At 45.2% G+C, this 144,179-nt stretch overlaps 2 long non-coding RNA genes across 3 annotated transcripts; one reads left to right on the forward strand and one right to left on the reverse strand.

The window, feature by feature from the left end:
- Positions 1-10,628: 10,628 nt before the first annotated feature.
- LOC130683024 (uncharacterized) lies at positions 10,629-12,632 on the reverse strand. The gene is made up of 3 exons (XR_008996584.1): positions 12,417-12,632; positions 11,776-11,918; positions 10,629-10,731 (listed from the first exon to the last, which is right to left on the reverse strand). It is a non-coding gene; the product is annotated as an uncharacterized LOC130683024 (long non-coding RNA).
- Positions 12,633-44,467: 31,835 nt separating this feature from the next.
- LOC118921484 (uncharacterized) lies at positions 44,468-114,504 on the forward strand. Of its 2 annotated transcripts, none has more exons than XR_008996586.1 (3): positions 44,468-44,940; positions 109,683-109,815; positions 111,953-114,504. It is a non-coding gene; the product is annotated as an uncharacterized LOC118921484 (long non-coding RNA). The 2 variants fall into 2 exon arrangements; XR_008996585.1 differs by having other exon boundaries at positions 113,712-114,504.
- The last annotated feature ends 29,675 nt before the right edge of the window (positions 114,505-144,179 follow it).

Below are 144,179 nucleotides of genomic sequence, written 5' to 3' on the forward strand. Positions count from 1 at the left end.
TTAGGGGTACCAAAGATCAAATGTTGTAGAGTATATTTGTCATTTATTCATTTTGGGAGTGTTCTCTACTAGATATTGATATGTTATCAGCGATTATAAAGATAATTATCTTCATTTTATAGGTGAATATTCTAAGGTTCAAAGAGCTTAAAATAATTTTCTCCCAGTCACCCAAATAACAGATTGGCTGTGTAATCAACTCAAATTTAAACTGAGTCTTTATTTTCAATTTTCTCTTGTCACTTTTTAAGAATGAAAATAAATTAGTGATATAAGCCAAGTAATGTAAGCCCAAAGGAAATCACCTTTATTTCATGTAAAAAGACAGCTGCCTTTGTATTTTGCACAGATTGCTCTCCATCTGGAGACTTCTCTTGCTAAAGCATTGCTGTCTGTAACTCCATAACCTCATTACTCGGTTCCCTTTGCTCCTGGGATGAACTGAGCTTTCTAAACCCTTTTTGGGACCCCACCTAGCAAGGACGGGGTGCAGGAAGCTGCACTGGCTGTGGGCTAATACCAGAGAGCTTCTTCCATAGGAAACAAGTCAGGAGTCGGGGCTGAAGACGGGGAGGACTGGATGACAAATGAGTCTCGGGGTCATTATCATTTTTATGCATTTTCTCCTTGTTAAGTTCAGAAGTTGACAAATGTTTGGAAGTATTTCCTTCCCATAGTATCCTTTTATTGAAGGTATAACATAGATGCTTTGGGCTGTGAGTTTTCATTCACCACCATACCGTGAGCTCCCTGCTGGCACACTGGGTCTTCTGATCTCGGAACCTTTGTGGCCCCTTCCCATAGTGCTTTGCATACAACTCTGGGAAAACATAAATGAGCAAACATTTATGGAGCACTCTGTCCTCTATGTTATGCTGGGTGCTATCACGTGAGAAAAATGAAAACTACTCGTACCAGTTCATATAAGTAGTTGGGGAGGCTGGCTTTGAGCCTAGTTGGACCCTTGACTCCATATCTTCCTCTACATCTCAGCTGTCACTCAGTATTTCCACCAATGGTGGTTGTTGAGCAAGATTTAAAAGTCTTTCCTTTTAAAGGTTGTGAGCAGTGCTGTATATGCTGTTGGGGGAAGGAGGGTGAATGAAGAAGGCATGATCCGTCTTCACAGACAGGATTATAATGAGCTTCAGCTGTCTGGGTGGTTCACTTGCCATGTGAGTAAAGATCAAAGAGATCAATGTGTCACCATGGGAACTGTCCCAGTTTTACAATCTTCATTTTTCAAAGGCCTGAATATGAACACATGGAAAGCAGGGAAAATTCAGTGAATGGGAAACGATGCAGGCTAATAACTTAAGTACAAGTTTTGAAGAGGAAAATCAGAGAGTGGAGAAATATTTTGAGCTGATTTATAAATAGCTGCTCAACTCACTTTTCCAGAGTGAGTAACAGTTGACTGCAGGTGAGAAGGAGAAATGCGGTCCTGCATCTAGCAAAGCAGCTTTGAGACTGTGGCTCTTGGCCAAAAGATAGAGCAATGGCTCTGCTCAAGAAGTGGAAGAGGCCGCGGGAAGACAGCCACCTGTGAGTGGGCAGGGTCTGCAAGAGCTCCTGGTGATAGGACCAGTGGTGAGATTGTTGAGGGAGCTTGTCACACTGCAAAACATCACCACACATTATTTTCCACCCTGTGTGTATATCCGTTTTTATGTGACTGCAGTTTCTGTCATCCGGAGGTGGGGTCTCCAACCCTGGAATCTGGACGTGGCCATGTGATTTGATCGGTCAGTAAGGTACTAGCAAATTTGATGCAGTCAGAGACTTGAAAAATTCTTCGGATTAGGGATAGTCTTCTCTGGCTGCTCTTGGTCACACTGAGAACCCCACCAAATGAATGAGCCTAGCAACATGCTATGCTGATGGTAAAAGACACGTGGCCTAGTGACTTCCATCATGTCTGCTGACAGCTAGCTAGATGTGTGTGAGGCTGCTGATGACCAGCTAACCTCAGACAAAGGAGTGGGCCCAGCTGATCCCAGATGGAGGAGAGCTGAGCTATTCCAGCTGACCCCAGCCCAAAATTTTGACTCATCAGATAACAAGCAATTAAATAGCTGTTGTTTTGAGCTGCCAAGTTTTCAGATGATTTGTTATATAGCAAAACTAACTGATGCAAGATATAGGCAACAGTGTGAAAGCATTGGGTAGGAAAAGGCAAATGTGCTCTTGGTGTAGGTCTAGTAAGGGTTAGCAAGCCACTGTTCATAAGCCAAATCTAGCCCACAACCTGTTTTTGTAAATAGAGTTTTTTAAATTAATTTTTAAAATTTTGGTATTATTAATGTACAATTACATGAGCAACATTATGGTTACTAGATTCCCCCTATTATCAAGTCTCCACCACATACTCCATTACAGTCACTGTCCATCAGAGTAGTAAGATGCTATAGAATCATTACTTGCCTTCTCTGTATATACTACCTTTTCCGTGTCCCTCTCCTGCTACATTATGTGTGCTAATCGTAATAATCCTTTTTCCCCCTTATCCCTCCCTTCCCACCCATGTTCCCCAGTGCCTTTCCCTTTGGTAACTGTTAGTCCATTCTTGGGTTCTGTGAGTCTGCTTCTGTTTTGTTCCTTCAGTTTTTTTCTTTGTTCTTATACTCCACATATGAGTGAAATCATTTGGTACTTGTCTTTCTCCGCCTGGCTTATTTCACTGAGCATAATACCCTCTAGCTCCATCCATGTTGTTGCAAATGGTAGGATTTGTTTTCTTCTTATGGCTGAATAATATTCCATTGTGTATATGTACCACATCTTCTTTATCCATTCATCTACTGATGGACACTTAGGTTGCTTCCATTTCTTGGCTATTGTGAATAGTGCTGTGATAAACATAGGGGTGCATCTGTCTTTTTCAAACTGGGCTGCTGCATTCTTAGGGTAAATTCCTAGAAGTGGAATTCCTGGGTCAAATGGTATTTCTATTTTGAGCTTTTTGAGAAACCTCCATACTGCTTTACACAATGGTTGAACTAATTTACATTTCCACCAGCAGTGTAGAAGGGTTCCCCTTTCTCCACATCCTTGCCAACATTTGCTGTTGTTTGTCTTTTGGATGGTGGCCATCCTAACTGATGTGAGGTGATATCTCATTGTGGTTTTAATTTGCATTTCTCTGATGATTAGCGGTGTGGAGCATCTTTCCATGTGCCTATTGGCCATCTGAATTTCTTCTTTGGAGAACTGTCTGTTCAGCTCCTCTGCCCATTTTTTAATTGGCTTACTTGCTTTTTGTTGGTTGAGGTGCATGAGCTCTTTATATAATTTGGATGTCAACCCTTTATCAGATATGTCATTTATGAATAAATTCTCCTATACTGTAGGATATCTTTTTGTTCTACTGATGGTATCCTTTGCTGTACAGAAGCTTTTTAGTTTGATATAGTCCCACTTGTTCATTTTTGCTTTTGTTTCCCTTGCCTGGGGTGATATGTTCATGAAGAAATTGCTCATATTTATGTCCAAGAGAGTTTTGCCTATGTTTTTTTCTAAGAGTTTTATGGTTTCATGACTTACATTCAGGTCTTTGATCCATTTTGAGTTTACTTTTGTGTATGGGGTTAGACAATAATCCAATTTCATTCTCTTGTATGTAGCTGTCCAGTTTCCCCAACACCAGCTGTTGAAGAGGCTGTCATCTCCCCATTGTATATCCATGGCTCCTTTATTGTATATTAATTGACCATATATGTTTGGGTTTATATCTGGGCTCTCTAGTCTATTCCATTGCTCTATGGGTCTGTTCTTATGCCAGTACCAAATTGTCTTGATTACTGTGGCTTTGTAGTAGAGCTTGAAGTTGGGAAGCAAGATCCTTCCTGCTTTATTCTTCCTTCTCAGGATTGCTTTGGCTATTTGGGGTCTTTTGTGGTTTCATATGAATTTTAGAACTATTTTCTCTAGTTCACTGAAGAATGCAGTTGGTATTTTGATAGGGATTGCATTGAATCTGTAGATTGCTTTAGGCAGGATGGCCATTTTGACAGTATTAATTCTTCCTATCCATGAGCATGGGATGTATTTCCATTTATTGGTTTCTTCTTTAATTTCTATCATGTGTGTCTTGTAGTTTTCAGACTATAAGTCTTTCACTTCCTTGGTTAGGTTTATTCCTAGGTATTTTATTCTTTTTGATGCAATTGTGAATGTAATTGTTTTCCTGATTTCTCTTTCTGCTAGTTCATTGTTAGTGTATAGGAATGCAACAGATTTCTGTGTATTAATTTTGTATCCTGCAACTTTACTGCATTCAGATATTAGATCTAGTAGTTTTGGAGTGGATTCTTTAGGGATTTTTATGTACAATATCATGCTGTCTGCAAACAGGGACAGTTTGATTTCTTCCTTACCAATCTGATGCCTTTTATTTCTTTGTGTTGTCTGATTGCTGTGGCTAGGACCTCTAGAACTATGTTGAATAAAAGTGGGGAGAGTGGGCATCCTTGTCTTGTTCCCAGTCTTAAAGGAAAAGCTTTCAGTTTCTCGCTGTTAAGCATAATGTTGTCTGTGGGTTTGTCATATATGGCCTTTATTATGTTAAGGTACTTGCTCTCTATACCGTAAATAGAATTTTGATGGAACATAACCAAACTCATTTGTTTACATAATATCCATAGCTACTTTATGCTTTACATCAGCAGAGTTAAGCGCTTGTAATAAAGACTGTCCAGCCCATAAAGCCTAAGGTATTTTCTATTCAGCCTTTTACAGAGAAAACTGATGTGGAATATAACAGTGAATGGAGCTTTAAGTACAAACCATATGGGTACAAGCAGAGAAGCACATATGTTAAGAACCCCCAGATAAGTATTACTGATATGCTAATTATTAAAGAATGGCACATGATCAGTGTGAAAAATGTAGGCACTATGGAGAAACATAATGAGAGAATGAAATTACCTGTACTTTTACCATGCAGAGATAACCTCTTGCAATTTTGAAGCCTATCCTTCCAAACATTTCTTTTCCCTTTATATTTTTCTTAAATAAAATTGAACATATACTATTTTTACTTAATATGTTGTTAATATCCATGATAATAATGGTATTTTATCATTTTCAGGGTCTACATTGTATCTAGTTATATACTTTCATGCATTGATACCTGATCCCTCATTGTTTTAATATCTAGCTTGTTTCTGATTTTTTTTTACCATTTTAAGCACTCTGTGTTTAATGATGAACCTACATATATATTATATGTATCATATGATACACACACACACACACATATGAGACAGTTCTAGGAAGTCATCCTTACAGTCAAATTATGTAAGACAGTGCAAAAAGAAACATATATAGAATTGCAGTTTTGTGTCAGAGGTTATTCCCATTAATGTTTACATAAGCATCTTCCAGTTGCCTTCCAGAAACTCTGTGTCAACCTACATTTCTACCAATAATGGGTTAGAGGAAATAGTATGCTTTTGACTTGTAAAGTAGACCATTTCATTTACCAGAGCATAAATAAAACAACTAGAGGAATCCATCTAAATTTGTCCTAAACTGGGATAACCTTAGGAGAAACTGGCCATGTCATTTCAGAGTTCTCAGTGTTGCCTAGGGGGACAGCAAAGGAGCTGATTGGATGACTCAGGCTCTAGACAGCTCTTCACAGGCTGAAATGATGAGCCTAGTTCAGGCTGATGAAATGTTAATGGAGGTAGATGTCAAGTCTTGCATCTGGGCTTGAGTCAGCAATAGCATCACTACACGGCGGGGACCCAGTGGCTTAACAACCAGCCACATGTGAAAAAGACAGAGATCCCAATGTAGACCAGCACTGAAGGTGAGGTGCCATTGAAGCTGATCACACTGTTGGCTGCACAACATCTGGAAGTGAGCGTCATTCTGCGCTGGTCTGGAGAGACCACATCTACCTCACTGTGTTCCATTCTGGCTGCTGTTCTTTAAGGGAGATCTAGGTAGCCTGGGGTAGGGTCTTCTGAAGAGAGAAGGCAGGACGCCAGTTCATTTCATTTGGAGAACATATTGAAAGGGTCAGAAAGACTGAGCTTAGAACAACAAAAAAATAAAATAAAGGAGGGACATTAAAAGTGTTTTTTCAAAATAAAAGTACCTTCATTATTTTTTAACTTATAATATCATGGGTAATGCAAAAAAGGTGACTACAGCCAAAAAAGGTAAAGAAGAAAGAAAAATTGCTCTGAATTGTATTATCCAAGAGAAATGCCATTATTATCTGATGAACATGCTTCTCAATAGCACTTTGTAAATCCATACATACACAATATGTATATAATTTTACATGAAAGATAACAATACAAATCTTTTTATCTCTCAACACTATGTAATGGATGTATTTCTGCATTAAGTAGGTAGGATGGCTGTTTAGCATTTCATTATATGGTTTTGCCATAGCTTATATAACCAATTACTTACTGGTAGAAATTTAGTTGTTAAGTATTTTTGCTGTTATAAACACATATTTTAATCAATACCCTTGACTTACATGATTGTCCCCTTGGCCAATTACCTTCTTAGGATAAATTCCTAGAAGTAAAACTTCTGGGTCAAATTTTGGTATTATTAACCTGTCTTCCAGAAGGTTTGAACCAATTTATACTTTGCAATTATCTTGTTTTTATTTACATTTCTTAGATTACTTTGGTGCATTTGAATTATTTTTATATGTTTATTACCATGGCATTTCTCAATTTATGAGCTGCCAATTAATATGCTTTGCTCATTTTTCTCTTGAACAAATTTATATGAGTTCTTTGTGGGTGTGATAACACTGTACCTCTTATACATGTTACCCACACATTTTTTCCCCCCAGTGTGCCAATTAAACTTCTTTATATGGTTTGTTTTTATTGATTTCATTTTTGCTTACTAACTTTGAAAAATTTTAGGTAGCCAATTCTATTAATTTATCTTTCATTATTTTTAATGGTTATCAAAGAGAGGATTAGACGTTTACCCTGTGTGTAAGGAACACAGAATCATCCAATGGGAGACAAGTTGCAGCGTAGCAGTGTTGAACTAAACATAATGAACAGCTCTTTTCCAGTTACAACAGTCAAATGTGAAATGTGCTGCTTCACAGGCAGTGAGATCTTCTGTAATTAGGGGCTTTCAAGCATGAATTGACTGCCCACCTGGCAGTGTGGCTGTACAGGGTGAGGCTATATGGTTTCTGGCATCCTTAACTATTTACAAGGCAGATTTTTTTTAATGGAATGACAATACTTTAATTCTATTCATTTTTTCCACAGTAACTTTCCTAAAAACTGTAAAAATCTGGGCTTTCCAAGAGCAACTGGACAAAAGCTGATATGGCCAAGCTGGCAACATAAAATTAAAATAGTTCTGAACCACTGATTATTATAAGAAAGCATACCAGGAGAATGTTAGGGGTCATATAGCTGTCATTCACGAGTTTTACTTTCAACACCAAGCATCACGTTGCAGCCGCAGAAAATTCCATGAAACCATATGAAGTGCATTGTAGCTGATCCTGTGCCTCTGGGGGTGCAGATGGGTTTAGGCAGAGCTGACTTCCCAGCACAGGTCAAGTGTGGGCCTGGCCAAGTCCTGTGAAAGTGCCAGAGCAAAGTGGTGCCGGGCAGGGTTATAGAAGCTATCTGGTATGAGTTGCTGTTGTGCAAACTGAGTTACAGAGAGTGGAGGGGATAGCCCCGCAAATAGGCTCCAAAACAGGATGAGAATCTGTACTTTTTGATCTATCTGACCATGTGGCCGTCCCTTCTTGACCTTAGGTCACTGTGTTTTGGTAAACAGGATTGGCAGCGAAAAGTTAGGGCTTAGCTTGGATGTGGAAGACTACTTGGACTTATCATCCTCTCATTCATTCAGTGATTTATAATGAACCCCTACCATGTGCAAGGCCATGGGAATTAAGCAACAGACAAGGCAGAGAGCAACTCACAGCCTAGAGGAGAAGACAACTTGATATCATTAATAACAACATAGGATAGTAGGTCTGAGAACAGGTGCTTGGGTCGTTCGTGGCCATGGAGTCAAAATTTGTCTAGAGTGTCAGGGAAGGCCTCTGGAAAGACTGACATTAGAGATTTAAAGAAAAAGGGGGCATTGACCAGGTGGAGGCAGGATTAGAGGAGAGAAAAAAGATAGCAGCTACTTAGTGTTTCAGAGAAAGAAGGATGTGCAAAGGATCAAAGCCAGGGAGGAATTTAGCTTTCCATGTTTTCTGTGTTGTATAGGGCTGCCTCTCATGCAGGTGATGTAGTGGAAAGAACCAAAATTAAAAATCAGGGATCAGGTGTTTGGCTCCCAGCCCTACCGGTTCCTGGCTATATGACCTTGGCCAATAACATAATCCTCAATTTTCTCTTCTGCCAAATGGTGATAACAATACCTTCCTCACAGGATTATTCTGAGAATGAAATGAGCTAACGGATGTAAAATTGGCCAGCTTGGGGCTCAGTTTCAAATATCTTAACACTTTCTTATTAAAGCTGTCAGTGACGAAAATCTATTTCTTCTATGTAGCTCAAATCTTTCTTGCTGTTGTGGACACGTGTCAACCCGGTGAATTCAGTAAGCTTTTACTTTCTCACTGCCTACTTTGGGTCATTGTGGATTCAGGCACATGAGAATGTGACTAAAGTGTGAGGCAGGGATTGAAACCTGGAGTTTAGTTGAGAAGGGTTTAGTCTAAAGGGATGTCTGTCTATCTCCACTTCCGTCTATGAGCTCTGCAGGGCATATAAAATAGGGTCTATAAAATAGGTCATCTCCTTATTCCCAGTGATAAGGTTCCCAAGTGCCTGACTATGTAAGTGTTCAGCAAATGCTGGTTAGAACCAAAGAAAGTTTGAGAACTTGGGACAGAATTTCCTTTTACCATTAACCATTCAGATATCTTTTCTGGTGATGTGCCTTTTCAAGTCTTTTACTCATATTAAAAAAGATGTTGATTGTCTTTTTCTTACCACTCTGGGTAAGTTCCTATCTATTATGAAAACAAGTCCTTTGTTGGATATATGACTGCAATTCTCTTCTCCCAGTCTGGGATTTGCCCTCTTACTTTTCCTGGTCTCTTTTGATGAAAAAAGCTCTCAATTTTAATGAAACACCCACAGTATGTCAATTTTTCCCTAGTAAGGTTAGTTCTTTTGCAGTATTGATTAGGAAATCTTTACCTATTCCAAGGTGATGAAGATACTCTCCTATTTATTTTTTCTAAAAGCTTTTTATAAAGTTTTTATTTTGAAAAAAAAAAAACAAAAAACGTCAAACCAGCAGAAAAGTTGCAAGAATAGTATAGTGAATTCATGTGTGCTCTTCCCTTAGGTTGTGAACCAGGGATGTTTGAGGCCTAGAGTTGCAGTTAAGAATTTTATATCAACTGTTTTTTACAAGATAATAAAATCTTTTTCATATGGTTAAAAAATACAGTCTGAAGGATAATAAATGACAAGTGAAGCCTCTGACTGCCTATCAAATCTTTCCCTCCAAAGGCAGCCACTATTATCACTTTCTTACACATGCTTGTAGATATTTTCCATAGGGACACATCAATATATGTATGAATATTCCTTATACTTATTTACCAAACAGGACATACTAGTAAGGCTGTCTGAACATTGCTGTTTTATTTATTAATGTATCTCAGTGTCTTCCCCTATTGGCCCCCTTGGAAAGGACTGTTCTCCTTTTAAGGGCTGTACCCAAGCTTTATAATGTAAAGCTGCTGAGTCCTCCTGTAAGGATCAGTTAGGTTCTGTTTAGTCTTCCCTTATCACAAACAGTGCTGCATAACCATCCTCATGCATAGGACTTTGTGTGAGTGAGCAAAGCAATGCTCGTTCCAAGGGCCGGGGTGTTCACTCCTCTGTTGGTTCTAACCAATTACCAAAAAGGTTCTGTGGCTTCAAACCTACAGCCGCATGTGATGGGGCCTTTCCTCTCTTTGAAGGAAGTAGAGAGAAGAAAAGAGAACACTTGTAATGGAAGAACAGCATAAATTAAGGCTTAGAGTGGAGTTTCTTAACCTCGGCACCATTAATATTTTCGGCTAAACAAGTTTTTGTTGTGCGGGCTGTGCTCTGCAGGGTAAGGTGCCCGGCAGCATCACTGGTCCCTCCCCACGGGATGCCTGGAACAAGCCACATTCTCTCCGCCTGAGCTGTGACAACCGAAAAGGTCTCCAGACATTGCCAAAAGTTCCATGTGGTGCCACATTCCCTTAGGTTGTGAACCATGACTTGGGGGTAAGACGTTTGAGGATCAAGCTATGGAGCATGCCTGCGCGTGCGCGCGCGCGTGTGTGTGTGTGTGTGCACGCGGCAAGTAGGTGCAAAGCTGAGAAGACAGATGGAATTACATTCTTGAGGGCTTTAGGGTTAGTCTGAGGAGAGATCTGTCTCTTCACTTGACTATCTCACCATTCATAAAAGCCGGCATTGTGTGAACCCCCTTGTGTGTGTGGTTTTGCTTGGTGAGGTGAGAAAGCCACAATTCCTCTGCTTCTTTGTTAGTAACCAACAACTCCAGGTAGGGCTTTAGGCATGCACATGGTATTCATGACCTTTAATATCATTTGAATCTTGCAACAACACAGGAGGGTCCTAATCCCTGGTTTACAAATGCGCAAGTGGAGGCACAGAGAGAGGTGGAAGCCCGCATCCTCCGCTGGCTCAGGTCACTGCGTTTCCCATTGTTCTGCTCTGAGAGCCGGCTTGGCCGCTGTGAGTTCTGAAAGCACAATACACAGCTATTCTCATGTATTTTAGTCATTATTTCCATCATCTGTTGAACCTTAGAATAGGCTTTAAGTCATCATTCCCTCTCTCTCCTCACATTTTGGGTTATTTTTGGAAGTGAGATCAATGGATTAGCCTTTGCTTTCTTTCAGGAACCTCTGCTGCATTTCTAACCACACCCGGGAATAAAGTACCCCTCTCCTGCTCAGTTTCCTGAGCGGAAAATTGATAGGTACACTCTTACACTCTGCAGTTCTTGGTGTGTTATTATTACGTTTCTTCCTTGGCGGAGAGAACTTGCTAACTACAGTAATAAATAACAATGAATGTGTAACTTCAGCTTCTAATGAAGTGCCTGGTACATAATAGGTACTCAGTAAATGTTTGTTGGAATGACAAATATATGATCACATGGTTACCTAAGAGCAGTAGCATCAGGGCAAGTAGGGAGTCTGCCTGGGTCCTGGGCCTCAGGTGCACCTGAACTTTGGAATACCATCCCCAACATTATCTAAGCCCTTCCAGGGATCAGGAATGGCCAGGGCCAGCAATGCCATCCAGACAGGGTGCTCTGGGCCCAATCTGAACCCACCTCAGTCCTGGTTCTCACTTCTCTCATTTGGCATACTTTCCAGTGCTCTGCCTAGTGCATGGGTTTGACCACATACCTCATAAGAGACTAAGAGTGTTTCTTTTACAGCTCACATGATGTTGGGTGGTCAGAATGGTGGTGAAACACCGATTTTAGTGACTCAGTATGTTTATATATGCATAAATTCCACAGAAATATTTGCATGGGCTTCTACATACCGAGGGATAACACTAGTAGACATGGGTCTACTAGGCCATCACTCATCATTCAGGAAGTCATTCAATGGAGTTTATGCCTTCAAGTGACCCCCCCAATTAAATAATGTCATCTCTGTGGTAAGTGCTATGCCATTATCATTATTATTATTAGCAGTGGGAACACGTGCTTGGGACTCCTGGTAAGGAGGTGGCTAATCCAGCCAGCACATGGTGTATAGGGTCTTACCTTCATAGCGGTGGTAACATCAAAGCTCAGGTCTTAAAGAGCAGCTAGAGTGTTTCCAGGGGCAGCATGTCATGCTCAGGGAACAGAAAATACTTCTATGGGGCTGAAGGATGTGGTGGGGCTGGCAAGAGGTAGGAGATGAGCTAGAAAGGCAGATGGGGCCATAACATGAAGAAGCCTGTCACCAGGCTGTTTCTGAACCTCTTTTCTGTAGAAGGTGGAGTCACCCAATACCTCTTAGCTAAGAAAGACATAGTCAGGTGCATAGTTGAGCAAGTTCATTCAGCAGCTGTGTGGAAGCTGGATGAGAGGGAAGCAAGACAGGAGTCAAGGAGACCCGGACGCTCCAGGTACGAGGCACCCAGCCCCCGAGTGAAGGTGCCAGCCTTTGGGAGGGAGAAGCTGTGAAGCCACAGTGAGTTGGGCCGCAAACGTGGAGGAACTGGGAGACTGGGCCACCATCTCCTCTCCCTGGGCGGCCCCTTTGATGATGACCGTGACCTCTGTTCTCCCCTCCCACTCTCTCACTCCCCTCTCCTCTCCTCATCGGATGAAATGGGGCAGGGTGCTGCAGCCAGGCGCCCTCCTGGTTGTGCCTCCCAGGCAGCCCCCCCTTGGGAAGGCTTCTCTGGAAAGCTCACAGAGCCGGGAAGGAGGGAGGCAGACGGTTCTCGGGCCGACAGCACGGCCTCCACAGAGGCTCCCGGGTTCATCCTGAAAGGCTTCAGGCGGGGTCCTCGGACGCCTCCAGGGCGGCATCCGCAGCTCCTCCGAGAGCACAGGTGAGAGGTGTGCAGCCTCTGCTTCCTGACGTGCGCCCACCGCGCAGTCTGCACGCCCCTGCATAGTCTTCCTCCCCCAGCATGTGTCCAGGTCCCCATCAGGACCTGCTGCATCTCTGGAAATGACCTCAGTCGTTAAGAATATTTGTTCTTTTTGGCTTTTCAAACAATGTCCTCGTTTTGCCAGAGGAAAAGGGAAAGAGACTCTCTAAACCAGCAGGCCGCCCTTTGTTCTGGGCCCATAAATCTGGCGCGAGCACATGTCCGGCCTTCCCGCCCCTCCTGCATCATTGTCCCCGTGGCTGATTAATAGGTCAGAGCTAACTTTAAACTGGCATTTCCTGACCAGCCCATCTCCCAGCCCCCCACCCTGCCAGGCTGTTCCTTCAAAACCCGCCTCATGTGAGAACATGACTTCACTGCAGGCCCAGCCTCCTCCTCTCTGGGGGCCCCCTGACAGCTGCTCTGACCGTGGCCCGTGCTGTCGATGGGGTTCAGGAGTTGGCCCCGGGGAGGGCTCAGGCTGGTGAGGGCGTCAGCAGGGTGGGTGCTGGCGCAGGGTGTTTGGGCCTCCCCTGGCCTGTCTAGTCTTAGAAGGCTAGGGGCCTCAGAAACCATCTGAGGGGCCTCCCAGAGAGAGGGGGTGGCAGTAAGTACAAGAGGTGGTTTTATTTTGCTTTGTCCTCCTTTAATGTCCTGTGAGTGACTGAATTATATCGCAGCCAGACCAGATGATGTTGTAGAAGAGAAGGTGCCGGTATGGGAAGATGTTCTTGCTGTTGACTGAGTAACGCAGGGTGTAAAAGTTGAGGGGGTATCTGTTATCTACCATATGATTTTTAAAAAATTTTATTTTGGTATGATTAATATTCGATTACATGAGCAACATTATGGTTACTAGATTCCCCCCATTATTGTCCCCACCGCATACCCCATTATAGTCACTGTCCATCAGCATAGTAAGATGCTACGGAGTCACTACTTGTCTTCTCTGTGCTATACTGCCCTCCCTGTGCCCCCTCCCCTTACATTATATGTCCTAATCATAATGCCCCTTATTCCCCTTCTCCCTCCCTTCCCACCACCCCCTCCTCCAGTCCCTTTCCCTTTGGCACTGTTAGTTCATTCTTGGGTTCTGTAAGACTGCTTCGGTTTTGTTCTTCAGTTTTTGCTTTGTTCTTATGCTCCACAGATGACTGAAATCATCTGGTACTTGTCTTTCTCCGCCTGGCTTATTTCACTGAGCATAATACCCTCTAGCTCCATCCATGTTGTGGCAAATGGTAGGATTTGTTTTTTTCTTATGGCTGAATAATACTCCATTGTGTATATGTACCACATCTTTTTTGTCTATTCATCTACTGATGGACACTTAGGTTGCTTCCATTTCTTGGCTATTGTGAATTATGCTGCGATAAACATAGGGGTGCATATATCTTCTTGAAACTGGGCTCCTGCATTCTTAGGGTAAATTCTTAGGAGTGGAATTCCTGGGTCAAATGGTATTTCTATTTTTAGAGTTTTGAGGAACCTCCATACTGCTTTCCATAATGGTTGAACTAGTTTACATTCCCACCAGCAGTGTAGGAGGGTTCCCCTTTCTCCACATCCTCGCCAGCATTTGTTGTTCCTATTCTTTTCTATGTTGGCCATCCTAACTGGTGTGAGGTGATATCTCATTATGGTTTTAATTTGCATTTCCCTGATAATTAGCCATGTGGAGCATCTTTTCATGTGCCTGATGGCCATCTGAATTTCTTCTTTGGAGAATTGTCTGTTCATATCCTCCACCCATTTTTTTAATAGGGTTGTTTGCCTTTTGGGTGTTGAGGTGTGTGAGTTCTTTATATATTTTGGATGTTAACCCCTTGTTAGATATGTCGTTTACAAATATATTCTCCCATATTGTAGGATGCCTCTTTGTTCTGCTGATGGTGTCCTTTGCTGTACAGAAGCTTTTTAGCGTGATGTAGTCCCATCTGTTCATTTTTGCTTTGGCTTCCCTTACCTGAGGAGATGTGTTCAAGAAAAAGTTGCTCACGTTTATATTCAAGAGATTTTTACTTGTTTTCTTCTAAGAGTTTTATGGTTAGCCATACGGTCTTTACAGTAACTATTTTACTTGGCTAACATGGATGTGGAAGGTGTGTACACCTCAAAACCCACTTCAATGTGGGAGCTGTCCCTTAATCCTGGGATGAGCCACAGCATCCCCCCTATGACCATAACCTCCAGCCTGTCAAGAACCCAGTTAATAAGAATTGCAGTGGCATTTCTGACCTAAGCCAGGCAGGCTGAAACCATCTCTCTAATGGCAGCATGCACGTAGTCACACAGGCTGCAGCTGGGGGATGCTGACGCATCTTACGTGGGTTATCTTAGTGGTCTCAGTGGCCCGGTGTTAGCCTTGTTTTACAGGGAGGACCTGGGAGTCAGAAGATGACGGGAGGCCAGGCTGTCATCCCCCAGCGAGTGAGGGAGAGTAGAGTGTGAATCCAGGTGTTTCCACTGCTAGGGAATAGCTTCTTTCAAATATTCTGCTTTCCTGCTGGCCAGTCTGGGGGTTGGAAAACCCAGGTACCATGTCAAAATCTGAGTAAGCTTAGCAAGAGACTTTCCACCAGTCTGCTGGTAACAGCCAGGCTGAAAGGTCCAGTGGGGAGGTCAAGGGTGCAGCCTCAGGGGCTGTCTTTTACATTCACTAAATAAACCTCTTTCACTCTATCTTGGGGTCTGAGGCAACTATGTACCTCTAGAGGCCGAAGCTTTTCACAGTAGTGACATCAAGGATGAAAAAATGCACAGAGCTTGCGGTCAATGTCTCTGCCCAAATTTCTGTCCATTCCCCCTATTATCAGCTGATCAGGAAAACAGATTCACCATAAACAAGCAGGTCCTGGGAGCATCCAACAAAAATAAACAATGAGTGACACTGAGCAAGTCCAATTTTAGTCCCCAAAAATCCTGACTTTGGAAGGCCCTGATTCCCTCCACATTTCAGCCATTAGACTCTTTTGGAATAACCAGTGTTCCAGATAGGTGGTGATAAAGACTGAGATACATGTGAGTCACTCACTGAACATTTTAAAAAACACAAACTAAAACAATGTGTTCACTTTGTTGTCAAATCTCCATGTATGGTCCCTCCAACTGTGTTCAGGTCTCATCTTTCAAGGCCAGGGAGGCCATAGTTCCTATGAAAACTCTAGAAAATATACAGAAATAATGACATTAAGGCCACTCCCAATCTCATCACAAAGAAACAGCCTTTGTATTTTTCTTCAAGGGGTGTATATCTGTGTGCATGTGTGTGTGTATACATACCTATCTATATGGATAGATATACTTAAAAAGGATTATTCTGTACATACTCTTTGCCTTACTCAGTCAACATCAAGAACATCTTTCCATGTCAATAGCTACTCTCATACATCAGTTTGCATGGTTGAGCAGTATTCCATTATATGGATATACCATCAAATCTAACCCACTTCTTATTTCACCCAGTGCTTCTGATTTGGGTTGATGTCAGGGATTGAATTGTTGAGTACTTTCCATGTGCTGAATTCTTGGCAAATGTGTTTGATGGGAGGCAGGGTCCTGTGATGGAGAGAACTCCATTCACATCTCATCTCTGTTCCTTACTGGCTCTTTGACTTTCTGTATGTTACTTAATTTCTCTGAGCCTCAGTTAACTCTTGAGGAGAACCTGGGTAATGCACCTTTCCTTAAAGCGCGATTGGAATAGTGAAGTGAGCTAAGATCCACCTAGAGTCTGGCACAGGGCAGGTCCACAGCACACAGCAGCCACCATTGTTGCAGAGGCAGAGGAGGCTGCTCTGTCTGGCCTGAGGGGAAGAGGTCAGAGCAGTGGCTGTGTGTGGGGTGGGGCTGCCTGGCAAGGCCTAAAGGGGGAGATGGGGTGAGCAGGCAAAGGAGGAGCCTTGCAAACATTCCTCTGGCCTGTGCTTCAGTTATGCAGAATGGAGCCAGGGGAGGACACATTTTCCTGACCCCCCTGAGATGGTGGGGGTGGGGGTGAGAAAGCTCTATTGGTGCATTGGCTGACCTCTGGCCATGAGAGAAGGGATAGGCTCAGGGGTCTGGCCGGTTCCACTTGCTTGCTGCATGACAGGGAGCTTGCGGTTGGCCATGGAAGTGGCTCCAGAGCTTTTGGGTTCTTTCCCAGCAAAGTAGATGTGAAGACCTTAGGCTGGGAAGTTGCAGACGGATCTGAGTCCCAGCCCCTGCCCTGACATCTCTCTGATCTTCAAATCTCCTCATCTATAAAATCGGATCAATAACCCCAGCTTCATGGGGTGGTTGTGAAGAGAATGAGAGATAATACACGCCAAGCTGACGCTGTGTAGGGCTGACACCTGAAGACATGCAGTAGGTGATGACTGCAGATTTTTTCTCCACCTGTCCTACCTCTTCCACCTGCTCAAAGAGCTCTACCACCTGCCTCTGCATGGCTAGAGGGGACTTTGACAATGGTCAGGTGCTTACAGAGGAGAGTGGATAATGACAGGAAAATATCAGGGATGAGGGGATATGGGCATGACAGGAGGAGGGATGTGGTCTGAACTAGAAAGCTTCAAGTAGACCATGGAACTTAAGGTTCTGATCCAGACAGGACAGAGGCTCCTAGGAGGCAGGTATGATCTGGGTGGGCAGGTCTGGACAGCTGCTCTCAAGAAGGCAGGAGCCCAGAAGCCTTGGGAGGGCTAAACAATCCTTGCCTGGGAACAGGATGCAAATCCAGATGACTTTTTGCAATCTTTCACCAGGATAGGTGGATAGCTCTAGAGCAATGCTACTCGAAGTGTGGTACACAAAGCTGGCCCATGATCAGCACAAAAACTGAGAGCAAATGCCTGGAAAATTTTATAACACTTTAACAAAGTAATGTTGTGTGTGTTGAATCTAATGAAAAAAAAATTGAGTGTGTATTTTCTATGTCCTTTAAAAATTACAATTCAGGCCATTTGTTTTTATTGTATTTTACAAATGCCAGAGTCTGTGATGGATTAGTGAATTAAAATTAAACAAAACAAAGTGGGTTCTCCTAAAGATACTTAGAGAAGCTCTACTCTGGGGCACTTGATACAGGTCGTGCATATTCTCCAGGGAGTTCTCAGCATTTTCACTTCGGAGGTGGATGTGGAATGATGCGTCAGAAAGAGGTCTGGGTGGGGCCAGAAGCCCTTGATTCCAGGTCTTCGCAAGCCCGGGTCTCACTGTGTGGTCTTGCAAAGGCTCCCTATGATCAGTTTCATTAGCAGTGAAGTGAGGGTTATAAAACCTGCCACATGGGAGTTTGGAGGTTCAAAATCAGCAAAGGGCCCAATGAGATCTCTGGCCTGTAATAGGTATTAAAAATATTTTTCCTTTTTCTCTTTTTCCTTTGCAATTGATTTGCATATATAAAATGTTTAAGTATTTTGCTTTCTTGGTCTCTTAAAAAATATTTCCATCCATCCCACTTTTTGATTGTCCTTGGCTAATGGAGGCTCCTAGCATTTCCACAATAATAGTTCCAGCACTTTACATACATTCTCCCAACAAAGCAAGAATAACACGGTAGGGATAGCCTTACATTTGGAAAAAGAGAAAACTAAAGTCGGAGGGGTTGAATGGCTTGCTCAAAGTCCTACAGCTACGATGGACAGGTTGAACTCAGACCTGTCCAGCTACCCAGCCTTCCCCCATCACACCTGTTTGGATGGATGAGAGTTCCTTCTAAAGTTTCCCTCTCTCTGTCTTCTCTTTCACAGGTGACTGTTCCACAGTCAATGGTTAAATGTTCAGGATACCCAGGGGGCCAGGGACCCTCGTGCTGGGAGCTAATGGCTATTTGTGTAGCTGGGTCACACTTTAGCAACTGCTACAGCAGAGAAGGAATAGAGCTATTTGTAGGAACACCCCCCCCCCCCCTTGCTTCTGTACGGTCACAGAGGAAGTTTTGGGATGGGTATTCTTTCTTTCTTGACTCTGGAAACTCAGCTTCTGAGGGCACATCAGCCAAGGCAGCTGCTCACACTACACAACTTGTGTTTCTCACCAGCTAGCTCTGGCCTTACTACAGACACAGGACACAGTCATTTTTCTTGCTTAAGGATGAGCTGCAGTGATGAAAATAGACTTCCTCCCTCCCCTCCCCACCCTAACCCGGCGAAAGGAAGAAAGGGGTTCCATGTCTGCGGGAAGGATATCGAGGATGCAGGTGACAGAGTGGATTCTGGCTTTATGGCCAGGCGATCTCAGTTTCAATTCCAACTCTCAGTCTGATCCTCTGTTTTCTCATTAGTAGAGGGGAGACAAGACTATGACGTGTCTCATGGTGTGGGTCAGGCAGGCAAGGTTTGGATCAGGGCCTGGTGATCATGGTAGCAAACCATTCTGTGAGGCACACTTGGTGCTGACACTCTGCTAAGGACTTTATTAACTCATTTCATCCTCACCCACAAGCCTATGAGCAGGTATTATCATAATCTCCACTTTGCAGAAGAGGAAACTGAAGGGGGGGAGATCATGTAACTTTCTCAAGGTTGCATAGTACGTGGTGAGCCATGATCCAATCTGGGGCATCTGTGTGTTCTTATCTACTACTCCGCACTGCCTCTCACTACAATATGCATAAGTCAGTGCAGGAGAGCTCCCTCAGTTCCTTTTATGCAAGTGGTGATTTCTTACCAGAAAGAAATGTGTCCTATGAGAGCTAAGACATGAGACTCCAAGGCAACAAACAAGTGGGGGAATTAATAAAGCCACTTTAAGAAGTCTCCTAGCAGGCTGTGCCCATGAGAGAGTTGAGGTATTTATGTATTAGAAATAGAGTGGAACATTTTGAAGGGGGCTTCCTCATCCACCCAAGTGAGGGTTAAGGGAAGTCCTGGCAGAGCCTGGGAGGAGCTCATCCTGGCATTCACCAAGCCACAGTCTGGACTTTGAGAATTGTAATTCCGTGTACACAGCCGTGTACACTGAGTCCATCTGCTGAAGGGAAGAGGATGTCTGGTGGAGATGACTTGAGTTTCTGGCCTACCTGATCGCTGTCCCTCCTTGAAAATGAATGAGGGGTTCTCTGGTTTGTACATCCATCTCTGTGCTTGGTTGATATGAATTTTCTGAGAGACACCAATGTATTCTTCCTGTTCTAATCAAATCAGGTTTTCTGAGATGGAAGAGCATAGGCTGAATCCTGGCGTAGGGGGATTTCACAAAAATAATAAAATCAATGTGAACTGGTATGGCGCCTTGGTGATAGCCAGTCGGACTTCTTCAGACAGCGCAGTTCATGCTGCAAGCACATTGCCCTCTGCCCCGCCTTGGCTCCTGTAGATGTCGCTGCCTCTAGTGACAAATGCTTCCCTCAAAGCTCTGACAGCTTTGATGGTTAGAGAGTTCTCTCTGGTCTGGCTTAAAGATCTGCCTGCTTGTTCCTCCAAACTTCTGCTTCTTTTCTACTCTTAGCTTGCTTTCCCATCCTCAGGACAATCCTCTGAGACTTTTGATGATAACCCTCATCACTCCCAGGCTGTTTTCTTCTTCGGACCAGCTGCCTTTCATTCCCTTTCTCTCATGGTGCCCAGAATCTCCATGGGCCTGGGTACTGACCCCACTTTTCTGAAGGGGGGAATTTCAGTAGCCCTGTTTAAGGGCAGAGGGGAGTGGACAGGGATCCTGCAAGGGGCCTGGGGCATAGCTTGAAGCTGCTAGGTGCAAGCAAGGTATTTCATGGATGATTTATGGTTTACCTTATGATGATGATGCAGACTTTGTCCTTTATTCCAAATTTAATCCATGGTTGTATGATTTACATACAGCAGTCCTTTTCTTTCTCCCATCTGCTGTAGTCATGCCCTCTTGGAGAAGCTCTAGTGAGGTCCATGGGTCTTGAGAGACTCAACGTTGTTTATATTTGCATCAAGAAGGTGGCTGACGTTGCTACAGCTGTTGTCGAGGAGGGGAGTGGGCTGAGGGGTTGGTAGGGAGAGGAGCTGTGTGAAGTTTTGGCAGTGTCTGTCAACATGTCAGATGTCCCAGCAATCCTACCTAAGGGATCTAGAGGATGAGGATGTTGTTACAGTGCACAAATATGTGTAAGGGTGGTCACGACGGCATTGCCCACAAGAGCAGCAGTCTCCAGTTATGGACAATTAAACTGTGTACGTGTTGGGGACACAAAGAGTAAACTTTTTCAAAGACTAGGAAGAATAGGGTGGATCTCTATGCACTGAGGAGGAAGGTGGTCCAAAGTATATTTTAAAGTGACAAAAACAATCAGGCTTAAGAAAGTTCTGTATAGTGTGACTCTGTTTTTAGGTTTAAGAAAATTACACATGTTGTGAAGTTATGTAGAAACACCTGGAAGAAAGTATATATTTCACTGTTAACAGTGGTAACCTTGCAGGGCAGAGAGGTTGTGGGAGATGAATTAAAAAAAAATTGTACTGGGTATATATTCTCTGTTTTTTTTCTTTGTAGATATTTTATTTAGGTATATCTTTTTTCTTTATGTATTTGAATGAATGTGTATCGCTTTTATAAATAAAAGCAGTGTTTTATAAAACACAGCACTACACAATATGCTTATACTTATTTTTTCTCTTAATAATAGGCTTTAAAACTATAAAACTAATGCAGCATGGTAAAAATTTTAAAAGCACAAACGATTTACATAATGAATAACATGTCTGCTAATTCTAACTCCCCAGAGTGTCTGTGCAGACACAACCACGTATATAGCAATATATATCCCCTTAAAACCACTGATATACAAATGGGAGCTGAGTGTTCTGCATTCTACATTTTTTTTTCTACTTTATAATACATCATGTAGAGTTTTTCCTATAATAACATCTGCAGATTATCATATGGTTGTTCCATAATTTACTTACCAGACATTTAGGTTATTTTTTTTTTCCTATTATAAACAATGCTGTAAATGATGTATGTGCTATATACATATATCAGGATATTAAAATGGGACTCTTAGTATTAGTTTCTGGCTGAAACTCCAAATCCCTAGAAACAATGCAGTCTGTACTAAACGTTGCCCTCCGCAATCCTAAATGAGGTGCTAGCCCACCTAGGCAGGCTCTGCTGAGACTGTAGAGGCTACTCTGCCAGCATGGACCATCAGCTGCCTGCAGATTTCAGGAAGCAGAGGTTGCAGGGGCTGGGAAGGGAGAGCTTCTTTGGAGAGTGTTTTCAACATGTCTCCTGTCCCTCCTCACCCTCATGTCCCATGAAAGGGTAGGCTGGACTAAGCCAACTGCGACATGCTTAGAGGAAACTCTCAGAGAGCATGCCATCAGTCCCTGGGAACTGAGTCTGGATGCACAAGACCGGTTAGGAGAGGCTGGGCTGGCCAGAGGTGGTAGAAAAAGAGAGAGAGAGAGAGAGTGCACGCTTTTGAGAGCCAGGGACCTTCCGCCAGCAACATGAATAAAAGAACCTGTGGATCTGAAAAGGGCCAGCAGGAGAGAGAGCGAGACTAGGGCCACCTTCTGAAAGGAAAGAAGAGGGGCTGTTGGAAGCCCCAGGTCTAAGTCAGAAGTTGAGAGCAGTAGGTTGGAAAAGACCTCCCCAGCCTCTGGGGAATTGTTTGTGGAAGTTCCCAAGGGTAGGCTGTCTGGGAAGCCCACACAAGCCACCCAGTCCAGAGGGCAGTGTTGCCAGCCATGTGAAACTCCAGCCCCTTTTCCTATTCCCTCTTTATCTGGGTCCTGTTCTGGGAGGTAGTGAGGGGAGGGGGAAGAGGAGAGGTGATGGAGAGAAGAAAGTCATGCCTCCCTGTCCCACAACTGCCACCCAAGCCTGAAGCAGACCTGGGCTGAGGAAGGGGGAAACTTCGCAGTGAAATTTGTTCAGAGCCCTGGCCATACATGGAGTGTGCTTTGAAATCAGAGACTTTCTACGAACGAAAGGTCCGGGTGAATGAGTTCACAGGGAGAAAAAAATGAAATAAAGATGCATTATAATTTTTGTGAATGTGTGTGACCTTCTATGTAGCACAAATTTCGAGAAGTAAAATTTCTGTGCAAGCAAGAATACATTCTAAATCTTGATAGAGGTAGTCAAATTGCCCTCCGAATAATTTGTTTCCATTTACATTTCCCAGAGATGAATGAAAATGGCATTTTCCCGACATACCCTTTCTACTCTGTGAGCATCAAGCAATTTAGTCTTTGCTACTCTACTAGGTTAAAATGGTATTTCTTACATAGAGACATTTTCATTGTAAGAGATATTTAGATATTTATATTTCTTTTTCTGTGAATACCATGGCAACTGCCCCTTGGTATCCTTTCTTTTTCCCTATTGGGTTGTTGGTCTTTTTCTTATTCATTTGTAAGAATTCTTTACATATTAAGACATTAGCCCTTGGCCTTTCACATACGTTACAGATATTTGTCCATATGTGTTGTTTGCCTTTTGATGTAAGTTATTGTGCACTAGTGAATTTTCAAATATGTTTATGGCAGTGTATAGAATGAATACAAATATGCCCTAGAATGTTCCTGAATTAATAGATTTTTTTTTTACCCTTTTATATTTTCTCAATCATTAGATGCTAGAAGCCTAAATGAAACCACAGAGGGCAAGGGATGACCTTGGAGATCAAGCAATCGGGAACCACTGCTCTAGGCTGTACTAGTTCTGCCTAAACTGTGCCACGCAGAGCACATGTCAGCCCTTCTTAAGTTCAGCACTTAAGTCTCTTGCTGAAGCCAGAAATCATTAACTTGCTCATTCCTTATAAAACACTAGCAACAGTTAGTTTCAAGGTGGGGCCAAGAAAAAGGAAGTGGAACGTCTCTCTTCCTCTCTTCCTTCCTCCCTTCTCACTTTGCACCGCTCCCCCTCCTCCTCTGGCTCTCTCTTCTCTCGCCTCCTGCAGGGGGGCTGAGAAAGCAGAGAGGAGAACAAGTGGGAGGGGTGGGTAGCAAAAGGGAAGGCTCTCAATTGTTAAGGCTAAGCCTGAACTTTTTTGCATGGCCTTCAAGGCCCCTCACATCCGGCCTGCCTCTTCTCTGTTCCCCACACCCTGCTGCTCAGCCTCACCAGCCTGTTAGCTCGGTTCTGCCGAGGGCAGCCCACTGGCCTTGCCACCAGCGGGTTTCTCTTCCAAGATCTTGCTTCCCCTTCCCTGCCTGGTGTGCTTGTACTTTTCAAATGTCACTTCCTCTAGGAGCCTTTCCCTGGTACAGTCCTCACTGGTCTTCCGCCCACCGGCCCTCTTCTTTCTCACATCAGGCAGTGTTATGCTCCTGGTCTCTGGTCCCTCTCTGAGCCCGGAAGGCCGCTGAAGGTAGGAACTGGCTGGATTCACTTCTGGGGCCGACCCAGTTCTTGGTTCATGGTAGTGGCTTAGTCAATGCTCATCGAATAAAACATTGTTTAAAGAACAAACGCGTGTGTCAGGGAAGGCTCCATGAGAGTGTAACGGGAACAATATCCTTCCTAGTGGTGCTGGAGCGCCTGAGAGATCCACCCTGTGCCGGCTTCCTCCTCCCCAAGTCCTGCGCTGGAGACTGGCCACCTTGACTGAGTCCTGTGGATTCATGCACAGGCGATACTTCTCAAGGAAGCCTCGTTCCCTCCATCCCACCAGGGAGGAAGCAGGGGCAATTCAGAGCCTCTGGCTATCGAGTTTCATCCCTAAGAAAAGTCTGCTTAAAACAGTGGTCCTCAAACTTTGGCCAATGTCAGAATCAGCTGGGAAACTCTGGTACAATACCGAGGCTCAGGTCTGATACTTCAAGGAGCCTGGGCCTCTGCAGCCCCCAGCTGCCCTCCAGGTGACTCTGCTACACCCCAAAGTCTGAGAACCAGCGTCTAGAGGACGCGGACCAAGGCCCTCTCTGTGTCGCAGCAGCGTTCCTCCCTCACTGGCAGCGCTGCTAGTCCGGTCTCTCACGTGCTGTTTCCTCCTGTAGACTCAGTCTGCATGGGTGTGGGCTCCTCTCGCTCTTCCCCTACCAGGTTTCAGGCAGAGATGCACTCAGGCAGCAGTTCTTCACTATGCGGCAGCACTTACTTGGTGCCCACCACATATACGTGGAATGAATACATATAAGAACAAACAAGTTATGCAAGTTAGGCATAAGGGGAATGGAAGACATGGGCCTGCATTTGGGAGGCTTGCTGTCTTGTTGAGGGCATGAAGGGCTGTGGGCTGGGAGTCAGGTTCCCAGGCCTCCTATGGACTACATGGCACTCTGAGCTTCAGTTTCTTCAATTCTTAAGAGGGAACAATAACAATAACAGTATCCATGTTCATGGCTTAGTGTGAGGACTGTGTAAAATGATGATAGTGAAGGTATTTTCTAAACAGACCCTTGAACAAAAGATAACCGGTACAAAGAAAACAAACTGGTGAATAATTACACATAAAAAATGGTTTTCTCTAGCTCTCCCTAGCCCACATTTTTGCAATTCTTCCCCCATAGATATCAATTTTTAATCAGATGTGGCACATTTTAAGACATTGAGCTGTTCTTTCTCCCCTTGGTTTCCAAGCTCTTGCAGACGAGCGGCAAGCCACTGGTGGCTTCCTTTGGCGCCCTTTGAAAGACATGCCTAGAGAAGCCTTCTCTCCTTGTCCCACGATCAGCTCCATTTGTCTTCTGCCCATTCAGAGCTGTCATAGGTGCTAGTGGGCTAGCCGTCGTCCATGAGTGGCATGGAGAAGCCACACTCAAATTTTCCAGTGTGTTTGCTGTAAGCAAAGCGTCACTTCCTTTTTAAGAGAAAAAATTACTCTGTAGCAAGAAAAAAGTTTTTTGCTAACACTTTGGATGGTTTGTGCAAATCATACAGAAACCAACCACGTTTTTCTCAGAAACATGGAGAAATAAGTGCCCAGTACAGTTCTTGGTTTGTAAAATAATGGTACTAATCTCCAACATTGATTAGTGCTTCTTAGTTTACAGAGAAGCGACCTTCCCATTCATTTTCTCATTAGTTTCTTGCAGTTACCTTTCCAAGTAGCTTGTACTGGTGTCTCTGTTTTACAGGTAAGGAAGGTGAGCCCCAGTAGGAAGTTCAGGCTCTCACTAGGCCTCACAGCTAAAACGATGTTAGGGTCACACTTCCAAGTGGGCAAAAGGAACTTTCAGGATGTTGAGGAGCCCAGCACACTCACGTGCCACCAGCTCGGATGTTTCAGGAATGAGGCTCACTTGTTCTTGTAAGTGAGCTCTGCAGTTGTCACCCCCCTGGGATGCTGAGAGCACCATCACATCTGTCCATTCGGCTCCCATGACAGCTGCGAGGAAGGGCCTGTTACAGGGTTGTTAGTCATGCACGTGCTGCTCTGGTCACCAGCTCAATATGAACCTCTGCCAAGAGCCCTACTTCCCTTACCAGCCCTTAACGCCTGTAAAATGTGGAGGGGATGGCCCCTTGGTTAGGTTCCCTGTTCACCATAACATCTCCTGCACTTTGGAGTTTGTACCTTTTCCTGCTAGAAGACTGATGCCTCTGCAAGATCTGATTCTACTTCTTTTAATAAATGTTCTCATCAGGTTCCTTTTTTTCTTTGTCTGAGCTTCTTTTCCTGCAAAATTAGAGCTCCTGTTGAGTCATTTCCTAAAGATTTATTGAGCCATGAGCCATCCACCCTCACCACCTCTACATTCACTTGTCAGTCCAAAATCCTTCCATCAGTTGCCCAGACAAGGAGAAGGGCAGCAGCCTCAGAAGGGTCCCCTTGCCTGTAATTAGTCCACACTTGTCCTTCTAGAATGCACATCTGACCATGACACTCGCCTGCTGTGGCTCTCCATTGGCCCCATGATAAGAATCTATACTCCTCAAAGGGGCCAGCAATTTGACCCCACCCTGTCTTCCTGTACAACACCATACTGGCCTACTACTCTTTAGCTCCAGCTGAGCAACCTAGTCGTTATTCCCCAAATCTGGTTGTTCACACTGTTTCTCTCTTGGGGTGCCTCCTCCCCTCCTGATTAGTAGGTACATCGTTAATAATTTCTCAAGGCTCAGTTTTTACGCCAGCTTCTCTAGGTAGCCTTCTCTGACATCTCTTGTGAATGAATCCTCTCCTCTTTGTGTCTGCATGATATTTTATTTCCATTGTTCATTCATGTTAATGCTTTATCAATCAGTTATTGAGCAGAAAATAGACATCAAGCAGTGCTAATTCCAGGGAAGGGGTAGAGCTATTAGGGAGGTAAGTGATACATACAAACATATGTAAGACACTATCTTTACTCTTAATGAACTAATAGTTGGGACATGAGACACATAAATGAGCAATTTTAGTACCATGTACTACATGCTTTGATGAAGATGTGAACAAAGGGTTATGAGATTATAGAGAAGGTGGCAGACTAATGCTGCTTGAGAAAATCAGTGAGGGCTTCACAGGTAAGTGAGTCTTGTAATTCATTCAGATTTATGGACTTGCTAGCTTCCAGGGACATTGACCTGAGTTAGATGTGAGTGATGCCTGATGAGCAAAGAGAACTTGGCAGTTGGAGAGGCACGCAGAGAAAGCAATTCCAGCAGAGGATGGAGCACGGGTGATGCACAGACTTGTGGACGAGCATGCGCAGGGGGGGATTTTGTCTGGCTGGAGCTCAAGAAGCACCGGGAAAGTGAGGAGAAATTAGGCTAGAAGAGCAGCCACCAGACTGTGAGTGTTTGTGTATGATTATGGCAAACACTTGGGACTGTCTCTCTGTGGGATACAGTCACATTTCAGTGGGTCTCACAGATAGTTATGCCCTAGTCTGTCTCTCCAGTTACACTGTGAGCATCTTATGGGCAGAGGCCATAGTTTCTAAATCTTCAGGACTCAGCACATTGTGTGGCGTATAACAGGTGTTGAGTTAATAACTATAACACTATGTAGGAGCTTGGCGCCATGTGTTTTGAGATTTATTTATATTTTAGCTACTGTTTCTCATGGGCTGCTACGCTGAATGGGATCTATCTTGTCCTAACTTGTAGGGCCAAGTTTCAGCGGTTAAGTGGGCCCAGAATACGTGTCATCTCCAGCAGCCTGGGGCGGCCAAGAGAGCCTGCACTGTGTTTAAGGGGAACCCAGTTTGTATCTTTATGAAGAGTAAACTGAGTATCATGATCAAGTGTGAATATTAAACTGCCAAATGGGAATATCCACAGACAAGCAGAAAATGGAGTGTAAACCTTCAACAATTAGGGAAGAACACTTCATTGTTTGTAGAGTTTTTAAAGGTCTCAGAGAAATCCTAGCATTTTGTAGAACTCAGATTGAAAACATCATGCCTTAAGGTCAAGGTCGGTTCTCACACATTCTTGAAGGCTTAAAGACCAAAGTGTCTGAAGATGAGATGTTGCCTTCCTTCCTGTGAACCCATCAAACCTTGAAGGATTTTTTTTAATGTTATCTCATTGATAATGGAAATCAAGGCAATTCTTGGTTATTTCTTCAGAAAGAAATGGTGAATTTGAGTTTTCCTCTTTTTAGTCTTTCCACATCAACCAATACTCTTACTGCAAAGCACAGTATGCAGTCCCTGTACTGTAGTGCGTTTGATAGGAGAATGGATTCCCGTGGAGACCGTGAGCTTCATTGTCCACTGTGTTGTGAGCACACCCGAGAAGGCAGGAAAATCCATTTGTTTGCAGAATGACTGACTTTGTAAAGGATGCTGGCTCACAAAAGGGATCTTTAAAGTGAGCCAGCAACCAAAGAGGACCCATCCAACTAGTTAGGGAACTCCAAGAAGCCTCTTCGGAGTTTTGGGACAGCAGTGACACTTGGAACCTCTGGGCTGCATTCACCAGCTTGCCTAGGAGACTTGAAAGTAAGAAAGAAAGATTACATAGTTTCTCCTGCGGAGTCCATACAGAGCCCCATTTCTCCTGCTCTACTGCTGAAGGCTTACATGGATATGCAGAAAAACTAGTGATCTTATTTCCATGCTAAGAAATAGGTAGACATTAGACATATATCCTTCTTTCCAATTTTGAAGGTGGAGTGGAGAGAGTAAAGGTTTGGGATTCAGGATCCATGTGGTCCAGGTTTTGATTCAGTGTAGAGCCTTCTTTGCTCTGTGACCTTGAGTTTATAACGTGGGCTTCCTGTGCCTCAGTTTCCTCCTTTGTAACGTAAAAATGAGAGTTCCTTTAGCCATCAAAAAAGTGAGATGAATAAGGGTTTCTATCATCAGAGATCTCTCAATTTGTTAGTAGAAGCCACTGGAAGCACTTACTTCTCCCCAGATGTGGAATGGGAGACTTCAAATAGGAAATGAGACTTAACTTGAATCTTGAAGGATGGGATACCGGTTTGCTGAATGAATAAAAAGACAGAGCATTTGGGAGCAGAGAGATCAGCATGGGTATAAGCATAGATGAGAAATAAAATCACAATGTACTCTAGGATCTGTAATCGTTGAAAAAAGATGAAGCATGAGGAGCATATGATGAATGGATAGGAGAAGAAGGAGAGAACAGATCACAAGGGACCTTACAGTCTTATTAAGGGTTTTTGATGTATCTCAACAGCATTGGGAAGTCAATGAGGGAATGCCAGGGGCCTTATTTGTTAGATCATTTTGGCAACAATGTGGAACAAGGGTTGGCAAACTATGGCTCATGAGCCAAATCCATCCATCTCCTGTTTTTCTAAAGAAAATGTTGTGGGAACACAGCCGCATGTGTATTTATGTGTTGCCTGTCCCTGCTTTTGCACTATGGTGGCAGAGTTGCCTAGCTGTGACGGAGATTCCATGGCCACAGAACCTAAAGTCTTTACTACTTGGTGCTTACAGAAAAAGCTTGTCAATCTCTGCTATAGAGGATGGATTAAGGAGGTCAGGGCTGGTGAGAAGGAGCTTTGTTAGGAAGCCATCCCCAAACTGTGGAAGCTGTGGCCAGGGCCTGAGCCAGGCAGAGGCACTGCTGCTGGACAGAAGGGGCAGGTTTCAAAATGGGTGGGATCAACAAGCCTGGGTGACTAACTAGCTGTGGAGGTGGAATGGCAAGAGGCTTCTAGAACAACTCCCAGTTTCTGGCTTGGGCAACTGTGTGGGTGATGGTGCCATTTGCTGAGACTGGTTGCCAGGAGGAAGAGCAGGTTTGAGGATGAAAAGGATGGTTCCAATTTGGATGCATAGCTTTGGGACATCCAAGTGGAAGTGGTGGATGGAAATGTGGGTCAGGAACTCAAAAGCATGATCCGCTCAGGACATGGAGGTTTGGGAGTTGTCAGTATGTGGGTGTCCAGATTGCCAGGGAAGGTATGCAGAGTGGGAAGAGAGGAAATGACCACAGAGACCTCTGGGTTTAGGGATGGGCAGAGGAAGAGGAACCTGGAAAGGAAATGGTGAGAGAGGTCCCAGAGGGGACGAGGAAAAGGAAGAGAGTATTTTCTAGGCAAATTCAGCCAGCCACAGGGAAACTAACTATGAGCATTCCATAAAGAATGGGGGTGGGTTGCAGCTCAGGGCAGAAGGGAGGAAGGGCGGATGGAACAAGGTGGGGCAGCTGGGGGTGAGTGAAGCTGGAAAGCAATGGCCTCCATTTTCTGCACACCTATCATGTAGCAGGTAACATCCCAAATGCTTTACATTTGTGAGTTCATTTCATATGCAAACAGCCTTTCAAGATAGAAATAATAATCCCCATTTTACACATGAGAAAACAGGTATAGATACTCAGCACTTCACTGGAGGTTACACTGCTGGAAAATTGGGGAGTGGAGGTTTAATCCACAAACCAATGCCCTTGAACCAAAGTCAGGAGACACACCATTATTTGACCCTCCCGAATACTTAAAAATACCAATTGTCACTACGGAACAAGTCCAGTGTTGCATTTTCTGGAATGCCTTCCCACTCACCTGCCCCTGGGTCAGCATGGCAGGGTCCTGAGGCAGATCCACGTTAGGTTAGTGGCAATGACTGGGGAGCCTAACTGCCTGGGTTCAAATCCCAGCTCCAGCACTTATAAGCTATGCAGTCTCATCACCCAACCTCCTTGTGCACCTATAAAATAGGGTCAACAAGGCTCCCTACCATGTCGGTTGTTGATTCATCTAGAGAACACTTAGAACAGGGTCTCATGCATAGTGAACATTTAATGATGACAACTCTCAAACGCCCCTCAGGATGTGCCAGGTGCTGCTCTAAGTACTTCGTGTATATTAACACTTAATCCTCACAACAGATTTCCAAGGAAATAACTGAGTTTGTTTCCATTGTACAGAAGGAACTGAGGCCTGAAGAGGTTAAGTAACCTGCTGAAGGTCACACAGCTCAAGTTAAGTGTTTGCTGGTACTGACAGTCCCAGCATCCCACTGCCAGGCCCGCCAGAGTTAGTGTTTCTTCCTCCCACCGCCCACCCCTCAGCCCCAGCTCTCAGCACGTGGCACTGAGGTTCATTGTGCATTTGCTTGTCTGTCCCACAGAACTGTGACGTTGTTCCGTTTTGTAGCTCCAGTAGCAGGACTGATGCTTGGCACTTTGTAGATGCTCAACGAATATTTCCTCAATAAATCAGTGATTGGACAAACCCATACTCAGATCCTGAGCTGAACCCATTTGGTTTTCATAGCCAATCTGCAAAGCGAGTACCACTGACTCTTAAACTGGACACCACACTCAGCTCTTGTCATCTGGCATTAGTATGTTTGGCTTTGCCCGAAAGGCATCACCACAGTGTAGTCCAGGGCAGAAAAACCCCTTGGAAGGGCTGGTATTGGGAGGCAGTTCTCTGGTCCTCTGGAAGGGTGACCTTACCAATTCTGAAAACCTCATCGAAACTTCCAGAAGGCACTTACAGGTAGCACAGGAAGCCAGACCTGTTCTTTTCAGGCACACTTCCTTTGGGGTCAAACAACCTATCCTTAGCTCCCCATTCATCATAATAGCCATTTCACTCCCAGGTGGCTGTTAGCTCTCTGGAGGCTGTCCTCCTTCCTCCCTGTGGGTGACGGCTCGCTCCTGCTGGAGCTCAGACCGTAGAGGCCCTCGTGGCCTTTTACAGGAGGGGGCAGACATGCTCTAGTGGTGGTTCCATCTCTGTGACCCTTCCCTGGGACCACTGGTCCTCCCACTGGATTGATTTGGGGGAGGAAGACCTGCCCTGGTGGTTAAAGCAGAGTCGTGTGACCCTGAAACCAGGTGACTACTTCTTAGCTTCTCCTCCTGGTGGTGGGGTTTCTAAGTCTGCATTGTGCTGGTCAAGTGTCATTTGATTTTTGCTGGAAGGTAGCTTGGTGTGACAGGAAGATCCCTAACAAGGGGACATGGGGCAGGGTGGGAGAGGCATTGATGCTATGGGTTCTAGAGCTGAAAGGTACCCCTAACATCTTTTAGTCCAGTCCTTCCATAGAAAAGCACTGGACCAATAGGCCACACCTAGCTGTGTGACCTTATGTGAATCCCTTAGCCTCTCTGAGACTGCACCACCTCTAAAATGGCCTTCGTAGCAGGGATGGTGCAATGAGCAGAAGTGATTTTTTTCTTTTAACTTTAGGGCTCCAACTCTATACATGCCAATTATTGGGAATATTAGCATAGTGTGTATGTATGCACATATGTATGTATGTGTGGGTAATGAGTGTGCTGAATGAATGAACATTTCTGTGCTTCAGTTTCTTCTTTTGTGGAATGAGACAATGGTAGTCTGTACCTCACAGTGTTGCTGTGAGTCTTTAGTGTGTTACGACCTGCACAGTTTTTAGAAATGTGCCTGGCATATAATAGGCTCCCTGGAATTATTGGGGGCAGGGAATTTCCTTTGTGTTTATTGCTTATTTTCAGTGTGTAAAACTGGCATACAGTGGGTGCTTGATAAGCACATGTGTAATGAGAGAGACAGAATTAAATAAACAAACAGCAACAACCAAAATCCGCTCAGTGTACAGTGGGCAATAACTTCTTTTTTCATTAGAAGAGCCAAGACTTGGGACCCAGTGCCAATCAGAATGTAATAGGTGAGTTTTCAGGGAACATCTGGGTAGATTCCTCTTGGTCTTGTGTGCCCTGTGTCCCCAAATAGCTCCCCTCCACCCACTGCACCTCATAAGGAGGCTGACCTCTGAAGCTGGAGCATACAGACGTGCAGTCAGGGTTGCAGGTCCTGCTGAACTGGAGACACATGGAACCTGGCAGGTGCTAATGGGAGTCGTAGTGCCACAGTGTCTGCTGTCTAGATCAAGCTACCTGTCACGACTGGGCTCTTTCAGATCCTCCAGATGGCCCACACAGCCCTCCAAGCCGGGGAGCGCTGAGGGAGGTGCTGGGGTCGCCACAGTTTAGTGTCTGTACTTTAAGCCCTGTCTCGGTTGATGGGAAGTGCACGCCCATCACTCTCCATTCATTCTGCCGGCTTCAAGGGGTAACTGCTTTGCTCCCTGCCTTGCTGGGTGATCTCTGCGGCAAAGGAAGTGGTTCCGCTCGAGTGCAGGGTCCTTAGGCTGATAACCATGTGCAGCAGCTTCTGGATTCCAGCAAGTACAGTGGTGTTTCTCGCCCACACAGCCAGAAAGCAGCAGGGTCTGTTCCTCATAGTTTGATTGATGGTGTGAAGAAAAGAGCATGGCCTTGGGAAAGACACTAACCCGGGTCTGAATTCCACCATTGACTAGTTGTGGCTTTCTGTAAATCTTTTACTTCTTTAAGGCTCGGTTTTCTCCATCTGCAAGATGAGGATATTTCCCTGGTGGCTCTGCATAAAATCTAAAGATAAGATACATAAGGATTCCTAGCGTGAAGCCTGGCATATAGGTGATACACGATAAATGGCAGCTGCTGTGATTTACACAAGGAAGTAAACAGATGTAATCTAGTCTCCAGAGCAAGATGGGCAATGTTTTTCTGTAAAGGGCCAGAGAGTACAGTAAATATTTTAGGTTTTGTGGAGCCCTTTAGTCTCAATACAGCTACTTAACTCTCACATGAAGTAGCTGTAGACCATTCTTAAATTGATGGACATGCCTGTATTCCGATACAACTTTATTTACGAAACAAGCTGCTGGCAAAATTTGGCCCTTCCATCGTAGTTTTCTCACTCAAGGAAACTGAGTCCTACAGTATCTATGCAAATCAATGACTAATAACGTATCTGTTTTATTTTTATGTGGTCTTTGAATTCTCCTTTGTGTAATAGAGAGCCTCAACTTGGAAGCCTAAATTGTATCTGTCCCTAGACTCAGGCATGACACTTGCGAGTCCATTATGCACATGGAACCAGGGTTCCATCTCAAGGGGAAAAGGAAATGGAAGTGCATCAGCCTGGTTCAAGGATGATGGTGCAGTGTAGCAGGGAGAAGAGGTTCTGAGTAGATTTTTTTTCTGCAAGACAGGGGTTGTATCTGATTCATCTTTTGTGAGTGATTTCAATAAATGGATCCTACATAACTCCCTTCAACCTTCCTAGCACAATCATATGTCCCTAAAGAACAGGGCTCTTGCTGAATGAACGGGAAACACCCACCTGAGATTCAGAACACAAATGTTCATGATAAAGTTGGTTAGCCTTTTGGGTTATTTGTGTAATGTGCTCCCAGTGCCTCATGAGATTAAGGCTAGCGCCCGCATAATAACAAAGGGCAGTGTTCCTTGAAGGAGATTGTGGCAGATATTTACCAAATATGGCCACACCGATGTGTATGCCATCCCACATGTTCTTTTTTTATTTTTACTTATATTTTTATTTATGTTTACCAGGCTCTCCCCTACCCCAAGTCCCCCCAACAAACCCCATTACAGTCACTGTCCATCAGCATAGTAAGATGTTGTAGAATCACTACTTGTCTTCTCTGTGTTGCAAAGCCCTCCCCTTTCCCCCATCCCCCATATTATACATACTAATCATAAAATACCCCCTTTCTTCTTCCCCCCCCTTATCCCTCCCTACCCTCCCATTCTCCCCAGTCTCTTTCCCTTTGGTAACTGTTAGTCCATTCTTGGGTTCTGTGATTCTGCTGCTGTTTTGTTCCTTCGGTTTTTCTTTTGTTCTTATACTCCACAGATGAGTGAAATCATTTGGTATTTGTTTTTCTGCTCTTGGCTTATTTCACTGAGCATAATACCCTCTAGCTCCATCCATGTTGTTGCAAATGGTAGGATTTGTTTTCTTCTTATGGCTGAATAATATTCCATTGTGTATATGTACCACATCTTCTTTATCCATTCATCTACTGATGGACACTTAGGTTGCTTCCATTTCTTGGCTATTGTAAATAGTGCTGCAATAAACATAGGGGTGTATCTGTCTTTTTCATACTGGAGTGCTGCATTCTTAGGGTAAATTCCTAGAAGTGGAATTCCTGGGTCAAATGGTAAGTCTATTTTGAGCATTTTGAGGAACCTCCATACTGCTTTCCACAACGGTTGAACTAATTTACATTCCCACCAGCAGTGCAGGAGGGTTCCCCTTTCTCCGTAACCTCACCAACATTTGTTGTTGTTTGTCTTTTGGATGGCAGCCATCCTTACTGGTGTGAGGTGATATCTCATTGTGGTTTTAATTTGCATTTCTCTAATAACTAGCGATGTGGAGCATCTTTTCATGAGTCTGTTGGCCATCTGAATTTCTTCTTTGTAGAACTGTCTGTTCAGCTCCTCTGCCCATTTTTTAATTGGATTATTTGCTTTTTGTTTGTTGAGGAGTGTGAGCTCTTTATATATTTTGGATGTCAAGCCTTTATCGGATCTGTCATTTATGAATATATTCTCCCATACTGTAGGGTACCTTTTTGTTCTATTGATGGTGTCCTTTGCTGTACAGAAGCTTTACAGCTTGATATAGTCCCACTTGTTCATTTTTGCTTTTGTTTTCCTTGCCTGGGGAGATATATTCATGAAGAAGTCACTAATGTTCACATCCAAGAGATTTTTGCCTATGTTTTTTTCTAAGAGTTTTATGGTTTCATGACTTACATTCAGGTCTTTGATCCATTTTGAATTTACTTTTGTGTATGGGGTTAGACAGTGATCCCACATGTTCTTATTCCAATGTGATATTAACACTCTGCAATCAATACGTGGGCTCTGTGTTCCCTCCCCTTGGATCTGGAGGCACCTTTGTGATTGCTTCAGTCAACAGGATGGGGCAGAAGTGATGCTCATGACTTCCAAAGCGAGGTCATAAGAAGCAATATGATATTGTTTCCACCTGTTTTTTTTTCTCACTCTTAGGACACTTGTCCTTGAAATCCATCCATTCTGTTGAGACGTAGCTCAGGCCACATGGAGAAGCCACATGGAAGTATTTGGGCTGACAGCCTTAGCTAACCCCCAGCTGACAGTCAATGTCAACATGTGAGTAAATGAGCCTTCTGATAATTTCAGCTGCCAGCCTATAAGTCTCTCAGTTGAGCTTCAGACATCATGAGGAAGGGTAAGCGTCCTTCCAAATTCCCTATTCACAGAGAGGTCATAAATGATGACTGACTTTTTAAAGCCACTAAGTTTGGGGTATTTGTTATGCACCATTAGGGACTTAATGCAAAGAAGTTGCAATTCTTCACTCTGTCTATTATGACCCTATTATGTCCTAGAGGCCTTGAGAAGAAAATAATGTTAGGAAAAGGCAGCAAGCCCCTGACTTCATCATCCATTCATTCCCTCCTTACTCTGTAGCAAGCTCTGTGTTGGACTCAGCATAAACATACATGTACAAACTGCTTCAGTTTCTACACTCAAAAGAGGGCATGGTATACAGGGCAAGATAGACACTAACCAAATAATTAAATTTCTAAACTGATAAAGGTTTAAAGAAGCCTATAGGAAGTGTCGCAGGAAATTGGTAAAGGGAACAATTATTTTACCTAGAGGAGTTTGAAAAGGCTCTACAAAAAGGTGATACTCAGTTGGGTTCTGCAGGAAGCACAGGAGTTCACTATATAGCCAAGAGGGGGAACGGGAATTCTAGGCAGGGTAACTGTGTGCATAAAAGCCCACAGGTGGAAAGGACTGTGGGCGCTTGGGGAATAAGGTGGTTTGAAAGTAGGATTGGAAGGAGGGCTGGCAGGAAAAGAAGCAGAGAAGGCAGGATGGAGCCCTCCATGGTTGTTCTGAGAACATTAAACATTATTCTGAAAGCAATAAGGAGCCACTAGAATATGTTCAGCAAGGAAGGGAGTGAACTTCTTAGACCTAAGTTTTAGATGGGCCATTTTCCTATAGTGTGCAAGATAGACAAGAAGGGGCATTTGAAGCCAGGGAACCCAGAACAGTATTTGGAGGCTGTTATCTAAGAGATGCTGGAAGGGACAGAGCTGAGGCAGTGTCTGCAGTGAAGGAGAGAAGATAATGAATGGCGTTTTGGAGGTGAGCTTTACATGGGAAGAGCAAGGGCAGGCGGGCATTCCCAGGCCCTGGCCTGGGGCAGCCATGGTGCCCCTCACGGAGCTGGGCAGCCGGGTGTGGGGAAGATGTGAGCTCACCTTCAGACCTGTTGGGTTTGACACTTGCAGTGGAAACATCCAGTAAGCAATCCCTAGGTGGATCAGAGCTCCTTAGAGAGATCTGGGATGGAGATAGAGCACTGGGAGGTGTCAGCTTATGTATATAATCGAAGCTGTGGGAGTGGATGAGGTTACTGAGAACAGTGTTTCTCAACCTTCAACACAACACACACACTGTTTTGGTAAACATACCCTCCCCTCCAAAAAAAAAAAACCCACAGAGAAACAAGCTGATGGAGTTCTGTGGGTCATGGATGAGGCTAAGAATCACCCCATCATCCATGTGTCTTCACAACCAGATTGTGCCAAGCTTTACCTGCAAGCATTTGTATTTTAAAAAAATAGACATCTCTTTCCTTTGTTGAGCATTAAGTTATACTATTGAATGCTTTCTCAAAATGTATTTACCCTGCTCAGAGATTCTGATATGGCTGGCACGTTGCTCTTTCTCCCTCTCTTGAGGCCTTGGTTACACTTCCTTTTAAAGGAGGACTGAGAAAGAGGACTTTGAAAAGAAAATGCCAGAGGGGGTGGCCAGAGAAGAGGGGAAAGCGGAGGAAGTCCAGGGAGGAGAGGGTTTTCCAGTGGGAGGCCACCAGCACCAGGCACTGGGTGAGGACAGAGGGGATGCCATTTGGTCCCAGGGTGGGCAGGCTGTGGGTGCCCAAGCTGCACACAGAAGGGGCTAGAATACTGGTGGGGGGGGGCATGGAGGTCACCTCCCTTGCTCAAGGGGACCTCAGCTGCTGGATTTGATGCTGTCACACCACAGTTATTTCACAATTTACGTAGCTGATTTCATGTACTTCTGAACGTTCTTCTGAGTTTCTGGCAGTTAACACTGTTCTGACTCTGGGTAGTCGGGGTGGGGCATGCCCCCAGTAGGGTGCCACTTGGCCGGAGCTGGTTAAGAGAAACAGTATAGGCAGAAGTTCGGTGGCAGGGGGCAGAGGGGCAAGAGAGAGGTGCTAGAGTCGGGACGCATATGGATTCTCCCTGAGCTGGCTGGGGTCACCGCTACTGTCAGCTCTGCTTTGACAAACAGAAGCCTTGCTATTCCTAGCCTCTGTGCTTGGGATGTCCCCATTAGTGACTGAGAAGCCTCTACTTATGTCAGGGACATGGACTGCATACCTGGATTTTATCTGCTTTTCACCTCCCTGTGAATTTCTTCAGGAAAAAGGAGACCAAAAAATAAACAGAAAACTCTATTTGCATGTGTGTGCTCTGGTAATTTTTTCAGTGAGAATGTTAAATCAAGGCCAAAGGAGTCATTAAAATCAAACATACAGTCACCTTCTGTACCCTCTCAATATCCGGGAACAATTAAGCTTAAGCAAACAAAATTGCCAATGGCCTAAAAGTGGAAAATAAATCCCTCTACCTTGCCTAAGCGGGGTTTGCAGAGAAACCCCTGGGACTCTGGATGTCCAATTCAACCCTTTTGGGCTCAGCAGACCTTATGGGCTTCACATTTTTGTTGCCTGTGATTTTTTTAACTCTACACATGACCAGTTGTAACCATTTCCAAGATCGCCCTGGGTAGTCAGTAAGTACATTTGTTTTTCTGAGAGGGATGAATTTGATGAAGAGCAGAAAGTACAATGGGGAAAATGTCAGGAGGAATTAAATCAAGGAGTGACATAATTCCCAGGGGGAGGCAGACGTCAGCTGCATTCTCTGTCTCTTGCTCTACTTTGGAAATCTTTCAGAACTCATTGGAAAATAAATATGTATGTGATGGAGAACTGGGTGGATTCAATAGCTACAATAAGAGAGAGGGAATGAAATGCAAACACACCCTTAGTTGGATTATTAAACTGATTTAAATTCATAATTCACAGCTGTATGTAAAGCATTGTTTTCCACGCATCTTCCTCTCTGTAGGAAAAGAAACAGGTAACTTGGGGTTTATTCCTTCTGACGAGGAACATTGTATCCTGTATGGAGACTCTGAATAAGTATTTGTCAACCATTAAGTGCATAAATGAGTGAGAATGAATGAGTAAATGGCAAGTGGATCCAGCAGTAAGCAAGAGAAATTATGTCAGAGTCCAAGGAACTTATTGGGTTATATAAGATTAAATTGTTGTGCAATTAAAAACAAAACAAAAACCCTCATGCTCCTATGCCAGTCATTATGTAGGCAGGCTCACACCCATTATTGTATTTAATTCTTTCAACAATACCGTGAAGTAAATATTCTTATCTCCATTTCATATTCTAGGAAACCAAGGCTTAGGGAGGGTAAGCAGTTGCCCCCAGTAACATATTTAGGGAGTCTCAAAAATGACATGCAAACCCAGGGCTTCTTACTCTTAGCCAAGTTTTCTTTCCATATATGTGATGGACGCTGGAAGTATAGGGGGGTGTATGTTGGATGCAGCTCCCAATATACTGCATGCTCCAGAGTTTCATTTTATATTTCCGATGTGAAAAAAAGGACTCTCATTTGGATAATTTAAGTGGAGTTGTTTTGAAGGTAAGATAGATGAGGTTTCTGGTTATTGGTTTCTTAAGTTCGGGTTCCCCTTGAACTTGGGTACTTACTTTTAAAACAAATTTTTAAAAAATTTTTCAATATTCACAAATTTACAGAAGAGCTGTAAGTACAGTACAAAGAGCTTTTCTTCTTCTGAGTTTTTTGCAAATAAATTACTAGTCTGATCTTCTGTGACCGCTGAATACTGAAATGTGTATTTCCTACAAACAAGAATATTCTTCTACATAACCACAAGGCAGCCATCCAAATCAGGAAATTGACATCTATACAATTCTATTATCTAATTCTCAGACTCCATTCAATTTTCACATCTTGTCCCGAAAATGTCCACTTTAGAATCATTGTCCTTTGTTTTGTGTCTTCTTAGTCTCCTTTAGCATGGAGCATTTTCTCCGTCTTTCATTACATCCGTGCCCTTGACACTTTTGAAGATTACAGGCCAGTGACTGTGCTGTTTGATTGAGTGTGTCTGACATTTCTTCATGACATTACCCCAGCAGTGCATCTCTGGCAGGAATATCACAGGAGCAGTGCTGACCCCATCCTTTAGTGTGGAATTCCGGTTTGTCCCATCACTGATGATGTCCATTACAATCACTTCCTACAGGACATTTCCCAGGCTTCTCCACTGTAAAGTTACACTCCTATTTCTCTTTGTACTTTTGTGGGGAGATACTTTAAAACTATGTAAATAACCTGTTCTTGGTCAGCTGTTCACTTTGTAAGTTTTCGGTGTGGAATCATGGGTTCCTGTTTTATTCAGTGAGTTATGCTCCTTTGCTGTCATGACTTATTTTGATGTTCAGAGTGTCTCAGATTTGGCTAGTGGGGGTCCTTTCAATCTGGCTTCTGTGTCTTTTTAACATGTTCCCATCATTCTTTGAGTCTTTCTTTACTTTCTGGCACAGCAAGATGTTCCAGGTTCATCTTGTACTTTCCCTGCCCCAGTCCTGGAAGCAGTTACTTCTCCAAGGAACACTGGCTCTTTTTAGGGCAGAATGTTATTTGAGGGCCACAGTCTGGGTGCTAATTGTGTTTACTGCTATTGGGGTGTGACTGTTCCTAGATCTTTGATGTGGACAGAGCCAGGAAGCACACACACACACACACACACACACACACACACATTCCCATTTGCACCAATATTTATTTTTGTATCTATCTGTCTATATATGCATTGAAAGCAATGAATTCACACTCAGGTTTAATTCTAGACCCCCACCATAGGATTCATTCTAGTTTTCTCGTTTTCCATGCTGTGACCCCCCTTCTCCCATAGTTAGAAACCTGACTTCCATTGTCCCTGACATACGTGCCGATGGATGAGTCTCAGCCCACGTGGACCTTGTTTCGTTTCTGCCACTGTCTCCTCGCCGTGTACACATATTCTCACTGCAGCTTAGGCCGGCACCCTGAGCTGGGCCAGTCCCCCGCCTGAGTGCTCTCCTCACCTTTCTTGGACCTTAACTGTCCCTTTGGGGCCACCCTGCCTTCTGGACACTCTTTTCTCCCCATCCAGGCTTCCCGTCCATGCTGGCCTGCACGCTGGTGGGGACGCCCTCCTGAGTCTGCTCGGGAGCTGACGTCTCGTGCCAGGCTGCACCTCTACAGGCTGAGGCTCTGACACCCTGCTCTTAGCCACCATGGCTTCCCGACCCCCAGCGGGACCTGCTTTGTCCCAACGAACAAGTTGTTCAGAAAGGAAAGGGAAGAGAAAGAAGAAGGAAGTGAAAGGAAAAGAGAAGGGGAAAAAGCAGGTTCTCCTCACTGAGGTAAAAAATAAGGCTACTAAAAGAATCTTTTCATTTCTTAGGAGATTTTATCCAGGCTGGGAGTTTGTTTTTTGAGAACATACTTCATATATTAAGCAGGCAATTGTTCAAATCATTCTGGACTGTGCTGGATATCTCTGATTAGAACCATGCATCCATTCCCAAGACCTCCTTGAGGGTCTTTCTTTACCACAGGGATGGAAGGCTAAAAACTACATTTCCCTGACTCCCTTGCAGTTGGGGTTGTGGGAGCAAGTTAAGTTCCACCAGTGAGATGAAATTACAGGAGGCTTGGAGACTGGAAGTGAATTGGAAGCCATAGTCCTGTTGTCATTATTGCAGCAAGCAAGGTCATAGACACATGCATTTCTGTGGATTGGCTCAGATTTATGGTGTGCAACGTCACTGGCTTTTTGAGAATGAGAGGCATTGGCAGTTTAAGTCCGCAGCAGGGGCACACTGACTTCTGAATCTTAGCTGGGGAGGTGTGCACTTGAGCCAGTAGCCCCTTAGAGCAGCTCCGCTCACCCTTCAAGGATTATATAAGCCCCTCGCTCCCTGTGTTAAATGCCCTTCTGTTTAAAGTATGTGGAGGTGTCTCTTCCTGTACTAACTCCTGACTGGCGCACTGACTTTGTATATAAAGGAGGGTTAGATAGTGGATGACAGATAGTAGCTTTAGGAAGAGTATTGTTGCTTTTTATTTATTTTGCAACTTCTCTTGTGCTTATTCTTGGTAAAATGCTGAGCCAGACTTGTACACATGAATAAAGGTAATATACACGTACATCCTGGTGTCAAGGATTTCCAGACTTGAAGAAGGAAGTAGAGGGGGAAAAACCATAATAAACAACCAAGTCTAGAATAAAGTGGATGGAAATAAATTATAGAACAGGTACAAGTGTAGTACTCCTCACAGGCCATGAACCATGGCCTCTAGATCCCTCAGCATGACCCACATATCCAGCATCACTTGCCACTATGAACCCCTTGGCCCTACACACTTGATCCCCAGCCATACTGAAGTCCTTGCTGGTACTTACATGGTGCTTCCCCTTTTAGACCCGGAATGCTCTTCCTCCACCTGTCCTGCCTAGAGAACACAAGCATATTCTTCAGAACTGAACTCCAGGGTCACTCACCTGCTCTGCAAAGGAGTCATATAGAACTTCTCTCTCCCTCCTAGACTTGTGATTTACTGGGTACGCCATGCCTGCTGAAGCCATCTCTCTCTCCTTTCTTAAAGTCTTTTCCTGCTAGTCATTCTAAGAATGTGGTCTCTAACAGGAGAGACCATGCCATTAAGAGCCACTCCCCCTTTTCCCAAGGGAACTGCTTCATTGTTGCAAAGTACTTAAGTGAAGCAAAAGTTTCAAAAACTAACCCTTTGAAAGAAGATTTTTATATATGCACACACTTTCAGACATGCACACGTTTTGCATATATATGCATTTCTAATTCCTGACAGTCTCTACCTATACTTGGAATTTTTCCTTAGGGTCCAGTGTCTCTCCGACTTGTCAGAACAGTTGTCAAGCTGATCTCTGGGCAAGCGTAGGCAGGACTGTGCAGTTGCATTTGTCTCTGTGAGGACAGATCCTTTATTGACTTCTAGATTAATTCATATAGTGCGTGCTCCTGCCCCTTGTTTAGAGTCCAGGGGGTGTTTAGTATTACCAGTGTTATTAGGGCATATCCATGGAATGCTGGATGTTTGGGAAATAGTTTACAATGGTTTGTGAACCAGCACAAGCTGAGGACATTTCAGCAATGGTTGACTCACTTTGCAGAGCACTGGCAACAATATACAATATTTATGGGATTACAAAATCTCATTAAATGAATAAAGTTCCATTTTCCTTACTTGGATTTAACCAACATTTATTGAATGTTGACTAAGTGCTATGCACTGTGCTAGAATTCCACTGAATGAATGAACATTCATTAAGCAGCCACTATGCCACTCATGGGGTAGGTATGCCATTATGTGAATAAACACTTAAAGAGTTGCCTTCTAGGGACCTGGATAAAATGTTAGGATTGAACTGAATGGATAGCATCTTATTAATGCACTTGTAGTATGCAGACACCACATGTACATTCCATCAAATGGATAAATATTTATTATTTACTTTCTTTGTGCTAAGCATCAAGATAGGCACTTAACATATATGATCCCACTTAATCCTCCCTATTAAAATGGAGCGGAACAAGTATTATTTTTCCATTTTCTACGTTAAGGAACAGAGGCAGAGAAGCTAAGGTTTCTGCCTAGAGCTCACAGGGACTGAGATTTGAACCATGTCTCCCAATGCTGTGTCTTTCCATTATACTATCAAGGTTTTCTATGTAAAACTCAACCTAGTTCTATAACATTAAAACATGAGAAGTGATGCTGTGTTGCATATCACTAAGTGGAATATTTCTGTAATATTCTCAGGGCAAGAGAACTTGACCTTACTTGTTTCAGAATAGTCATAAACATTAGTTTGGGACAGTTAAACTTTCTGTGTTCTTGAGCTCCAGCCCCTTTTATTTGAGAGTTATGGACAACAAGTTCAGTTAATTCTCGGGGCTATGGGGAAAATTCCCACTGGAGTCACTAAAACTCATGTAGGACCGTTGATCCCACTAAAATGAGACGAGAGTGGCCGTGCCTAAGGAAGACCTGAGAACTGTATGCTGCTGGGTTTTTAGGCCACATTCTATCATTCCTTCAGTTAATTAGCCTACAAATGCTCACTGAGTGCCTAGTGAATGCTAGGCACTATCTAAGTGCAGGATATAGGATGAGACTGGGTCAATTATTCACTGGGTGTCATTAGGCAAGTTATCTAATATCTCTCTGTGTTAGGTCCCTTACCAATAAAGAGGATCAGTGTTTATGAGGATATCATTGCTCATCTTTTTCCTAAGCTCTTAATAATCAATTTCTCAAGTTATAAAATAAGCTTAATATTACATGCTTCTATCTATCATCTGCCATCATTGGTAGTAGTAATTATCTACCAGTCTATCACCTATTTATCTCATCTATATAAACATTCTACAGATGCTTTCTATGACCCATTATTTCTCTTAATCTCAAAGCAGGTATTCTTGACCCCATTTTACAGATGAGGAGATCAAGGCCCTGGGAGATGAAGCAATCTGCTTAGGGTCACATAACTGATAGATGGCAGAGCCAGGATTTAACCTCAGGTCTGTCTAACTTCAGAACCTTCCTTTCTTCTTCCTACTGTGTTGGGACTTTGAAGATGCTGATCAATCAGAGCTCCATCTTGCACCTATTACTAGGTGACTTTAGCAATGAAATAGCAGAGTTGGGTCTGGACCAGGATTGGCCGACAGAGTGAGTTTGCTCTGTTTGCTCTAGAAGTGGCCTTCAGACATTGATGTGAAACAGAAAAAAAAATCAGTCTCCCCCAGTCATCACCGAAGAAAAGCTGTGCAGGCTGGCAACATGCTGATCCTTGTAAATACTCCCCCTGGCCTGAGGTGGAAGAAGGCCACAGACCTTCGGAAGCCTGGGGAGAGCGGGCCTGGTTGCCAGAGCACCATGGGTGCTTCCTGCCTCCACATAGGCACTTGTTGGAGTCCCAGTTTCTTCCATCTGTGAGACAGAGGATAATCTGTTAAATGGTGGCCATGGAAGCCACATGGGAAGTGTAGGTGAATGCATTTGGTTGAGACACACGTAAGCGAAGTTTAATTAAGCAGAGTTGTCCTGAGTGAGTCTGTACATCAGGCACTCGGCTTCAGGAGGCAGAGGCAGGCAACGTAGCTTGTGCTGCAGGCATGGTCCTCCTGAGAAACAGGCGTGGCAGTGGCGGGCTGCAGAGCTACAGGAGGCTCCCAAGGGCTATATTGTGAGGGCACGGGCGAGGGGAGAAGGAAAAAGCAGGTGTCCCTGGACAGGGAGGAGATGTTGCTGCACGGCTCTAACGCTGATGATACAGCTTTTCAGAGACCCTAGCCTCTGAACTTGTTCTTGGCAGGAAGCCCTGTGGTAAGGGGTGCTGTGGAAAATATCTCTGTGGCTAATGAATCATCTAATTTCTAAAAATACTTAAAACAATGAGAAAAACCCTTGGCTGGTTTGTTCCCATAAAGAGGGGGCACCACAGGTCACTCCTCACAGCTCCAACCCAGTGACCCAGGTCTTCTCCTGTGGCTGGAATCACGGTGTTTCTCAGGAAGCTTCTAGCACTTGGTGGTCCTTACAGATGGACAGTTTGCTATTGCTCGGGGGGTGAATCAGGCCCGACGTGACCTCCTCCCCACCTTCTCAGGGGGGTGCTGTGATGGGACCTTGTTAAAATCCTAGGGTTATCACATGATACTGGTGTGGTTTCGGGCATTTTTTCTTTTTTTCTTTTCTGTTTTTTTTTTTATAGCTTTTTAATAGATTTTTTAAACAATTTTTTAATTAAGGTATTATTGATATACACTCTTATGAAGGTTTCACATGAAAAAACAATGTGGTTACTACATACCATCAAGTCCCCATCCATACCCTAATGCAGTCACCGTCCATCAGTGTAGCAAGATGTCGGGCATTTTTTCTTAATGCATGTAGGAAGTATACAAGCATAGGAATATATGGAGTCTCAGTTATCCTGTCTGGAAATGGGGAGCCAGCACCTCTCTTGAAGGAGTTTTATGAGGGATCAATGACAGACCTTGCAGATGTTTGGCATAGAAACTAAGTTAATGGTATTTTCCTCCTTCCTCAGGGGTCAGCAAACTGTGTCCTGCAGGCCAAATCTGGCACTATACCAGTTTTTGTAAGGGAAGGTTTATTGGAACACAGCCACACTCATTTGTTTATGTATTGTTTACAGCACCTTTTGCATACAATGACAGAGTGTAGCTGTGACCAAAGTCAGATGTGCCGCAGGTCTGCAAAGCAGAAAATATTTACTCATCTGGCCCTTTACGGAAAATTTTTGCTGACCCTGGTCCTACATAATGGCCTTTGAGAAAAATGATCTTAGTTCCCTGGCCCCTTCCTTCTAAAAGTGCTCTTTATCAGACCAAATGCTGTTGGTGGCTTAAGCCACTACTCGTGTGTCACAGAGTTTGGGTCCTTCAGTTCTCCTCCGGGTGCAATCCTGCATATTACAAATCTTTAGAGTATGACTTCTAGTGTAGCACCCCCCTCCCCCATGCATCCCACCGCTGGATCTGGGCCATCCAGCTTAGCGGTGGGAGTCTCACTTCCCATACTCTGGACAACAGCCTTCAGACGAGGGCAGCCAGGCTCACATCTGAGACTGACATAAAATCCTCAGGTCTTTAGCACCACCTGTACTGCTTGTAAACTCTGTCCCCTGTCCCTATCCTTTGCATCTGCAATCATACTTGTGAATTTCAACGTCTGACTTTGCGTCCATCCTTATTAAATTCCTTCTTGGGAAATTTTTGTCCCTTTTTTTTTCCTGGCTCCCTAGAATCACTTAAGATTTTAACTCTGCTAGCCAGAGTATTTACCAAGCCTCCTGGCTTCATGTCTTTTGAGAATTGGCTCAGCTGGTTTTCTGGGTCCTCATCCAAGTCGCTGCAAAAAACTGTTGGAGCAGCCCAGGCTGAGGGCTGTGTCCTCCAGGATGTGATGGGAACATGCTCTCCAGCTTGGCTTTGACCCTTTGGAGATCGTGGCTGAGCTGGCTAAGAAGTCAACCAACTTCCCTGCTGTCCAGCTTACATCTCTTTACCTTAGCTGAGAGATGCCATGAGAGTTTGGGTCAAGGGCGTTTCAGACACAATGTAGTTACATACAGGGCTCTCTCATCTAGTCGCCTCTTATCCTATCACAACACAAATAAAGTCACTTGCTATAACTTATTCCTAGGGATCCTTTAATGGCTCCCTCTCTAAGGGTCTACATACTGCCTGTGTGTATGATTGGGAATGATTACAAATTCTGAGTAACTTAGAATCTGCTGCATGGTTTGTTAGGTGTTACCAGAATCTAGGGCGTCTTATTCTATGGTTCACGAGCTTCCATGGGAATAAATTACATCTTTATTACCTTCACTAATTCCTAACTGAAATGATGCATGTAAGACAGACATCACCACTATTAGCCTGGCCTGTGACTTTGTCACCAATATAAATCATGTGTGTTTCATATCACATGACTTGTTGTATCTCTTAAATATCTTTTAGGCTCAAACCCATTTCAAAAGTATGGTACTTACAAGATATGCTCTAGATCTTGTTACTTAATGCATTAAAACAGAAACACCTATTTTACCATATTACAGATTTAAAAATTGTTTTAATAGCTTCATTTTAATATACTTGGTTTCCTTGTCAATCTTACATATTTCATTTTATAAATTCAAAAATACTGCTCTGGGGTATGTTGGTGTCACCAGATTGCCAAAAGGGTTCATGCACAGAAATTCCTCCTTGTGATGGCAGCAGCCCCCTGTGAAAAGCCGAAGGGGCCAGAGCTCTGCACAGAACTCCCCTTTGCCCAGGCAGATCTCCAAGGAGCAGAGGAAACCGTATGGCACTTTGGTTTCTTGTCTTCTCTTTGCTCAGACAAGGGTGACGCTAGCAACACTTGCCTTCCTACTGACAATTTAAACAGGAAATGTAGCCTCCCAATTCTTTTCTCCCAAGTCAAGCATGCCTGGGCTTGAATGACAGCTCTCCCAGCTACTCTCTGACCCTCAATCTCCTGATTTGTAAAATAAGGACATTGCCACTTACTTTGCAAGGTGATAGTAATATGTTCAACAAGCTGACATGGAGTTAGGAGTATAAGCAGTTTATTGATGGAGAGGTGGTATTATAACAGATAATGGGGGAGAAAGCAGAATTGGGCAGAAAGAGCCTTCAGACCATGACGTAGATCTGATATCCATGAAAGGCAAGAGGGGACAGCCAGCCAGGAAGAGCCTCAGACTGTGATTTCAGCCCTCACTGAGCCTTCACCAACCAATCTGGTGGCTCTGGAGCAAAGATTACCTGCTAAAGGAGTCAGACAGAAGTGGCACATCACACCCAGGCACCGGTACTCTGGAAACCTTTGATACCCTGAAAGAACATGGCCTTGGCTTGAAAGCTGAGGTACAGCCCGGAAGTGTATGGCCCAAACTATCAGCCACCTTCTCTCCTTGCAGTTGAATGGCAAAGTCTTTTTTGAAGGGAGATCTGAGCAGTGTGCCTCCATATCTGTCTCAATTGAAAAGGCTAATAAGCATGGTCGTGGTGTAACATGCAACACGCCTACAGAGAAATAAGCATGCATATGGCTCGTGTCTCTAGGAGGACTGCTTATTTGCCTTTATCCACCTGAGCACCAGAATCTTGATTATAATAGGTAAGATCTTTCTAAGCTAGGAATCTTTTCATACCAATACCTAGAATAGTTCTTGGACTTCTGACTACATGAAGGTGGCAGAAAATTTGGTGAGAATGACTTGGTGGCTGAGTACATACTCTGTAATGATAATGACGACAAAAATAGCAATAATAATAATAATGCTGAAGATGACTAGGCACTAATGCTAGGTTTCCTCTGCATCCTCCAAGAACTGGAGCTCACTCAGTGTGGGTGAGGGGTCAGTTTGGATCCCGAGCTGACTCTTCCCGTCCCAGGGGTCCTCTGGTGTGTTCCACACTATCTTATCCCAGGTGGTGGATACTGAGACCCTGTTTCTTCCTTCGGATTCTGCCACTAACCAGAGACAGTTCATCTTTACTTACAGATTTACTCAAAGTTGAATCTGAAAGTACTTCTTTTTTGTTACTTGATTTCTATGGAAGCTGAATTTCCCCTCTCTTTTTCTCTCTAAAAGCTGCCTTTGTCTTCTGCTTGCTGACAATGGGTGTGGGGAACTAAGTTAAACACTCTAGCCTACAGTCTCTCTGGAAGAATCTGTCCTGCTTCAGGGTGACGGTGCTCTGCTGGGACCCTGTGAAGAGCATCGGAGTCCCAATGGCAGGAAGAATCATTCCCTGCTTAAGGTCTGAGTGAAATACCTCAATAGTCCTAGTACACCTCCTGAGTAAGGCATTTAACAATCCCTGACACCAGGACATAAAATTAACTGGGAGCTTAATGCTGTTTAGTCAATCCCTGCCCAGGATTACTTGGGCTACGTGGACATATAGTAGCATAGCTACTAATTTCCTTTCCCTGCTTTTTCTTGCTGGGTTGAGTCCATTTGTAATGGATGAGGGAGATATTTGCTTCTGTCCTTCATTGAAGTGACAGGATTGGAACTTTGGGTTTTTAAGTGGATTTGTGCAAATATTTTTCCAGAATTGCCCTTCCGTCCTCCATTCTCAGGTCCTTTGGCAAGTTCCTTGGCAGTGATAAAAGTGTCATCCAGCAGATGGGCCGTCATCCCCATAGCTGAATGGTGAGCCGAAGAGCCAGAGGAAGGCAGATGCTGCCAGGAAGAGCAGCCACTTGCCAGCTTCTCCTTGGCTGAGCCATCGCATGCCTGGCGTGATGTATAGCCACATGGCTGGGAGAAAGCTTGGCCGGCTGAGGTCCACCGTGCTTCACTCTCCAGATCTAGGCTGAAAACAGGACTTGACCTCCAACAATAATAACATTTATCTTTTTCTTTGAGAATCTCTTAGTTTGTAGGCGCTTTCCTTGCTTTACATTATTTAACAACACTCTGAAGCAAGGATGATTATTTCTGGGTTATAGATAGAGACAGTGAGGCTTGGGAGTCCCTCACCCCTGATGGGACAGTTAGTGAGCGGTAGTCCTGGGATGTGAACACAGATGTACCCAAGCCAAGGTCTGTAGTGTGTTCTCTCCTCTACACATATGAACCAGGAAGTAATGAAGCCAAGTGTATCCAGTCTGAGCGAAAAGCATCTGCTGAACAGATGCCTGGATATACTGGCCGAATGCCATGAGGATATGGCTTTTTCTTGGCGATGAGGGCAATCTCAAGAAAGTGCTCCATGGCAGAGGCACTTTAACCATGAGTCACTCTGTTGCTCTCTTTGTGGAAGTTCAGTAAAGGAGCATAGAGATTCACCTGTAGCGCGTACCTTTTTATGTTCCAGCAACTCGGAAGAGCTGTTCTGTTAAGTAATATCCTCCCAGGAGCATGTGGAGTTTGTGGGAAGTCATGTGACCCATGTTAATCAGCACCCAGGTAAAATTCAGCTGTTTATGGGATCACATACACTGATTTACTAACATGTCCAGATAACCTGTGTCCACCTTTTTTTTTTTTTAATCTAAGAGTCACCTATTAACTCCTCTTCCTCATTGGTTTTCAAATTATAAAGCTAAGCTCCTGATAAAGACAACCTAGGTTGTCCATGATCTGGCTTTTGCCTGTCTTTCAGCGTCATCTCTGGACTCTTAATCCTTTGCAGGTCATACTCCAGCCGTATCAACATCCTGGTTTTTCCAGAAAGAGATATGCAGACCCAGGTCTTTGCCCTTGTTGATCTCTTTCCTTAAAAAGCCCTTCCTCAGCCCACCTTGCCTAGTCCTTGCATGTCTATCTCAGCTCTGAGACCCCTTCCCTGACATCTCTAGTGAGGCATAGGCTCTCCTTCCCCCTCCCATCCCCTCATAGCATCTTCTTAGACCTCCATATCCAGCTTTTGGAATCATCTGTTTTCTCCTCCCTCTTCTGCATGAGCCCATATGAGCCTCAAGGGAGGGAAATGCGTCTTATTGTTCTCTGAACGCCAAACATTTATCAGGTAGCCTGACTCACAGTCAGCACTGGAGACACCTTTGGGAATTTAACCTCAGGGCATGTTGGAATCTCAGTCAAGGGCTGTGGGAAGAGGTAGAAACAGAACCGGAGGGCGGGAGCTCACCAGCTGTGTAAGTGGCCTACACTGTGGACTAGAGCACTTCCCAGAATCAGTGTCCAACCAAATGTGAGTAAAAAGGAAACAGGTCCATGCAGACTTCACCCAAGCTTCCTAGGAAGGATGCAGCACCCACATTCAAGCATCTTGGGTTTCGGTGGGTAGGTCAAGACTCTGGGTGTGGGGCTCCAGACTGCGTTGGGGACAAGGGAGTCATTTGTTCCTGGAGGAGAAATATGTCAGGGCTTTGTAGGAAAGCAGGGCCTGGCTAACCATGGTGGATTCTGTACCAAGATTCCCACAGCAAGGCAGAAAATCTGGGACAATTTGGCAATGGTTAGGGAAAGACACAGGGATGCACAGGGGTCACAAATTGTTCAGCAGGTACCAGTCGCTAACTCCCCACCTAATTCAATGTACCTCTCAAGCTCTCTCTCTCTCTCTCTCTCTCTCTCTCTCTCACACACACACACACACACACACACACACACAACAACATGCCTGCTGGTGAAACGTGCATCTTTATGAGAAATGTTCCACCAGGGCAAGGTGGAGCCTGAAGCTATATACCTCAGTCAGGGCTTTGGGCTGAGACTAAGAGCTAGACATAAGCCACTTGCAGTAATCAAACATGGAAAATGCCAATCGAAGGTAAAATAAGTATTTAGGAGGTGGTATTACTCAATAAGTATTACTCAATAAGTATTGAGTAAATTCTGTATGCCGAGGCTGTGAGCTGAGTGCTTCAATGCACAGCCCACCCCCTAATTAACTAAATTAACTTAATATTTAATTGAAATTTTTGAGATGACTGTATATTCAGACATAGTTGTAAAAAAAAAGAGAGAGAACCAGGGTACTCAGTTTCCCCAAATAGGATCATCTTGCAGATGTATAGTTTGATATCATTAACATAATGTCAATCATATCTTTGACATTGATACTATCTACTGATTGTGTTCCCATTTCTCCAGTTTTACTTGTATCTATTTGTGTATTTGGTTCTATGTGACTATCACATGTGTAGTTTGTGTATCTACCACAGTTTTCAAGATATATAACAGTTCCAACACTACAGGATACTTCCTGTGCCCCTATATAACTATACCCCAGAACCTTTCCTTATCCCCAGTATATCCCTGCATGACAGCTAAGTCTCAGAGAATAATGTCATTTATTAAACCTCATCCAGTTAGTGAGTACGGTTTGGGTTCAGAATTTTGTCCAGAAATATACATCACATTCATTTTCTTATATTTCTCTTTGTTCATTCATTCAACAAATATTTATTGAGTGCCTACTGCATTCTAAGCACTAGTCTACAGACTAGAACTTCAGCAGTAAAACGATGACTGAGCCACTGCCTCTCATGGAGTTGTCGTTCGAGTGCGAGCGTGACCAGTAATGTGAAAAGCCAACATACAATACACTTTCAGGTGAGGTGAGGATACCTGCTCGGAAGGAAACAGAGGCGGGGCCTGGAGGGGTGGGGGCATGCTGTTTCAGACAGGGCGACCAGGAGCCCCTGCTGCGAGGGGGTGGAACTCGAGGAGTGTTGACTCCTGAGAAGTAGGGGGCACTGGACTCTGGGGGAGAACATTCTGGGCAGAGAGGAGAGCCATCACAAAGCAGCCAAGGCAGGAATGATTTGGGCATGTCTTGGATGTCAAGGAGGCCAGTGTGTCTGGAGCAGAGGGAGAGAGGGAGAGACTGAGGACTTGGGCTCCAATTGGGGGCCGGAGACCCACTATGTGGGCCTTGCAGGCCATGGGAAAGACTTTGGATTTTATCCCATGTGGGAGTGGAAGCCACTGGAAGGTTTTGAGCAGGAGGAGAACATTTGATTTTCAGTTTGTAAAAAACCACCCTCTGGCTGCTGGGTGCAGAACGGGCTGCAGGGGCCGAGTCGCGAGCAGGGAGAACAATTGCGTGGCACCAGCCACAAGCCTTGTGAAAGACGTTGGTGGCCTGGACCAGTGTGACAGCGCTGGAAATAATGAGAAGCATTTGGGCTCAAACGTATTTCATCAGTGGACCCCACAGGACTTGATGAAGGATGGGTTATGAGGTGGGTGTGGGAGCAGACCTGAAAAAGAAGTCATTTTGGACAGTGCTTTAAATCGAGTCACTTCTGCTCCTTACCCAGCAGTTTGTGCCAGACATCAGGAATCCTATTCCACATGGAAGGACCACTGTATCCGAGGCACTTTGCTTACTTCTCTCCCTCTGTCTCTCTCAACACATGTCCTGTAGGTCCAGCAGAGAGGAAAATATCCTTGATCTCAATCTACCCATGAGAAAAGCACTATTGGCCCCACTGTTTAACAGACTCCCTACGTGGAGCCCAGTGCCAGGCCCTGCTGATATTGGGGAACTGGAGTCTGGCCGGCCCCATTCTCTGACCCTGTTGGCTCATACATAGTCTGGTGGGAAGACAGGCAGATGAGGAAACTGTGACAGTGTCAAATGCCTGTGTGTGATGTGGCAGGCGGGGGCATCGAGGGCCAGGAGGTGGGTGTCACTGGGCTGTAACGACTGTGGTTGGGTGGTGTGTTAGGGATGGTGTCATGGGAGGAGGGGATGAACAAGGATCAGTCTTGAGCCTTGAGGACGTGTTCTCTGGTTGTGAAAGGAGGCTATGGCTTCCTGAGATGGACAAAAGCAACAGCTAAAAGACTGAGTCACTGTGCAGCCTGGCGGGCTCGGGGTCGGGCAAGCTGTTTGTCTCAGTGGAAACGCAGTGTTTGTGTGGAGGAGAGGAGGGAGAGTAGCGGCCAGCTCCTGACATCTGGCTGAGCTGCTTGGATGGAATCCTGATGGTAACTGGAGTGGGCTGGAGCACACAGTGATTTTAAGGAGAGGAGTGGCTTGGTTAGATTTGGATTTTGAAAGTTCACTCTTGTCAAGTAAGGAGCATCATGTGGGAAGGTCTACATCTTTCCTTGGGTAGAGAAAAAGAAGCCGTTTCTGGCCTCAGCTCGTCACCCTTCCCGGGCATTCCTAGTCTAAACTTCAGGCTTACCTGATGTAGCTCCACAGATTATAGTCTGAATTGGCCAAGAAGGGCCCCCAGCAGCTCCTCTGAAATAGTGTCCACGCCGCTCACGATGGTCAGTGGAAGTGCCCATTTGCTCATTGCTCAGGCAGTGGCATCTGTTGTAGGAGGCCTGAGTCGGGGACGGATGGCAGATGAGCTTGTGAGGAGGCCCCTCCATCTGGAATCCGTGTCCCCTCCCTGGAAGCTGTGGGCTTTGCTTCCTGGGTGGTCTCAGGCTCACCCTCTCATCTCAGTTTCTCCATCTGGAAAAATGGGAGAACAACATGTAACCTCTTGAGATGCAGCAAGAATTACTGAGTGCAGAGGATTTGCAGGAGGCAGATCAAAGTCTTTCTCCATGGCGCTTCTGTCTGCAAGCAGGACTCCAGCATGGTGGACAGATAAGAGCAGCTGGAGAGAGGGAGTGAAAACACACGTGGGTTGTAGATAAGCTCAGTTCTTGCTCTTGTTTCTCCTTCCTCGGGGCCGTGGATTCACTGTGGTCCAGACGGGCAGGAGACTTTGCCAAGGAGACAACGTCTGTCCCATGGTTGCTGAGTTTTGTCGCCTGTAAAATGGAACTATTTGGTCATCTCCACCCGGTGATGTGAGAATAGTTCTTGTGTAACTCTTTGTGCTGTCAAGAGCTTATTTTAGATTAATTGACTGAATCTGTACAGCGACCCTATGAAGTAGGACTGCCCGCTCGAGGTCACATGGCCAGCACATGGAAGATCTGAGTCTCAAATATTCATGAACTTGTTGCCTAAGATTATGCTCTAAAGTCCAGCTCACTGGAGTACCTGGGTAGACGGGAAGATTTGCGGATGGGCAGAGAGGGCCCTCCATAACCCTCTTGTCCCTTTAAGTTAGCTCCTGCAGCCCCACTTGGCTAGGTCTGCCGAGTATCTTTTGTTCCCATAGAAGCTGGTCTGCGTTCAGAAGGCTGTGCTCCCTGATCATGCCTGCCATCACTCTGCCATGTGTTCTCCTGCTGCAAATCCATTCCCTCAGCCCTCAGATGCCTGCGTGGATGCCCCATCTCTGTCTCACCTATGAAGTGCTGTACTTCTCCCCGCCCCACCACCAGCCTCTGCCACTGTCTCTCTGGCTGCTGAATCTAGCACACTTCAAACACCCTGCTGGTACTTCTCCTTTGCTAAGATAGCCCTGCTCCGCACAAGCTGAAAGGGAGTCGTTGGAACTGAACGTTGCATTAGCATTAGTATCGGAGATCGGCCCCTGCTTTGGGTCTGCCCTTGGTGGCTCAGCGTCTCAGAGCGCGGAGAAGAATACAGGAGGGCATGAGGAGGGGGAGCCCCGGCCACATCAGAGCAGCCTGCAGAGGGAGACTCTCCAGAGACCTCTGTCCCAAGACCTGCAGGAGGGCACTGAAATCGCGCTGAGTGGCACTGCCCAGGGGTGAGGCGTGGCCTTGCCTGGGTGACACGAGGACACACAGTTGTCAATCACTTGTACAGCACTTACTACGACTGGGCATTGTACCGACCGAGCGTGTTGCAAATTACAATTCCTTTGAAACACTTAGCAACTCTATCAGGATGGTACTCTTCCTATCCCCACTTCACAGACAGGGAAAGTGTCAAGGGGAAACTGAGGCACGTGGAGGTTAAGTAACTTGCTCCACATCACACAGGTAGAAAGAGGCAGAACAAGGGTTTAAACCCAACCCCCCAGCTGGAGTCTCTGCTCTTAACTGCCACTCCAGACTGCTGGCTAGCTGCTTCTCCTGCTGGGTGTTCCCTTTGCCGAAGCTGAGGGCCCCTGGCTGGAGCCAACCCCCACCCGTTCAAATGCCTGGGGCCCCCACACTGATTGGAGTCCTTGTTTCTTTCACTCAGTGGAAATAACACAGACTGCCAACTAGACTCCCCAACTAAATCCTCTGCCCTTCCCAAGCTTAAGGACCTTGGACAGGTTAACATTGGCTCAGGACACCTCAGTTTTTCTACCTGTAACATAGGGATGTCTCTGCTGGTCATGCAGGGTTATTGTGAGAATGAATAAGGTTATAATGTTTTGATTCTTAACACAATGTGGACTCCCATTGACTGCTCACTGTGTGCCAGGCCCTGTCCCAGCCATTTATACACACTGAGACCCCCAAGACTACGCCCTGTAAAGTTCCTCTGAGCAGTAACCAGGCGCTATTAGAGGGCCAGCCCTTTTGTCAGAATGGGAGCGTGGTGGTGCCTGAATGTTTTTCTCACTCCCTCGATGTCAAGCGAGATGTTTTTGTACCCATGGCATGATCTTAGATAATACTTCTGAGGCAGGTAATTCAAAACATTAGTTTGTTTTTATCTCCCTGGGTTTTCCTCTTTTCCTTTCTCTTTCACTTTTAACCATTCAAATAGGTAGAAAGTCTGTGCTTCTTTATCTCAGAGGTTGTAGTGGGAATTTCATGATTGGAAGTTTGTGGCCTAAGCTAAGTGTTGAAAAAGCAAACTCCTGCAGGGTTCAGGTAAGGGAGGTAAGAGCAAAACACAGGGGACACAGGCTGAGGGTGAATATGATTAGTCATGATGGAGGGGTTGTGGCAAAATGATACCTGCCCCAAACAGTCAGCTATGTTTCTGGCTTGAACAATGCCAGATCTTCAAACTTTCCAACAGCTATGGGTCTGTGTGTAAAATCTCCTCTGACTTAAAGTTTTACAATTAATTCAATTTAGTTTTTTAAGACAGTTCACTGCAGTGGACAATACCCACCCTGACAGTTGAAGGTAAACCTCTGGTGTGGCCAAGGGATGTAAGGTTTGGGGAGAGAAGGACTGTCCCGGATGAGAGAGAGGTTCACTCAGGCTATAGGTAGAGAGGGATGCCTCTGTGGATTCTTTGAGCAGACGGACTGTGCCCGATCCCTGAAGCACCCCAAAGGTATGGCAGGGCCTCAGAGGGAACAGCTTTGTGGTTCACCCAAGAGGCTGGCAGTAAACAGGGGCTCCCCTATCCAGAGAACCCACTGGCATACCTCAGGGTGTTAGGCCCAAAAGGGCATACAGACTAGACCTTGGGTGGGGGCTCCCAGGAGGATGTGCTTAGGCCAAACCATTCATAACCGCAGAGGGGCCTCCATTAGGCTTTGGTACCAAGCAAGCACCTGGAGTCACTAATACCAGCTCAGGCAATGGAGGGGTCCTGCAGAAATGTTGGGTTGAATTTCCTCCATTCTGGGAGGAGGAAGTTCAGGATCAAGGTGAAGCTGGCTTGCGTGAAGTGTTTCTGTCTCACTGGGTTTGTGGGTGGGCTTCATATTGCCATGCTCCTGTCGCTGGGTGTGCCACAGCACCCTTCCCACTTCCCCTGGGTGGGGGGGCTTTCCACAGCCTCTGCAGAACCAGCTCCTCCTGCCGCCTTCCAGCTGGCACTTTATCTCTTCCCACTGGGTGCTGCCCGTCCCCTCAGGCTCTGCGGTCCTTCTGCCATCTGCTCAAGGTTGCCCTCTGGGCCCTCCGGCCAGTGACCCCTCACGCATACTTCTCTCAGCCCGGTGACGCTTGGTTCCCTCCACTTATTTTTCAAGACACTTTATCAGGGGCTTCTGCTAAAGTTATTCTTTGAGGTTTTTTTAAGGAGGTCTCAAAATGGAGCCTCCATCATTGTGGACGCCCTTTCATGCACTGTGGGTGAACCATGTGCTTTGTGCTCGTCCCACCACTTAGCTAATATTTGCAGAGTGCCAAGCATGCCTCAGGCACAATGCTGGGGACACAGATGTGAATAAGCACGGTCCCTGCTCTTTCAGAGCTCACAGTCTCATCAGGAGGTAGAGGCACCCACCGATGGCTGTAGTACACCTCAGGGTGGTCAGTGGTGGTGTGAGGGCTGGTGGGAAGGGCAGAGAGGCCACAAACTGTGGCAGAGAGAGGATATTCTGTTACCTTTTAGAGAAGGCTGAGTAGTTTTCATTGCTGCAATGGCATTGACCTGAGTCACGGGAAGGGAAATAAAGGGATGAGGCCATGGGTACAGTGCTTGCAAACTTCAGAGGGGCATGAAACAAAGCCATTTGGTGATGCCAAAGTACTGGATGTGAATGACAGGGACAATGTGTGCGCCCACCAATCCCCTTTGCCTTTTCTTCCTAGACACGTAGCTAGACTACACTTCCCAGCTTCCCCACAGGTAGGCAGGATCATGTGACTAAGTCCAGCCAGTGAAATGTTGAAATCTCCCACATCCCTAGGGGTCAGGGTCCCAGCTGACTACTCTTTGGACTCTATTGGTTCCATATTGGTTAGATAACTGAGATTTGGGGTCATTTTTTTCTGCAGTTGTTCTATCCTGATTAGTCAATGCAGCTACAGAATGAGGTCCAGGGAGGGAGGAGAAGCTGGAGATGAGACTGAAGAGAGAGGCTGGGCCCAGGTTAGGTGGGGCTATGAGCACCATTCTAAGGAATATGGATAGTCTGGCAGCTTTGCAAACTTGTTTAGGGTATGGTGCTTACACGCAGGAATGAGAGTGGTAGTGATGGTAAGACAGTTAGATTGGGCCAGTTTCCCCAGAGGATTAACTCTTTTAAGTCAAAGTTACAGACACTCTGGCCAAGAGCACCTTATAGCTGAATGGCTTAAAAGTAGACTCTATATTGCCAAAGTCCTCATATCAAGTCAGAGCAAACCAAATAACAATATTGTTGGGTATCTACTTGAAAATTTTGTCATATTAGTCAGTGTCCTTGACTACTGGAATCCCCACAAGAAACTACCTTTTGAGGAGAGTTGACACCCTTAACAAGACAGCAAACTGAAGGCACTTTAGAAATCTCTTGAAGGGGATTCTGCTCATCTCAGCCAATGGAGAGGAATCGTGAGGGGCCCTAAAATGACTTGTTTGACTTACAGAAGTCTGAGGTAATGGGAGAACTGTTTCTAGAAAATTTTTATATATGCATACAAGCACGGGAATCTTGGATGGTACACCATAAGTCCAAGGAATGTCAGGATCCTGTTGACTCATCAATTATGAATGACCCTTGAGTTTGAAAGGAATCCTTTTATTTTTTCTCCAGGGCACTGGGAAAGAGCTAGAATACTTTGGCATTAGCACTGTTTTCTGTGGCTGTACATATAGCAACAGAGGAGGCAGGACAAGGCAGATATTACTCACCAGAGAGAAACCAGATGAGAGTCAGGGACAGGAGGCGAGCAAGCTGGTGTGTGTGACCAGAGCCGGAATCATTCTCTGAAAGGGTGTTCGGTGGGCATTTCACTGTTGCCTACAAAACAGACCACAACTGATACAAAAGAAATACCTCTTATTGGGGGCTAATTTGGTTCAGGATTTTATTTCTTGTGTTTTTCTGGCGCAAGACTGTATCAGAAAAAAAATGCTGGATATAAGTGATGTAACTCCACTATAGAGTAAGAGGTAAAGTTCCATGGAACTGGCACTTGTGTGCCTATTAGGCATCAGGTTCCATGCTAGGTGTTCTGCTTTGTTTTCTTGTTTAATCCTTACTGGAACTCTTTGGAGTAACCTGGCGTTATTCCCATTTCATAGATGTAGGCACGGAAGTACAATGAGAGTATGTGTTTGCCTAAGGTAAGGGGTAAGGCCAGGGCGTGAATGCAGTTTCCCAGTCTCAAACCCAGGGTGGCTTCTGCTCCAGGTGTGACAGAGTGTGCTCAGGTTGTAGGGTCCCCATGTCCCTGCTCTTTCAAATGAGGTCAAAGCTGGTGTTTTCCCCACTGTCTCTGACCAGTCTGCATATTCATCCCTGTCCTACCAGTTAATGTCTTTTGGGGGTGGCCCTGCGGTTGGTCTCCAGAAAGGAGAATGGCCCTTCCCCTTTGTCTTCTGCTCTGTGGTTGAGCACACCCTGCCCCAAAGCCTGCTGAGCTTTTCCCACTGGAAGGCTAGCATTCCACTGGTGCCTAGGAGTCACCATGGCAGTACCCTGACGGGGAAGGGGCTGATTCTTCAGGCAGGGTAGCTCTGGAGGCCTCTGTAAAGCTGACTGTCATGGACAGATGGCAAATTCTGATTCATAGCATCTGTTGGCGTCAGCCATCAGGAGACCACAGCCAATCGATTCTCAGAGCCTCCTGGCTGAACAAGGCCCCATCTACTGCTGGAAACCAGACCAGAGTTGTTGGCAGTGCCAGGCATTCTTCCAGGAAATGCAAGCAATTTAAGATAATCCGTGGGCAGGATTTTCATCCTGGGCTCCCTGGTTTCCCTGAAGAACTGTGTGCAATTGCCAAATGATCATGAAAAAAGCAGTGTAATATTTCCTTTCAGAAATGAATGCCTTGGGTGGGAGTTGGCATGATTCCATGATCATATGAAGGAGAAGAGGGATGGGGCACTGTGAAAGTCAGAGCATGGGCTTTGGGGTCAGCAAACCTGGATTCAATGCCCATCTTTGACTCTTACTAGCTGTGTGGCTTTGCATAAGTTGCTTGCCCTCTCTGAGCCTCGGGATCCCTAGCTATAAAATGCATCTACTACTGCCTACTTTCTAAGATATTGTAAAGGACTTAGCAGAGTACCTGGAGTACCATGGGATTCTAAGCAGCATCCCTTTCCTTTCCTGTTCTGTTTGGGTCCCTGCCTGCTGGTGGGTTGGGTTCTAAAAGCAAGGCTAAGGAGACTCTATGGGCATGCTGATGCAAGTTTCCCCATGGCCCATTGCCATGGGTAATTGACACTCTGTTACCACATCAATATACTTGTCAGTCTGGCATGGTACAAGTTGACCTCAGGCTCCACGGATCTCTGGCAAGAAGAGTCCTAGCTCACCCTGGGGATCCTCAGATCTCAGCACTAACACATACCTTCACGATGAGGGCAGACTGATTATGTGCTTAGACAGTTGTTTCTCTGCTTGGGTCTTTCTGCTACGCAGATAGTTTTGTCAAGGACATTATCCGAGGCCAGCACCTCTGACTCCCATAGGTCTCTTGCTGATCACTCAGAACTATCACCTTCAGTTCACCTTCCCCTATTGATTGATTGATTCATTCCCTCACTGTCTTATCCATTCCCATATTCATTCCCTGAACAATAGCCATATGCTAGGTCTGGGGGTACAATGATGTTCAAGACTGGGGTCAGTCCTGCCTTTGAAGAGAACCAAGTCTAGAGGAGAAATTAAAGTGGCTGATGAGTCTACTTCAGTGCCATGAGTGCTGGAGGAGAGATGGTCATAACAGGCTGAGGGCAAGGGGAGGTGTCTGGGAAGTGCCCCGTGACAGGTTGCCAGAGCTGAGCCAGACTGGCATGTAGGTATCAAGTTGTCCCATGCTTCTTCCCCTGTTCCCTCAGGAGGGACTGCCACCCCCTGAGCAGAGAGCATCTGCTTCTGCCGTTGTCTGGCCCATTTCCATCACCAGCCTCAGTTCTCATACAGCTTATGACAGACAAACACCCTGGTCCAAACACCTGACCACTTGCTCTCTCCTAAGCCTCTGAGCCCGCATTCTGCTCCTTGCGTAGAGTGCTTTCTCCCTAAATTGTTGGTATCTTGCTTATCTTCAAGCCTAAACTTGAATGCTACCCCACCATGAAGCCTTCCAGATTCCTCAAGGCCGAACTCCTTGCCCTTCCTTCTGCCTTATGTGGACTCACCTATTTCAAATGTAAGTGTCTGTGCCCTGTGACATCACCCTGTCCTCATTTATCTCCTTAACTAGACTATGGATCCTATCAGTGTAGGAGCCACGTCTTACTCAAATTCCTATCCCTCAGTGCTAATGTTGAAGGAATGCAGGAATGACTCAATCAGTGCATTAGTAAGTAGATGATAGAAGTATAGAGTGGTTTCAGGTGGCATCTTCATAGTTAAGAAATATATAATATATACCTATGATGCTTAATAGAAGAGGTTCATACCTGTGGTCCTTAGTAAATTTTTGCTAGCACTTTGCTAAGCAAAGCAGGTTTTTCCTGCTTTTTTATTTTAGTGAGCAGAAACTAACAGCAACAGAGTAACAAAAATAACTACCATCCGTGGAGAACTTAGTCTGCATCAGGCCTTGTGCTAAGTCCTTTTATGTTAATCACATTTAATCCTCATACCATCCTTCCAATATAGTTACAATTATTATCATGCCCATTTTATAGGTGGGGCAACTGAGGCACAGAGAGGTTAAGTCCCTGGTCCAAAGCCCAGTAACAAGAATGTCTTAGAGCTGAGGTTTGAGCTGATGCAACTCCTGAGTCAGAGCTCTTGACGGCAGCTGTGCATCATCTCCCTCTCCACACCCTGTCAAGGGTTAAACTCTTGCTTGGTGCCAGCAGAAGAACTGGTAGATTCCTGGCAGAGTTTACATCCATCCCATTGCAATCTTGGCACAGATTCCCCTTTGCTGACAGGGCTCTCCTTAAAGAAAGTCATTTTCAACGGACATGCATGGAAAGGTCCAGTTTATTTGGGTTGCGTCAAGGAATTTCCAGTCCTTATTGACAAGTGAATTGTAGTTTGCTTGGGCCACCTCCGCTCAGGGAAAAGCCTGGGACTGAATGGTCTGTCTCCTCTTCGCCAGCGTTTTGCAATACTGGTAGGGCTGGGCGTTGTGATGGAGATTCCCAGTGCTGTTGTGCATATTTCTGAATACGCACAATTCTGACATCTGTAACCCTGCAGCTGAAGTTTGTACCAGCGTGGTAATCTGTTTCAGCGCTGCCAAATAGTTCTTTTGAAAAACATATTGGCTGATAACCCATTTTCTGCTGTTGTGTTTTGAACAAGTGTTTCCCAAAACTATTTCCTAACAGCTCTGAGGGGTTAGGAGAGGAGAGAAATTAAAACAGAAGAGGATTGTAGAATGTACTGGGGAGGAAATACACAAAATAAACCAACATCATCACTCACTGCCACTACTAAAATGCCTGTTCTGGGCCCTTCACAATTTGAAACCAGAGTTTCTAAGCTGGTAGTCTTTCTGTGGCACAGGCCATATGTATTGCTATTTAGTTTGGGGGAATTTTTTTATCCCTTTGGAATCTTTCAGCCAGTAATTGTGACTTCTTGGAGATGAAGTTGTAAATGGAGACGGCTTGGAAATATCCAGTCATAGAAGCCAGGTGCAAAGATGTTGAGGACCCATGGGTCATGGGGCAGGAGTCCCTTGTTTTGCATGATGACTGGCCCCCACCCTACATTTCTAGCCAGCCCTGATAACAAGTGCTTCACAGATGATCTTGAGTTGAACAGACTGGCTCGGAGGCCACTGGGAGCACAGTGCCTATAACCCAGCAGCTGTCCCTGCCTTCCCAGCTCCCAGGGCTTGAGGGTGGGAGCTGGGCCAGGTGTATGGAGCTCCCCTTGCTCTCCCATAGGCTTCTGTCCCTTCTGTTTAGTTTGAGACTATGCATGTATATATTTAAGCTACAAACATTTGAAAAATACATTTTTAGAATATGTATATTTAAAGTACACATTTTAAAAATTTGTTTAGAATATGTAAACATTAAAGTTTTGCATTATTTGTACATAATACATACAAATAGGTACATATATATTTGTATTAATATATTATATATGTGTATATACATATATATACACATACACACCCACATATATGTATATGACCCATCTTCTCTTCATATATCTATAAGTACATATATATCTCTCCAAGCTGGGGAAAGAAACAAGCATTCTATATACAAAATTTAAATAATATATTGATATTACATATATATTAATTTCTAATTTTCTATATAGAATGTTTCTTAAAATCATTTAAATTACATATATAGTCCCTCTATCTATTTATATTATTATATTACATATAATATATTTCTCTACATATATTAAATATCATACACTTATATAGGATAGATCATATATATTAAATATTTTATTTAATCTGTTTTGAACTATATGTATATATTCTTACAGCTGTATGAAGGGAAGATGAGTCATATACACACGTGTGTGTGTGTGTGTTTATATACACATTCCTTCTTTCTCAAGCAGTTCCATGCATGGTCCCCCTTTCCCCAGCTGCTGCTCCTCAGCAGTCACTGGACACCCCCACCCCTGCTGTCGGTCTCAAAAGGGCTGCACCTCCACCAGAGGCAGAAGCAATTCACAGACCTTTGTAAAATCTTTCACCTGCTTTGCTCTTGGTGATGTGGAGAGTCTTCTCTCTCCACCAGCCACCCATTTGCCGTGCCCTTTGATCCCCCACATAATTACCACCTTGTTTTCCTCCTTTAAAATTTTTCAACAGAGCCTCTTTTTTATTGAATGAAAATTTTAATGTGTAGTTCAAGGGAAATTCCGTGCGTATGTTTCGGATTCATTTACAGTCAGATCATCGGGAGCCGTTTACCCAGCCATCTGGCAGCCAAGGGACCTTGGAGGCTTTCTTTGGCCCTTGGAGTCGAGTCACAATGCGCCGTTCCGCCCCTGCTGAGAGCTGCGCGGCCCCGCTGGCGAGGCCCAGGCTGTGCCGCCGCCACCGGGAGCAGAGCGGGTAGCTGGGCCTGGGGGCTGTTACCTTGGCTGCCAGCGCTCAGGTGCCCGCTTTCCAAAGTGGGCTCTATCTTGTCATCCCGTGCTCAGTGTCCCCATCTACACACCTGGATATTACCCACACTTAATCTTTCTGTGCTTCATTCCCCTGACCTTTAAAATGGTGATACGAATACCAGCTATCTCCCAGGAGCTAAGGGAAACCTAAGCTGCCTAGAGACGGTGCTCAGCATTTCTCTGGTAAGAGTTCAAGACCCCACTGACGGCTCTTGTGTGGGTCATTGCCAGTGGTGGCGAGGGGTAGAAATGGCCAATACTGAGGACACTTCTAGGTATCGGGGGCCGCATGGGCTTCTTCCAGCTGCCTCCAGGATGCTCTCACTGCAGCCCTCTCACTCTCTCTTACCTTGGTGAGCCCTCTGTTTCTGCACAAATCTCTTTTCTCCTGACTTTCCCTAAAGGCGCCAGTCTGAGGGCTCTGCTTCAGGCCTCCTCTTTTCTTCCTCTACTTTGCCCGGGCGGATGCATCTTTCTCTATGGATTCAACAGGTTTTCTGCTGTATTTCCAGCCTGGACTTCTGCCCTAGAAGAGGCCCGTACATGCATATTCGCCTGGATGTTGCCCAGGTTCCTCTAGCTCAGAGATCCACACAGAAGTCCGTGGCCTCTCCCTGGCCACCAAGTCCTTCCATCTCCCCAGGCTCCTGCAGGCAGTCCCTCCTGCTCTGGTCCCTGTTTTGGTGTGCAGCGCCACCACCCAGGGACCTAAGCCAGGGCACCCATCCTCATGACTCCTGTCTTCAGCCACCCAAGCTGAATAGCTACCAAGGCCTGCAGATTTGATGAATTCAACCTTTTCAAATGGGCCCCTTCCTCCCAGTTTCCCCAGCTGCTGCACTGGCCCACGTCCTCAGCAATGCTGCCTTCAGCAGCTGGTGTCTCTCTCTTGTTTCCTGGGTCCTGGGGCTGCCCTTTGGCCTCTCCTCCCTCTGAGGCTCAGGTGAACTTTCTGAGACCAGGTTAGAACCATGCCACTCCTAGATTTCAGTAACTATGTCATTCAGTTTCATGGAATGTAATTAATTGCATTCAATACCTATGACCATCTGTCCCTAGGTTATTTATTCACTCTCATCCCTAGGCCCATCCTCTACCATCAGCTACAAATTCCTGGGTTTTCTCTTCTGTAACTGCCTGGCAACTCCTCAGTGGGGCCTGGAGCCATCTTCTGAATGAATATATGAGGCAGCATTCCAAATATATTTGCTGTTTAATAAACTCAGGGTATCAGGAGAGAAAGGAGTAGGGGTACCCTGCTCTGCTCTCCCCAGCATGCGAGCCCCATGACTGCTGAGCAGAGCCCTGCAGATCTGCAAACCCAACCCCCATAAGGGATTTCCCACACCAGTTCTTGCTGGCCGTGCAAGTTCCGGGAGGCCTGAGGTATTCTCAGGAAGGGGCTTGGTTTCTCAGGACTTCTTTGAGGGCCAGGCAGCTAGCTCTGGGCACCTGAGGCAAGCCTTTTGACCTGCTCTTCACTCCTCCACCAAGACTGGAGCAGAAGAGGAGAGTGCCTGTGTCCCAGCTGAGCTTGCAGGTGGCCTGTGGCTGAGGTAGGATTTGTGGCTTGAGGCTGACTTGCGAGGTGGGTACTAGCTCTCTACTCTGTTAGCCTGGACCAGGCGCCCACTCTGCCCCTCTGCCTTTGTACGCCAAGAAGGAAGGGACTGACCTATGGTCAAGAACCTCATGAGCCTAGCTCTGTGACAGTGGCAGCCATTGCAAGCAGAACTCAGACTGATCTCATGGGAAATGGTGGCCTATGTCCCCTGCTTCAGAATCTAGAACAAAATAAGGTAAGTGTCTTTGAGTGTTAGAGAAGTTCTTTGCGAGTTTATCTACAAGATGTACCCATGAAAGTCATACATGTAAGTAGACCAAGGGAAACCATGGTGGGTAGAAAGGAAGGCCCTGAAGGAAAATAACCTGACTGCCTTTTCACGTCTCTGCTGCCATATCTAGTCTCAGCTTTTCTCCAGACTCCTGTTACCCAGACGTCTCTAAAGAGTATAAACCATGCTGGGGAGGGATGAACTTGGCCAGGAATGGGGCAAGAGGTTGGAGAAGATGAGGTATTTGCATTGGGTTTCAGAGGATGGGTAGGAGTTCCCTGGGAAAAGAAGAAGGAAAAACATTCACTGTAAAAATAATAACGTGCAAAATCAGTTTAAAAGCTACTAAATATGTTTAGCATGACTGGGGTCTGGGGAGTAATCAGGGGAGATGAAGACCCAGAGGATGAAGAGCTAGAAGTTATGGAGGCCGAGAAGCCTGGACGCTCTATAGTGCAGAGGGGCCTGAGCGGGTGGAGAAACTTTTCCTGTAGCAGTTTCAAGGCGCCTTGAACCCTGCCCTTTTGCCACTGGCCCCATGTCTGCCTCTCTTCCTCCCAGTGATTTCAAACAGGACCCATCGGAGTGAATGAACATCTCCAACTTTGAAACCTTTCTGAGAAAACAAACCATAAAGCCAAAACAAAGCAGAAAGCTGGGGATTTCACCCGGAGAAGCATGCCCAGACAAGCACCCAGCTCTGGATGGTCTGGGTGGGAACAGAGGGCTGACCAGGGCTGTTTGTGCTCATGCTGAGGAGCCCAGCCCCAGGGCTCTCCTTGGGGCTGCTTCTCCTTTTCAGTGGGGAAAGGAATCTCAAATATTTGTCATGGAAAGGAAATCTTGGCTGGCCTTAGAAATCACGGATAATTAAGAGATATGATTTATCATTGATGATGTTTCCCAGGCACAGCCAGTGTGTGAGTCAGTGTTTTTTAGGCTGTTTGGGGAGGCTCTGCTCGCACGTCAGAGGCCTCACTCTCTCATCGCTGGGACACCAGCACGGCCAGGGCAGAGGCCCCTGGTCTTCCAGAAACAGTTCCCGGGGCAGCCAGCCTGCCCTGCCAGGGGTAGGGGGCCTGCTGGGTGGAGACAGCACTGGCTTTGAAGCAAGACGGATCTGGGGTGAATTCCAGCCTCTGGTAGCACACTGGGTAATGACCTGAGGTTCAACAGCCTCAGTTTCCTTATTTGTAGTTGCCATGGAGGTTCTCCAATGGGGTGGTTTTGCCCCCTGGGGATGCCTAGCAATGTCTGAGGACCTCATTTTGCTTGTGGGAGATAGGTACTACTGGCCTCTGATGGGGAAGGGCCAGGGATGCTGCTAGAGAGCCTGCAATGGGCAGGACAGCCCCACAGCAAAGGGTTGTCTGGCCCTGGATGTCAGCGGTGCCCAGTCAAAAACAGCCTGAGTCAAAGCGATGATGTAGCTCTGGAGTCGTTGGGAAGGTCGGTGTGATCATGCCTCCGCACTGCCTGATACAGAGCAGGCCCCCTGGCTCGACGGCAGTATAAACAGTGGTAGCTACAATGATTTCTCTTGAAAGGCCTTAAGCCCACCAGTCTGGGGTAGTTAGTTGTGAAGGAGAGACACCAACTGGGAGAAGAATTGCTAAACAGGACCCATCCTCTCTAAAAACCTTTCCTTGCTACCTGCCTCCCTGTCTCCCTCTCCTTCCCTCTCCCTCCCTTCTTCCCTCCCTCTCCCTACCTTCCTCTCCTTTCTTCCTTCCTCACCCATTTACTGAGCACCTATTAGGAGCTAGGAGCCTGGGAATAGAAGTGAACAGAGCAAAAGGTTCCCATCCTCATAGAATTTTCACTCTGTGAATTTCCCACAAATGGATACAGCACACTATATATCAAATGGTAAAATAGAGCCTGGTAGGAAGCAGGGCCAGGGGTGGGCTGTGGGGTTCCTGCAGGCTCCCTGAGACCGTGGCATTTGAGCAGACAACTGGAGGAAGCGTGGGCAGGAGTCCAGCAGGTCAGCATCCTCCTCTGATCAGCTCCTCCCGCTGTCCTGAGGGCGGCGACAGTGCTTCTCAGGTGACCCAGCTGATGTGGGCTGAGGCGAGGGTCCTGGGCCAGCTCCTTAGGTGTGGAGCCTGGCAGGGAGATCAGCCCTGCCTGTTGGCCTGCCCTGCGGCTGGCCGTGAGGCTGTTTGCAGAAGGAAGGGTGGGAGTTTTCAGTTGATTAGGGTCCATGTGCTCAGGCGCTGGCCTGAAGGGAACCTGGCTGGGTGCCCAGGGGGTGAGCTGTTGGCTCTGGGCCTCCGTGAAGGGGGGATGGGGCCATTTGTACTCCACCCCCAGGCCCTGGCAGCCAGCTCAGGGCTGCCTGCCACAGCAGAGGCAAGGCCAGCTTCCAACTTCAGGAGGAGTGTGTCTGGAAGGGGGCCTTTGCCATGGCTTGGAGGGGAGTGAGAACATTAAAAAAAAAAAAAAAAAGACACCATCTCTTAACTACTTCCATCACAGGTTCCCAGGGCTTTTTTTCCATTGCCTAGTAGAGAGACTAAGGAAGAATCCACAGGGCTGTGTGTGTGTTGTGGTGGTGTGGTGGTGTGGGTGGGTGCAGAGGAGGGACAGGGGCTTGGGGTGCAATGCGGGCAGTCAAGCTAGCTCCATGTCATTAAACATATATTTCCGTTTAGCAGCCTTTGCTGAGTATCTCCTGTTTGGCCAGGACAGGATGAGACAATGGTGTGGCCTTAGAGCAGTGATGGGTGCAGAAGGGACCACACTGCCTTGTCCGTGGTAGTGGCCTGAATGCCTAGCACAGAGCTCTCTGTGCAGTCAGAGTGCATGGACACTTGGGGGATAAATATCAGAGGTTTATGGGCTAGTTGGGGAGAAAAGACAAGTGACAGGCACCATTCCTCTGTGATTGTCTGGGGTGGGTAGTTAAGGTGTCCTCGTTTGTGGAAACTGCCTGGCACCTGCAGCCTTCAAGGCCTATGAAATAGAACAGGCATTGAAATCACTCTGATGTGGTGCAGATTCTAACAGTGCCACTTACCAGCTGTGTGGTCAGTTACTTGATCTGAGCCTCAGTTTTCTCATCTGTAAAATGGGATCATAGCCCTCACCTCTTGGACTTGATACAATTATGTATGTTCAGTGTCTAGCAGAGTATCTGGACAGTGTAGGCAATTATAAATGACAGTTCTGGTTTTTTTGTTACTGCTTTATTCCTTGGATCTGGATTTTGGAGGCCCTTCCTCCCTAGAATATTCTACTGGCAGACAATGTATATTAGTGCCTTGCATTCGAATGGCCCTGGATGTTCCAAACCCTTTTGTGCTGACTCACTGATAACATTCATGATGTGCCCCTCTGCCCCTCCTCTTTCCTCTCCCCACCAACCCCACTCATCATCAATGCCACTTCCTTTATTCTTGTTCTGCATTTTCTCCCTGAACTGAATGCAGGGCCTTGGAAGCAATGATCCATCTCCATCTTCTTCCCCATGTCTGGGCAGCACTCTGGGGGCACAGTCTGGAAGCTGAAGGTGTGTCAACTTGGAGACCCACACCCTCCCTTTTCTGAAAGGCAGGAGCTATAGTGTTAACGAGCCTTAGAGTCAGACAGACTTAGTTCTAGTCCCAGTGGGGTCAATTTTTTCAAATTTCTGAGCCTCAGTTCTACAGTGTCTACAAAATGGGGCTAAGAAGATGTACTTTGCAGGGCTGGCATGAGATTAAATGAGATAATATAGCACCTAGTGCTGGCTGATTTTAACAAGGGCTAAGCTCCTCTGTCCCCCTGCCATAATTGCTCGAGAACCTGATAAGTTGCTTAATGATTTATCATTTTTGGAGCACCTACTGTGTCACCACCTCCCAGTACACAGTGACAAATCTGAGCAGATCCTGCCCTCAGGGAGCTCCAGCGCCGGGCCCAGTATCCTCTCCTTTCTGCATTGTGAGGATTAAGTGCCCTTTCCCAGGGCACAAGGAGTGACTTTGGGTGCATCCCAGCTCTGCCCAGCTGGGGCCAGGAGACAGGTAAAGAATGGGTGCTCTGGTTTACTAGGAGGAACTTTTCTCCAGAGAACAGGGCAGCAGTGGCCCAGGGTGCTGGGGGGACTCACATCTCTTGTTCTGGAGGTGAACAGGGCTTCATTCACAGAACTCTGGATGCAGGCTAAAGCTTGCCCCAAGTGCCCTGCAGAACAGCAAGGCTGGGCAGTTGAGCACAGTCAGCCCGGGGTGCACCTGTGTACCTGGTAAGACCTCCCCCTGCCCTCTCTTTGGAGCCCAGTTGGGGGCACCAGTGGCATCTGCTGGAAATATCTTGGTAGCAGGCATGGGCCAGGAATTCTGGGGAAAGGCCTTCAGAGTTGTAGGAAGTCCCTGGATAAAAAGTGGAATGTTCCAGAAAGTGTTTCACATTTTTCATTTTTTGTTTTTCTCTTTGATAGAAAAACCACGTGGTTAGATTTTCTTTGGTGGTTGTTTCCTTCTCCAAATGTGTGCTGGAATCTGGGAGTAGGCACTGCATGGCCTTTAATCAGAGTTTAGCAGAGGTCTTTGGGAGCATGTGAGGTAAAAAAAATTATGGGATGAGCTTGCAGTTCCAATAGAATCCCGCATATCAGGCAGTATCCTATGAATATTAGCAAATATATAAAATGATAATAATAGTGTCATATATCATGTGCTTACTATGTGCCAGCACTGTGCTCTTGTTTTTACATGCATTATCCCTTTTAATTCACACAACCGCAAGGGAAATATATTAATACCTATTTTAGCAGTGGGAAAACTAAGGATGCAAGGGGTTAAGTGGTCTCAAAACAACAGAGTTGGCATGCCAACTGAGTCTGAGCCCTGAGCCTGCTTGCTTAACCACTGAGCTACAAATGCTTGAAAGTATGGCTCAATCATTTGGTGAGAAGGGTCAGTAATGCTGGTATTTCCCATTTTGAGGTTCAAAGAAATAAAATGATTTGCCCAAGTCATACAAGAGAAAGCTTGGTAGAACTGGGACACCAGTCATTTTGGCGCTAGCCGCCTGTACAGTAGGGAGGTAGATGAAGATGCATTTGAACTGCAGCAGGACTAGGTGAGCAGTTCAGCGGTCCTTCGCTTTGCGGCTCCCAGGAGCTCCTGTCTGCCAGGGCAAAAAACAACTTGGGAGCAGCCTTCTCCATCTCCACGATCCAGTGTCCTCTCTGCACCCACCCTCTGAAATCTTACTTCATGCCCCCACTCCAGCCTCACACAAAGGGTGACTCTGCCTTTGGAGCCCCCATGGTAGGCTCCTAAGGCACGCCACACATCGTGATGACCTGCTTTCACTCTTACCCTCCACACACATGCACATAGCACAGCAGAGGAGTCTCCAGAGAGCTCAGCTCCTCTGGGGGCAGAGACCAGCTGAGGCAGATCCGTCTCTTCACCCTGCTCCCAGCACAGAGCTGGCACACAGCACACTCTCACACGTGCTTAGAGAACAAGTAGACAAAGGAGTGAATCAGGGGGTGAGTGTGTGTATGTGAGTGAATGAGCGGGTGTGAACCAGCCCTCCTCTTCCAACACCTGGCCAGGGCCTTTTGCCATCTGCAGGTTCAAACTCTGGGAGGGTGGGGTGAGGGGAGAAGGGGTGAGTGCTGGATCCTTTACCAAAAGCCTTTGTTTCCTCTTAGAAAGGTAACAATGAAAATTTGCATCTTCATTTACAGTTCACAAACCACAGGAGCAGGTGCCATCTCATTTCCCTGCATGAAGGAGAAGGGAGATGAGGTAAGGTAGTAAGTACCCAAATGCAAAGTGGGTGCTGGACAAACATAAGGTTGCTTTTCTTTCTAGCTCAGGACACCCACACGGTGTGGGAGAGACAGTCTTAGGATCCAAGAAGGCAGCCAGGACCTGGAGCCCATTTGGCTGCTAGAGGCCCTCTCCTACTTTGCCATCCCGGAGTGGCCAGGAGAACTCCTGGGAACCTGGAGGGAAGGGAGGAGATGACCAGCACTGGGCTGGAGGGTCTGCTGGGTTCCAGCCTTGGGGCCAATTTCTCATGAATCTGCAAAACCATCCTGGGAAGAAAGGATTATGATCTTTCCTTTCTCGGTAGTGCTCCCTCACTCCCTCACCTACTCAGTGAAGATCTGAGAGGCTAAGTGGCTTGCCCAAGGCCACTCTACCTGAAATTCTAAAAGCACTGTAAACTTCATTTTATCCTCTCCTTTCTAAGAGGCTGTCTCTCCTTTTCTCTGCCTGGTAACATCCAGTGAGCAGAAGAGAAGTGTGTTCAGGCTTAGGAGCACAGAGAACATGTGCATTGTGAATTTGTATCAGTTAGCTTTTCCTGTGTAACAAACCAGCCCCAAACATAGTGACATTTATCATTTAAAAAATGGTTTTATGGCTGACTGAGTTATTCTTCTAGTCTGAACCAGCTTTGCTATTGTTGGATCGTCTAGGATGGTGTTACCCACCTTTCTGGGGCTTTAGCTGGGGTCCCTTTCCATGTGGGCCTTATCCTCAAGGAGTCTAGAGGGGCTTTTAGACTCGGTGGCAGAAAGAGCCAGCAGCAAGAAAGGGCAAGCCTCATGCACAGCGCTATTCAAACCTTTGCTTGCCCTGTGTTTGCTAATGTCCTATTGGCCAAAGATAGTCACACTGCTAACTGAAATTCAAGTGGTAGAGAAATCAGCTCCACTTCTTAGGGGAAGGAGCTGCAAGTGTCATTGAAGGAATGGGAAGAATTTGTGGGTGGGAAATCCATTGGTACATATGGCAGGCAGTGGTAAACAGGAGACTGAAGAGACAGAGGCACATCCCGATGGGCCTTGAATGCCAAGTAAATGGGTTTCAACTTTATTCCTTAAGCGATAGGAGTTCATGAAGGGATTTGAGTATGGGAATGAGTACGGGGCCACATCTGCATTTTAGAAAGCATATTCTGGTGGCTGTGAGAAGGCTGGATTGGAAGGAGGTAAGATTCAGTGCAAAGAACCTAGCAGGTCATCCATAATTCAGGAAGCCAACTCCTGAGCTGTGTCACTGAGCCCCTTGAAGATAGGGCTGTGATTTGCTTGTGTTTTTAGCTCAAGTGTCCAGCACAGTGCCTGGCTTGAAGTAGGCAGTTAAGGCAGACTCCAGCGAATGTTGGCGAACAAAGTATGGGTTGGCAGCTCCTTTAGAGGTAGAATCCCCAGGGCTTTCCTGATAGGCAGCAATGGACAGGGAGAAGAATGAGGTGGAGTTCAGTGTTCAGGGATTGGCTCATTTCAGCCAAAGAGAAGGAGGATGGATGCCTAGTCAGAAACTAGTCACAGGGAATTAGGACACACACCTCCCTGTCCATCTTCTGTCATCTCTTTCATGCCAGGAAGGCCTTTCATTTGACCTTGGGTAACTTGCTTCATTCACCTGGGCCTTCCTTCCCACTTCTGTAAAATAGGGTGGTAACTCCAGGTACCAGGCAATGGTAAGACTGGGCTCTCAGGTCTCTGTGAGGGGCCTGCACGTGGAGAGCAGCCATTACTGACGCCGGCTTATCGCATTGAGTGCCGTTGGACAGAACTGCCCATGTCAAGGGCAGGCGAGGTGTGTTGCAGGAGGTTACTTTTCCCTAGTGGAGAAGTCTTCCTTTGGGACTGCCTGGCAGTGATGCTCGGTGCTGTTGCCATTCTGCATTTTCAAAGTACGTTAGTCTCCCTAATGAGATAATCTACTTAAAGTCCTGGTGTTGTCAAGTGCTATTACGGCCATTTCCCAGATAATGGATGTCCCATTGAAGGTGGTAGTGATTAGCACGGGAGGTCTTGGCAGAGGCTAGGACAGAACCTGGAAGTCTGAACTCTGCCCTCTAGGTCATGGCCTTTCTCCAGGATGAGCTCCAGGACAGGCTTCTCAGGTTTACTCAACTACAAAGCTAACCAGCTTTTCGGAGTCCTTTCTCTCCCGCAGCCATCTTTGTGTAAAAAGCTGAAAAGCAAATGTTTCAATTAATGAAAAAGCTGTTCCATAAAAGGGATTTGTATGAGATCAAAAGGGTTTATAACTGGGACAGGGCTGTGAGCTTTGAATGTTATTTTTTCTGGCATGTGCTGTAATTAATATATACGTTGAACATTATGTATAATGTGCATATTAGTGACCCAATGTGCAATTCGTATGTTAATGCTATTAATTACGTATTACCTAGGCTGCTTAATGAACATTACATAGGTTTTTAATGAGTGTAGTTATTATAATTGAATCCAATTATATTCCTGCTATGCATATGAAGTCAATAGAATAGCTATACTCCACAGGGCCTAGACTAAAGGAAACAGGTGTTTGTAGTGAGGGCAGCTCGTAAACTGGAGCAAGGGGAAGGGAGAAGCCGAGGGCCAGGGATGTCTTCCTTGGCTGGGCCCTTTGAGGCTGGACAGTGGTATACAAAGCAGGGTAAACAGCAGGCAGTGTATGCACAAAGACAGGATCTCCTGCCACCTCTTTGCTGTGGGTTTGGGATGGGCGCAGGCCTGGGGCCCCGAAGCCAGTCACACCCGCACTGTAACAGGACACTTTCCTCCTGGCTGACCCAAAGCTGGAGAGTGGTTGCATCACTTCCTCTGGCACTGCGGAGACCACGTGACTTAGGCGTCTGCTGGCCAGGGGTGCTGGCACTGGAGTTCCGGGCCCAGAATTGCTGCTTGTCTCCCGAGTCTGTGTCTGCCTCAGAGAGGCAGAGCCGGGGTAGCCGCTCCTTAGCTGGGTGCTCATGCCCTCCAGAAGGGGCAGCCCTGTGTGCGCAGAGCACTGGGTACCAAGAGGCCTGGGCATTTAGGATACGTACCTTCCTAGGAGGAGAAAAGAGAGATGGCTTAGCTCCAATGGGCATCTGCCCCGGGCTAGGTATTGTGCATGGTACCTCTATAATCTTCACAGGGAAAGAGACAGGATGTTCCCAGTAGGTGGAAAGGATACTAAACCTCAAGAGAGGTCAGAAACTTCCCAAGGTCTCTCACCCGCCTCTCTCTCACACTCATGTACATGCAGGTAGCTGAAGGTGGGATCAAAATTTGAGCCCAGGCCTGTCTTACTCCCAAGGTGACAGCATCCAGTGACCTTGTCTTGATGTAACTTTGTGGTCCTTTTTGCCTGTTTTTTCACTTTTGAAAATCTATAATATTCAACAATTTAAAAAATTTTTTAATTGAGGTGAATTGACATATAACATCTTAGTTTCATATGCATAACATCATGATTTGATATCTGTACATAGTGCAAAACAATGAGTGCAATAACATCCATCATGACGCCAGTTTTAAAATTTTTTCTTGTGATGAGAACTCTTAAGATTTATTCTCTTACTTTTAAATATGCAATAGAGTATTAATAACTATAGTCAACATGCTGTACACTGCATCTCCATGACTTATTTATTTTATAACCAGAAGGCTGAACCCTTTGACCCCCTTCACCCATTGCACCCTATCCCCCCACTGCCCCCTGCAACCACCAGTCTGTTCTCTGTTTCTATGAGCTTGGTTTTTCTTTTTTAGATTCCACATATACATGACATCATATAGTATTTGTCTTTCTTCATCTGATTTATTTCACTCAGCATAATGCCCTTGAAGTCCACCCAGGTTGTTGCAAGAGGTCCTTTTTATGGCTGAGTAATATTTTATCCATTCATCCATCAGTCCTGTTTTCAAAGGCCACCCTAGAAGTTTGTGTTGAGATAATGATGGAAGGAAAAGCTAGGCACAGACAGCAGGATAGAGAGAAAAGAAAAGAAGAGGAAAGGAATGATTAAAAAAAAAAAATCACAGGGAGAGAACTTCATTTTTCCAGTAAAACATGCAAAGTATAGATTTGCATGTCTACTCTTCTGTCACTCTCAATGACTGCCAATTTGCTAATGTTAGGCTGGCCAGGAATATACTTTCTATTTAGAAAGCGAGCACAGCCAGATTTGGGCCCAGGCCTGGGGACTGACTCACTTTTGCTGGGATGACACATCCAGCGTGCAGGTTTCACAATTTTCAGAAACACCAGATTTATTTCTGTCGATGCCCAGAGCTCACATCGCTGTCCACCTAAGGCCACACACTGAGGTGCTGCTATTTTTTTCCCTGGGGCCTAAATGGATGGGAAGACTTCCTATGCCTGAAACATCACCCTCATTTGTAAGGAGAGAAAGTCTGGCCAAGAACTGCTGTGTTTTTAACCAGAATTTGGCTGCCTTTCAACGGCTGCCATGCCAAGTCTGTACCAACCAGAGAGATGGCTGTGAGTGCAGAGGGGGTTTGAGACTTGAAAACAGGGCAAAAAAGAAAGAAAGAAAGAAAATTAAAAAAAAAAAATGCAGAGAACAGAGAGGGGAGGAGAGAATTGAGGGTTCATTAAGTTTGGAGTTCAGGGAAGGAGAAGGAAGAGAGGGAATTTATAAGAGAAAGACAGCAAGGGAGATAATGAAGGAAGGGCCAGGAGGGAGGGAGGCAGATAACTCCTTTTAGCCAATCTGCTACTACGTGAGTGCCAAGCATTGTTTGGGGTGCTTCCCCATAGTTCCTCCATTAATTCTCAGAACTACTTTGTGGATAAGCATTACTAACCCTCATTATTTCTAATGAGGAAGTAGGGGGCTCAGGATGTGGAATACCACGTGCTAGTTTACACCCACAGTACAAGTCAGAGAGAGGATTTGAACCCCTGGCTCTCTAGCTCTTTAAGGCCTGGAGGGCTCTGCTGGTGATCAAAGGGCATGATGGGCAGCCTGGGATCTAGATGGCCCTTGACAGCACCCTCTAAAGGGGTTGTTTACACACTTAGACATTAAGTGATTTAGACTCCAAGGGCCTGCCACATACACAAGGCTTGGGATTCAGAGCTATCTGGAAACTTTCTCTGGAGTAAACAAAAACAACCACTGCAACTATTTTGCCAACAAATCTCTCTCCAAAAAGAAAAGGAAAGGAAAAGGGAAAGTGATGCTATTTTTTCCCCCTCCAAAGTAAAGGTTACAACAACATTTTCTCTGCGCTGATTCGAGAGCAGCCAGCAGACATGTCTCTGGTAACCATCTCCATGTGTCCATGTGGAAAGTACCTCGCAGTGACTAAGCATGAGTCAAGGTGATTCACTTGTCACTTTGCTTGGGGACTTTGGTCTTGTTCTGGCAGCCACGGAGTGTTTTCATTGGCTTCCCACCCAGCCCTCCTCCCACACCGGGCCACCGGCCTGAGGGTGTACCCCTTTCTCTGCTCACAGGGGCAGGCAGTGGAAGGCTCTCTCTGGACCCCTATCAGGCCTTCTAGGAAGTCTTAGCTGCTAACTTCCTCTGCAGCTGCTGAGGCTGGGGTCCAAGGCAGTGTCTGAAATGAAGGGGAGTTCATTTACTGGGAGTCCAGGTGACGCTGGGAGCTTTCTCTTAGGTCGCATTCTCCCTCACAGTAATCCAGGGGGCACGTGTTGCTTTCCTTCCTCATAGAAAATGAGGACCCAACAGGGAAACAGGCCTGTGCATGCACACCCATGTGGCCTAAGAACACAGGGCTGCTGAAGGGCTGCAAGCAGGCTCCAGGAGGCCACAGGAGGGCCCAAATGGGACCAGCCTCTTCCCAGGGTCATTCTGCCTGATCATTCTTTTTAAATCTGAACTTTTAATTGAAATAACATTGTCTTAAGCCTTTGGGGTTCCTGTGACAGAGACTGGGTGGCTTAAACAACAGAAACTTTTTTCTCATGGTTCAGGGGGCTGGAAGTCCAAGATCAGAGTGTCAGTAGGCTTGGTGTCCGGTGAATGCCTGTGTCCTGGCTCATTGATGGCTGTCTTCTCGCTGTGGAGAAAGGCGTGCAGGAGCCCTCTGGGGTCACTTTTATAAGGGCACTAATCTCAGTCCCCTCTCCATGGCCCTGCCTCCAAATGTCACATGAGGGATTATTTTTCAGCACGTGAGTTCTTGGAGACACAAACTGAATGTTTATTGAGTCTTTAGCACGTATAAACTTAGGAAAGGACGCACATCATGAGTATATAGCTTGGTACATTTTCACTAACTTAATGTAGCCTGTACCCAACTCCTGAACTGAGAGATGACATCACCTGTGGCAGCCTGCCTCCCGGACGGCTGCCCTCAGGGCCGTCCTTCTCCGTACATGCACGACTATCCCCAGAGAAATGGTGTCTCTCCCTCCCTTTCCCCTTAAATCTGGGCTGGCATTACTGATTTCTTTGACCAGTAGAGTTAAGTGGAAATTATGCCAAGGATACATTATAAGAAACCTTGGGCTTTCTACAGGGGTCTCTTGAAAACTGTCTGGGAGCTCTGAACCACTGTGTATGAAGTCTAGCTACTTTGAGACCGCCGTGTTGGGATGGCCGTGTATAGACATTCCTGTCAAGAGTTCTGGAGGAGCCCAGACTTCCAGGGATCCCTGCCAAAGCACTAACCTTGTTGGGACAGCTTTCTTGGACCCTACCGACCAGAGTACCTGCCAGCTGAAGACCACTCGGTGACCTCCATCAAAACCACGTGGGGCAAAGAATCACCCAGCTCAGCCCTGCCTGAATGAGATTTAAAGGAGTGGTTATTGTTTTATGCCCTAAGTTTTGGGGTAATATATTAGCCCAAATAGATAATCAAACATTATCAATCACTCTAGAAGCCTCCAGGTGACCCCCTCCAGTCACAATATTCCTGCCAATGGTATCCATTCTTCTGACTCTATACTATAGATCAGTTCTGACGGTCTTTATAGTTTCTATCAATGTAATTATGCAATATGTCCTGTGTGTGTGTGTGTGTGTGTGTGTGTGTGGTTTCTTTGGCTCAATATTATGTTTATGACATTTTTTCTTCATGTTGCTTAGAGCTACAGATCATCATTCTCGTTGCTGTATTCCATTGTGTGACTACATTTATTTATCCACTCTACTGTTGGTAGACATTTGTGTTGTTTCTATCTTTGGGCTATAATGAGTAGCATTGTTATGAATATCCTAGTGCACACATTTCTGTTGGATATACACCCAGGAGAGGCACTGCTGGGGAGTGGCTCTATTGCCACACATGTTTTCAAAGTGGTTATACCAAGCGACACCCTCACCAACAGTGTTTGATGATTGTTCAATTTCTCCTTAGAACTTGCTACCTACTGTCTTCTCATTTTGTGTTAGAGAATTGTATACAATTTTATAGCATGCAGTACAGAGCAGGGCTATCCACTTGCTACCAGGGCATCTGGGACATGCAGGCTAAAAGCAGAAAACCCAGTTCTGTTGACCAGATGGGAACAAACGTGACAACTGTTCGTTCACATCCAAAGGAAGGCTGCTGGGCTCCTCTTCCACTTTCCTCTTTCATCTGGAGCATGTCTGCTTTGTAACTCAGGCTCACTGAAGATGTGGTGGAGGAACTGATTGGGGTTCTGACAGTTTTCTTCATTCTTGGGCTCTGAGTCATCTCCAGGGCATGGGGCAATTGGGAGAAGGTGAAGCAGAGCATGGCAATTGGGTTTATTTTAGGGCAATTGGGTTTATATCCCATGGCTGGGCCATAAAAACCTGCTCAGGGCATTTGCAAATTCTCCCTGTCATGACTCACAAGTTTGTGCCTCCTAATTGATGTGAGTGGGCACACTGAACTCAAAATTACAAGGAAAAAAACAAGATTGGGCTGATTTGGACAGATACATTGGGCTTATGGCAAGTAGACAAAGTGTGGTTCTCTTGGAGCCAACTTGCTGTAAGTCCAGGGGAATCACAGATTTTGAAAAATGGCAGAAACTGGGTGTCAGGGTTCATGTTTTGTGTCAGTTTGGTGAGGCTGTACCACCCAAATACTCATCTAGGTGTTACTGTGAATGTCGTTTGTAGATGTGGTTAGTTGACTGTATGTAAAGGAAACTGTTCTTGCTTATATGGGGGGCCTCATCCAATCAGGTGAAGGCCTTCAGAGTCAAAAGTAAGATTTCCTGGAGAAGAAGAAATCCTCACTCAAGAGAGTGGCATCACTTCCTGCTCGAGTACCTAGCCAGCCCTATGGATTTCAGAATATATGTGTGTGTATACATGTATACACACACGTATGTGAGTGTGTGTGTTGTATCTATATACACAGATAGATGGATGGATGGATATATAGATAAATAGATACTGTTGGCTTTGTTTTTCTGGAGGACCCTGACTGGTACATATGGTATAAATGAAATCAAGCAAACCCCCCAAAATTCACAGATTTTGTTAAGAGGCCAGGTTACCTTAAATTTTTATAATGTCCTTAGAGTGGGCTCCTGAGGGTGGGTCTGTTTATTAGGTACCTGTCCTCGTCCACCTGACTCAATTGTAAGATGAATGAAACTGAAAACCGCACTATGGCTACTCAGGGAATGTTCTGAGTGATCCTCTGAGGTGTCTATTGAATCCTGTGACCAAACTCTGGACCGTGGTTAGCCCCCATCTATTGCTGTAAAAATTCATCTTCTTTCATAATTAGACTAAACTATAGCTGAAAGTAACTCCCTGTGATGAAATGTGGAGTCAGAATTGAGGAGTCCCCCATGGCTATCTGTGCTCTCATAACCCATTCAGTCTGAAAATACCAACATTGTCACTGGCTTATTTAGATTTTGCAGTGACCGAAACTAGACGTATAATGATGGTCTTCTGTTTTTTGCTCTTTCATAAATAAAAGTCAGTGAGAGTATTATTAAAGCAACATTTGTATTAATTATTTAAAAAACATTATTTCTGAATAAATAACTGGTTACTTTTGCTACAAAATAATCATCGTGGCCCCATATGTGGATTTCTGAGGTGTAGCTCATGATGCCAAAGTGAAAACCAAACTGGTCAACCTCAGATGTTTCTGCACCGGATGTGAGGGTCTCAGCCTCTGATAACCTGGCAGTACAACCCTGGATGGGTCACTTAGCCCTTCTGCACCTGAGTTAGATAAATGCCAGAGCAGGGAGGAACTTACGAGGTCATCTCATTTTGACAATTGACATTGGCATATTTGACATCTCATAGCATATTTCCTCACAGAAATAGAAAGCATTAAACCTCACTAAGAGATCTGTGTGCCAGATCCTGTGCATCTGGGCATCAGTTCATGGACTCTAATGCTTCTAGCTCCTTTTTAAAAAAAGTGACAATTGCCATTTAATTTTATTACTAAATTCTGGGTAGCCTCACTTTTACTTATTGTCTGCCTTCCTGGGAGAACTTTTATATACAGGTCAATATTGAGATGCCTTAAATACCCTATGATTTGCATCTACACAGATTCATAAGATACATTTGTTGACATCAGAGTATGTTTTGCTGCAGAAGCAGGACCAAGAGCAGGCTCGGTCTGCTGCGAAAGCATTCTAATCAGGCCATGCCTCTCTGTGTTCCCGTTAACACATTTTTCTCATGCTGGCAGGACACTTTTACGAAACCTCATAGGAGATTATATTATTCTCCTCATGAACAACCTGCCAAAACCCCCATTTCCTATGGGACAAAACTCAGACTCCTTGGCTTGACATCCGTGGACCCCCTGGGCCATACACGGCCCTGCTTCCCTTTGCATCTGTACTCTCACCAGCCTCACCTTAAACATGTGACCATTTAGCAACATGCAGAATGAAGCTCTTCCTTGCCTGATTTCTCCCAGCTAGTTCTCTCCTGGTCCTCATCTGTGCTATTGCCCTTGTCTTCCCCCTTGTCTTCCCTTCTACCTGGTAGTGCCTCTTTTAAGAGCCAGCTCACGTATCACTTCCTCATTAAACGCCCCCTGGAGTTCCTGGGAAGACCACTTTGCCCCTAACTTACTCCTGCCTCAGGTTTCATGGATGTCAATGACAGTCCTTATCATGCTGCACTGACTTAGTCTTTGTTTTGTTTGGGTTTTTTTGTACATCAGCTTTCCCCTTTAGCTCACTTTGGATAGAGCCTGAGTCTTGTTTCCAGTGTGTCTCCATGACCCAGCCCAAAGCCTGGCACAGATTAGAGGCTCAGGATACCAGCTGAAGAATAAATTAATGATAAGTATATTTATTCTCTTGTTCACCTATGCAGCAAAACTTTATTGAGTGTCTCCTTTGAAGCAGGCATACCAATGGTGAGAAAAGCAGTATGGCTCTGTTTCTGAAAGAGCTGACAGTCTGAGAGGAGGAACAGACTTAAGTTAATGTGCACATCCACATCCAGGTGGAGTGGGTCACTGCTGGGTAAGCCCTGGTGCTTGTTCCCCTTGGCCATGCTGGTGTGGGGCTGCCATGCTCACCAGCACATGGAGACAGCTACCTTTGTGACTGTAAGCTGCTGAGATCTGGGAGCTGTTTGTTACTGAAGCATCACCCAGTCTATCCTACCTCATACTCAGCCTCTGCTTTAAGTTCTTCTTAAAGGCTGGGAAAGGGTCCTGTCCTGGAATGCTAGCTTGTGCTCTGGGAAAACAAGTCTTGTTTTGAGGTTCCCAGCTACCCTTCAGTTTCTCACTGTGACAGCCAGAATCTGAATCCAGGAGCCAGGGCCTCTGTCCATTTGGCTCAAGAGAGAACCCATTGGAAGTGACCCTCTCAGTGTCACTGCAGACTTGCTCCAGGGAGGTAAAATCTGGCTGACGTCTGGTAAAGGGCTCGTAACCTTGGCCAGAGGTCAAGACATGCTCTGTCCTTGGGAGGGAAGTTCAGGAGGCCTCCCGCACCCTGGTCTCCCAGGACTTAATGTCTCTATATACAGGGGCTGAGACCAAGATACCAAGGTCAACACCCCTGAGTGGCAGCAATGGGCAAGCTTGCTTTGGCCTGGAGTATCAGTGTGAATGGCTCATTCTGCATTTCTCTCTGACTGTGGAAACCTGGCCCCTGGACTGTGTGTGTGTGTGTGTGTGTGTGTGGGTGGGTGGGTGTTTCCACAGAATAATCCTCTGAGATTTGTCTTATCATTCTATCTCACAAAATGGAAACTGAGGTGCAAGAGAGGCTAAAGAACGGACACCAATGTTGTGGACTATTTAGCTGAATAGCTAGAATTTAGAAAGAGCTCTTTCCACTACCACATAATTGTAGAAGTGTGCTTCAGCAAATACTTGTCCGGAGTATCCCTGTGGCAGGTGCTGTGTGAGCACCAGGCGTGAGTGTGAACAAAGCTTCTCCCTGCCCTCGATGGACTTCCCACTTGCTGGGGACCCAGGCACCTAAATGGGCTATTACAGCAGGCAGTGAAAATGCCACATGTGGAGAGCACTGGGCAGGGGCTGGCGGAGATGGCTGCCTGGAGGACAGGCTGAGACTGAAGGGTGAGGGGGAGTTTCCTAGGCAGCTACAAAGAGGAGGGAAGGGAAGGACTACAGGACTTGATGGGGAACTCAAAATCTAGCTGGTATGATGGGGAGCTGTAAGCGGGGAATTTAAAATGTGCAAGAAACCTGTAGCTCTCCGAATTCTGTGGGGGCCTTGAATAATTGAGATAATTGTAGCCTGTCTTCCTTTGCTTCACATCAAAGTCACCCCTTCTCAGCAGCTCCCTAAGTCACTGAGGATGCTGGCGCAGGGCCACTGGCCACCACCCCAGCTGGACTGGCACAGGCTGGTGTGAGGCCTCTGATGGCGGTGCCTGAGGGCATTAAGTGCATTCCTGCTGGGGCGGCTCTAGTGAGACTGACAACCCCCAGGGCTCTCCATGGAGCCCTGTTTTACAGGGGCAGGTCATTGGCTTTGTTTGCAGGAGGTACCTGTTACACGCTGTGCTCGTCCCCTTAAATATATCTCACATGACTCCCCTAGTTACCCAAGGGGAAGACCATATCCCTCCCAGTTTTCAGGGAAACTTGGCCTTACGAGGCGTTCCGTGGCTTGTCTTGGGTGGCAAACCTGCGCTCAGGTGCGCTCCTGTGAATTTCAGTTAGGGTCAAGGTTGGAAGGAATCATCTATAAAACGGGTGTATTTAACGTCCCTTAGGTTTCCTGAGAAACTGAAACCCATGCCCGAGCCCTTGGGTGGGCCTGGCATTTCCCTGACCGCCTTCTCGGGGGACTTGGTGGGCTCCTTGCTGACTTCCTGCTCCCGGGGCCCCCAGGCCGGGCCGCGGCCCCGTCCTGGCCTGGGAGCAGGGGTGGGGCAGACACGGTCACCCCTGCTTATGTTTGCTCCTGACCTTTAACCCACCCAAGGAATGACTGCCTTTTGGAGCAGGCTTCCCCAGAATGGAGGGAGGAAGGACAGAAAGGATGCAAATGAGGAAGTGGTTCAACAAGGAGGAGCGCGCTGAGGAGCCGAGTCCCTCAGAGCGGGCGGGGGCCTCAGGGAGCCGAGCTGGGGGGCCGGGCCGGGCCGGGGGCCCCGGGAGCCCCGGGAGCGGGAAGTCGGCGAGGAGCCCCGGCAGGTGCTGTGTTTTGGTTCTGCTTTCGGAAGCACAGCGGCGGTTTGGCTGCGACATTCAAAGACCTGAAAATATGGAAGCAGGCTTTGGGGAAGAGGAGCCCTGAGAACAGCGGCCGTGAATACGGGAAGTGCCGAGTGGAGGGCCCTTCGGCAGTCACGGCGCCTTCCCGGAGCCTGTCAGTCCCCAAGGGGAGGACGTCTGGTTCCAGGCCTGCTGGGTCGCCCGCTTGCTTCTGTCTTTTGCCCGGCGTTTTCACTCCAGGCTTGTCTGTATCAGCTTAGTATACTTTACAAACCGTGAGAGGCCATAAAAGAAAAGTTGCTATTCATCATATTGGTTGTGTATTCATTTGGCATGATTTATCCGGACCTTACCTGTAACAGGTCCTGGACTTCAGAGATGAACTGGAGCTTCCTGCCTGATGAAATCATGTGATGTAGTGTGACCAGCAGCCTAAGGAGGCATGAACACTGAGCTCTGGAGCCCAAAGAAGGGAGAGGCCAGGCCGAAGGGTTGCAGGTGCTGAGAAGGGATGGAGATCTGGGCACCATCAGGGGGGAGCCAGGAGCGGGCAGAGGTGGGATCAAGAAGGTAACGGGGGCGTGAATGCCAGGCTGGGGAACTTGAATGTTATTCCAGAGACATTGGGACGTATGGAAGGTGTGTATGCAAAAGGTTAATGGATCTTAGTACTACATTTCAGTATACTGAATTTATAATAGTGATAATAAATAATAGTATTAACTACAAATAATGATGGTAATACAAACGACAAATCTGTCATATCTAAGGTAATGGGGTGCTACTCCCATGTTTATGTTGCATTATTCACGCCTCCATCTTAGTGTACTGGAAGGAGAGATTCTCCTGTTGGCTTTGAGGAAGCAAACTGCCACATTGTGAACTGCCTATGCACAGGGCCCAGTCAGGGAACTCAGTCACTTCTAGGACCTGTGGCTGGTTTCCAGCCAATAGTTACGGAAAGCAGGGGTCCTGAGTCCTATATCCTCCAGGAAATGAATCCTGGCAACATCCTGAATGAGATTGCAAACAGTCTTCTCCCTTCAGCCTTCAGATGAGAACACAGCCCAGCTGGCTCCTTGATTGCTGCCTTGTGAGACCCTGAACAGCTAAGTCATGCCAGGACTCCTGACCTGAGAAATTATGAGATAAAGGTGTGTGCATTTTAAGCTGCCAGTTTTGTGGCAGTCTGTTCCAGAGAAATGAATAACTAATACAGGTTCCTCTAACAAGTAAGCAGCACAGGAATCTGCTTCTAGCAGCCTCTAGTTAATGTGATGGATTGTAGAGCCACAGGCATGCCTGTTTTATAAGATGATATCCCCTGCAGCTGCTCACACAGTGGAATTTAAGAGAAACAGACAGTATTGCCCCACCATCTGCTCCAGCCCCTACCAACCCCCCACTGTAAATCGACTATTAGAATGTAAACCTTCTAGAGCAGGGCAGGTAAGGGGATGAACAAGAGCTCAGAGTCAAATAGGCCTGGTGCCAAATCACTGTGCCACCATGCAGTATTGCTCATGTTCACCTTTCTGAGACACATCTATAATATGGTGTTAATCAACTTAGATTGACCAAGAGGCTTAAAAGAAATTCGCTGTGTAAGTCTCGTTAAAGTCATTTAGCAGAATGTCTGGAACACGGTAGATATGCACAAAAACATTTTCTTCTTTTTCAGTCTCTTGCTCAGAATCCAGTTTTGGAGCACCTACTATGTGGCATGGCACACAATGTCACCTACTGTATGTCACTCTGGTGGTAAATCCTTCATCTTGGACTCCTTTGTTCCAAGTGACCCCTGTGCCTCCTACTTATCCTTGCTTTTCCAGAGGGAGCAGAAGGTTGAAAAAGAAACAATAAGTATTGATCCATGTGGAAGTGAGTTGCCACTCTCACCGCCTGCCCTCTATGTTCCAGCCATGTTGTCTCCTAAATGAAAGATGTTATTTGAGTACAGGCGGTTCATTTGGGAGGAGACCCCAGGAAACACTTATAGGAAGGAAATCTGAGACAGCGAGGGCAAGGAAGTATTATTGTTATGGGTGAGCAGTGCTCAGCCCTGCCGGGGAATACTGGGTGACAGTGTGGAACTTGACCTGGGGCTCCCACTCAAGAAGCCAGAACCCTGGGCTGTTTATCCACAACACCCATCATCCTTGTCTGAGGGCTGCTCCCGGGAGCATTCACTCTTCATCCCTCTGTCTTGCCCTGCACGTGAGCCACATGTACTCCAACGACCCAGTAAAAGGAAAGCCACTTGTCCACATCACACTGAGCAGCTCTGGTGTGCAGAGGTTAATGCTGAGGGTGTACGGGAAGGGCTTCCATCAGGACAGTTCCAGGAGTCACACTCTGTACCTCTCAGAGTTGTGAGGTAAATGGTGTAATGCCTGGCACATGGTAGGTACCTGACAAATATAGTTTTCTTTTTTAAAAAAAATCAATACTTTCCCCAAAGGTTTGTGGGAAACTCACAAAAGGGGGTGTTAGGAGCCCTGACTACTTTGCCGAGGGTGGGGCAGTGGGCAGGACTGAGAATGCAGATGGGGTCCTGGGCCTCTGCACCCTCATACACCCTACAGCCACGCACCCTGGGGCCCCACACTTGTCCTCTTTGGACATTAGTTTCCCCACAAAGGGAGGACCAGGCTGTATCTCAGTGATCTTGTCTGGCCCACATGTTCTGTCCCCATGGGTGTGAGAACCGCACTGGCCCCCAGGGAGGGAGACATCCATGCAGCAGCCACGTGGAGGAAAGCACGCAAGCGCTAGAGACTGACAGCTGTGATCCTAGTTCAGCCATTTTCGAGCAGTGGGCCCTTAGGAAAGCCTACTTTTCTCTGCCTCAATCTCCACATCTGTAAAATGGGGATAATAACCTTTATCTCCATGTGCATTTGGAGGATTACATTGGAGAGCAAATACAGTTGATTGTCATTTTTCACAATAGTTGTCTTCTATAAAGTTACCCAAATTAGCAAAGACCGAGCTGTTGCTACTAAAGGAGACAAAAGGTAAGTGACTGTGAGCCTCTGGGACAGTGTTTTCATCAGACCATCCGTGTGTGACCTTGTAGGTGTGTTTCTGTTCAGAAACACCTCATTTAATATATATTGTTGATTCGTTAGCATTGAACGGTAACAGCACTTTAACTCAGGCCTGGATAAAGCTCATCTAACGTATGCATTTTCTCTGCAAGGCACCTCACAGCCTGCTTGTGCTGAGTCACACCAGGCAGCACCTCAGCACTGTGCCTGGGGGTCATTTTAAACATCAAAATTATCAACAAACCCCCAGAGACGAAAACCGTGGCACTGAGTAGATGGCAAATGGCACTTGTTGACAGTGGGAGAGCCAAAACAAGAAACCCAATGGGAACCTGTGCGTGTTGGGTGATACCATTTCTTTGCTGCTCTGCGCATGTCTGTGAATAACCATGAAGGATCAAAACAGGCCACAAGTATTGGTTTGGGGGTTACAAATGAATTTTAGCAGTGTAGGCAAATTTGCAAACTCAGAATCCAGGGAGAGTGAGGGTTGACTGTGTTTCACATCAGGCCGGGCACACAGGTGCTGAGGGAAAAATAATGGTAGCCTATTATATGATACAAAGGGAAAGTGTAGAATCTGGTAAAGATCTCCTGGGGACACCAGGAATCCAGACAGTAGCCCAGAGTGGGGGGGATGGAAATCTGTGAGAGTGAAGCCCCTCAAATCAGTGCTCCAGAGAGCCCTCAGCCCCCATTCCTGTCTCAGCCAGATGTCCAGGGCACCCAGATTCCTCAGGCTTAACTCCTGGGCCTCCCTGGTGAGCCAGCAGGTGAAAACTCAAGGGGTCCCTCATTTGATGCTGGGGTTGCTGGCCTTGTGTGCCACAGACGAGCCCTGCTTGGCCGGTCCAACCAGCCTTACCCGAAGGCCTGCATGCCTTGCTGGTAAGCACAGGCCTATATCCTGCCTTTGTTCTGGGAAGGCCTGCCGTGGGCTGGCTGGGCGGGAAAGCAGCACCGCACACAGGGAGTCTGCTTCCGAACTGCTGGGTCACAGAGGAGAAAGAAGCTGACCTGCTCCACACCACCGCACCCCACCCCCTTCCTGCTCTCCACCCCTGCTCGTCCTCCAGCGGGGTGGCCAGAGAAGCCCCAAGGGGTCCTTAACCTGGCATTTTGCACTTTCCCAGGGGGGAGCAGGAAAAGAAAGGGAACTCCCCTTCCTCAAGCCTTCCTCTGTGCCAAGCCCACTGTTGGCCACTTTCCACCCACTGTCTCGTGAACTCCTCCCACTAACTCTGCAATGTCCAGATGACACTGGGTCACAGATGAGGAAACTGAGACTCGAAGTGGTCACCTGAGCGGCAATGACTTCAGCCTTAGCCTGGAGGTTTGGCAGCATTAACTCGATTTGGGCTACAGTGTAGGATTCTGCTAGAGGGACTTCTCAAACAGCATGAGAAGTGTCACATAAAAGTGAAAACTTCACAGGGGCCCTGTGACAATCCTTATCATTAAATATCAATACGAGGCCGACGATGCAATCTCAACTGAGTGCTTTCTAAGTGGAAGGCACCATACCCAGTGCTTTACATAATTTTCTCATTCAAGTTAATCATCTCAGCGACACTGAGGTATGGATATCATTACACCCATTTTAGAGTTGGGGTGTCTGAGGCTCAGAGACGTGCGCTGACTTTCTTGAGGAGACAGAGGCCATTCCCAGAGAACAGGAGAGCGGGGACTGGACTGCAGGCTGCTGTCTCCAGAGGCCTCCCTCTCACTTGTGGTGCCCTGGGCCAGGCTGGTGTGGGGCTGCCTCTTCACTCTCAGCCCTTTGGATCACCTGGGTGTTGTCTCCTCCTCCTCAAGTGCAGCAGGTGAGCCGTTGGCTGGGAGCCAGAATCCCTCCCCAGGGCAGAGGCCAGAGCCCTGCAGCCAGGAGGCTGCAGGTCAGATGCCGGCTCCCTGTGCTGCCCACCGCATCCTGGCATTGGCCCGTCCCCAGCCCCTGTCTTATCATGGTCACAGTGACACTCAGGGAACACCCGCTCATTCCGACCTCCTTTGGGCTCCAACTGCCCATCCTCAGGGCTTCCTTTAAGCTTCCTGGCTTCTCTCCTGCTAGGTTTTGTTTCCACAGAGAAGGGTGTCCCATTTACTGAGCTCCTACTGTGTGCTGGATGTGGTGGTAAGCCAACTGCACCCCATGATGGGTGCTATTAACACCTTTGTACAGAAGAGATCACCTGGAAAGGCCAAGTCCCTTCCCCAAAGTAACACTGGGTGGTTTCTAGAAACCTGTGAAAAAATTATGGAGGGATTTTTAGTTTCAAAAGAGTACTAGCTGGCTCCTTTTTCTCCTCTCCATCCTCTTTCTACCAGCTTATTCATCAATTTGTTATTGGGATGATTTTCTCAGAGGGTCCCCAAACTTGGAGCTTTTATCTGATGACTCCCAATGTTTTCATTTAAGCAGCAGCAATGAAGGTGTCCAAATGGTACACACGCAGGATTCAAAAGTATACCTCAGTCATCTGCCTGCAGGGCCAACACAGAAGCAAGTACAAAACTCCAGCAAATTCTCTTGTTCCTGATCTTGGCACAGGGGAGGGTAGCAGTCAAATGGTGGGAGGCAAAGAGACAGGAGGTGCTGGTCTCCTAGCTCGCCTTGGTCCTCATCCACCCCTTGGCTGAGCAGTTCCTTCTCATCGGAACTGTGCCAACCACACAGCCTCATGTCAGTGGATGGCTGGATGGAGCCCCTGGGCAGGCCAAACCTCACAGTCCCTCAGGGCCTGCACACGGAGCAAGAGGCTGCAGCACATTCGCTCGGTGCCGTGAATGGGAGGCCTGGGCTCTGGGCTGGACGGATGAGGACTCTGCGGTCAGTTCACTCTCTGGGTGACCTTTGGTAAGTCAGTTAACCTCTGAGTCCAGTTCCCTCATGTGTAAAGTGGGGAAAATAATACAGATCTTGTCAGGCTAGGAACTTAGCAAAATTATGGATGTTGTAATAAACTAGGAGCTCCATAGATGTTACGCTCCCTCTTCTCTTCCCCCTCAGTCAGGGGAAGTGTGCCGAGAGCTAAGAGAAGCTCCCAGATCCATCATGTGCTCATTGGCCCGTCCCTCCCTTCTCGGCAGCGTCAGTGCCCTCTGGGATGGCTCCTGTCTGAAGCGGTGACCAGCCAAAAGCTGAGGAGTCCATCAGAGCCGCAGAGGACTTCACCACCTTTGGCCTCCCTGAACTGAAATCAAACTTCCCATCAGACATACTGAGGGCAGTCTTTCAAAAGCTACAGTCGGTGAGGCCAAATACAGGGAAGATTTTTGTAACTGTTATTGTTAAATGTTGAGAAAATAAGAAATCATATTGAACAGCAGTTAAGACCAGAGGCCCTGGGATTAATTGGCTCCTGGAGTCAAAGCTCTGCTGGGCCACTGATCAGTAGAGTGACATCAGGCAAGTCACTTCAATTTCCTTATTTCTTAAATAGTGCTAATAACGAAATCTACCTCGTAGGTTTGTTGTTACAAAGACTAAAAAATTAATATGTGTAAAGGACTTAGAATATTGAGTAGCACATAGTAAGTGCTCAATAAATGCTATTTATTTATACATTTTATTTTACGGAAGTAGAAACATAATGGAAAAAGGTCAGATGTAGAGAAAAGGGAAGAAAGAAGACTTAACTTCATAAATTAGCATCCTACAAATATTTCTTTAGGCAGCTAGTCCTTTTAAAAAATTTGTAATCTTGAATTAGAACTCTAAGTGACAAAATTATTCTTAAAAATTATGCCAAGTGTATGATTTTTAAGATTTTGCATTTCTTAGGATGCAATAGTCTCTTTCCATCCATATTTTTATAAAATTCTGGGAAAGGAGAGAGGCTTTCAGGACAGGCGCCTGAGAGGATCCCTACCAGTGAGGCATAGACACCTTTCTTCTCCAGAGTGGGGCTGACTCAGAGTTCCATAGTGATGTCTTGTTCATTCATTCATTGACTCAACCATGTTCAGTCAGTGCCTGCTTCATGTCAGGCACTGTCCCTCCAAATACAGAGACAAGTGGACCAGGGCTTGCTCCATGATGCTCAGTGTGCTGGGCAGTTAGACGTGCAGATAGCCCATGACCGTCCACTGTGGTCAGTGGCTTGATGGAGATGTGATCGAGCTGTGGTGGGGGCCAGCATGGAGCCCCAAGTCTTCCTGGGGGAGCCAGGAGAGACTTCACAGGCTCATGGAAGTCCCACAGCAGACTCACGGTCATGACGGCCAGGTTCCCTCGCCCGGGGTTCTCCCACTGGCTGGGCTGGCTTGCTTACTGAGCATGTTTCAGTGTATCGCATAGTGAAAGCCAATAACTCATTATTGGATGTTTATTATGAGTCAGACACTGTACTAGACACTTTGTATCAAATTTTTAGTCATCATATTAGCCTTATGAGGGAAGAAACATTATCTCCAATTTATAGATGAGAAAACTGAGACTCAAAAAGGTTAAATAAATCAGAGTAATGTCACATAATGGGTACAGGGCAGTGGCAGACCTGGTGCTTAAATGAAGATCTTTCTGACTCTGTCCCTGTGCCAAATGGGTTGGAACAACCAACTCCATTCTGTGTTAACTGTGTCTGCAATTCCACCTGAAGGGGAACCTGAATGCCAAAGATTCCCTGTCTAAACTGCTGGGTTCTGAGGTTTTGTGATATGAAGCAAAGAGCTTGGGGTCTCAAATCAGAAGATGTGGGTTTGTATTGTCCCACTGCCTTCTGCAATGGGAAGGAGCAGGTCCCTTCTCCACCTTGAGCCTGAACTCAATCATATGACAAAATGGGCCTAGTGACATTCATAGCCCATCCCAGGGGTCTTATGAGGCTCCAATGAAAGAAGAAAGAAAAATTTTGAGACATTATTTTGTAAAAGTAAAATCCATGTTAAACTGTCAGTTATTGAAGAGAAGGAGTATTGGTCAGCATTCAGTTGCAGGCAATAGAAAAACACTAGCTAGTTTAAGCAGAAAAATAACTTAATGAAGGGGAATGGAAGTTTACAAAATTGTTGGAAATGCTAGAAGACTTCTAGGTGGTAGGGAGTTGGGGAAGCATAGTGTTTAGCTCTCAATTCCCTGTGATCAGGAGTGACATTTCTCTCCTACTTTAAGAAACTTTAAATTAAAGTACTCGGAATTAGGGTATGTGTGAGTGGCTGGCACTCTTACTCATGCTGGGGTCATGTGAATTGATCGGTGCAAACTTGTGGTCAGGAATGTACCGAAGGAGGCTGGAACAGACACTGGCAAGCTAAAAATCTGGTTCTAATGCATACACTCAGTGATTTAGTAGAGCACCCACACTCAGCTCTGCCCGATTTCTTCTGCTCCAAAGATGGAATTAGGAATGTATTGTCACCTGCCCATCCCCACTCTACTGAGAGTTTGGGACAGCAGGGGATTAGGAGAACTTGAACATCGAGCGACCAGAACTAACCTGGCAAAGCTAGACACTGAACAGTGGACAGTCAGGAAGGGTACCACAACTTTAAGGCCAGCGGAGGAGAACAGCGAATGGGCCAGGTGTTCAGGACGGAGGGTAGGGGCAGATCACGTGGAGGATGAGGCTACTCCATGAGCTTGAAAATCAGCTCTGTTCACTGCTCACTTTGGTTAACCATCATGAGTGTGATGTGGGGAGGGGGGTCAGTCCAGCTGAAAGAATGGGACATGGGACACAGAGGGAGGCCAAGGCTGAAAGGTGCTGCTCATCCTGCAGGCAGACATGCGAAGTGAGCCTGTGATATGCACCTGCCCCATGCAATGGGACACACATTTCCAGTACCTTCTTCATTACCTTCTTCATTATCCAGTACCTTCTTCCAGTACTTCATTCCAGTACCTTCTTCATTACCCCTCTATGCTTACACACTCATTTTCAAGCAATGATCAGTTTGGAGGAATTTCAACTAAATGAAATTCATCTTAACCGGACACCCAAGATGCAAAATAAAAGTTTTTTTCTAACAACAATAGTCATTATTAAAGGAAGTCTAAAATAAGAACTTAATCTTTCCAGTCACTCTTTTTGCAAAGACAGGTATGAGGTTTCTCTTAAGGCTTTGCAGTTCTCTTCGGGGGATAGGGTCTTTTATAAACCTGTCAGGGACATCACCTCTGGTTTCACAGGATGGCCACGCCCACTTCTGCATGTCTTCTTTCCCAGCGATAGATCGTTTGTGGGGTTGGTAGGGATGTAAGGACAGGGAGGAGTTATTAAAAATGAAAGTAATCCACTTCTCAAATTATGCATAATTTTGATTAATGGATGCAAAAGACAATCGCTGGCTCAGTAAATGATTATAGGTGGGTTGTCCCTGTGGGGAAGCAGAGTTATGGTGTTGATTCTGGGAGGGGTGGCCCAGCACACTTGGGAACCTGGACCATCTTCACTGCGATCAGAGGAAAGGGATTGGTGCACTGAGTCTCAAATCCAGAAGGGTGCCCTGGCTTTCAGCAGCATCCACACTGTCTCTGTCCCAGTTAGTATTATAGCTGAGAGGATCTTGAGGGCATAACGTCGACAGCTCATTTCACAATTAGGAAAACTGTGGCCCAGAGAGTTGCTGGGAACTTTCCTCTTTTCTTGAATACTGAATGTATAAAATATTGAATAAGTAGACAATGAACTTGAGCATAATGTTTCCACATAGAAACCCAAATAGCCAATGAACAGACGGGAAGATGTTTAATTTCACTAATAATCAAGGAAATGCAAATTAAAACGCTGGAGTACCATTTCTCTCCTACTTTAAGAAACTTTAAATTAAACTACTCGGAATTAGGGAATGTGTGAGTGGAGGGCACTCTAGATCATGCTGGGGTCATGTGAATTGATTGGTGCAACCTTGCGGTTGGGCATTTGGGCCGTACGTGTCACTATGTGCCAAGAGCCTTAAAGATATACATACAGTTTTTGACACAGCAGTTAAAATTTCAGATATTTATCTTATAAACAGTATTATAGATGTTCACAAAGATTTAGCTACAAGGTTGTTCATTTATGAGATACATATTCCAAAGTAGAGGACTCTTGGCATAGTTCATTCATAGAATGGGATATTTATAGCCATAAAAACATCGGCATTCTTCTTCCTGATTTGTTTCCAAGCCTTATTTAGTATCATTTATAATTGAAAAAGCCTAAAACTTTGGTGACAAAAGCTGCAGATTTAAAGTCCTCATCCCATCTCTTTCTAGGTGGGTGACTTCTTAAGTCATTTCAGCTTCTGAGCCTGTTTCCTCAATGTACAACGAAGTCAGAAATAATATGTAAATTGTGTGTGCTGAGGATTCCTGAACTAATTTGCAGGCAAGCCCCTTGTAAACTTTACACCATCCAGAACTCATGATTATGGTGATTTCTTCTAACTATAGCTGCACCCACAGCCGGGAACCCCCTTCCCTGCTAGAAGTAGGGTTATTTCTAAGAGGGTGCACCTGCCCTTCTTCTGCCTGTGGCAGAACAAAAATTTCAAGCCACCCGGACCTCTCTACCCCCTACCTAGAGACTGTTTAGCACAGCTGCAGTACCCAGGGAGCCTGGACAATGGAGGAATGGAGGACAGGTGAACATCAGTGGCCAAGCCATTTGCAGCCATTAAAGGGGGAGCTGGGGGCGGGGTGTGGGGGCAGTGACCAGACTATGAGGGAAGTAACCTCAGTCACAAGCACACAGAGTTCCCTAACTCAGGCGACATGGGTGTGAGTGTTGCCATAGCTATGGGCGAACGGTAACATCTGCTGCATTAAAGCGAAAGAAACAAACAAATATCCCTCAGTCTTTAAGACTAAAATGGATCTATTTACAAAGGGAACTTTACATCACTGCGATAAATGAAAACCAAAACAGAGTTACTTGCTAAAGGGAAAGTTAGCCAAGGCAAATGGACAATGATAACAAGACGATGAAATGAAATTCTAGCTAGTCTGGCCTGCTGAAGCCTCCTCCCAAGTTATGTGCTCGGTTACAGAGGAAGGTAGCAAGTCTACAGAGCTGTGGGCGTGGGGGTGGGGCTCCCGTGAGCACCAACACGAGTGTTTCTCTTTGACAGACAGTCGGGAGGAGAAAGAATTGGAAAGTAATTACCCATTTTATTGTTATTTTCTTTTAAACTTGTGATTTCTAAAATCCACCTGTATAGATTTCCTGAGCTGTTTTGTGCCCCACGGTTTGAGAAATATTGACTTAGTCAAAGTCTCCCACCATCTTCCAGCCCATTTCATAGACGTGAAAACTGTGGCCCAAACAAGAGAAGAAACTTGTTCAAAGCCCACAGTGCCTCAGTGGTTGAGCTGGCCTGAGACCCAGCACCTCACTCCCCCCTGGATGCGCCTTCTTCCCAGCACTCCAATGGGCAATGTAAGGAGATTTGGTTGCAAAAGATAAACAAGTTGAGCAAAGACGAGCTCTGAATCGCTGAGACTTTTGTCTCGAGGTAATTACAGCTGTTCTTTTGCATTGTGGCTCTGTGTTTAGAAAAACGGCAAAAACACTGTGTATTCTTCAGAGAATATATATTTCTAATTACAGACTTTGTTTGAAATGGCCTATGTTTAAGTGCAGAGTTCCACGTGCAGCTGAGAGCAACACAGATAAAACTGCTTCGTCCAAGCTGTCTCACACTCAAGATACTGATGAAAGATCACCATTTTTGCCATATTTGCAGAACACTTTACATCTGAGTGATTCTCTCTAGACTGTGCATTCGCAAGGTGTTTTCACACATACTGACTCGCTTGGGGATCAGCCTGACCACGTGAGGGAGGTGTCACTGTTTTTCCCTTGGATAGCTGAGGGTGCTGAAAATCTGAAACAGAGGCTTGGCAAGGGTCTCGTGCATCGGAAGGGGAGAGAGCCTGAGAACAGGACTCGAGCCCAAAGCCAGAGTTCTTCTCACGCCTCCTCTTTCCCTGGCCATCCATGTCTGCCACTGCCTGTGAGCCTTGGGGGCAGTTTTGCTGGCACCAAGTGTTGGAAGGGAAGTGTTTCAGAGCTGAAGTAGCCAGGAGTGCAAGGGCGAGTGTCTTTGGATGGAAAAGCTTCCGCCGGGTGGTGTTGGGAATGAAGGAAGGGGAAGGACAAAGGCGCTGAGGAAGCCCACCCCCCATCAGAAGGGGACACCAGCAGTTTCTTCTTGCAAAGCAGAGTTATATTTTTCCGAGTCCTCGGCAAGAACCATCACTTCCTCAGGAAAACCTCCCCCGACCCCTTAAAGCATATCATGTCTTTGATTTATAGTTCCATTGTGTCCCATCTTTTTCTTTTCTGATAATTTTCGTTATTAGACGCTTCACAAGGGCATGGGTATGTTTGTTAATCACTGCTGTATTTCAGAGCCTAGTATTGCGCCTCGGACATAGTTGGTGCTCGGTAAATATTCACTGACTGCGCCACGACCCTACAGAAAGGTAGGGAAGATATTCTTCAGCACGTGTCCTAGGAAGGCAATGGGGGCGGTGTTGTGCATATGTTCTCAGAGTGTGGTCTGGGGACCCTAGGAGTCCCTGACAGCCTTTCAGGGGGTCCACAGGGTTAAAGTTATTTTCATAATAATACTAAGATGTGACTTGCTTTTTTGTCTGCCATTTTCTCATGGGCGTACAGAAAAGTTTTCTGGAGGCTACTTGATGTGTGATGACTACTGGAGCGTGTGCTGTGTATTCTTGGGCTTTAAATCTTTCTCAGTTTTAATTTCTAATATGGTGATTGATAATAATCCTTAGAAACAAAGGTTCTCTGGGGTCCTCAATAATTCTGAAGACTGTAAAGGAGTCCTGAGACCATGATGTTTGAGGACATTAGCCTAGTGGGAAAAGTGAGCCCTCCTAGAGCCTGAGGGCCTGGGTTCAAATCCTGGGTGTGTCTGGTCTTAGGTGGACTGTATAACCTGTTGGTGGCTTAGTTTCCTCATCTGTAAAATAGGGAGACAATAAAACTAATCACACAAGACGTAAGGTTGTTGACTGGTTTAAATATGTGTAGAGTCCTATTAAAAGTAACTACAACAATGCCTTGTTCAGTGTAAGTGTTCTATAAATACACTTTAAATAGGTATTACAGAGGTCTGGAGGAGTTGAGATCTGTTCTGCGTCATGCTGGTAGGCCGCAGCACAGCCCTCCCTGAGCTACGGTGGGACTGAGGGTGCGTTTAGCTCTTCCTGTGCCTGGCAGATGCAGAAGCTAGTAGCAGGGTCCTTGTCTCCCAAATGGCCCAGGGACCAGCCAGCCGGAGAAGGATGTTTGATTGGTGGCTGCACAAGTGACCAGTTCCTGCCTGCAGGGGCCCGAGAGAGGCACTGGTGGGGAGGGAAGAGAGCCTCAAGGACAGCAGCTTGGCCCGCTTGCCTGGGAAGTCCGTGCAGGCACTGTGCTCTGGCACCTGCCTCGGAGAAGGCAACAGCACTGGCCTGGGCCAGGGAGAAGCTTCGATTCCTGGAAATGTGCATCAGCACATTCATTACTGTCTTATCAGCAAAGTGCAGAGGAGGCCAGGGAGCAAGGGACGGATCTTGTTACTTGTGACGAAATGCCCTTCTGGTCAAGTATGAAAAATGCTTTAGGAATGAGTTCACAGCCATGGTGTGAAAACAGATGTTAGAGCCTTTTTTTTCCCCCCCACTTGACATAGTTTGGGAAGACAGGGCAGGAATCAAATGTTTGAAGCCCAGCTGCTCACGTGTCTAAAAGGCCCTGGGATGATGTCAGAAGAGAGACTTGCAGGTCAAGGCTTCAGGGACTGGCAGGGCCCCCATCCACTGCCCTATACATAAGGGGAAACTGAGACCAATTTGTGGGGGGAAGGTACCCAGGGAAAGGAGTTTGGCCAGGGTTCTCTGAGCCTTTGCTAATACCTGGAACAAAATTGGCAACCATCACAAAATCAGGGCTGACAATCTTGAATTGATTTATAAAAAAGGGACTTAGGAAAAATTAAGTTCTTATGACAGGGCAAAGGTCTTATCTAATAGTTTATTGTTTTCTTTTAAATAATTAAGTAAAATAATTAAAATATCCTTTCCCTTGAAATGAATCCATGTTTATCAGGGAATAGAAGCTTTCCACCACAGAGCTGTGGACATGGCAGGATTGATGAGTGAGAAGAGGTCAGGATTTGGCATCAAGTAGAACTGAGGTAAAAAATCCTGGGTCTGCCAATTCAATCATTGTGTGATCTTGGGCAAGTTGCCGAGCTTCAGTTTTTCCTTTACAAAAGTGGGGATAATGATACTTTCTTGAGAGGGCTGCTGTGAAGAAAGTAGAAGTGCTATCAACAGCTACCTTCTGTGAGCACTTCCTGTGTGCCAAGTGCTGGGCCATGTGTTCCCATGGATTATATGCATTTCATCTTCCTCCAAACTGAGTGTTCTGACTGTTAGGAGTCCCATTCTATAGATAAGGCAATGGGGACTCAGAGAGGCTAAGCACCTGCTCACTTAAGGTCACTGAGTCAGTAAGGCTCCCGGTGGTCGTAGCACATGTAAGAGGTGCAGAATGAATGGCTGTCAGGATTATATTCTTAAAATAATCATATTTTACTTCACTCCATTTATATGGCATCACAAAGGCCGTATTACTCTGAGGTCATTATTGAAAAGAAGTCTGGAAAGCAGTTCCAAGAAGTATCTGAAGGTAAAACCCAAAGTCTCTTCAGTAAGTGGGATGAGGAATGAATACGGTGGCTTTGGCCTACAGATACTGTCTTGAGAGGTTTGAGAAAAAGAAATAAGGGCCCCTGAATGAGAGTCTGTATCATAAAATTAATAGTGGAAGCCCTACATTGAGGCTCTACCATGGCTCTTCCCTGGGTGAACCAAACTATTCTACTTTTCTGCTTTGATGGGGTTTATACAACACATTGGAGGGATACTGGTTATCTGGTGCTGGTCACAAGGTCAGGTTGGCAGACATATATAAATATCTTCATTATAACATATGGATCACTATATAGTAAACACCCTTTTTTTATTGCATCCTTTTTCATTATGTGGGACTCATGGGAGAAAATTAGGGTCAGGGTCCCTCTTTGAAGAGAATGTTGGGAGCCACTCAGTTGAGGGTTGCAACCACTGCAGAATTGTTTTATGAGCAGAGATTGTCCGAGATGGGCACAGGAGTTCAGAAAATGCTGCGTGACCCACTGATTCTGATGCCTATAAAACCCTCCATCACTGGAAAGAACTAGAAGCATATCCATTCCATCTCATCATTCTAAAGCAGTAGAAGGAGGTAAGAGAGTGGACAGGACTTATCCAGCATCACCAGGGAAATCAAGGCAGGTCTGAGACTCCCAAGTCATTGATTTTTCCTCAATTGTTTTCAGACATCTTGGGTGTGTTTTACAGAGATATTTTCTGAACTCTTTGGATATGAAGCCCTTATTAGTCAATAACAAAGGAAGGCCTCCCAGAGAAGATGTATTAAAATACAAAGAAAAATATACCTATCATAAGAGCACAGCTCAACTGATTATCATGAAACCTATGCAAATAGCACCCGACTCATGAAACAGAACATGACTAGCAACATAAAACCTCCCATCTCATGCTTCCTTGTAGTAATGACTGCTCCCCTAGGGGTAACTACCATCCTGAATTCTAGCACCATAAATTGATCTTGCATTTTTGAGCTTTTTATGAATGGAATCTTATGGGATGTACTCTTTTGTGTCTGGTTTCTTTCACTCAATATTATATGTGTGATATTGTCTCATATCTTTGCACACTACGGTAGATCATTCTCATTGCTACATTCTATTCTGTGGGTATATTAGAATTTCTCAATCCATTTCCTGTTGATGCACATCAGTTATTATGCATAATGCCATTGTGAGCATTCTAAGGTATGTTTTTTGGTTCATGTGCGCTCACATTTCTATTGGGTCCATACAGCAGTGAAATTGCTTGACGATGATGAGAGAACTTTCCAAAAAGGGTGGAAGGAAGCTCTTCCAGCAGAGGAAGGGTCTATGCACAGACATATAGGTGCAAGCGATGCACACATATTTCCCAAATGTGGGGAATGCTCAGTGACCCAGGGGATTGAACATACGGTGTCCTTGAAGCCTGAGCCATGAGATGCTTCCTCTCGTGGGACAGCCTGTCTCTCCCTCCTCACCTCTACCAGGCTAATTCATTTGTATCTCAGCTTTGAAGCCACTGTTTCCTGGGAGGCTTCTCAACGGCCCCTGCTTGGGAAGTTATCTCCTCTGAACCCCTATATCCTGCCATGATTCTCATGAACACAGCATGTCCCTCATTGGCCTGGCATTGTTGATCTTGCCTTTCTCCATGCTAGACTTTGAGTTCCTTGAAGGACAGAACAGGGTTGGCTTCCAGAATCTTCTGTCCACCTTGAATCCACTCTCCCTTTCTTCTGTCCTGCTCTTTGTCCAGAGCAGCTGACCTCTATGGCTGCATCCTTGCCCTTTGCTTGTGGCTCTGGTCAGTGGAGGAGTCCCCTTAGAAGACTGGAGGTAGAGAGGAGAGTGAAAGTGGGTGATCTTTCCCCTAGCCCTTGCTCTTCAGGGTTCTCTTGGGCTGCTTGCCTTCCCAGCAGAAGGTTTAGCTTCTCTTCAAAGAAGCAACTCTATTCCTTTGGGCCTAGCGGTACTGACAGTCCTGACATTTCTAGGTTGGGGGTACTGCACTGTCCTTGTGGCTGTCCTACTAGTGAGGCGGTCCTGCTTGCATTATCCTAGATGTGCATGCCATCAGCTGGGACCTTGATTGCTACATGCATTTTATTCATCTGTGTCCACCTAGCAAACAGCCTGGTGCATGCTAGCGATCCGTGGAGGTTTCTTGACTAAATAAATGGGTAACAAACTGGGAAAGGATGAAGATGGAGGAGCTGGCCAAAAGCCCACAGTGAAGGACCTTGAATGTCCTTCTGAGAGGTTGTCTTCAGTCTTTAAAACCAGGTGTTGCAACTTTTAGTGTCTACAGAGGTCACATAGGTACAGGTGGGGATTATGGCAAACAAGGACGTGAACGTCACCTATATGATGCCTTCATCAGCCCATTCATGCTCTGCAGGAATGTGGAAGCAACATGGCCAGATTTTCTGAATTTTCAAAAGTAATCTGAATCCTAATTTTCTATTTTTTGTGTGTGCAATTTCTGATTTTAATTGTGAAATGCCAAGATTTAAGTGTTGTCAACATTCTAAATTTGAAAACTGACAAATAAAGGGAGGATGCTAGTTTGTAAGCCCTCTGCAGCCAGTGGGGGGCCATTGGACGGAGCGAAGGAAGTGATGAGCTCAGATGCCACACAGCGCCATGGAAAAGATATGCCCAGGAAATGAGTTGCAGAGACGGTGGGCCCTTTGATCTTGGTCCCTAAAGCAGTTCAAATATACTGAGAGACTCTTAACACTGCGAACACTAATCTTTCTCCATGATGGGTAGTTTTTTCTTAAATCAGTTTTTTGTTCTAAAAATAGTATTTGGTGGATTTCTCCGCTTTAGTCAGGTTCCCAGCCACTTTCTCTATTTCTGCTTCAAGCTGGGAGCTCTGAGTTCTTTTGGGTTTTATCAAATTATACACTGTGCAAAGGCATCCATTTCACCAACAGATGGACTTAATGTGCATGAAAATACATGCCGTTTAAAGAAACTAAATTAGTAGTTCCACTTCTTTCCCCTTTTATTAAAGACAGAGCTGCAGGAGAGCTCTCTGCTATAAAGCCAGACTTTACAGACATCAGCAAAATGAGGTTTATTTGGATGGAAATCGGACAGAACATCAGAGGAGTCCTTTTCAACACCGAGCCTGCAGGTTTCAAGCAGAGACCAGGAGAAGACGGGCTCCCAGTCCCAGCAGGGGTTTAAAAACAAGAGAAGGAGAAGAATTTTGAAACCTTGTATCTCTTTAAGAGTTGGAGGCTTTCCTGAAAGAATGGGTTCATATTTTCCCCTGATCAAGGGCAAGGTGGTGTGAGGACTACAGCAGCTGAGTGAAGCAGGGGCTATAATCCATGGAGCACTGGGACTGGAGTCAGAGGACCTAGATTCCAGCCCTGACTTTGCCGCTCACCCATCCTGTTCCCTCAAAAGACTTCCTTTTCCTCCCAGACGTGGGTTTCTCGTCTGGAAGGGTGAGGCAGTCACTCTGCTCTGTCTACCCCCTGAGGTATTCTTAGAGCAAGAACAAAAGGAGATATTGGGAAGGAAAGCTCCTTCTTTTCCATGATTTTATTTGTGTATTTATTTATTATGGTTATACAAATGATAACATGAATGCATTCTAACTGTGAAATGTCAATCAGTACATTGTACATCCCCCTTTCCTTTATGTGTATGTGTCCTTGATGTTTAAAAATGCAATTCTATACATAGACGTGCAATATAGACATTATGGTGCTTTTTGGGGGGGTCTCGTAAACAGAATTATGGTACACACACTGCACAGTCTGCTTGTTTTGCTAAATAAAATGTCCTATGTCAGACTACAAATCAGCCATATTAGTTTCACAATTACCACAGTTTGGGTGCACCACAGTCCTTTCAACCTTTCCTTACTAATGTGTGGTATGGTTCTAGGAATGTTTCATTGCTACCAGAAAATGCAGTTTTTACCTCTTTATACCCATGTGAAAGTATTTCCCTGGGGTAGATATCAAGAACTGAAACCACTTGATCAAAGAGAATGCACATTTAATGTTTTTATAGATACCGACAAATTGCCCTTGAAGCAGTCCCCTGACGTGCATTCTTGCAAGTAGTACTTAAGAGCACAGCTTTCTCCCTGTCTCACTGATGCTAGATATTATTAGTCTTTTAATTTTTGCCAATCTGATGAGCAAAAAGTGAAATCTCACTGTCATTTTAATTAGTACTCCCAGTTAACTAGTAAGGTAGAGCAACTTCCCATATCCTTCCTGGCTCTCTCTAAATATGAAATCCTGGCTGCCATGCAGGAATAGCTAACATAAAAGTGATGGTTATGGTCAAAGGCATGGCAGCTGTGGGAGCTTGGTGACTTTGGTCAAGGTACTTCACTTTCCCAAGCCTCTGTTTTCTCACCTGTACAGTGGGAGACATACTGTCATCAGCTGAATGTTTGTGCTGCAAAATTCACACATGGGAGCCCTGATCCCCAGTATGTGTAGGTGGAGGCCTTTGGAAGGTGATTAGGGTTACATGAGGTCACGAAGGTGGGGCCCTCCTGATGGAATTAGTGCCCTAATCAGAAGACTTACCAGAGCACTTGCTCACTCTCTCTCTCTGCCATGTGAGGACACAGCACAAAGCAAGAAGCCGGGGAGAGAGCTCTCACCAGGAGCAAAACTGCCTGGCACCTTGATCTCGGATCAGACCTCCAGAACTATGAGAAATAACTTTCTGTTGTTGACACTCCCCTGACTATGGTATTTTGTTATGGCAGCCATAGTCAACTCAGAGGCATACTGGCTGTCACTGCTGTTCCCGTCCCTGAGGATTGTCATGGGAATTGAATGTGAATGTGCATTCAAGGCCTTTTGTGACAGTGTACTAGCCAACCTTCCAGAAAAATGGAACCAATAGGAGATTTAGCATGCCCCTGAGCTGTCTGCCAGGACAGGAGTGAAATGAGGGGGGAAACGCTGACATCGAACACAGTGCTTTCTTTGGGCCAGCCCTTGTGGGTTGGGCTTTCCATGTGCTCCCTCAGCTCTCACAGCAAGCCTGTGAGGTAGACACTATGGTTATTCTTGTCCTGTAGGTGATAAAGACACTGCAAAGCTAAGTAACTCACCCAAGTAACTAGTAAGGGGTAGGACTCAGGTTCGGTGCTTCTCTTACATTTTTTCAGCTAGGGTCTAGATGCATTATCAAAATTGGGCAGATGCTCTGAAAGTGCCTCCGATAGCCTGGCACATGGTAGCTACTCAGTGAGTGGCACTCACTGTTACTACTGTGGGAGGGTTCTGGGGATGCTGAGTGGGCTGACCAGGGAAGGACCGGGGAGCAGAGGCTTGTCTCTGTGAAGAGTCAGGTGAGCTGACCATGGTAGCGTTTGAGGTTTTCTGGGCTGTCAGGGTAGGAGAGGATATGGGTAAGATGCCTAAAGTCAGGCTTCTTTGCTAAGCAGTGAACAATCTCTTAGCATGACTTTCCACTTTATCCCTACTTCCCCTGGCCTAGTTTGGGTCATTTGCCCCCTCTGGGCTCTTGCTTCCTAAACCATCTCTAGGTTTATTCTCCAACCAGAGCATCACCTGCGTCTACTGCTGGATTATTTCCTGTTGAACAGCTCGGGTGATGCAACAGCCCAGCTCAAGAACTTTCCAGGCCTGCACCATCTGGCTCAGACATAGCTTTCCAATCTTTTTGGTTTTGCTCCTTTAAGCATCTTGTGCTATGAATCAGGATATTTGTTTATTCTTCAAACATTTGTTGATGCCCACCTAGTATGTGTCAGCATTGTGTTGGGCAGGAGGCGCTCCATAATTATTTGCCAAGTCCTCCTGATATGGAGGCTGATGTTCTGACTGATTTCCTCCTGTGAATTTCAACAAATGAGAACTTAGAGCATAGTGCTAAGCAGTTCCAGAAGTGGGACTTCCTGTAGAATAACATCGGCTTGTAATGCCTGGGATGAAACCCAGACTGAGTCAGAGTCGTGGAGGGGGAGATGCAGGCATCCCTCCTTGGTAAAGCTCCTCAGCTCTTTCTAACACATAGTCATGTTTGAAAACAAACTGCTTTAGAGGTTAGCTTTGTTCTTCTCTGGGCCATGGGTTATCAGCTTGAGGGGATTTTGCACACTGGGTGTAATATATATAAAATGACTTTGTTATAACAATTCCTTAGAAGGAAAACTTGGTGATTATATAGAGAAGAGTCAACTCATAAGAACAAGAGTGACTGTACTACAGTCCAAAGTTCAGAAGCTGTATTTCAGAAATGATGCCCTAATGTAAATTATAGCAATAGGCAGAACAAGGCTGTAAAAATTTACCAGCAAGTAAATAAAGAACCTAAACATTATAGAGCACATGGCGATAAAGAAATATTAGCTCAGTTGCCTTTTACCATCTACTAGCCACCAAAGCAACATTGCTATTAATCCATCACTATCTGGAGAAGTTGGTCTGGGTGCCTGTCACTGATTAGATTGTGCAAAAAGCCATCAGCCTGCTGTTGAGCCAGAAGGTAGTTAGAGAAGGGTGGGGAGGAGGCAGAAATAAGATTGCTTCTAGTAAAATCCTGCTCTGACTCCACCAAGGTGACTGGATTCATTTAGAGAGAGGAGGCAATCATCAAAATTACATTTGCTCTTTGTGTTACATTTGAAATGTGTATTCTGTAGTTTGTATGTGTCTAGGTATTTATTCTTATCAGCAGATTGTAAATGCTGCATAAAACTGACTTGCCTGGTTTTTAACTCACTTCTTGATATGTATACATTTTCCCAACATTTTCTAGACCTTTGGGTCATGATGAGTAAGGACAGAATAAAAGCTAACCAAACTAAATGGTTGGCTAGAATATATGGTAGGGCTGGTAGTGTGAAGCGTGTTCTGGTTCCAATAAAAAGCATGGCCTCTTAGCACAGCCAGCAACCCCCTTCCCCCACCCCACCCCCCAGTTTACTCAGTCATAGAAGTAACACACTTACCTCACACTTGCTTTGCGCCTTGCTGGACTCTCCCACATGGGGAGTCCACCAGCATTTGCATGTGTGGGGCATGACCGGCACTCTGTGTGAATAGGCAGAAGGAAAGGCAGACACACGTCACCCATATCTCTTTTGCCCACCTGCCGGTTCCTTTGTTCCATCAGAACTCACTTGCAAACATGTATTCAAAGATAAAATTATTAATAATTTCAAGACGGTGCCAGTAGAGCATTAAGCTAAACATGGAGCTCTTCTGAGGGCGAGGCTCCTGGCAACTGCTCAGGTCACAAGCCCGGAAGGGGAGCCCTGGGTGCCATAAAGGGATGTGCAGAGCTGGTGAGTGCAGAATAGCACACTCTTTCAGAAAACATTTTGACCTTTGGTGTGATGTTCATACCTAACAGACCTAGAATTCCATTTCTGGGGTTGTATCCTGGTGTCACAATTATAAAGTTTTCTAAAAAAGCTTTATTTATATAGCTGCTTATTACAGAATTATGCAGCGCCATTAACAACTAGCTATAACCTCAATATGTAACAAAAAAAGAATGATTAATTGATGGACGTTACCTTGTTGAAGTGTTATGCATCCAGTGCAACCATGGAGACTGACTCAATGCATGGGAAAAGACAGCTGCTTAAATGTTAAGTGGAAAAACAGAAGAGGTAGTATTACATGCTACACATTATGGGTCCATATATATCACCAAGTAAATGCTAATCAAATACTTTATAGTCTCTGGGTGGTAGATTATGGGTACTTTTCTTTATTGTATTTTCCACTCATTTCAGACTTTATTTGTTGAACACGGATTCCTTAATTACCTGTTTATTTAGCCTGAGTTTTCTGGGGATCCACATGACTTCAGGGCTTCAGGGTAATGGTGCCATAGCATAGAGAGCGCATAGCATGTGGCATTCTCAGCCTTGTCCTCAAAAGAGAATTGTTCCTTTTAAGTGACTTGGCAGGGGAGACTGAGAAGGGGGTCAGGAAGGTTCTTTGAGGAGGGAAGGTGTTTTTTCTGACTGGGTTATCATTGAGCTTATGTATCATTGAATACTTAGCCTGTATTTTGCCAACAGCTTCATTTTGCCTTGTACCCAAGTGCTGACAGTGGTGAGGGGAGTGCCTTTGGATTGCCAGTCCTCTCTGACCAGCAGATCTCAGTGAGATCTTACTGATCTGTGTTAGAGTTCATTGAAAGGGCTTTATGATGATTTTACCTCTGAACTAAGAGTAGCCTGGGCATAATGTGGAATCCATGGGATTGAAACTCAAAAAGAACCTGGGTATGAATCCGGCTCCACCTGGTCCCAGCTGTGAGGTTTCTGAACCTCAGTTACTACGGCTGTAAAGTGGGAATTGTACCCCTCCATATGGCAGTGACTGAGAGGACGCCATTAGAACACTGAACTAGATGCTGTGTGCACAAGAACTGTCCTGGGAAAGTTGTTCTGTGAAGTGTTGGTCATTGGTCTCACTGCAAAGCCTCATACCCCATACGCCTCTGGGGGATTAGCAGGTCAAGGTTTGGCAACTGAGATGGCAAATTAGTTTCCAAATATATTGTTTCCAGTAAAATTAATCTTTTCAAAACAGTTTATGGTGTTTCGTGTCTCACAAACCACAGGGTTTATTGTTCGTCGTATTTATAGCTTCATGAGAAGTATTCTTTTTTATGCTTTTAAAGTATTCCAAGAAAAATAAAAGGAATTTCTTATCATAGTCACAAAAAGCAAAAAGATCCCCTTTGAATTCTAGAGGTGGTCAAACCTAATGACTAGAAAAAGACAAAGGCCTCTAGGGAACTTTTATTAAGCACTGCAATAAGCAGAAGCCATGACTGTATTTGTCCTGCATTCACTCACGCCCACGTTCATGAGTATCTGCTGAGCTCCCGAAACCAGGTCCCGGGGAGAGCACGAGCAGTGAGGTGCGGCTCCTCTGCCCACCCTTTCCTCATCTCTTCCCCAGGGAGACGGGCTTGTAAACTAGCAGTGACACTATGCACACAAAAGGTACGGGAGCCATGGTTGGGGGCACCAGCTCTGGCTGAGGGAATCAAGGGTGGCTTCTTAGATGCCAGACTCTCACTCTCCCCAGATCCTTCAGAGCTCTGGCACTCACGCCGTGCCCATGGTTGTTGGCAGTGTCGACGGAGGCCGGCCCACCCTCGGGCAGGCACTGAAGGTCAGAGAGGACAGGCCGCCCAAAGGTGCTCCCTCACCACTGTCAGCACTAGGGCCCGAGGCAGAATGAAGCCGTGGGCAAGACACAGGCTGAGTCTTCCAGATTCCAGCTCCCTACATGCCCCTGTAACTTTGGCAAATGCCCTAACAGGTTCCCCAGGTTGCAGAAATAAGGTGCTGGCCTGTGAGTGGCTATCTTTTAAGAGACCCCAGTGGGTGAGGGGAGTAGCCTTTTTCAGACCACCTGGATCAGAATCCCCCAGGGCTTGTTAAAAAGCAAATCCTAGAGGAACTAAGTAAGTCAGAATCTCTGGGCGTGGGACTGGCAGGATGTTTGTGACCAGATCCCCTGGGTACCCTTGCACACAACCTAGTCTTTAAGAGTCACTGGTGTCAGAGAAGGAATACATAGCTCAAAGTCAGTAGTCCTGGCTCTGACATGGGCAAGTCATTTTACTTCTTCGGGTTTTAGTCTCCACATTTGTAGAATGGGCCAGGAGAATATTTCCCCTGCAGTGTGGCTGTGAGATTGAGATAAAATGATGTGGGTGATCTCACGTCATAATGATAAAATACCTTGCTTAAGTGCTTAACCTTTGCAATTACTTTTCAAAACAGTGCATTCTCTTTTCAAAGAGCTCTTACCTGAATAAAAGTCCTTTTATAAATGTGCTGGGGATTTGAGGAATAGTCTTTACATCTTCTGTCTGGGTTATAACTTCTGAGGTGCTGTCAACATAACCCATCTGCATTGAATAAAATGTATTTTGGAAATAAATGACAAAGAATCCCTTGTATTTCTTTGTGCGTCTAGTCTAGGAAGAGACACGTAAACAATTTCGATGTAATTGGGAAATGATGATGGTCCTAATAAAAACATTTAAATTAATAATAATAATTATAATTAAAATTTTTTTAGTATTACTGTGTGCTATGAACTCTGTTAAGTGTTTTTATTTTCTCATTTAAGCCTCATTATTATTCTATAAGATGGGCATTATTACTTGAATTTTACAGGTGATGACACTGTAGCCCAAAAGAGGTGAAATGACTTGCCCAAGGGCATACAGTCAGAGTGGAAGACTTCAGATTCAGATCCAAGCCCTTCTGATTCAAGTGGAGGATGATGAAGGCTGAGAGTGACTGTAAGGTAGGCATTAATGTAACCTCATATATTCCCAGGAGCCAGTGTAACTGGAGGGTCTTAGATGCAGAGAAAACATTTGGGTATGTTGGTGTGATACCATGGAGGAAAATGTTAGCTACAAATCCCAGCTCTGGCACCTTTTAATCTCAGTGAGCTTCAGTTTCCTCATCTGTAAAAGGGGATACTATAATCTCCTTCAAAGAGGTATTGTGGGGATTCAATGAAGTATTTTCCCTGTATTTTCTTCTTCCCTCCTAACTTGACTTAGAAATTTTATGTATCTTCAGATTTTATTTTACCTTTTTATTATAAAAAATTTCAAACATACACAAAAGTCAAAAGCATAGTAAAATGAACCCAAATGTACCTATCGCAAAATGTCCAGCTTCCAGATGACACCAACAGCTTGACTATAACCTTGTGAGTCAGTGGCAGTCAGCTAAGCCACATCCACGTTCCTCACCCACAGAAACCGAGATGATAAATGCTCATAAATGTTTAACATTGCTAGGTTTTGGTACTGATTTGTTATTAAGCAACAGAAAACTAATGCAAGAATCACAGATAATGATATATATATATTAAAGCATTTAGCTCAGTGCCTAATACATACTAAGTACTCAAGAAACATTAACTTGTTCTATGTGGGAGCAGCCTCTTCAACAGCAGATCTTGATACACTGTGGAGAACCGCTACAGCCGGGGGGCATGCGTGTGGTGTAGAAGCCCAAAGCGGGGAGCTCCTGCTTCTGGAGTTGGGGAGAAGTTCACAGAAGAGATGAGTTTGGGTTGCACAGGACAGATAGGAACACAAGACAGAGAAGTGTAGTAAGAATATGCTTTGTAGGGGACACGGAACAATCAAAGGCACGAGAGCTGTGCCGGCTGCCAGAAGAACAGGGAGCGGTGCGGCATTGATGAAGGTTACGTGGCAAGACATGAAATTGAAGGCAGACCACAAAAGACCTTGATTCAGTAAAATATGCTTCATAAAGGCATCCCACGTTTTGAAAGCTCCCATTAGCCACTCCGCTTTTGTGAAATATCTACATGAGTAGGACTCATTTTGGCTAACCAAAACAAATCTGAAGGGGATTTTCCCGTTTATGCAAGAAGGTGAAAAGTGAAAATAGCGTTCGGCATCTGCGTGGCAGGGAGCCTGTACAGAAGCAGCAAACACCCTGAGCAGCGAGAGTGGCGCCACCAAGCTCCTTCCCCGGGAACCACACTCAGCATCTCAGAGTCAGGCCGCCATAGCTCTGAACTGTGCCTGTGAGCATCCGTGCTTTATCTTGATTTATTTTGTGCATTCGTTAGCAAGATGTGTCCTAAGGTATCAGAAAAGCCTCAGAGAGTTTCCTCTTAGGGTCTGGGAACATTCAACAATTTTCCATATGACTTAATGGTAATTGCTTCTTTGCTTTATGCCATCTTCACTTAAGACAGATTTCATAGGAACTCTCTACTTTCAGATAATGGGACAAACCTGTAGTGGACCAACATTTCATTATAAGATGCTTACTAGAGTCACATGCTAAAGAAACTAGAAAAGACTGTGGGAGTAAGGTAATTCTTTGCCCACTTCCACTCTTTCTTACATGGTCCTCAAGGGAAGGTTAATTTAGGTGTTCCCTAGGTATTTGCTTAAGTCCATCACCAATTATCTAATTGTTAAGTAGACAAGACAGGCAACCAAGGAGGTTTCATTTGGCCTCAGTCATCTTGTAGGAAAAGTCCGTACCACCTGTGGTTGGCATCGCTTTTGTTATATAATAAAATCACACTCCTCTTGAACAGCTGGCATTTCCTTTAATCTGACAGACACTATGAATCATACATTCTTGATAAGTGTTTCTCACTCTACCAACTTCCTGCTAGGCAGTGCTGTAAATCAGCCTTCTGCTCCTTCAGTTTTTCTATTTTGCCATTCTCATGAGTTCTTTGACCATTTTCCCTGCATTGTATTGTAGACTCTTTTAAGTCACTTCAAGATGTTTTGGGGGATGGGGAGGGGGCAAGTTCAGATAAAAAGAAATGTGTGTAAAGGATCATATTAATTCTGTGGAAATAAAATTGAGGAAAATGAAGAATAAATCTTGCCTCCCTCAATAATCCAGCAAATATTTGCATGCTTTCTTAGAAAATACAAGAAAGAATAAGAAGTTTTGGGAGAAGATGGTGAGCTACTTCTAGGACAGGCCAATTTGGGGTCCTTCTGGAAATAGAGTTGTCCAACACTGAATTGGTTCTACAAATATGAAACTCAACAGCAAGGTGGATTCTGGAGAGGAAAACTCGGAAGTCATCAGCCCAGTTGTTGAAGCCATGAGAGGGATGGTTCATCAAGAGAGGTGGTCTAGCCTCAGATGAAAGCAAAAGAAGAGAAAAGATATATGGCCCTTTAACAATGCAGGAATTATCCCATAACTGATGGCATACATATGTACATTACCCATTCACCCTTGCAGCTCAGGAGTGAATTATGTAACACCATCTTGACTCCTAATATTAAATCATATGAGTGGACATGAAATGCCAATTTATACTCAGCACTAGAAAATGCTTTTCATGATACGTACTTTTAAAGGATTTATTTTCTTTTCTTATTCAGTTTCTAAATCATTTATTTCCCTGTGGTTTAAAAATAAAAAATACAATATATTTGGACAAGGAATGTTCTGCTGTAAAAGCAATATGCTCAGTGTTGATGGGGAAATTTTGATTGCTTCAGGGTTGATTTTTTTCTGTGTCTGGCACATGCAAGATGAAGCAAATTCATATTATGAAATACTATTTTCTTTTTTCTATTTTAATGAAATGCTTTCAAACTCAAGATCAGAGCTGACTTACCATTATTTCCCAAGTAAAACACCATCAAATACAAATATTACAAAGGACCTCTGAGTTTTCTTGTTAACTGGTCTACACATTTGCATGAAAGATTCTTGAAAGTTTTCTCCACGCCTCTTCTCCCTACTCTGGGCTGGTTAATTAACCAATCATAAATAAAAGCTGAAAGTCTGTGGACCTCAAATCCTGTTCTGGAAAAAATAAGGGTCACAGAATAATTAAAATTAATTCCAACTAATGAGAACCAGACACAATGACCAATGGAAACAGGGAAAACAGTTGGCATCTAACAGGTCAAAACTTTACAGAAAATGAATAATGGATTCAGAAATGGAGCAGCTTGCTAATGTGGCTGCTTATGGCCTTGGCACTGACTGAATGACCTTTGGTGGGAGCAGTGGGGAGCTCTATTCTTCAGAGTACATTAGCTGTTGAAGTGGTTTCAACTTTATTGGCTGAAAGGTTTTCCTATTAACACACCTTTTTACCTGGTTTCCATCTCTCTGTCGATACACTGGAGATCCTGTCTTTTGGCCAGATCCCACCATCTTGAAAGAGCCTGTCCCTGACTCAGCCAGGCAGGGACGCTCCATCCATCCCTGCTGTCGTGGAGCAGGTGACTGAGGTAGAACGTTACTATGCGACATGGTTGACCACCTGGTGGTGGAAATGATGGATCCATTCCATCTTACATGCTGTTTGTGGCACTGTCTATGGCCAGCAAACCCATTTCCTCTTCCCAGGCATCAGGGTAGGGCAGATTTTTATAGCTTTCCTCGCAGTTAGTTTGGGCATCGTGACTGAGTTCCTGCCAATGGAATGTGGGCCAAAATGATGTCCACTAGGGCACTTCACACTGTAATGTGCCCACCCATCACCCAGGGTTCTGTTAACATGCACACTCTGAGTCAGCAGGTCTGGGGTGGGGCCCGGGAGCCTGCATTTCAGCAAACTCCCAGGTGGTGTCCATGCTTCACAGACACACAGACACACTTCAAGTGTTAAGAATGTACACCAATCCCAGCCTGGCTGTAAAATGTCCTATGCAGACTTCCACCACCTTGCAACATCTCTACATAGCTGGAACAAAGCACTTGGGATGCAGAGACCCTTGAGGGATGGAAGGGGACTGGATTCCTGCTTCATTGACTGGAGAGCTGTGCTCTGCAGAGCTGCTTAAGCCATAGGGAATGGTGAGTAGAGCAAGAGGTAACTTTTTATTGTGTTAAGCCGTTAGTGTCAGGCTTTACTTGTTACCTCTGCGTGGCTTACCCATACTCTTTTATCAACTTTCTTTTCTGAGTCTTTCCTTGACTTATGATTTTGAATTAACTTAATAAACTTACCAGATACCAACTTTGTACCAGGCATAATTCTAGGTGCTGGAGAATTCATAGATGAAGCAGGTGGAGTTTTCTAAGGAGTTGGGAGAGGAGATAAGAAATGGTATCAAATAATGAACCAACACATTTCAAAGGTCTCAGTGCCTGACAAGTCTTGCTGCCTATACTCAGAAGAGGGAGATGATGACCCCATGGCGGACATCAAGAAAGGCTTTGTAGAAGTGATTGTACTGACATCAGCCTTGAAAGATGGATAAAGTTTGAACTTGTAATGATTCGGATAGGGAAGAACACAGCAAGGGAGTTAAAAGGAGCAAACAGCAAGGAGACACACAGGAAGTATGAGACTTGCCTTGGGATCGAGCATAGGATGAAAGATTGGAATAAAGGAATATATAGTAGAAATGAAGGTCAGAGTTGCATCATGGGATACTTTGAATGGCAATTTAAGGAGCTTGGATTCTATCCTGAGGACCGTGGAGAACTCTCGAAGGGTTTAAGCAGGGGAGTGAGCTCACGGAGCAGTTGGGGGGGGAGGGACGGGGGCGGGAGGCACTGGAGCCGCCCTCCCCACTCAGGGGCTGTCGTGCTAGTTCAGTACAAGATGCTGAGCATCAAGGTGAAGAAGACAGGGAAAGCTCCTGAAAACACTGAGGAAGAGAGTAGCATGCCCTTACCCCCTCTTTTCAGAAATGAGGAAGCTATGGCTCTGAAAGGTCATGTCCTGCTGAAGACACCAAGCCAGGCAGTCAGGCTTTGCACCTCCAGCTTCAGTGCTCCAGACACAGTATTTTTCCACTGGAGTGCAACGTTACTGCCAGTGTCAGAAATCCCCTCCTGAGTGGTCCTTGGTGAGCTTGCACTGACTCTCAGTACAGCATAATTCACGCCTTATAATTTGGCCACCTTTGCAAATTTTAATATAAATAGTTTTGAGTCACCTCGACTGGGAAATTTACTGAGTCTCTCTTTCACTGAGACTTGCCACCTGCAAGTTTAAGACTGACTTAAAAAAACTACATTCCGCCCCCAAAGGGACTTAAAGCAAATTTGCTGATACTTCCTTGGAGTCCGTACCAGACGCGGGTGAGAGGGTTCAGGAAGGGTGCTTCCATCTCTGTGAGGGCTCCCTTTGTTCCACGGCTGGCCAGATTGGAGGGAGGAGGAATTGCTTTCACTTTTCTTTCCCCTCCTTGTCTTTCCCAGATCCCAGGTTGAGGCCCATAGGGGAGGAGTCCTGTAAACCAGTGAGTGAGTTCAGATTGAGGACCGCTGTGGAAAGATGTCCTTTCTGCTGTACCTCAGGATCACGCTGTCTAGAGGGGGCAAGAGGAAGGCTTCTTGCACCTGCTGTCAGACAGAATGTGAATCCTCTGTGTGCCACTTCCTAGCCATATGATCTGGAAGCAATGATTTGATATCTCAGAGCCAAGTTTCTAGGGTGTAAAACAGGGATGGCTGTGGTCTGTCAGAAACATCTGAGGGTTCTATGAGATTGTGGTGATGAAGTTCTGAGCACAGTGTACTGCATACAGTGCCAGGGGTCCATTGACAGTGTATGCTCCTATCCCAGTCTGGGCTGTACTAATGAGAGTATACTTAATTGCTATAATAAACAAATCATAAAATTTCAATGGCTTCAAATAATAAAGTTTATTTCTCACTCACCAAGCTGTCTATGTGGGTGTTCTCATTTGCGACCTTCTACATGCTGAGTCAGGGACTCAAGCTCCTTCTACCTGTGGCTTCTTTCTCCCTGGGGTGAGAAAGGAGAGGGTGGAGAAGGCAGGCCTTGGCCCAGGAGGAGAACACATCACTTCTGCTCATTGGTGAGGAACAGTCACATGACCCCTGCAAGAAGCAAGAAATGCTGGGAAATGGGAACAGAGACATGGCAGCCACGTCCCAGTGACAATTCCATGTTATGGAAGGGGAGCAGGAATCTCTGGGGAGCAGTTAGCTGTCTCTTTCATAGCAGGGGGAACACTGAGGCAGGATTGGGCTATGGCCCGGGAAGCCAGGTTTATCGTGGTGGAAACAACATAACAGATTCATATTTCTTTCCTCTCAGTCTCTAGAGCTCAGTCTGGCAGGTCCTGCCCCATTTGGAATCTGACTATGAGCAAGAAAACATCTGTGGTTGGAAAGCGGGGGCAGTGATTCAGGCCTGTTTGGGACTTGGAGAGGATGCCCTTGAACCCTTTGCTCAACAAACAGCTCCCTCCCACAAGGATGTGAGAGGTCATCTGTCTGTCCACTTTGACACTTTCACCCAGTGACCTTCAGAGCTTTAGACACCTTCCCGATAAGTTGGAGCGACCTCAGCACAAACCGTCCTTGGATTTGACCATAACTGACTCACTCAGGGCCTGAGTGAAAGAAGGCGAGAGCAGACAAACAGGCAGAGGACTCTGCCGTTCCAGACCTGTGCCGTGTCAACAAGCTGTCTGCCGCGCAGCCAGGGGTCGCGCCCTGACGTGGGTCGGAACTGGACCCTTGACAGCTAATCCCCAGAGCCTTTGATGGGAGACTCCTGTGCTCACATGCGGTGTGCTGCCCACAGCCGGGGAAGAGCAGGATGGTGGGCAAAGAATGTAGCTTTGGAATCAAGCAATCTGGTCCCCACCAATCACCCAGCTTTGTGATTTTGGATTAATAAAAGAAATTCCCTTATTCTTTCTAAGGCTGTTTCCCTATCTGTGAAACTGACATAGCACTATGGACCTGAAATGCTTTAGGACAGTGCTAGTACATAGACATACAAGTAATATTTTTTTATCCTGTTCCTTCTACACAGAAGACAGGTATCTGTTCTCTTCAAGTTAATTAACATGAATCTGTAGCCACCCTTTCTGAGCTCCTCTTATAAGTGGTTTAGTCCTTGCATAACTGTAAGAATAGGTAGTATTGTTCCCATTGTACAGATTTGGAAGCTGAGGCTCAGAGATTATACCAGAGATAGTGACTTTGATTTTTCTACTTCCCTGTCATGGAGGGGAAAGAGAGAACAGGATAAAAAGAACCAGAAGAAACTATGGGAGCGATAAACATCAAGTATAGATGTCTGGAGGCATGCTCTTTAACCCCCAGCTAGCCTTGGATAATACAATTTCCATCTTAATTTACTGTCCCCTCGTTTTATTTATTTGTAGTTCATTCATCAATTTATCTGTTACTAATAAATTAGCAAACATTTGCTATGAACCTCCCATGTCCTAGAGCCTTGCGGGTCTCCGAACGTGGTTCCTGGGACAGAAGCATCGGCATTATCTGGAAGTTAGTTAGAAATACAGAGACTCAGGGCCCACCTCAGACCTTCTGAATAGGAACCTGCATTTTAACAAGGTGCCCAAGTGATTCACAGCAGCTACAAAGGGATGAACATCCCTATTCTTGGGGCTTCTGCCGCGGCAGAAACATTTATGGAAGCCACCCCTCCTCCAGGACCCTAGCCTTCCTATCCACACAAGGAACAGTGGTGCAGTCCCAGAGGAGGCTTTGCCCTGAGCCTGAGCGCCCCTGTGGTTGTCAGAGCCTGGGCAACCCCTCCACCTCAGAGGCGGATGTGGGAGGTACAGTCAAACAAGGTGCGACCTTAGAAAGTGTTTGGGGCCTCTTACCTCCTTCTCATCCACTGCACCCAGCGTGTGGCCATGTGGCTTCAGCTGAAGGTTAGGGGACAGTGTCTGAGACATGCTTTTAAAGATATTGCTCAGATCACCATAGCACCTGCAGTGACCCTGGCAGGTGACCCTGGCGTCAAAGAGGTCACGTAGTTGTTTAGTAGGCTGGGGTAGTAATTCTGGGGTCTTCGGAGAATTCTGCTCCATCTATCCCACCATGCTGGGGAGTATTTACTGTGATTCTAGAGTCATGAAATATGGAAAACAGGAAAAGCCATCTCTTATTTCCTGCTCTATTTGGAAGTTGGCTATTTAATAGGTAGCCACTGAAGATCAGGCAGAGGAGCCAGGGTGCATTACATTTGTTCCTGTGAACACTGCTGGGAAACTGTCAATATTTATTATTATGGAGCATCTGCCACATGCCAGGCACCAGGAGGAGTGATGGCACATCACCTTGTTCAAGTCTTGTGACATTTCTATGTAGGGAGCCTCATTCCCATTGTCAGAAGAGGGAACCTGGAGGTGTGGAGGGACTGTGTAACGTGCCCAAAGGCACAGAGACAATGAATGGTAGTGCGGGGCTACATTAATTCATTTTTCAAAACCTGGAATGGGGATTTAAATAAGCGAAACCATGCATTTTTCACAGCTGGGAATGAGAACTGACGTTCAAATAAAGGGAAACTTCATTAATGGGTGTTTGGACCCATTCCTCAAGCTCCCTTGCCAACTGCAAGGGGGAAGTAGGAGGGGCGTGGGATGGGCAATTAGTCAAATAGCGGGCAGAGGATGAGCTCCTGTTCCTAATGGATCAGAGCCACCCCACTCCTCAGCAGAGGCTGGATGGGCCCACTATGGGTCAAGGAAGTGGCTGGCCTGGGTGACACTCACCATTGTACCATTTGTCCCCTCCTTCAGCTTTCAGCCAGCAGGTGCTAACTGCAGAGCAAGCCTCTTCGGATGGCCAGGCATGTGGCACAGGCAGCCCAGCTGACCAGTAGGGAGGCCCTGCCATGGGGTTTCTGAGCTAATCTTTGCCTTCCTTAGGAGCCTGGTTTGCAGGCTTAGAGCCTTGTGTAGGGCAGAGGGAACTGTGCTGGGGACCTAAGCTTCACAGGGAAGTGCGGGCATCTTATTAACCAAGTAAACACAAAAGAGTCCCTGGTTCCAAATAATCAGGCTGCCTTATACATTCATTCTTCCTTTGCAAGCAGAGAATGGAGTGAATATGCCCTGAGATGTATATTAGGACCCCTCTCCTCCATTGGCCACTGTGATTTTTGTCAAAGTCAAGCAACCTCTCTGAGTTTCAGGTGTCTTCCTCATTTGTTAAGAGGGACATTTAATTGAGATATACACTTCCTGCCTTGGTACAGGTCCTGACTCTGAATCAGTGTTCTGTCAGGAACTACAGTAATTATTTCATTTTACTTCTTGGAAGTTAATTGAATATAAACATTCTATATCCATTACAACATTTTCCATTTTAAGTTACAGAAACCCAACTTAAAACTGGCCTAAGTCTAAATGGACAAACAAATGAAATTGTGTGTGTCTGGCAAGTCCACAGATGATGTACTTTCAGATCCAGTGGATTCAGGGGTTCTGACAGTGACATTAGGGTTCAGCCTGTTTTCACCCCTTAGCTCAGTATCCTTCTGGGTATTGGCCCTGTCCTGTGGACGGGCTCTGGCCACCTCCAGCTACAGATTGATGTGCTTTTCAGCTAATTAACTTCCAGTGCCCAGTTATCAATCTAGGCAAGACTCTGGCCTTGCTCAGATTCGACAGCTACACCTGGACCAATCACTGCCACTAGAGGTGCAGAGCACTGAGATTGGCTGATTCGGAGTCATGTGACCAGCACTGCGCTCAGGAAGGGCATGCTGGTGGATGCAGAGGGTAGGTAGCTCTGCTGGGAGGACACAGAATGAAGAGGGTTCCCCGAAGGCAGTAAGGATGCTGGGCAGATAAAAAATGAAGGTATTCCATCCACATCAAGAGTTCGAGAGAAAGAAAGCATTTTCTCCTGGCTCTTTCTTAGGGCTCCCTATGAGTCAGGGTTAGACCTAGGATGGTTGTTTCTGAAGTCATCACAGTGCAGTCTGTTGGTTTAGAAATACATATAGTTCCAAGCAAAGCAAAGTAACTTGCAGACGGAAGGAGGAGTTGCTGCTGAGCTGTGCAAATCGGAGCTGTAAGTAGAACCCTAGGCTATGTATGTCACTTTGCCTCAGAACAGATGGGAGTCAAAGCAAAATACCACTCAACCATCTGGGTGTCATAGGGTGTGCCTGCTATGCTTGCTCTTAGATAGATACACATCAGGATAGGTGGTATGTGGGAAACTTTCTCCATGGATTGTGAGTGCCTTCTAGAATTTTTCTGTCAAAACTTTCTGAAACCATGACAATAGCCAAATACCCAAAGCCAAGTCAATGGATGCTTCTTTGGCTCTCTGAGCTTTCAATTCATCTGCTCTTTCTTGGCAGACGCTTGTGGACTGGGTTAGCTTGAAGTTGAGGAGGTCAGCATTTGTCTTTGTGACCTGATGAGGAAAAGGCCACAGTGTTTCTCTTTTTATCCTTGTCAGTCATCTGTGGCAGTAGGAACCGTGGCCTTCCTCCTGAGCTTTCTTCCCAGTAGTTATTTCATTCGTTTCACACATACTTGTTGCACACCTGTTTTGTGTCACAGGCTCTGTGAGGAGAGGAAGCCCACACATATAAGCCAGATGTGGGCTGTCCTTCATGTTCTTACTCTGCTTCTTCAAGTCCTCTCCTGTTTCCACCCTTGCTGATGGAGAAGGCTCCCAGCACCCCTTTACTCAATATTTCTAAGGGGCGATGGAAGAAGGAGATTGCTTTTCACATCTTGGAGCAAGCAATATACAACATTCTCCGGGTTGGTCCCGGGACGTGGCCGTATGCCAAGGTCACAGGTTTTCTACTTACCCTGTCCTGCCACCTTGCTGGCACCGGTGTCCTCCCCTCTAGCATCCCCTCCCACACGCGCAGTGCTCTCTCCTGCCGGAAGCTGAGCAGTCAGCTCTGTCTCAGCCTTTCCTTATCGTCTACTTCAGAGGTTTTGCAGGCTCAGGTCTGGACCACTGCAATAAAGAGAATATTGCCATAAAGCGACTCCAGGGAAGTTTTTTTTTGTTTCCCAGGGTGTATAAAAGTTATATTTACACTATAGTTTACTAAATGTGCAATAGCATTATGTCTAAAAAAAAAAAAGAACATACCTTTAACTAAAAAATACTTTATTGCTAAAAAAATACTAACCATCACCTGAGCTTTCCGTGAGTCGCAGTCCCTGATTACAGATCACGATGGCAAATACAATAACAATGAAAGAGTTTGAAATATTGTGAGAGCCATAAAAAATGTGACAGAGACATGGAGTAAGAAATGTGGTTGGGAAAATGGCTCCAAGAGACTTATTCCATACAGGGTTGCCACAGACTTTCATTCTGTAAGAATCTCAATGTCTGCAAAGCACGATAAGATGAGGTATCCCTGTGTCTGTAAATGGCATTGTAATGCTTTGAAGACTGAAGGGTTTCCCAGTTTCCAGGATGCACACCCCCCTATAGAACAATATTAATATGTTAGTTAAGAGGCTCCATTTAGAAAGCAAGGGCCACAGCAGCATTTGTCAAGTGTAAACTGGGAATCCCCACCTCAGGATGCTGGTTAGGGATTAAAGATCCTAGACCTCACTCCAGATAAGCAGAATCAGAATCTCTTTGAAGAAAAGCATGGTTCTTAACTGTCTGCATATAAGCAGTAGTTCTTAACTCTGTCTACAGATAGGAATCACCTGGAGGGCATTTTTTAAACCGGTCCCTAAGTTATGCAAATATGCAGCCAGGTTTCCAATCACTGGAGTAGAGGTACCTGCATTGTTTACAAGCAGTTTAAGTGACTCACATGCAGCTAAGGTCTGTATTGTGGGAATTCAGAGGAGAAAAGATAACTTCCCACTGGCCCGGGTGGGTGGAAGATGGAGTGAGAACATTTCCTAGAGGAGGTGAGTAGTATTTGAAGTGAATCAGGGAGAATGGGTGGGGCTTTACCAGCTGTGGACAAAAACGGGAAAGCAAATGGCTTAAATCACCCTGGTTTGAATTCCAAGTTATTTAAAAAAGAGCTAATGGCAGCCCATCTCTGAGAGCAGATCCAACGCTACACTGGCATGGTTACTTGCATGGAGCCTGTACATTGCCTGCCCTTTCCACCAACACCAGCCCTTCTCCTCCCTCCCGAGGAGATGAGTAGCCGATCACAGATAGAGTCCCTGAGGAGCTCTGATTTTTCTAAACTTTCTCTCCGCTGATGCTGTAAGTTATGAAAATATCCCAGCAATGCCAACATTAAAACATCCAAATTCCATCTCCAGTATCACCTCTAACATTTGAAGTGACACAACGGCTGTGGACAACCACGCGTTTCCATTGGGGGTTTAAACAGTAAGGCCTCCATTTACTAGGCTGTCCTCAGAAGGGGCGGGGTCAGGCCTGTGCAGCACATCAGATGAGTCCGACACTGATAACCATCAGTCAACAGGGAGATGAGCCACTGATGGCTTTCTTTAACTTAATGCCTGTTTAACTAACAGCAGTGAGAGTCCCTATTAAGGGAAATGCTGCTCGTTGAGCCTGCCGAAGGGACAAGGGCTGCTGTGTTTACTCTCTTGTTCGCCAGGCTGATATAGATGCTTACAACACAGTTTTGAAGTGGTAAGCATTTAATGAAGACACTAGTAAGTTCTACAAGGGAGCTAGTAGTTTGGGAACAGAATCACTAACATTAAAAAAGCCTACAGGTGTTTGTTAGCTCCTAATGGGTTTGCTTGGTTATAACCACAAGGCACACCACTGTGTACTCACTCGGACACACACATTGCCCTTGTGGCAGAATACACTCTTAAGATCAGTGTTCCCAGCTCTGAGTTTGCAACTGAAATGTTTTATTTTCCAACAGTGGGAGTGAACTGCACATGCTTGTGTTCAACAAGGAAAGGGAATGCCAGGTTTGCAGGAGACATGAAATGAGTGAGGGGTTGCTTCCTCTAACCACATGTCCTCTTAATGTGAGCAAATGTTGGCTTCCTTGGAGAGGGGGCTTTCTTCAGTTCTCTTGCCCACTCTGACTCTAAACTTGGATGCTCCTGGCATTTGCCAGTTACCTGGCTGAGGGGACCCTCCCCTGGGGAAGTATAAAAGCATCAAGTAAAGGTTTCCTCTATGTCTGGGAGCTGCCTGCCTACGTCTACCATGGCAACAACTTCATTCTCATGGCTTGGCATTAAAAAGTTGTCTGTGGCCCCTTGTGGGATTCTAAGACCCCAACAACAGACTTCTGCAGGTTTTGAGAGCCCCAGAATCAAACCTGGGGAGGCAACTTTAGGAGATGAAATAAATAGTCAAAAAATGTATTGTCCAAACCAGGACCTGTGATTTAAATAGTCTAGGACCATGGTGATGAATAGTAAAATATTATTTTTAATAACACATTTCTTTTTACTTAATGTGAAAGGGTGCACTGATATTATCCTAGGACTGCAGGTGTTGGGTGGAACATTTGGTCTTCTCAGTAATAAACAATTGGCCATATTCATTGATCGCCTACTGTATGCTAGGAATTTAACTCATCCTTTAATACTTCTATTTAATCCTGAGTCATCTTATTCAGTAGATATTGTGATTCCCATTTTACAGATGAAGAAATGAGGGCTCAAGGGGCAACTCAAGTAAAATGACTCTTCTACAGTCCCACCCTGGGAAGAGCAGACATGAGTATGGATTTGGACTGAAATCTGTCTTATTCCAAAGTATACATTGCACTGTGCACTGTATGGTATGGTTTCAGCATTTCTTTCTTTCTTTTTTTAAACTGGGTTCTAAGGAGACCTAGGTTGCTCCTAGCTGCCATATGCATTCCTGCAGGCAAGAAGGAGACCAGCGAGGAGAACCTCGTGAACACCTGCTGCATCTCCATGCTTCATGAGACGGTGAACTGGACGAAATTTCATTTACTTGTGGGGTTGGGGGTGGGTTCTATGGCTTAAAAGAAAGAGAAGGAGAAGGGAAAAGAGCTGAGGAAAAGGAAGAGGAGAAAAGGTGGGAGGGTGGGAAGGATGGGGGGACATACCACCATTCTGAAATTGAAACGCCTTGTTTTGAAATTGAAAAGCTCAGTTCTGGAGAAAGAAATTCCTTACTCAAAGTCACCTAGCAAACCATAAATAGAGGAAAGCCAGGTCTTTTGATTTTCAATCCATGTTTTTTTGCTACACTTTGCTGTGTAGCAAATGTATGTTGAGAGGACGTGTTGCTATATTTCACCTTATTTTGACACTGGCAGTGAATTGTTGGTCCTTAGGGAAGATTTTCTTTAAAAGGAGGATTAAGATGCTTTTAAATATGGAGGAGGAAAAGCTGTCACAGATTTCAGATACACTATGGCAGAGGTTTTAAATAAAGACAAGTGTGTGCATGTTGAATTTTGTTGCCTTTGTAAAAAGAAATGTGTTATTGGAATGCCTTCTTTCTTCATCTCCATGTCCTAGACTATTTAAAGAAAATTAAATGATAGGTTGGAAAGTGGAGAAAGTTACATTCACTTTTCACTAGAGTAGGATGGGAGGAATGCAGTGGAAAAGGGAAGTCACAGTTAATTGTAGAATATGGGGTGAGGAAATTTACGAGGGGGAAGACAGAGCAGGGACTTAGGAAGCCACTCCCCCTGAAGCCCCACAAAAACTTCCTAATGACTGACTAAGCCAGGCTTTGGGCTGGGCCTCTTGGAGAGGGACAAGGAGGAAAATCCCAACACACAAGGCTTTGGGCTCCATCCCAGCTCCCTCAGAGCTGTTCCACTTTAATCTGCTCACATTTATGAAGCACTTACTATGTACTGGGGACTCTTCCAAATACTTTACACATGGTAATTCATTTAATCTTCAAGCCCTGTGAGGTTAACACTGTTGTTATTCTCAAGGTCAAACAGCTAACAAGTGGTGGAGCTGGAATTCCGACTGAAGCAATTTGACTCTGAGCCTGTGTCCTCAGCCCCAAGCCACACTCACCCTCGAGTTCCTGCAGATCAGCTGGAGGCTCAAGGCAGGCGGTAGATGTGTGGGCTCAAGGCCATCCACACCCCTTCAGTAATTGCTGCTGTGCCTGCTAGACATGGACTGTGCTCCTGAGCAGTGGCATGAGGCAGGGGGAAGCAGTGGGCATGGCCCAGCCTTCTCCTCTTTCAACCACTTTCCTTAATGCTTATCCCTGAGCCTCCACCGGGGTGTGTTTGGGAAGTAGGGAGGAAAGGGACTTCACGGGGGCTGTTGGTAAACCCATTCTCCAGCACATCCCTCCAGAGGCTTCCACATACTTCACAATTTGGGTTAGAGGGTCAGATTATGGGGTGCCTGATTGCTGCTGTGCACCAGCTATGAGCTCTGTGAGGGGTGCTTTCTCTGGACTGAATCTTTGTATGGTGCACAAACCTCGACTTCCTGAGTATTTAAACCTGGTTAAACCTTCTAAGCCAGGCATGTGATGACTTATAAGTCTTTTGTTTTTTTCTTCTATAACTATGCACTCTAGGAAATTCAAGAGCCCAAATAGGTAAAGAAAGATATTTCAGAATGGAAACAGACATGAATAGTAGGAGAATCAAGAACTCTAAAGAAGCAGGAGGAGAGAAAGGAAGAAAAGACAAATATTTCCCCCCACAAGATTATCCCTGGTTGAAACTATTGATTGACTTGATGAACATGTAATTTCATGCAGCTCTTCAGAACTTATCTATTGCCTAAAACCATGAAGAGAGAGAAATGTGTCTGTCTGTGCTCTTATGCCACCGTGGAACTTGGCTGGCTCTCTGGGTACTCCTCAAGAAACCAGCCCTTCCTAAGTGGTTCTGGCTGTGACTGGAGGCCTCAGATCATTTCCCTCCCCAGGGAGTGCTCTGGGCTTTGCAGCAATTCACGTACAAATGTAGAAAACAGAATCAATACTGATTCTTCAGATGGAGGCTGAGCATTCCAAAAAGAGTTCTGTTCATTAAAACCATTCAAAATTTTCAGGATTAGAGCAAAAAGGTTAGGCAAAGGAGTGAATTCTGTTCATGGCTAAACTGTATCTTGGTTTCTCATTATTGCCCATAAAATAAGAGCAATCGTATATATTTATTTATACAATAAATATATATATTTAATTTCCAAGAGGTCTCCAAGAAAATGTTGCAAGATAGTTATGGAGTAAATGGAAAATACCAGATTTGAAATCTGGGGACCTGGATTTGGGACTTGATTTTATTACTTATAAAATTACTATGTCTTCCTACAGTATGGGAGAATATATTCATAAACAACTGACCTGATAAGGGGTTAACATACAAAATATACAAAGAATTCATATGCCTCAACACCCAAAAAACAAATAGCCAAATTAAAAAATGAGAGGAGGACCTGAACACACTTCTCCAAAGAAATACAAATGGCCGACAGGCACACGAAAAGATGCTCCACATTGTTAATCATCAGGCAAATGCAAATCAAAACTACAATGAGATATGACTTCAGACCAGCCAGAATGGCCACTTCACTATCCAAAAGACAAGAAATAACAAGTGTTGGTGAGGATGTGGAGAAATGGGAACCCTCCTACACTGCTGGTGGGAATGTAGACTTGTGCAACTGCTGTGGAAAGCTGTATGAGGGTTCCTCAAAGAACTAAAAATAGAAATACCATTTGATCCAGTAATTCCACTTCTAGAAATTTAACCAAAGAAAACAAAATCCCTGATTTGAAAAGATGTATGCACCCCTGTGTTTATTGCAGCACTATTTACAATAGCCAAGATATGGAAGCAACCTAAGTGTCCATCAGTAGATGAACAGCTAAAGAAGATGTAGTATATATACACAACGGAATATTATTCAGCCATAAAAAGAAAAGAAATCCTCCCATTTACAACAGCATGGATGAATCTAGAGGATATTATGCTCTGTGAAATATGTGAGGAGGAGAAAGACGAATACCCTATGATTTCACTGATTTGTGGAATAAAAAAACAAAGCAAGACAGAATGAACAAAACAGCAGTAGACTCATAGACACTAAGAAACAACAAGTTGTTACCAAGGGGGAGGGTTTGGGGTGAGTAGGTGGGGAGGGTGAGGCAGATAAAAGGCACAATAGTTCACAATCACAATATAAGTTGGTCACAGGGATGGTAGTACAGCATGGAGAACACAGGCAATGATTCTGTAACACCTTTCTATGTTGACAGATAATAACTACATTAGAGGGGGTGAGGATTTAATAATACGGGAAACTGCTGAACCACTGTGTTGCACATTTGAAACCAATATAAGATTGTATATCAGTGATATTTCAATGAAAAAAATTTTTTTAATTGAACACACAATTACTATGTCTTGTTTTTTTCTCCTATAAAAGCGATTTTATCTACCTCACAGGATTGTTATAAAAAATTAAATAAAACAATGCATTTGGTGATGTGTTGTAAAATAATTTCTTGGATGTGAAAAAATCTGAAGTTTTTAAGAGAGAAATCGATCCCTCTGGCAAATGTTATATCCAGACGATGTGAGCACAAACCCTGAAAACAGATCTAAGAGTCTAAATCTACAGGCACACAATGTTACCCAGCAGTGGGGACTTGTGACAGCCTGGTAAGTCACCTTTCAAGACCAAAAAGTCAAAGCTGATGACAAGGCCTGGGGGGTGGGCTCTGTTTTATCCACCAAGCAATGCCAGCAGCACCTCCTGGAAGGAAGGATGTGTTCCTCCCCTCAAATCGAGATTAAGGGTGAGCATTAAAATGCTCTGATACGTACACAGGGCTTTTTACAAGGAGAGTCAGGGAATTGAATCGTGCCCATTCTACTCCAAGCTTTAAATCACCTTATTACCTGTGAGGATTAATACCTTTGTTTCCAATGAGGCTACTGGTCCATGGAGGAAAGAAAAACTCCCCTTTTGAAATGAAAACTTCAGTGTTGCAGAGAAAGTTTGCTGAAATGGTGCATCCATGCTTTTTGTTTGTTTGTTTGTTTTATATCATCCTAATAATAGATGAATACTACTCCCGAGTGTGGGTGATTAATCTGGGGTTCCTCGATGCTGTCTCAGACTGAGGCCCTGACTAATGGCAGCCGAACTTCATGTCCGTCAGCCTGTGAGGTCCAGAGTCAGATTCCATCTTTTAAAGGCATCTGGAGCTCTTGGGAGCTAGAGAGACGGTTTGCCTTAGTTCATTTGTGACTAGGGAGGGTGACTAAAGGTTCCTCTTCCCAGGAATTCAAACTCCTAAATTGCTGGAGCCTTGGAGAGAGGAGATGGGGAAGGACTAGTGGCTGCTGGCTCCTACCAGCCCAGGTCTCACTGCTTCTCCTGCAATGTGGCCCAAGGGCACAGTGGAGGGTTCTTTCACCTGGGGACCTAGAGACTCTGCACTTTGCAAGGGGAGTGACTGACTGATCACATCTGTCTTCTAAACCTGTTTCCTCAAAGCCCAGCACCTGACAGAGCAGGTGTTCATTTACTGTTGACTGACGGAATGAATAGTTGAAAGAACAGTCCTTAAAGCTGACATTCAGTGAGCAGGGGTGGGCAACAGAAGGCACTTGTATTATTAGAAACATGTACTGTGTTTCGCAGGTCGGTTCCTTCATTCTACTTTGACTCAACCAGAGAGAGAGAGAGAGAGAGAGAGAGAGAGAACTGCATGTGATTCATACTGAACAGGTAAGGAAAGTGAGGAGCAGAGTGATCGTGCTCCTCGCTCGAGGTTACAGTCCAGGTGGACAGCTCTCAGGTCCGCATCTTGGTCTGCCTGCCTGGAAAGCCAGCGTGTTTACCACTGCCGTGCCAAGCCATGCCCGTGGTGTGGAAGCAGGGAGGCGTACACCATGGCATTGAGATGTAATTCACATATTATAAGGTTCACTCTTTCACAATGTACAATTCAGCCATTTTTAGTGTATCACAGCATTGTGCAGCTAGCACCACTGTCTGATTCCCAGTCAGTTTCAAATGATACATAATCTGTCTGAAGTGACCAGCGCTCTGAAGACAAATCAGGGAAGCTGCTACTGGTCTCCCAGCGGTGGTGAGGCAGACCCACCACATAAGGAGATATTTGCACAGCAGACTGATGAAGTGAGGGAGTAAGACATGGGTATCTGGGCAAAAGTCGGGGAACCAGTGCAAGACCTGGAGGCAGGAACATGCCCCGTGCTCAGGGAGGCCAAAAGATATCAGTGATTAAGGGCAGAAGACAGGAGAGGAGATGTTTCCATTCGAGGGTTACAAGGGATTGTGCATTAAAGTACCTAGTGCAATGCCTGATGCGTTGCAGTGCTGAGTACTGAGAGTTGTGATGACTGTGGGCATTATTCCTGATCCCAGGAAAGAGGCCAGGCACCTCGCTTCCTGAGCACAGGCGCTGTAGTTCTCCTTTGCATCCCCCTAGAGACAAGACTGAGGCTTTGCACTTAACACACAGTCATTAAACATCCATTTAGTGAAAGAATGGTATTTAGCCTTTAAATTAATAATCTTTTTTTGCCAAAAGGACAGGCAGGAATAAATACCCAGATGGCCTGATAAATCACAAAGACAAATTAATATTGAATAATACTGTTAAGTATTTCTACCAAAGAGGCATTATTTTCTCTAAGGCCTGCGAAGTGTTTATTTCCTTAAAGGGTGAAGAAGTACTTTTTCCCCTTTCTTTCTTTCTTTCTTTCTTTCCCTAGCCCCTGGGTAAAGGCAGCTCTGTGGTGGGGTTTCTTTGTAATTGGGCAAGGGGGTGTCTGGGTCAAAGTGACAGCCAACGGGTGCTGCTATCACGACACATTACACAAATAGCCCTGTATAATTGCTACCATCCATCAATTCGGGGAGATCAGTGGTGAGAGATGCATCCAGTTTCTTGGAGTGAAAATGAAAGCCCCAAATAGTTCATAGAGTCACACTCACAAATCAATGCCTATATGTTTAAAGGGGTAAAACTGGTCTAGTCATCAGTCCCACCTTGAGAAGGATTCCCTTGTGTGTCCTTCATATTGGTTTGCAAGACTTTGCCCAACCCTCACTTAAAATGTTGTTTTTTCTTCCTCATGTCTCACCAATCCTTTTTTATCATAGCATTATTCTTTGCTCTGCTTTTCCCCTATGTTGCAACCTGAAGCCTTTGCTGAGCTGGCTAAGGACAGTTAGATTTCTTATGGGGTTAGGTTAATCTGACCACTATAGGCTGAACATCCTGGCTCCTGGGCTGACTTGGGGAGTTCTAATAGTCCAGTTTCTCTGTCTACATGGGTCGAGTTAGGCTGATTCTTTCTCAATTCCTAATTTTATTCTGGGTTGGCAGAAGAGTAATCATGAGTTTCAAAAACAAACAAACAAGCAAACAAATGGAAACAAACATGTTAGGCAGGCAACATTCAAAGAGTGAGACATTTGACAATACAAAGGATGCTCAGTGATCACATCTTGCTCTTGGCCCCAGTCAATTGAATACACTGGGCCGTAAGCACCACGAGGCAGGGCCTGTCTAACCCAGGGTCCAGGGCAGTGTGGCTGACACACAGTGGCAGAATACGCTCACTGAATTGACGTTGCAGTAATGCAATCACACTCTTGACCGAAAATGAAATCAAATGGGAATTCTCACAACTAAGGCTCTTTGGAGCTGAGATAAATGGTCAACAGCTTGCTTTGCAATAACCCAAGAGTCTCTAGAAACTTCTGGGCTATAGAGACTTTAGTTCCCATGGGAATGGATCCCAGGGTCTTTTCAGGGGTAGTAACGCTGGGGTAATGTATGTGTTCACCAGAGGGGTGTTACAGTCGAAGCCAAGAACTTTCCACCCAGCACGTAGTCTGGTTTTCTCTCTCCATGAAAAATTTACTCCCTTTATAAAAAGTCCCCTTTCCATAAAATACCCCTTTAGCTGGGAGCCCCTACCTGGGTAGGAGACAAGGACTGAAGTCCTTTTCACTTCATGTTCCATGCTCTGTCTAGGTCCTCCAGTTTGTCGGAATGAATGCTCAGTGTTGTTCAGAATGTTGCAGCCTATTACATTAGTCAGAAGTACTTTTGTGGATAATTAGTAGGAAATGAAAGGATCAAGGGTGATTTGGTGTTTCCAGAAATGCTTAGAAGTTCCTTAAGAGGGACAATTAAGTAAGTCTTGCTAAAAACCCTAAAGCCAAGGGACATTGTTCTTTTTCATGGAAAATTGCTACTTAGAAACAGGCTATAAACTGTGTCATGCTTTTGGGTCAGCGGACACTGCATATAATTTTCTGGGGCCAAACAAAATGTTGCCATAGATGGGTTTACCTTTTCTAGGCGCTGGGAAAGGGCTGGTCACATCGTTAACTCTCCCTTCCTGGCAGACAGCATACACTAATAACAGCAGTAATAATGACAACAAGATTATCTTATATTGAGTAGCACTCCATTCTTCCTGAATCTTCACTCATTGGCACTGCTGTTGTATTTTCATAACAAGCCTACCAGGATGGCTAAGGCAGGTGTCACAATGATGGATACCAAGGACATCGGGAAAGTGGAAAATGCCTACCTCAAGGTCTCATAGTTCAGTGGCAATGCCGCGACTCAGGCCTCCCTGCTCCCCAGCCGGCACCCTTTCTCATGGAAGAAGGCCTTTGAGGAGGGGAGGAGTACGCCTTCGCGATTTTAATTCCTGTTGCAGTGGTTGGTTAAACCTCAAGAGAGATTCCCTATGTTTTGCTCCCAGGAATCTGCAGTAATGTTTGCCCAACACTGACTTCAAAAACAAAACAGAAACCAAGCAAATGCAAAAACAGACTACATTCTGGCCAAATATTGTCAGGCCTGCCTGCTCGGGGGCCTGAGGCAAGGTGTGTTCGCCTTGCGTGCTGTTGCCAGTTCCCCCAGAGCAGCCCCGGAGAGCCTCCATCACGCTTGTCTTCCCTGTGCCACCACTTCCCATGGGGAGTCTTTCTGCCCCTCAGCCTGCCATCTGCAGTCTGGCCTTAGAGCCCCTCTCTGCTCTGCCCTGCTAGTGGCCTTGAAGACATTCTTCTTATCTGCTGGTCTCCTGCTTCTGTGCCTTTTCCACCACTGTCCCTGCTCTACATCTAGGCCCGTGTTGTCTTTCATCTGATGACTACTTCTTTTGGGGTTCCTAGCTCTTTTCTCCTGCTCCACATCTTTTTTTCTTTTTCTCTAGCTTACTTTATTTTATATGTATAATGTACTTTATACATATAACATACAAAATATGTGTTATTTATGTTTTTTTTTTTCAGTTCCCTTTTTTTTTTTTTGTAGATAATTATTTTTTATTGAGGGGTAGTTGACACACAGTATTACATTACATTAGTTTCAGGTGTACAACATAGTGATTCAACATTTATATACATGATAATTCTAGGTACCAGCTATCACCATACCAAGTTGTTACAATATCTTGACTATATTCCTTATGCTATACATTACATCCCGGTTACTTATTTATTTTACCATTGGAAGTGTGTACTTTTTTTGTTTGTTTGTTTGTTTTGTTTGTTTTTTTGTTTGTTTGTGAGGGCATCTCTCATATTTATTGATCAAATGGTTGTTAACAACAATAAAATTCTGTATAGGGGAGTCAATGCTCAATGCACAATCATTAATCCACCCCAAGCCTAATTTTTGTCAGTCTCCAATCTTCTGAAGCATAACAAACAAGTTCTTACATGGAGAACAAATTCTTACATAGTGAATAAATTACATGGTGAACAGTACAAGGGCAGTCATCACAGAAGCTTTCGGTTTTGCTCATGCATTATGAACTATAAACAGTTCAAATATGAATACTCATTTGATTTTTATACTTGATTTATATGTGGATACCACATTTCTCTCTATATTATTATTATTTTTAATAAAATGCTGAAGTGGTAGGTAGATACAAGATAAAGGTAGAAAACATAGTTTAGTGTTGTAAGAGAGCAAATGTAGATGATCAGGTGTGTGCCTGTAGACTATGTGTTAATCCAAGCTAGACAAGGGCAATAAAACATCCACGTATGCAGAAGATTTCTCTCAGAACAGGGGGGGTTAGGTTCTAAGCCTCACCTCTGTTGATCCCTAATTTCTCACCTGATGGCCCCCCTGCAACTGTGCCTGTCTTAGGTTGTTCCTCCCTTGAGGAATCTTACCCGTCTCTGGCTAACCAGTCATTTTCTGGGGCCATACAGGGAAATGTGAAGTTGGTAAGTGAGAGAGAAGCCTTATTGTTTGAAAAGGTTAGCTTTTTACTTCTTTGCATATTTATGCCCTGTGGCTTCTATGCCCAGCATTTGTCTTGAGGTATCTTTACCACTTGGAAGAATTATGATACTCGGTAAATTTGATATGAGGCACGAATTCAATTTAAGGGTTGTAATTAGGAAGGAAGAAGAAAAGCTATAGAAGTAGCAGGCGGAAGAAAACATGGGAAGATTGATTATTTCTTTTTGACATATCTTCTTGTAGAGTAACTTCAGCATGTATAGGTTTTAAACTACTAATTAAATTGCGCACACACATTAACATAATAGGAGTATAGTTACATAACCAAAGCATACCTGTAATTACCAGCCATCTCCAGTGAAACCAAGAAAACCAGTTAGGCACCTTAGGCATTTGTGAAAACTTATCTATGATATGGTGGATATTGTCCAACTGAACTTGAACAGTCTGAGAGAAATCAGACAAATTAAAACAACCCATTCCTGGGGTCTGTTCACATCCCTTATGTTCTTTTAACAGTAAATAGTCTGTAGTTGTAAGATTTTGGAGCGCTACAATTTGCACTTCTCCAAATTCTTGGTTGAGTTCCAACAGTATAGATTCAGTCAAATTTGTTGTTTTACTGTATGCACAGGCCAGCTTAGATATCTCCTTCTTCATTCCCACGGCAAGTCCAGGAGCTGGTGGGATGAGTGCATCTACAGCTGTAGCAGTGCGTGGATCTTTGTTGGGATTTCTTGATGACCATCTTCTGGCATGAGTCTTCCCGAGAGTGCTGATGTTGGAAGTTCTTTTTCATATCGTATCTTAGTTCATTTTCAGGGTAGCCCAATTAGGCTTTGATCCTCTGTATAAACACAAACAGACCCTTTGCCTACACTTTTATATGCCCTTTATACCCTTGTGTAGAACTCACTGGAGGTCACCACACAGGAACTGCCTTTTTTTTTTTTTTTGGTATCATTAATCTACACTTACATGATGAATATTATGTTTACTAGGCTCTCCCCTATACCAGGTCCCCCCTATAAACCCCTTTACAGTCACTGTCCATCAGCATAGCAAAATGTTGTAGAATCACTACTTGCCTTCTCTGTGTTGTACAGCCCTCCCCTTTCTCCCACCCCCCCATGCATGCTGATCTTAATACCCCCCTACTTCTCCCCCCCTTATCCCTCCCTACCCACCCATCCTCCCCAGTCCCTTTCCCTTTGGTACCTGTTAGTCCATTCTTGAGTTCTGTGATTCTGCTGCTGTTTTGTTCCTTCAGTTTTTCCTTTGTTCTTATATTCCACAGATAAGTGAAATCATTTGGTATTTCTCTTTCTCTGCTTGGCTTGTTTCACTGAGCATAATACCCTCCAGCTCCATCCATGTTGCTGCAAATGGTAGGATTTGCCCTTTTCTTATGGCTGAGTAGTATTCCATCCTGCTCCACATCTTATCAACCCTCCAGCATCTTCCTAAAGGTGGGTCTGCCTCCCGATCCCCATCAGCAGGAGTCTGGTTCTCAGAATCCGGCTTCACCGGTCCCGCCACCGCGTTTTTCATGATTTCCTTGAATGAGACTCCAGCCACACTCTCCCGGTGGGTTACTGCCCTCATTATGCTAATTGCCCTCTTCCGCCTCTGAGACCTTGCTCACACTATTCCATTTCTAATTACATAAATCTAATAAATCAGCTTCCTAGGATTATCCAAATGCTGGTACCTGCAAGAAAACTTCCTGTCTCAACTCCTCCGGAAGGGAGTTCCCCTCCCACCATTAACAGCTGGTGTCACGGCCTCTTCTGTTGGCAGCATTTACTAACCTGTCTACCTTCACTAGGCTGTGAGTTTCCTGAAACTCAGTACAAATCTTAGTCATCTTTATATCCTTTGCATCTGGCATAAAAGAGACACTCAAGGTTTCTTTAAATTGAATTCAGCACCATGAGAACTATATTTCAATGGCTCAAACACCTATTCCCTCTGCTCCTCACAGTGTTATTAAACAATAAAGGAATATCCATAGCACACTGATATTTATTTGCCAGAGGTAGCAAGAGGATAAAAGAGAAAAATGGGTGCCAGACTTAGGGTTCTTGCCCTTTGTGGGCCCTTGACTTTGGGCTAGACAGAGGGCCCTGAAGCCCTGAAGGAAAAGCTGGCTGCCTTAAAGGAGCTTCTAGGAATGGAATTGTGGTGGGGATACTTCCAAATACACATATACTGTTCATGTATAATTTCAGAAAGGAAAGAGGCAGGGACTTGGGGTTAAAAACTTTATCTCCCAGTCCTGTTTGGTTTCTTGGGCAACATTGGGCAAGTCCCTTGGCTCCTCTGAGTTTTGGGGTTAATTATGGCTCTTTTGTAGGTTTATCGTGAGGGTGGTCCTTAAAAACTCGGGGAGGGCCTTTAAGCCATGGAGAGAGACTGAAAACATGTAGGATGGAAAATGGATTTGATAAGTTGATAGTAGCAAGATCAGACACTTGGAAAGGGTATTTACCTGAGATAAGTAAAAATATATGTTCACAAATGGCTTGTAAAAGTATGTTTTCAGTGGCTTTATTCACAATAGCACAGAACTGGGAACAGCCCAAATGCCCCTCACCAGGAAAATGGATAAACAAACTATGATATCTTCATATAATGGAATACAACTCAGCAATAAAAAGTAATGAACTGATAAATGGAACAATAAGGCTTAATCTAAAAAACATGTTGAGTGAAGAAGCCAGACAAAAAGAAAGGAAGACTGTATGGCTCCATTGGTATGAAACTGAAGGTCATGAGCTGAATCATTGGTGAGAGACATTGGGACAATGGTTGTCTATGAGGGTAAAGATGGGGACTGACTGCAAGAGGCATGAGGGAACATTACAGGCTGATGGCAATATTCTAATTCTTGATTGATGTGTTTCTTTTCAAAGTATCTGTATTTGTTAAAAGTCATCCAATTATACTCTTAAGATCTGTGAAGTTCAGTTTATGCAAATATTTGTCAATTAAAAAAATATCTTAAAGTTGTGCAGATTAATTTTTGACCAGACTTGGAAATAAGCTTGTGGCATGGCAGGGGGGAGGCAGGGCAGGGTTGGGGGGACTCTTTGACCTTAATAGTCAATATATCCCCAGAGGCATTCTGCAACTGAATAATGTCAAGGGAGGTTTCCAAGAGGAAGAGATATTTGCAGTGAGCTGTGAATAGATAGGACCAGGGGCTAGGGTTTATTTCAGGAAGGGGGAAAGGAAGAGAAAAGGCTGCAGGTTGGAAGGAGTTAGGAGTATCTGAACCTCGCAGGTGAGAGGATGTGGTGGGAGAGAGGGTCAGTGCAGGAGGTGGGAGATGAGGCCACGAAGGTAGGTCGGTGACCAAGGGGGTGATGGTCCTAATGGCACAACAAGGCAGGATGATGCTCAGGACTAGATCTCAGGAGGGAAGCCTGGAGACAGGAACTGGGGGGAGTGGTCAGCATCAAAAGAGTAGGTAAGACATTTGGGGATGGATGCACCTTCTCAGAAAATCAGAACAACATTCAATGTATGGGATGTAAAGATGAATTAGGTTTTTGCTCATCCCAAGAAGAATAAAGCAGTGACTTGATGGTCATCCTGGCTATACTTTGGCTTGGGCTCAGCAGCTGAGGATGGACCTGATGGAAAGTGAGATCATTCTTTCTTCCAGGTAGTGTCCAGGGAAAGCAAATGTGGTGGCCTTTCTCTCTGAGTTCTGTGATACGACTTTTGTTCCAGGGCCTCCAGTGACAGAACCTCATATACTCATTGTTCAGGCTGAATGGAAGGCCACCATCTCTCAGCACATGAGGAAAGAAGTTCCGGAAAAAGAATCAGATCCTAAGATGACAAGACCCTATGTTACTTTGTGCCTTCTGATGATGATAACCTAATTCTCTATGCCTCAATTTTTCATTTGTAAAAAGAAAATACTACTGTCTACAATTATACCTTAGGGTTATTATGAGTATTCAATGAGTTATATTTATAAAGGACCCAGAATCATCCTTGGCACATGAAGAATGCTGTATAAATGTTTTTCAAATAAATATATGTGAATTGTTAAATAAAAAGCAGGGTTCTCAATGGAAAGAGCTGTAAAAAAAGAACTTCCCAAGTGTTCTGGTGGTTGAAAACAATTTCCGAAGGAAGATCAAATTAAATTTTAAGACTAATTCATATTCTGTAATACCTTAAGATTTACATGAAAGTTGCAAAGATAGTATAGAGTGTTCCTCATCAAAACAATTTTTAAAAACATGTGTCCAGTACTAACCATGTACACAATGCTACACTGGACTTGGGGGAGGGGGTGTGGGGATGGTGGAGGGCAGGATGGAAAGGGGACCATATACAAGCAGCTCATCTAATCCCTAATGCCAGACAGAAAAGGTGAGCTTATGTTCATGCATTCACTCAATACTATTGAGAGCCTACTAGGGGATCAGTACCGTGATAAGTGATAGGAACTGGGTGACAAATTCCTACATCCATCAAAGGCTACTGAGCACCTGCTCTGTTCCTGGAACTATGCCAGGCACCAGGAATGCAACAGGAAAATCACTGTCCATGCAGGTTGTTACTATAAGAGGCAGAAAGGAAAGTGATGCAGGTTCAAGTGCCGCATGAGCTTCAAGGAAGGGGAATCATGTCCATGGGAGGCGACATCATTCATGGAGCACACTTCGAGAGTCTGAAAGATGGGTAACTGGGGAGTCTCACCCCCTCCAATGAGGGCTTTTGGAAAAGAGTTGCAGACTTTATGAGACTTGAGATCTTGTACCTGACCTTGAACCTCTAGTGATATTATGCTATTGGCTGGGGAGTAAAGAGATCAGGTCCACTTATTCTTGAGCACCTGTGTTCCATAGAGAAAGAAGAGAGAAGGGATGAGGAAAACTATGTTCTCTCTTCCCTTTATAGAGAAGCAATGTCTGGGGAATTTCTAGAATCCTGGTTCAGGCCTTAAGCATTTTATGACTCAAATCATCTATGGCTGCTGATTTCCAAGTTCTTCCTGCAAGAACACAGGGACTTGTTCCTTAAAATGACCCAGAGAATGTTGCAATACACTCAAATCACAAACCACTTTATTTTTAGTTACTTTCTCCCCTTCCTCCTGTGAGCGACTTCTTGTATCAGATGCAGGCAGCACAGTAACCCTGTGGCCAGCTAACCTTGTGCCCCGGAGAGAGAGCCCGCGCAAAGCTAGGGCTCGGGTGGGCTCCTCTCTGTGACCCCCATGCTTCCTGCCCTCCATTTTACCACCTACTGCTAACTTCTCAGATACAATGAACTTTCAGAAGTACATCTTCTATAAATACTTTCAAGGGTACGAGTTATTCCAAGGCAGGCCCATCACAGAAAACGAACACCCAGTGGGCCCTCAGTTCTATCGAGTTCATTGAGATTTCTCAACCCCTACTCGGTGCTGACAATGTCTAGGACTAAGTCCCTCATCCTCACCCTTTATTCTAAACCTCCTTTTACTTTTTAAAATATGGCACCAATTTCTTCTCAAACTCTCAAATTTGAAAACTAAAAAAGATTCTCAACTTCTTTCACTTCTCACATGAATTGACTACCAATGCTGTGAATTCTGCCACTTCACTATTTCCCTAAAACGCCCAAGCCCTCGGCATCTCACCTGGGTCACCCCCGAGCCTCCTGCAGAGGCTACAGACTCTGATCTCTCAGAGCAGCCATGCTAACATGCAGAACGGACCCCTCTGGGGAATTACCCTTTGCCCTTCATTCGAGTTCAGAATTGAGAATCTACACTTTACACGAATCATAAACTTCTTCATACCACTTTGCCCATCGCCCTCATATCCCAAACTCCTCATATGTCATAACAAATTTCTTTTTGTTTCCTAAAAACACCAAGCTCTTGCTCCTTCTGTGCTGGCTGAGTCTTCCCAAGGCTCTGGGGGCCTCGGTGAGATCTGGCAAATCAGCTTCTGCTGGATCCGCCACTGCTGCTCCAAGTGACCTGAAAACCCCCAAACCGAGTAAACCCACTGCTGCTCAAACACCACTGAGGTCACTGTGGTGTGAACCATGTCAGCTCAGCACAGTCAGAAATTTTGCATCTTTACCAAAAAGAAAAAAAACAAGAAAAGGAATAATGCACAAGTTAACCTCAGCCTGTACAGAATTTAAAATAGTCCAGTAAGTAGAAGCCAATCAAAGGTCAAAGCCCAGAACTGCACTGGAAGAACACCCAGTAAGATCTAATGCCTGTTTCCAAGTTTCAGAAGATTCTTATGACACCCATGGACCCCAAAACAGGACATACTCCCCTTCATCAAATACCAAATATCTAAACACTTATTTCCTATCAACTTTCATTACATGCTCCAGGTAAAATATAGGAAGAGACACAAGAACAAGAACAAGAACTGATAAGACCATTTGTTGCCCAGTGTCCCTGCCAGGATCATCTCAGGCTGGAGTGGAGGGGTCCACACGTCCCAAGGCAGGCCAGTCTGTAGTAAGATATTGGGCCCAGCTCACTGAACCCAGAGATAAGTACAACATGGTCAGGATCCTCTCTGTCAATAACCCAAAGGTTATTGTTTTTTACCTTCTGAGACATTAACCAGTTATGTGTCCAATATGGAATCTTATTCTTAGGCTTTTTAAAAAAAATTAAATTGCTCACAAAAATCTAGCTCCTTAAATTCTCATTTGAACTGGTTTTAACATCTTATTAGTTAAGGAGTTAAATGAAATCGTTGATACTTTTTTATAGGAAAGTCACATTTTTTGGAAATTCTACTTGAACAATGCTTTTGACACACATGCTCCTGTCATGGCAGTGAACCATTATTGTGGATTTTTCTAGCCCAGCCTAGCCCCGTGTCTTCCCTTTGGTGGAAGCCTTCTTGCCTCATCACACCATCTTCTGTCTTCCAAGTTACCATCATCTCCTTGGCTTCCATCTCCCTTCAAATGTAACCTGTAACGTGAAGTACCTTACATTACGGGCATTGACATGTTGGCCCTCACCCCATCCCTGTCCACAAGCTTAAGCCTTTTGAGGACAGGAACTGAGTCTTTTTTCATCATATACCCCCTCAAGCACCTATAGATCCAAATGCAGTGCAGATTTTTGAATGAATGAATGATGGATGAATGAATGAATAAGTGATTTGGGCAAGGCACTTAGGATACCAAGATAAATGAAGTAGGTTGACTCAGTGGAGAGACAAATTTGCATGTGGATAACCAATCCAAAACTTAGTTAAATATATTTATGTCTCAGTTTTAGTTTCAAATTCATACATGCTCCCATTCCTTTGTGTCTGGTGTCTGGTGTCAGTCACGAAACCTTTACAGTTCCATTGTTGTATAGATGTATACTTTTCTTTTCATGGGGATGGCTCTTTGATGACTGAGTATTGTGTGAATAATTCCACCTAATCAATTCTGTACATGGGATTTGGAAATACTGAACTATGTTCTTTGGAAAAGGATACAGTATTATTTCAAATACTGTGCAGGCCAAATGTGGTTACTACTAACATATCTCATTAGAAACCAGATGTTGCCAAGGTTTATTTCATTTAGTTCAAGAGAAATTCTACATAAAATTATATTTTGTCTAATGTTATTGAGTAGAATTCAGGTAATTGTTGTAATGAGATTAACTCACTATATTAACCATTACTTGAGCAACAGGACACTTTCTCTGTGTTCCCAGTGGGAGTTAGGGACCGCTCACTCTGATCCCAGTTTGTCTGTGTCATTATGCCTCTCCCATTAACTTGACTTGAAGTCATGGATGACAGGAGCCATGTTCAACTCATCCCTGATCCTCAGCAGCCAGCATGGGGCCTGTACTCACAGAAGGTCTTTTGGGTGAACTGGATGACAGCAAAGAACATGGGCTCTGGGTCACACTTCATTTTTGCCTCATGATCATTTTCGAACAAGGACATCATGACCCTCATACAGATAGAAAATAGATGCATGCTAAAAATTTCTCATTAACTCATTAATCAATGAGGGAACCAGGCAGATGTTATTACCGGTTCTGAGAATCCGCTTCAAAGGAGAATCCAAAGGACTGGCCCATACGTAGTCGAGGACCATTGAACGAATGTGCGGAGAGGCCAAGCCAGCTTCTTTCACAGCTGGGCGAGAAGTCAACTGAACCTCTGTGGATAGGACAGAATTTACATGTCTGTAAACAGGAATCAATTTTCATGGCTATCAGTAATCTAGAGTTCCTAGAGTGGTAAAACAGCTCCCAAAGAACCAGAATCAGATAATCTAGAAGGTATCTTCTAGACAATACAGAGTTTCCCATTTAAGCCCAAATTTTCCCCTACAGTTCACATCTCTCCTGTGCTGACAGGTCCTGAGGGGGAGGGCATTCAGGTCAGTGATAACAGCACAGCAAAAGCCTAGAGGCCTGAGCCCTCAGGTTTCTGTAATTGGAGGGAAGTCCCCAGGCAGAAGAGTGTAGAAGTCACCAGTAACTGGGTCATAATAGATCTGAAAGGCCAAGATAGGGGAGTGATTCAGTGATTCCAAACTTTTAAAATCATACAACCATAGCAAAAAATTCTAAGCATTCAATCCATTTGTGCATCTTATTTGTATATTATGCACATGTATTATGATACCAGAATACTTCTAAGAGCACCTGTGTGCCCACAGATGAGTTGAACATAGCTGTACCTCGGTTTCCTCATCTCTAAAATGGAGGTAATAATCCAGGATTGTTGTGATGGTTGTATGAGTTAATAGAATATGTGCAGTGGGGTTCAGCACATAGAAAGTGCTCAACAAATGCTAGCTCAAAGTATATTATAAAACACAACTAGGCATTAAAATGATAGAACTATAAAATATGTGTCAAGTTCTGATAATTGTCTTTCTGTGGATCAGCCTGACCACCTACAGGGTATCTGCACTCCACCCCAGGCCTGGTAAGATCTGTGGGTTGTAGAGATAGAGGGTGTGGGGTGGGGAAAGATCAGAAGCAGGGAGGCCAGAGAAGCAGGAGTTTTGCAGAGAAATGAGAGATGAGTGGGCTTGAGCTAGGGCACCCACGGGCAGACGTGAGGGGGGCTCACTGAGACCAGCGGTAAGGGCCCTTAGCTGAGAACCTTTGGACAAGGGCTTGGCAGGGCTGGCAGAATGAGGACAGGGAGAAGATTCTTGGTGTGGGGGACAGATGGTGCCTAGAGCAAGCTTTGGACTTGGGCAGAAAAGGGCCCCAGCAGACTTGCAGGGCAGAGGGCTCGTCTCCCGTGATCCCCGCTGCTGTGGAATGGCGCTAGTATTTGTGCTTGAGACTGTAATGGGCTGAAGGGGAGCAGAGTCGCTACTCCAAAACATGCCTCTGGCATAAGGATTATTTTGAGCTAAAGGCAATCCAAACCCAGAAGATTCAGGAAAAGCTCTTTTCTTCCCTCTCAACTGTGAAATTTGTATAAGCCAGGGGCCTGTACCCAGAAGAGGAAGAAAGTTGTTTCCAGATACCTTTTTTACCTTAAGAAGCTTGTCTGCATAACAGGACAACCTTTGCTTTCCAAACATCTTCTCTCACCTTCCAGGGAATGGCCTTCCTCCCCTTGGACGCCAGACCCAGACTCCTCCCCCTTCCCTTAGCTCAGGGTGTTCTATAAGCCTCAGCCAGCTGGCTGCCCGTGCGTCTCACATTTCTGTGGGGCTGGCGTACTTAGGGGAATTGGTTTGCCTGTCTCCTGTGAATCGGGTCTCATGTCAATTTGATTATTAGACCAGCCAAAAGAACCTAGGAGGGCAGAAGGAAATGTTTGCATGCCTTCAGGGCCATGGTGTTAACTTTTATTTCTAGGCTTGCTATTCTGCACAGATATAGTGCTTGTTACTTTATAGAGAGTGGTCACTTCATTTAATCTTTCTAATAAACTTGTACAAGTTGTGAGTTATCATCATCCCCATTTTATAGCTGAGGAAACTGAGGCTGACAGACGTATAATGGCTTGAGCCACGAAATGACAGGCTCTGTATAAGTACCCCACTTTATCATCCTAGAGCATGCACTGTTTCCTCTGCACCCCACTGCATCCTGCTAAAGCTTCGAAGCTGTGTGCCCTCTTTATGCCCTGGTTGCCCTAGCTCTTAGTATCCTTTCAGAGCAGAGCTTTTTCCCAAACTCTGGGGTACCCGTCTGAAGAGCAGGCTGCTCCTCAGCACCTGTTTGCCAGGAAGCTCCTCCCAGGCATCTCTGCCCTCACCCAGGAGGCAGAGATGGGGAGGAGCCCAGGTGAGGAGAGGAAGCCTCATGTGGCCCCAGAGACTTACCAAATATCCCCTAAAAAGGCATGGCCTACATAGGCTGTGGTGGAACAAGTCAGGCTCGGGAGCTGGTAGAAACTAATCTGTTAGGAAGATTCAACCCCAAGAAGGACCAACCGAGGCCCTCCAGGAACCCCAGGCCATTTCAAAGGAGGTACACAGCTTACCTCCTGCCAGCCTCACCAGATGAAGGCTGTGCATGTTTTTAATGCCTTGCTCTCCCCTTTGTCAGTTCCTCTCACTCCTTTTGCTCACCTACTTTACACGCGCATGAAGAGCTTAAAATGGTCAAGCATTTGCTTCCAGTCACCATTAATTGCAAAATCTTACTACTTCCGAAGAATTGGGTCAGTCTACCCTGAAATAGGTGTTACAGATGAATATAGTATGTAACTTTAAGATATACTTGGCAATTTCAAACTTCAGACCTAAATTAGATGATCAAAAGGTGAATGACAGGAATCTCTGGGACCTCTTTAAGGAAAAGGTCAGAATGATTTATAAGGTGAGCTGCTCACTTCTGTGATCTTAACAGTTTACAGAGCAATTTCCCACCTGTTTTTGGTAAATGAATGGTTGACGTGTTCAGAGCCAGTGTAAATGGTGCTTGTGAAGTGCCTAAGTCCCTCCTTATCTGAAGGCTTCTGTTTGAGCTTCTCAGTAAAAGCCACTGGAGGCGTGCTGAATAAATGAATGAATGACAAAGGGAGCCAAGCCCTTGACAGAGTCATCACAAACTCCTGGATTCACTCATAAAAATGAATCTTACCATAGATGAGAGAATTGCCAGGACTAGATTGGCATTAGTCCTGTTGGAACAATTTCATTTAAACAAGGGAGGTGCAGTTAGGGTTGTGCCTGTGCAGTAAGTTATATTCTAGGTCATGAGAGTGCTGGGGGCTCTTAGAGGTCCTTCCCATTCACTAGGTTGTGCAGAAT

The sequence above is a fragment of the Manis pentadactyla genome, chromosome 3, assembly GCF_030020395.1.
Source record: "Manis pentadactyla isolate mManPen7 chromosome 3, mManPen7.hap1, whole genome shotgun sequence".
Taxonomy (NCBI): domain Eukaryota; kingdom Metazoa; phylum Chordata; class Mammalia; order Pholidota; family Manidae; genus Manis; species Manis pentadactyla.